Source organism: Vigna unguiculata, chromosome 5, assembly GCF_037176805.1.
Source record: "Vigna unguiculata cultivar grain cowpea cultivar isolate G323 ecotype 2 chromosome 5, ASM3717680v1, whole genome shotgun sequence".
Taxonomy (NCBI): domain Eukaryota; kingdom Viridiplantae; phylum Streptophyta; class Magnoliopsida; order Fabales; family Fabaceae; genus Vigna; species Vigna unguiculata.
In genome coordinates this window covers 38538025-38681982 of record NC_140796.1, presented here as the reverse complement: position 1 = coordinate 38681982, position 143958 = coordinate 38538025, and the positions used below count along the sequence as shown (strand labels likewise).

Here is a 143958-nt window from a genome sequence, read left to right as displayed (position 1 = left end):
TCTATAATTATTTTGTCTTTTCAATTCCTTTCTCCACTTCAAACATGCGATGGAAAGCAAGGCATTAACAACTCAAGCTTCACAATGGAAGATGTCAAAATAAGCTAAACTTCCAAGATTGGTTATAGGTTTTTCTTGTTAGGTTTTGTCTAGCTAGCCTTAGGGAGGAAGCGATATGACCCTAGTTTGGCTTAGGGAGGTTCTTTGACGAACTAGGGTAGTTTTTGGATATATTATTGTGAAGATTCGTGTTGCAAGTGTCATCAATTTTCCTATAGAGGATAGTTGAACCAGGACATTATTGAATTATTTGAAATGAGCATGATGTGTGTGTTAAATGTTAGACAATCTTTAAATAGATTAGGTTGTTTTTATTTTACGTAATTTACAATAGATAGAGGTTTTTTTATCAGCAAATAAAATTATAAATATATATAATGGAGTATTTGGGGTACTCCAACCCTTATACATGATATTTACAAAAGGGAAACAGATAAAGAGCCGCAAGAATACATCTCTCTGTCAAATCTACGCATCAACTAAAAAATCTACCTAACCTCACATATTGCCAACATACACATCAACTAAGAAATAAATCAACCCAACCCTGCATATTGCAGAAAAATATTAAAAAAGACAATCTAAGTTCTATGTAGAAGAGTGCACTAAACAACAAAGAACCGCAACAAAAACATGTGACAACATTTATCCAACACATATTAGAGTATTGCTCTATTTCTCACATAAGATTTTTCACCACAATTCAACTCCCTTTCCCATTGTAGCTTTCAGAACTATTTTGTACACCTTCGTAGTGCGTATAGAACTTTGTTTTCCACAATGTTTGCTTCAAGCACCTACACAAAAAGTTAGATACAAACACACAAATATTTCTCATATATTATATATCATTCCCTCTCTTCCTATTACAGGTTAGTCTACCTCTCCCTTACTAAGATACCCCCATATGCTTATGGTATACCTATTTATGTTGCCTATGAGACAGATCTAATGCACTCAATTGGACATTGAAGCCATTCTACGTACGAGAACTTCACAATAGGAGATTTGTGTTTTATCCATGTCCACACTCTCAATTGTGCCATAGTGAAAATTTCTTCTACATCAACTTTTTCTTTCCTAAAAACAACTCTATTCCTATGACTCCAAGTGTTCCATATGATAGAAATCCATAATCCCTTCCATAGATTGTTCCCCTTGTTGTTAAAATGCAACATGGAAAAATTTTGGAAATGAACACACGAATGATTATGGTGTGTAGTGCTTACACCTACCCATCTATTGCACATATTCCATACCTTGTTGGCAATGTTACATGTAAAAAATAAGTGGCTTACAGTTTCCTCCTCTAACCCACTTAACGCAAAAAAGGTGTCTTGTAATGTTGTTCCTCTCCTCCTATGATTATCCTTTGTTGCCACCCTATTTAAGATTACCCTCCAAGCAAAATATTGTGCAGATCGGAGGGCTTTTATACTCCAAAATAACTTAAACATATTAGACTGTTCCTAAATACATGTGTTATGCAATTTTGCATAAGCAAATTTAACTATATACTTCTCCCCTTCCATATCTTTCCAAACCCATGTATCACCTTCTCTGTGTAATGAGGTGTGTTAATGTATTCATGAATTCTATTAGTTGGGGTTTTTCCCATTCAAACAATTCTCTCCTCCAACTCAATTTCCAGTCCCAATTATTACTAATCTAATTCCTTAACTCAACTAATGTTTGTTCTCTATTATTAGAGTTAGCATGTAGCCTAGGGAATCTAACATTTAATGGGATATCTCCTACCCACGTGTCCTCCCAAAACTTGATCTTAGTTCCTAATCTAACTTTTCACTCAATATTTTGATCAAACCATCTTCCTTCTTGACCTTCACCACTTACTTCACTTAAATCTTTCCACCACAAAGACGCATATTGTTTTTTGAAATATCCATTTAAATTTCTCCAAGATCTATACTTTGATTCTAATATATCTTTCCATAATCCTTGTTCATCCATACTTAATCTCCATTTCCACTTAGCTAATAAGGCTTTTTACAATAGATAGAGTAGTTTATAGTTTTAATTTGTTGTAGTATTTTATTTAACAAATTTAGTTAGTTTGGTTTTTTGCTGGGTTCCTAAAATAGTTGTAGTGATTTCTTTCCATTATTTTGGGCTATATTCATGGCTAATTATTAAAGGATTAGTTAATGTGTTGCATTGTATATGGCTATTTAAAAGGCCTGTTTCATATCAATAAAAGACCACACAGTGAATTGCACAATTGGTTTTCTAGTGTGCGTCTCGTCTCATTTGTCTTCTCATGTGCGTGAGTTTAATTTAACAAAGTGGTATTAAAGCTTTTATGCTTTGAGTACCGAGTGAGAGAAAAAGTGTGTGTGTGTGTGTATGAAACAGTGTGAGGAAAATAGTGTTCACTTGAGTGCTTTGGAGAAAAAAGAGATATGACAAAAGTTGTTAATGGTATGACCATACCACAATTGTCGAAGAAAATCAATTATGATAATTGGTATCTACAAATGAAGACCCTTTTGGCATCCTAAAACATACGGGATATAGTGGAGAATGGATACCATGAACCGGCAGACAAATTGGTATTTGGAAACTGAGTTCTTTTTAAAGAGGTTTTTGAAAGCTAAGTTAGAAATGAAGAGTTGAGCTGAAACTGCCCAGGATAATCGATTACCACTTAAGATAATCGATTATTCTAGTGGTTTTCGAAAATAAAGTTTTGCAGTGGTAATCGATTACCCAAAATGGCAATCGATTATCTCATGTACATTTTTGAACAAATAATTTTATAACTACAAGTGGGAATCGATTACCAAAAATGGTAATCGATTATATTGAGTCTTTTTTGAAGAGCCAAGTTATAACTGCCAGTGATAATCGGTTATCATTCGTGGTAATCGATTATCTTAAGTGGATTTTCAAAAAAATAAAAGTTTCAAGTTGGTAATCGATTATCATAAGTTGGTAATCGATTACCACACTGATTTTTGCAAATAAGTTTTTCTTAGAGGAGTTGGGAGCTGGCTGTTGTTCTAACAATCTTACACCTAACTAAAGAAAGTTAAGCCTATTACAATAAGAACTTTAAATATAAAATGTATTGTCTTCAATATCTTCAAGTATTTTCTTCAATCTTTATCATCATCAAAATCTTTTAAATCAATCTTCTTCTTTTGTCAACATCTCCCCTTTTTTAATGATGATCAAATATATGTTTAAAGTTTTTGTAATTCCTGCATTTAAACAACTTATAGGAAAAAATATTAATAGTTAAAAAACCCTTTAAACTTTTTCTCCCCTTATTTTGATAAAAAGATAAAAAGGGTTCATGAAAGATACTCCCCCTTAATCATATAAGAATTAGAGTTAAAGAGCACACAAGACAAATATGACATAGAGAATTGTTATTTAAAGAAAAGTTCATAACATAAGAAGCAATAACAATAAATTGAACAACTACCTCCCCCTAAAATTTTGCACTCATGTCATCATCATCATCATCATTAGTATGAGTGAATTCATCAAATCTTGTTTCTAAATTGGAGATCCTAGTATTGACTTCTCTAATCGATCTAAGTGATAATCGATTATCTGCTCATAATCTGGAAAATGAAATGTGCAGAGAAGTGGATAATCGATTATCGTAAGTGGTAATCGATTATTTGCTCATAGTTTGAGAACCCAGAAACATGAAGATGACCTGGTAATCGATTATTTATGTTGATTTTTAAAATTTTTATAAAATTCGAATTTGTGCATTTTTGTTCAGTTTGGTGCATTTTTTAAGACACTTCTAAAATTCCCAAATCTCTCTAAGTTCATAAAATCTATCTTTGGCTAAAGGTTTGGTAAAAATATCAACTAATTGATGCTCGTATATACATATTCTATCTCACAGTTGCACTTACTTATGTGATCCTTAAAAAAGGATGTCTAATTTTTATGTGTTTTTTAGTGCATTATAGGATTTTTTATTAAATTAATAGCATTGGTATTGTCACATTTCATAGGTATATGATTTAGAAAAATATTATAATCTTCTAATTGTTGTTTCATCTAGAGAATTTGAGCACAACAATTTCCAGCAGTTGTGTATTCAATCTTTTTAGTTGATAAAGCCACATAGGCTTGTTTCTTGGAGTACCAAGAAACTAATGAGCTTCCTAAGAGGTGACAAGTACCACTGGTACTTTTCTATCTATTTTACAACCACCATAATCAACATCAGAGTACCCTATTAGACTAAGCGATGCTCTAGAGGGATACCAAAGTCCAAAAGATATAGTTCCTTTAAGATATTTTAAATTTTTTTTACTGCTATAAGATGTAATTCTTTAGGACTGGCTTGAAATCTAGCACAAACACATACAAATTGCATAATATATGGTCTATTTGCAGTAAGATATAATAGAGACCCTATCACACCTCTAAACATAGTTTGATTTACTTCAATACCTGATTGTGGATATGCATAATTATAAGAGTAGGATTGATTTTATTTTGTTCTAGGTGCTTAAAAACTAGTATTGCGCAAGTACTAGTGTAGTGCCTGGCGGTGGTGTTTGACCGCCAGGCAATATCTAAAAAAACCAATAGAGTATTGAGACGGGTGGCGCTTGGCGGTAAGGGTTGTCCCACTAGGAGATACTTGTAGAATGAGTAGCATCAGAGGTGCTTGGCACCTGGCGGCACGTGTCCCCCATTAAGCGGTCTGGAAGCGAGTTTCGCATGGCGACTCCGGAGCAGCGCCATGCGATGATTCAAAGGCATAAGCTTTGTTTGCTTTGGATATGCGTGATCTACAAAGCTTTGGTGATACCTCGAATGTCGGCTTACTAGGTTCCTTGAGTTGGGGCGCGAAATGTATCCCTTGAGTTGTGGCTTGGGATAGGGGTTAAGCACGTGACATTCCTTGAGTTGTGGCTCAGAATACATCTCTTGAGTTGTGGCTCGGGATGACGGATGAACATGAGGAACTCTTGAGTTATGGCTCGGGTTGACGAGTGTTGCCGGTTTGAGTGTGCGTGTTATGACGCGTACGACGAGTTCAGATAGATTGCCCTCCTTGGTATGAGACGAACGAGTTTGGTAGTCTTGGGGCGTTATGAATGTTATTCATATTGGGAACTCCACCTGGCGTTATGGAGTGTGGTCTGTAGCATGGTGTCTCACACGTGCTCTACCAGTTGTTGCTGGTAGGTGTTGCAGCAAGACGTCTTGAGGTACTCATCAGAAGACGTAGAACACGGGTAACATGGTGGTGGCCATGTGATATGGAATCAAAAGGATGGAATTCCTTTGGTGTGTTTGTATGTATATATATGTTATATATATATATATATATATATATATATATATATATATATATATGATCGCTTAATTGCTAGCTCACCCTATCTGCTTGTGTTTGGCGATGATCGTGTATGCGGTACACAGGAGTAGATGATGTTGCATGTGGATCTGGTGAGGCATAGAATCGGAACGGGGCTAGTATGGGAGAAAAGAGTTTTCTAAGTTTTATGTTTTATGTTTCTAAATAAATTGTAATATTTTATATTACTAGACTTTGATGATTGTAATGAAGTTTATAATTATGGTTTTAAAGTTTATTTTATGATGAATGAAAGTTTTAAATTTTTCGTATTTTGGGAAATTACAGTTATATTAAATTAGGTTTTAATATTATTTTATTCTATTTTTTTAAAGTCCGTAATATTCAGGTAGGATGTTATACAATGTCTTCTTTCACTTTGTTACGTAAGATAAAAGATGAACAACTTTTTTTAAATTTGTTGTGCAAGGGATGTCTAATATTCTGCATAAACCTATGTTAACATTGTCAAATTTTGCCTCTCTGCATAGAAATATGGTTTTGACAAAATCAATGTATGGAAATTTCTTATACTTAAAAACGTACACATATCAAAGCAGCTCATAAGATAATGTTTTGGTGAGCAGTGATCCATTAATGGTCAACTATTCTTCCAAAATGTATTCAAATGTGTTAAAATGAAAATATCAAGGTTTTAAAATACGGGGCAACTTATGAGCCCTCATGCCATCATGTATGTGTGGCGAACTACAACAATCAGCATGCTTTTCAACAATAGCGTTGCAGGATAGCTTAGCTTACATTTTGCAAGAAAGATGGTCTAAACAGGTCAGCTCGACCCACATTATTATCCCATGACGAGCTCATGACCTTAAATCTAACATTTAACTTCTTTTTTCATTTCCCAAAAACTATGTTTTGTTTGTAGTTTATAACTTTTTCACTATTTTATTAATATAGTTTTGGCCTAACAATAAAATATTATTTTCAAATCCATATCTATCTATTTATAATCTATAAATAAAACAAAAGAGGGAGAAAAAAGCAACTATCGACACATTTCGATAACATTAGTCTAAAGAAAAATATTAAAGAAAACTTAGCCCAATATATGGTAACAAATAAATCTATAAATGGAACAAAAGAGGGAGAAAAAAAAAATTATTGACACATGTCATTAGTAGTGTTTTTAACAAAAAAAAAGATATTAAATAAAATAAAAATAACTAAAATATATGGTAACAAAATTTGAATTTTTTTAAATTGTAAAAAGCTTTAAAAGTATGATAACACGGTTTGAATTTGAAAATAAAAATCTAAACAAATTGTAAAAAAATAAAGCTTTTTTTAATAAACCATTTTAATTTTCATGAATAACTTTCACATATTTTTAACCTGTCAAAAGAGTTCACATTTAAGGTGAGAACAAAATCTGAAAACTAAAGAATTCAAAAAATTTGACAGTTCTTAACAATATAATAATATATCATAATAGGTAATAATATTTTTAAATAACATAATAACATACTAAATATTGTAACATCCCAGATGGATATTACTAGATAAAATTTATTTTCACAAAATATACCATAGAAATTCAAACATTATAATAAGTTTCCAAGCGTAGAAAATTCAAAACTTGTCTCGTTATAATCCATTCATACTATCTCATCTTTATTACAAGTTCATAATGGATAAAACATCAAAATGTCTATTACAAAATGTAGAAAACATGGCATAATGAAAATCCCCCATCAGTAGCCCCGCTCTGTCGCTAAGCATCAGCATGATCACCTGAATTCACGTATGCTCCCACGTAACAAGTCACGTGATCATCGCCAAACACAAACACAAACAAGAAAGGGTGAGCTGAAAAGAACACAATAAAATCATAAGATAAAATAAAGCGTCCCTTACCCAATCTAACTTAATTCATTTAGTTGGTACACTTGTTACCACCATATATTTCCAATCTCATAACCTATATGAGAGAAAATCCAACCACAACCTTGGTCCTTAGGGATTATCATGCTCCCACGAACCTACCCGCTCGTGGTCCAACTCTACGGACCTCCCCGCCCGTAGTCCAACTCTACGAACCTGCCCGCTCGTAGTCCAACATGCGTTAATACCTACTATGAACCTCCCTGCCCATAGTAGCCTCAGGTGTGAGCTCGGAACATACGAACCTACCCGCTCGTTTCCCCACACAAGAGTACACCGATACGGACCTCCCCGCCCGCATCAATCACGCATCTCACAACTCCGTTACGAACCTCCTCGCTCGTAACCAAATCCAGCATATCCCTGACCAAGCTACCAAGGAAAAGGAAAGAAAACGTCCATGCAAATCCATCTGCAAAGGACCCCTGCCACTGCACTTCCGCCTGGCGCCTCTCCATGAGCCGCTAGGCGAATACGCTCCAGGCCGCCTGGCGGTGTTTTTCTACCGCCGGGCGCCTGTCCTCACACTCCTCTCTATTACGTGGCTTACCGCCTGGCGAGGCTTCTCCCATCGCCGGGCGCCACACCAGTAAAGGCACTCCCCTACTGGTTTATACACTTACACGATTTTTCATGCACATTCAACCATTAAATCTCACATCCCGATTCATACAATCATACATTCATATTCCTCAAATACAAGTATATATGTAACACCTCAAGTCATCGAATCATCAACAAACAATCAAGGCAAGCACTCATGTGTTTAAGAGTTGGAGTTTAAGCACACATTCTTCCTAAATACTAATATGTCACCTTGACAGTTTAAATAACAACCACTTCAGCTAAACACCTTTTCATGCCAGTAATCAAGACACCCGTGTAGCCACACCAAATGTATCATACAAAAATACTCATCCCAAGTTTCTCTCATGCCTCCTTAACTAGAGTTCATACATAATCCCAAACCCATTTTGATAATTCTAACATCACACAAGTACCCTCCTTTTATACTAACAATTATCCTAACACCCATCACTTAAATCTTTGATTCCCCTTTGTGCACACCACCCACTGGACATGCCAAAACGCTACTGGCAGCCCGGGATCGCCTGGCGGTATATCAGGTACCGCCGGGCGGCGTTTCAGTAATTCCAGAACCAGTTAGGTTCCTTCATGTCTGCAGAAAGTTATTATTCCCAATTTTCCCAATTCATCTTCTCCTCGTGGATTCAGTCACAGGTATTCATACATTTAATACACACAGATCAATTCCATACCAATTGGTTGATGCTTATTATTAACATATTGCCCATTCCATACATCACCTATAGCAATCGCATATAACCCATAAAGATTTACGAGTATGTACTCAACCCTATAATTATCAGATTTCTACACACCTGCTACTCATCATCCAATCACGTTAATGAAAGTATCACCAACATTATATAAGTGTATCAGTTTACCCATATCACAAAAACATCCAAAAACACGTCAATTTACGCAGTCCCAGTGTGCACCGCCTGGCGGGTCCTCCAAGGCCGCCAGGCGGTTCATCACAAAACCCAGAAAACGCTAAAAGATGTTGTGTCGCCTGGCAGAGCACTCTTAGCCGCCAGGCGGTTCTGGAAATTTTTGCCTAGAACTTACGAGTTTGAACGCGAAATGGGTAAAACACAATTATCAAACCACAGAGGCATTCTAGAACAGAGAAAAAATACAATAACACATATGAACAGCTCCCCTTACCCGGTTTCCTTGCTCCTAGTGCCTTCCCAATGATCTTTTCTCGTCCCCGAAGCTTCAATGCTTGCTCCCACTCGAAAACTCCTTTTCCAGTACCCCCCTTTCTCTCCTTAAATTGAAATTTTTGTTTCTCTCTGCCTTCCCTTACTGCCACACACTAAGACTATTTGCTTTCTCACTCACTCTTTTCTCCCTCTCAATTTTCTCAATTTCTAGCCCCAAAAGTAAATAAATAAAATACCAAAACGAAATTTAATTAATAGCAAAGGTCTGTGGCTATTAACTAGTGTTTTTACTTCCCCAACAGCTGCCTCTACGTTTTCTTAGAGGATCTCTAGAGTTTCTAGCTTTTCCGTCTTTAGCAAAACATTAAGCATAAAAAAATATAACTTATACCAACCAAGGTTCAAACTTGCACCCTTCAACCCACCAAGCTTAAACCATGCCCCCGCATTCACAATATAATAGCAAAATACAACAAATTTAAATACATTTACTAATGACATGCTCAAGACTTGAACCCAAGTCCCTTCAACCTAATTAAGAGCTCTAAACCACTTAGGTTTACATTGTTTCTTGTTTAGGATTTATTAAAGAACTCTCCTAAGGTAGTATCAACCCTTCCTCTCTTATATTCTTTTAATTATTAATTTTTATGAATTTCCTGGATCTCACAAATATCATATAAAATAATAAATAAATAATTAAATAATGACATTATTAATAAACTAAATAAAAGAATATTAAAGTAATAATTAATTTATAATTACAATATACTTATGTTAAATTTAAATAATAATTTAAAAAATAATTTTAATAATATATATATATATATATATATATATATATATATATAAAAGTGTATTATTAAAAAGTAAAAATTACTAATTCTTTAAAATTTCACATATAAAAGTTAACTAATTGATTCAATTTCAATCATTTTTTTAAACTTAATATTTATATCATCAACGATACCGAAAATTTGAAATCTAAAATGTGTGATAACATAATTTGAATTTGAAATTCCAAATCACAAAATCCTCTAAAAATGTGATAACAAAGTTTGTATTTGAAATTCAAAATAAAAAAATAAAAAAAACTTTAAAATGAAGCATTTTTAATGGATTTTTTATGTCTCAAAACTACTTTGACATAGTTTCAACCTTTCAATAGAGTTCGCATTTAGGATGAAAATGGAAACAAAATAATTCAAAATATTTGACCTTAGTAATATACTACTAGATTATAATAAGTAATGATATTTAATAATATAGTAACAAAATATTACTATTATAATAACAATAAAAGGTAGAATATGATATAAAACAATAAATAAATAATTGAAAATAACATCATTAATAGAGTATAAATAACTAAATAATAAAATATTGGAAATAATATTTCATTTAAAATTGTAATACAATTAAGTTAAATTTAAATAATAAATAATTTCAATAACATAAAATATCAATTAAAATAAAAATTATAAACTTTTTAAACTTTTAAAGATATAAAAATAAGTAAAGATTCTAATTTCAATTTTATTTTAAAATAATTATATTTTCAACAAGATGAAAAGTTTGAAATTCAAAATATATATGGAACAAATTTGAATTCAAAATTTTTAAATCGTAAAATTTTGTTAAGAAAGTTTGCATTTGAAATTCAAATTAAAAAACTGTAAGATGAAACATTTTTAATGGGTTCTTTCCATATCTCTATACAACTTTCCATATTTTCAACCCTTAAGAAATTCTCATTTAAAATTAGATTAAATTCTAGAAACATAAGAATTCAAAGGATTTTACCGTTCTTGATAATATAATAATATATTATAATACATAATAATTTTAGTAATATAATAACAATATTATTAATATATTAATAATGAAATTTAGAATATGACATAAAATAATAATTTAATAATAAAATTATTAATAAACTAAATAATAAAATAACCAAAGTAATGCTATGAAAATTTTGAACTTTAAAATATATTATATCAAGTTTGAATTTGAAATTTAAAATCATAAAATACTGTAAAATGTAAAAGTGTGGTAACCAAGTTTAAATTTGAAATTAAAACAAAAAGAAAGAAAACTATAGAAAAACTTAGGATTTTAAATGAACTTTTTAATGATTCTGAACAAACTTTTACATATTTTTAAGGTCTGAAAAAAATTCGCTTTTAAAATTGGAATAAAATCTAAAAATAAAAATGTTCAAAAGATTTGGTGGTTCTTAATAAAATAATAATATTTCATAATACATAACAATATTTAATAATATAATAACATAATAATACTAATATTATAATAATAATAATAATTAAAATATAATATAACACAAAAATAATCTTTCATTCAAAATTGAAAAACATTTATGTCAAATTTAAAATATTGATAAATTCAATAACATAAGTATATCGTCAAAAAGTAAAAATTATAAATTCTTTAAACTTTTAAAAATATAAAAGTAAGTATTCAATTTTAATATTTTTCTAAATAAACATTCATATTGCTAAATTTGAAATTCAATAAAATTTGAATTTGAAATTTGAAGTCAAAAGAACCGTAAAAATATGATAATAACGTTTGAATTAGAAATTTAAAATTCAAAAAACTTGTGAAAAAATAACATTAACACAAAAAGTTCTTATAACGTCATCTAGTTAATGTTTGTCGAAGAGAAAACAAACGTAAAAAATAACTGATGGTATTTTTGTAAATAAAGTGTCAATTTTAACGTTTGTACACCACTACTCCGACTTCCTTTAACGTTGGTTTCTCACGGACCCAACGTCACTCCAGCGTACGTCGGTCTCCCACGCGCCCAACGTCACTCGACGTCTGTTATTTGACTTATCTGACGTCACTTAACGTCGGGTAGTCTCAGAATCAACGTCCCGCTTGATATATTGCAGACCAGCAACGTGAGACGTCATTGTTTCTTTTCTCCAAGAGCTCTCCTTCGCGTACCGCCGGCCAGCGCGACCTCCGCATGTGAGTTTTCCACCATGAAACTTGTTGGGTTTTGATTTGTGCAATGATTTAAGATTTTTGAACCGATTGGATTTCGTTTTGGTCTCAATTTCACATAAATGCAGAGTTTTCTTCCTTTTTGCACCGTGAAGCTTTGTTTGCTGGCAGCCCACCCTCCTCCATTTGTATCCTTGTTTTTGCTACAAGAGGTTAGTTTTTCATTTTCCTCTAGTTCATGTATGCATTTATTTTGTATTTTTTCTGGCTTATTGTTTTTATTAGGAAAATTATGATTTTTGATAAATTTGGAATAAAATTTAGAATTATTATAAGATGATTGCGTGTTAAAATAATTTTAATGTATTTTGTTGATTTTTTTTGGCTTAATTTTTTTATTTGAAATTTTATGATAGTTGATAAATTTAGTTGATAAATTTGGAATAAAATTTATATTTATTATTAGATTTGTTGCATGTTAAAATAATTTTAATTTTTAATTATTTTTTAATATTATTATTGCATTGTTATTTTATATGTGAAGATTTATTATAATTTTAGTTCACAATTTTAAGCGAACCTTAGTTCCCATTTGAGATCTAGTACAAATGATTAAATTTTTAATTGTTTGTATTAAATCTTGAATTGTCCGATCAGACAGTTTAAAAAAAAATATTTTTCATAATTGGTTATAACGTGTATATTGAGGTTTATGCATAAATTTGATAAAATTTCGATTGAGGCAATTTGTGTTGTTCTTTGGAAGCATACTTGATTGTGATCATGATTGATCTGTTTCATTTCGTGTACTTCAGATACCAATGCGAAATGCTGTCAAAATTTTGTCAAATTTATAATGTTTGACTTCTTCGTATACGTGCTAGGAAATTATGAAAAATAATTTTTTCAAATGGGTAAGGCCTTACCCTGTGAGAATTAAAAGTTTGAGATTAATGGAGTTTTTTACGAAAATAGTATGGATCAAAGCTGGATGAAGGAGCGGCACATCAGAGAAGAGTATGAAAATGGGGTTTCTAACATTTTGCATTATGCTCAAGAACACGCAATCTTTGTTAATGGGACATATTTTTGTCCTTGTGTTCGTTGTCTTAATCAAGTACGTCATGACTTGGGCACAATACGTGATCATCTTTATATCTTCGGTATAATGAGAAGTTATACACTTTGTGTAAGACCCGTGAAATTAGTTAATTAAATAATTAATTAATTAATAAATGCGAGTTGAAAGAGCCTTTATGGCATTAATTGTTGTTTGGTGTGACGTGGAAAAGTGCTAGCTCATGTGGTTGAGAGTACTTTGATTGTGTAAGAGGACTTGTGTTCGAGTCCTATGTATGCCAATTATGTGTTGTATGGTTTATTAATTATTTTGTTTTGGTAATGGAATTGTGAATGGTGAGTGATAGTATAATCATAAGATTTTAATGGTTATCACCAAATGTGAATTGACATAGTGGTTGTGCTTTGACCCTATGAGTGGAAGGTCACGGGTTTAAACCTTGATGGGCATAGAGTAAGCTTTATTTTTGCTAACTATCAACTGTGGTATGAATGTGGAAACCCATTAGAGGGTTGGGAAAACCATAATAAAGCCCAATTTCGTTTTATTTTTAAAACCCATTTTTAAGACACCTATAAAAGGCAAAGTTTAGGTAAAAAGAAGGTTTTCTGAAATTGTTCTGTGGCAGCTTGAGAGGAGAACGCAATTGGAGAGTGAGAGGTTGAGTTGGGTGTGCTAGGGCTGAAGCAAGAGGGAAATTGTGAATCAAGGGGTCCTGTCTTCACAATTTTTGATCACACATTCCAAGTTAGGGGAGCTGAACCCGAAATTGTATGCTTTAGGTCATACTTGTTGAGTGTGCTGATTTTTGTGTGATGGAATTCGTGTTGAATATGAGATGAATTTTGGGGGTATTGGGTGTGGTGCTGTTGTATTGGAATTTTGACCCAAATGTATGAATATACTGGGATTATGCATTGGATATGATGTAACTGTGTGTACTTGGCATTTTGGGAATCAAATGTAGTTTAAATTGTGCATATGTGTTGTTAGAATATGGGTAAAGTAAACTGGTATGAATTGGAATGCAAATGGGTGTTTGGTGCGCTAGCAGTGGCGAAACTCTGCAGGTTTCGCCCAAGCGACTCCTTCTCGCCTAGGCGAGAGTTGCAGGGTCTTGTATTGGGTGTTGGTTCGCCTAACTCGCCTAGGCAACCCAGTATTAGAGTTGAGCGACTTGCTTCTCGCTCAGGCGAGAGACACTCACCTAAGCGAGGTTGTGATGAAGTTGCGCGTGTTGAGCGCGACTTCTCGTCCAGGCGAGGAGTTTATGGTTTTTGAGCGAACCAGGGTCTCGCCCAGGCGAGATGGCCTCGCCTAAGCGAGATGTCGTGGTCATGTGTGGTGCTTTGCTTGTATTTTAGCCCAGGCGAGATTGAAATGGGTGTTTGGGCGAGAGACGATCTCGCTTAGGCAAGGGGATCTCGCCTAAGCGAGATATCGTGCTGTTGTTGTTGATTTAAACTCGCTCAGGCGAGGTGGATTAGCCTAAGCGAGACTGAGGGTCTAGCTTGGGTGAGAGGTCCCTAGCTTAAGCGAGTTTATGCAAATTACTATGTTTCTATGTGCTTGTGAGTGTGTTTTGGCTGTTCATACCAAGGTTAGGTTGTATATGCATGTGGTGTGATGTTTGGGCTTGAAGGACTAAGTCCAATAGGGGTCTGGGATGTGCTTGGTGGTTGGACACATGATGGGCATGGAATAGGTTGAGTTCCCGTCGGCTACTAATGGGCGAGGAGTCCTTAGTATGGTGATTGCATGTCTCGGGCGCACGATGGGCAAGGAACTGATATGTTCTCGTCGGCTACTATTGGGCGAGGAGTCCATAGTATGGTGATTGCGTGCGTGCCAGGGTTCAAGTGTGAGACTTGGATGATTTACTACAGACGAGGAGTCTGTAGGGCAGGACTATGAGCGGGATAGGCTCATAGGGTTGGACCACGAATGAGTTAGTTTCGTGGAAGCACAGTGGAGTCCTAAGATCTAGTTCATGCATATGACTCATGAAGGACTATGAGGTCATGGTGGGATGATTGATAAAGTATGAGAATTTAGTTATGATTATTTTGGGTTGGGGAACATATTTATATTCATGTTTGTTTATATATATATATATATATATATATATATATATATATATATATATATATATATATATATATATATATATATATATATATATATATATATATATATATATATATATATATTGTGCATAGCTCACCCTTTTTGTGTGTGTGTGGCGATGATCGGATAAATTGTTATCCGGAAGCAGATGATGTGACAGGTGGGCCAGGAGATGCTTAGACTCGGAGCGAGGGCTAGTAGGGGATGTTTTGTATATACATATATTTTAGGTGTTATCATTTTAACTTTGAGAATATCATGTAAACTTAGCGGGAGCCATTGGTTTTAATTCAGTTTTTATGAAATTATGGACTCCTGATTTTTATGACTTTATATATATTAAAGTTTTAAATTTCCCGTGTTTTGGGAAATAGTTTATATTAAATGCGGACTTTATTGTATTTCAGATTTTATTTATTTATCAGTAATATTTCTTAGGGATGTTACACTTTGGACTTGGCATGGAGAAGTATTAGACAAGCCTATGATGTCACGAGGAACAAATTATGTAGAGCAATGGAGACATGGTACGTGATGTTGGGGAATATAATTTTGAAAAAGCTCATTTATTTGATACCCCTAAGTCTGATTCAGAGGAAGAGTTGTACCCAGGATGCACTAACTTTACACAACTGTGAGCAACTTTGAAATTTTTCAGTTTAAAAGCAAAGAATGGATGGACTGATAAAAGTTTTACAGAATTGGTGGAGTTGCTAAAGGAGATGCTTCCATGAAATAACATGTTACTTATCCGTAACTACGAGGCAAAGTAAATTTTATGTCCAATGGGTTTGGAATATCAAAAGATACATGCATGCCCCAATGATTATGTTCTATACAGAGACAAGTTTACTTCACTAGAGGTGTGTCCAACATGTGGTTTATCACGATTTAAAAAGAAAATTGATGAAAGTGGTGATGAAGATAAAGATGTCCACCTGCTAAAGTGATGTAGTATCTGCCTATAATACCTAGATTCAAACGATTATTTTCCATTATAGAAGACGCAAAGAACCTGAAATGGCATGTTGATGGAAGAAAGTGTGATAATTGTGCATGAAGAGAAAATATATGATGTTGTTCATGATGATATCGGGTCCTAAACAACCTGGAAATGACATTGATGTATACCTAAAGTCGTTAATCGATGATTTGAATTTTTTATAGGAAGAAAGCATTGATGTGTATGATTCATATTGTCAAGAAACTTTCTGTTTGCGTGCAATGTTGTTTTGCACCATAAATGATTTCCCAGCACATGAAAACTTGAGTGCTTACAGTGTTAAAGTTCATTTCGCATGTCCCATTTGTGAAGAAAACACGAGTTATATTCAATTGAAACATTGTCGGAAAATCGTGTATACAAAACATCGAAAATTCGTTCCACGAAATCATCCTTACCGTAGAACGAGAAAAACATTTAATGGAAGACCTAAGGATGAAGTTGTGACGAGACCCCGCAATGGTGAAGAAGTATACAACCAGGTGGAAAACATTGATATTTTGTTCAGCAAACATCAAAAGAAGAAGACCATAAAGAAAAACATTTGGAAGAAACGATCAGTCTTCTTTAATCTTCCATATTGGTGTAAACTTGAGGTATGACATTGTATAGACGTGATGCACGTTGAGAAAAATGTATGTTTTAACATCTTGGTCGGATATTACTATTTTAAATAAAATAAAATGAAGCTAAAACAAAATGCATTTAATAACCAAAGCTCTTTCCAAAATGCAGGAAAATTTCAAACTTTAATAAAAGCACTAAAAGACAAAATACATAAATGCGTTCAACGCCTACAAATATAAAACAATTTATAGTAAATGATTACAAAAGTAATCCATAAAATCCATAAAATAATTCCATGTAAAAATTCCCATGCCGACCCCACTCCAGCTCTAAGTATCCACGTGCTCACCTGCATCAACATCTGCTCCCATGTAACAAGTTACATGATCATCGCCGAACACACACAGGTAGAGTGAGCTCAAAATAAAAACGCATTACAAGGTACATTATAATAACAATTAAAAACCCCTAACACTTCTACTACACTTAAATTGTGGACCCAAACTTTCATATCTTCCTCTAGACGCCTCTTGATTCTGCACCCTTTGATGAGTACACTAATCGATCTTTGTTGCACGAGTGTCTACTCGCCCTTCCCACTATAGGCCACCACCTAATAGTCTACACGCGGGAATAAATTGCCACGACCACAATCCGCGACACCAAGTGGAGTTTCCCAAAACGAATCGCGGTCTGTAGTTGTCCCCAAACTATCAAACTCATTCAGTTGCACTGAAGAGGACAATCTTTCGGAACCTCGCCGTACGAGCCACGATCTCGCACACTCCACTGGACTTCCTAAACCACCAGGCTACAACCTCGAGTGGCCACGTGTTACCCCAATACAAGTTACACTCGTAACCCGTCCCCCAGCCAAACCATCGCATCAAGACCTCTATCCAAAGTTGTGTAGAATCCCTCGCGTAATTCATCACTGCATCCAAAACTACCTAGCACAACATCCACGTCGCTAGGTTAACTCGCGTTCTAGACCACCTGGCAGAACACTTGGCGCCGTCTGGCGCCAATCCACCAGATTTTAGTCCAAGCCCAGTTCTACAAATCATCGCCTGGCGAGACCACTTCCGTCGCCAAGTGCCAACTCTCGGGTTTTACTCTAGAGGTCACTTTGTGGCCTATCTCCTTGCAGTTTACACTGTTCCGCCAGACACCACACCAGTAACTGGTAATTTACTGGTATTTGGCACTCTAGAATAGGTTCCAAGGAACCTATTTACATAAGAGACTCAGTGCACGAAAAACATGCATCCATGACAAGTAAATACACTTTCATATCATTAAGTTGAACTCAACTATACAATATCACATGGTCATACATCAAACACAACCATATTCTTCCTTTTATACATCTCGGAGAATCACAATAAATACACATAAAATTATCAAAACAAAGTGTTATACCCAACACACAATCCTGCACAACCAAGCAATATACAAACTAAGAAGAACACATAACCATTGCCCTAAAATATTGCACAGACAATAAAATAGTAATAATAATAAAAAAAAACAACAACAATAACAACAACAACAACAATAACAACAACAACAACAACAATAATAATAATAAAACAAAATAATACAAATAAAAAAATAATGAAAAAAATAATAAAATAAAATGAAACAATAATAGTAAAACAATAATACTAATAAGATAAAATAATAATAATAATAATAATAATAATAAAATAATAATAATAAATAATAATGATAATAAAATCATAAATAAAATAAAACAATGATAATAATACAAATATGGGTTAATTATGTTTTTCGTCCCTCAAGTATTGTGTGATTTTGTTTTTAGCCCCCCAACTAAAGTTTTCTCCAATTTGGTCCTTCATGTTTTGAAACGATCGGAAATGGTCCTCATTTTTGGACGCCGTTAGTTGTGTTTGACACCTGGCAAATGGACTGCCATGTCTAGATCCCGTTTTAAGCTGTGTAATAAATTTTATGTTTTGTCCACGTGTTAATTAAAGATGAATAGAATGAAATAAAAGAGGGGTTGGGAGAAGTTTGAAACCCTAAAATTTAAAATTCAGAATTGGGGCTTCGTGGTGGTAAGTTGAAACACAATCTTCTTCTTATCAATTAACTCGAAGCGACAAACATCTCCAGGCTTCAATTCGCCTCCTTTGATAAAAACACACTAACCACATGAGAATCTACAGTGAGAATCTATCTTCACCTTCCATGTTCTCTCCCCAACTTGCAGGGTCACTTAATTTGAATGAAGAATATCATGGTGTTTGAAGAAAATCCTTGGAAGATTCTGCATAATGCACAAAAAAAGTTTGCATTTATAAAATTCGATTCTATTTAGTCTTACCACAGTATGTAAATCCGTAGGTTTGATGCAGACACTGAAGTAATTCTCTAACTCCCTCTCATTGCATTCAAGAATATAATGATCTAAAATAGCAACAAAAAACAGATCAAAAGGGGAAGTAATATGAAGAAACATAGCATTTTATATTTGTAACTAGTAAGCACTATTTTAGAAATGTTAATAACCTGAAAACTCAGGAGAACTTGATTCTTTTGTGTCTCTAAAAATTATAAGTTTGAATGAAAGTCCCGGTTTCTTGATTTTCTCAAAAACACATACATCCCGTAGTTCCAAGTTATTATCTTCTACAAAACTCTTCCACCCAGTAGTAAGATTTATTTGGTTACTACTATTATTCCGAGAAAAATGAACACACCAAGGTCTGCTTTCAGAAGTTCGAAGAGTAACACAATATGCTTTCAAATTGGGACATTTCCTCACCACCACGAAGCCCCAATTCTGAATTTTAAATTTTAGGGTTTCAAACTTCTTCCAACCCCTCTTTTATTTCATTCTCTTCATCTTTAATTAACACATGCACAAAACATAAAATTTATTACACAGCTTAAAACGGGATCCAGACGTGGCAGTCCGTTTGCCAGGTGTCAAACACAACTAACGGCATCCAAAAATAAGGACCATTTTTGATCATTTCAAAATATAAGGACCAAATTAGAGCAAACGTTAATTGGGGGACAAAAAATAAAATCGCACAATACTTGAGGGACGAATAACATAATTAATCCTAAAAATAATAATAAAATAATACTAATAATAAAGATAAAGATAATTATAAAATAAAATAAAATAAAAATAATAATAATAATTATTATTATTATTATAAAAATAATAATAATAAAAATAATAATAAAATAATAATAATATAAGTAATAATAATTATAATAATAATAGTAGTAATAATAAAACGAAATTTTAAAAATAACAATATAATAAGAAAAATAATAGTAAAATAAAATGAAATAATAATAATAAATCAGTAATATTAATAAAATAATAATAATAATAAAATAATAATAATGATAAAATAAAGTAATAATAATAGAACAATAATAACAACAATAATAAAATAATAGTAAAATAAAATAAAATAAATAATAATAATAATAATAATAAAGATAATTATAAAATAAAATAAAATGAGAATAATAGTAATAATAATAATACAAATAATAATAATAATAATAAAAATAAAAAAAATAATAAAAATAATAAAAATAAATAATAATAATAATAATAAAAAGAAATTTTAAAAATAAAAATAATAATGAAAATAATAATAACAATAATAAAATAAAATGAAGCAATAATAATAAAACCGTAATATTAAATAAAATAACATAATAATAATAATAATGATAAAATAAAACAATAATAATGATAATAAAAACATCAATCAAACAAAACAATGATAATAAAAGCAATATAATAAAATAATAGTAAAATAAAATAAAATAATAATACTAATAAATATAATTATAAAATAAAATAAAATAAAATAAATAATAATAATAATAAAAATCAAAATAATAAAAATCAAAATAAATAAAAATGATAGTAATTGTAATAATAATAATAATAAAATAATAATAATAATAATAATAATAATAATAATAGTAATAATAACAATAATTGTAAGGCCCAATTTTCCTGCCCTAGCATTTTAAGGGCTGCCTTGCGTCTGTTGGGCCTGAGGGTTGGCCCAAAGGTTAAAAATCATTCCTAGTTGCCCTAATATGCACTTTCACTCTTGCAGAAGTATCAACCGTCACCTTGTGCCTCCCGTACAGAACGCTCTGCTAGGGTTCACTCTGAACCTTCTTCGAGCCAACTCAAACCCAGCTCCTGCTCTACGTAAGTATTTCTCAGCTCACAATTCCCTTGTTATGGGCCTAGAACCACTGTTTGCCATTAGGGTTTGATAATAATTTGTCCCTATTTCTACTTTTACCGTTCATTTCAACTCCTTGGCCATCCTTAGGACCACCGTGTGCACTGTGTTCGTGTCGGAGTGTCCCGCTAGCTTGTTTTCCAGGTAAGGGAAGCTAAGACCCTCGATTGTTGGTGTTTTTCTGATGTTTTGTCGATTACTTCATGATTGTATTGGCTGGTGGTCGTTGTGCCCGATTGGGATTGATTGACGCATGTTTTGGTTTGTGATTTTGGCTGTTGTATGCGAAAACAGTGGAAAGTGCTGGTTTGCTCGCCCAAGCGAGCTAGTCTCGCCTAAGCGAGACTATCAAAGGCTCGCCCAGGACTTTTCCTCTCGAATTGTCGCCTAGGCGACTTGTGTTCTTTTTGAGCGAGGGGTGCTCTCGCCTAGGCGAGAAGGGACTCGCCTGAGCGAGACCTCGCAGAGCTCTCTGACCCCTTGTCGCGCCCTCGCCTAGGCGAGATGGGGTTCGCCTGAGCGAGAGGGTTCCCTTCACCTGAGCGAGCCATGTTAGCTTGAGCGAGACAGAGGGCAGTTTTTTATGTTATTATTGAGTGGTTCACGGATGCGTGACTTGTTTATTTGCCCCAATTACTTTACTAGAATGATTGCATGATGATAGCATGATTAATATGTTACTCGTGAAATGGAAATGACATGATATTTGATTGAGTGTGAATTGGAAAGCATGACTGGTATGAATTGTGGGTTACACGTGATATTTATGTTATGGGAAATTATTGATTTGTGGGAGGAACATGAACAAAGTATGGGTAGGGCGTAATTCCATGACTCTCGTAGTTAGAGAATCTTGGTGGCGCTTCATCGGTTGGACGTAATTCCATGGGCCCTCCTAAGGGGAGTTCCTGGTGGTGCCTCGAAAAAAGGACGTAATTCCACGGGGGGTCGTGGTGGTACCTCAGGGCCAGGGCGTAATTCCACGAAGGCCACGTGGTGGTGCCTCCTGTAAGGGTATATTTTCGCGAAGGCCTCGCGGTGACGCCTCATTTCTAGGACATAATTCCACTGCCACGTGGTGGTGCCTCATTATGAATATCCGGATAGTCAAGTCTTGGGGGATCTGAGATGGTTTCGGTAACTTATATGTGAATATCGGTTATTCATGTTTGACTCTGAGATTGTATGTTGACTTGCGTGATATAGGATTTCTTTGCACTAGCTTACCCTATTTGTTTGTTTGGTTGTCTTGTATGTGGCTCGTCTCTTAATTGCGATGATCATCAATTCTGTTGATGTGAGCAGATAGTAGAGCACCTGGCAGTGGTAATGATGCTAGGAGTGATACAACTTGATGGACCGGACGGGCATCGGGCCCATTTTGGGGCTCATCGCTGAAGACTTTATTTGCTATATTTTCTTATCTGTACTAGACTCGTATTGTTAGCTCACTAGTGTACTTTATTCTAGGCCGTGTGCGGCCTCTTTTATGTTTCATGGTTATGTTGGGGTATAGTGTGCTTCATATTCCAAATCTTCGTACCCTCAGGATATTATGTATGTGACGTTTTATTTAATGAGCTTTATCTTTTTATTTGGGACGTTACAATAATAATAATAGAAATAATAATTATTATTATAATTATAATTATAATAAAATAATCAAAATAAAATAATAATAATAATAATAACAACAACAATAATAATAATAAATAATAAATGGGATAATAATAATAATAATAATTATGTTACAATAAAATAAAATTAATAATAAGAATAATATTAAGTGTGCGTATTTAGAAGAAAAACTTTAAACATCTCGTCAAGCTAAAAAGAAGAATCATATAATTCATAGCAATGATTAGGTCACAAAGAGATCTCAATATAACCGAAACCACAAGCACACATATACTCTCTCTAAAACCACATACGACAAACATCAAGAAGTTAAACGATACAATAATTTGATTCAGGAGAAAGCTTTCATGCATCAATATATAACGCAATTGCATATAATATCATTAAAATAGGAAATGGCAGCCCCCCTAACCTGGAATTCTTGCTCCAAAAGTACTCTTAGAATCCTTCCTTACACCATAATTGATCTCCCATTTGATCTCCACCCTTGGGCACTCCTTCCAACCTTCTAACACTCTCCTAAGTTCCGTTTTTAGGGTTCTAAAACTCCTTTTGGTAGCCACACGAAAATGCATTTATATTAACATGTGAGTTCATTGTAGTGTAACAAATTATTCCATGCCTCTTTGGTTTCTCTAAGGGCTACTAGGGTTTATAGATTTTCCCTAACATTGCAGAACCAAAAAAATAATAAAATGCAAATAAGTCAAGGCTAAATTGTGCTAGCCAAGGTTCAAACCTACCCTAACTCAATTACCAAACAATTGCACAACCATTCAACCAATTTATGTTTCATGATAAATCCTATACCTCTAGGATTATATTATCACACACCATGATCAAGCATATTATTAAAATAATAAAATAATTAAATTAATATGCTAATGACATACACAAGGCTTGAACTTAAGTTCTCTCATAATAGTCAAGTACTTTTAACCACTTGAGCTACCATTGCTCCTTGTCTTCTCTATCCATATTAATAAATCCTACACCTCTAGGATTATATTATCACACACCATGATCAAGCATATTATTAAAATAATAAAACAATTAAATTAATATGCTAATGACATACACAAGGCTTGAACTTAAGTTCTCTCATAATAGTCAAGTACTTTTAACCACTTGAGTTACCATTGCTCCTTGTCTTCTCTATCCATATTAATAAATCCTACACCTCTAGGATTATATTATCACACACCATGATCAAGCATATTATTAAAATAATAAAACAATTAAATTAATATGCTAATGACATACACAAGGCTTGAACTTAAGTTCTCTCATAATAGTCAAGTACTTTTAACCACTTGAGCTACCATTGCTCCTTGTCTTCTCTATCCATATTAATAAATCCTACACCTCTAGGATTATATTATCACACACCATGATCAAGCATATTATTAAAATAATAAAACAATTAAATTAATATGCTAATGACATACACAAGGCTTGAACTTAAGTCCTCTCATAATAGTCAAATACTCTTAACCACTTAAGCTACCATTGCTACTTATCTTCTCTATCCATATTAATGAACTTGGGGATTCCCGCCCTCGCATTTATTAAATAAGTATTTATTTATTTATTTAATTTTCTCGGGTCTTACATATGTGATAGCGTCATCGACACTTTATTAAACGTAAAAGGAAAGACCAAGAATGGAGTAAAAGCACAACAAGATTTGGTGGACATGGGCATCCATTCTGAGTTACTTCTACAATCAATTGGAAGATGTACCTACCTGCCCCTAGCCTGTCACACTCTTTCTAGAAAAGAGAAGCAAAATTTTTATCAGTGTTTAAGAAGTGTGAAGGTTCCCCAAGGTTGCTCTTCAAGTTTTAGTAGCCTTGTTTCTATGCAAGATTTGATGTTAGTTGGTTTAAAATCCCATGATTGTCATGTGTTGATGCAACAATTGTTACTAGTAGTTATTCAAGTCATCTTACCTCCTTCTATTAGAGGTATTCTAACATGTTTGTGTATGTTCTTTAATGCAATATGCAAGAAAGTTATTGACCCTCGAGTGTTAGATGATTTGGTAAATGAGGTCATTAGACTATTATGTCAAATGGAAATCTATGTAAACATGTGAACAACTTTAACATATTTCTAATCTTTCCAAAGAGTTTGCATTTATGATAAGAACAAATATTGAAGAGTTCAAAAGATTTATTAATTTATAATATGAGAGGCAATGTGGGTTGGGCCCGACGGGCCAACCTACCAATTCGCCAAAACGGGGAGGGTCAGGTTGAGATTTTCAACCCACCATCCCGTTTTGGCCTGGTCTGCCTAGCTCACCAAACTAGTGGGTCAAAATTCCAATTACTAGTTATAATAGAGTAATTTAACATATAGACAATGTTGATGGTAGCTTTATGATTACAATTAGGGATGTTAACGGGGCGGGTAGGGTACGGGTAGTAGCTCCCACGTACCCTACCCGCTGAATAAATATCTGCCTCGTACCCATATCCATATCCGTTGGGTATCCGTAATGCGAGTACCCACATAATTTTTTAATATCCACGGGTACTCGTAGGTATTTACAAAAAATTAAAAAAAATTAACAACATATTTGAATCGTGAATTCAAATAAAATACAATACATAACATTCATAAATTTTAAATAAAGTCTAAATAACCCATTTAAATAGTGTTGAATGACAGTTTACAAAGAAATGATTTTTTTTAAACTAATTGATAAAAAAATAACTCATTCAAAATCAATATGTTAATATTTTAATCGTGTTTTTTTTATTTAAATTAGAGTATAGCAGGTACAGGTATCCACGGGTACAGATACTATGATACCCGTACTTGCCCCGTTAACATGCGGGTATTAAAAATACTCGTGCCCGTTACTCATGGGTATCCATTTACAATATCTATTTCCTACCTTTTGCGGGTTTTCCGCGGATACCCGAATGTACGGATTTTTTCGACATCTCTAATCACAATAGACGTCTGCAAAACGAGAAGCAATATTAAAATTAGAAAGCAAATTTATAATCCAAGTAAGTTCAGGTAGTAACATCTGTAAGAAATTTGTACTTAGCTTTAGAAAAAGATTTGCTGACAGATGGCTACTTTTTTATTTCCGAGAGATTAAAAAGTTGCCGAAAAAATACAAAAACTAGAAGTGGATTTCCCAGTATCAAGACATGAACCCCAATCAACATCAACATATGCGTGTAATTTGTAATCAAAATTAGTTTTGAATAAAATGCCTTGGCTAGCAATACATAACAAAAAATAAGCAGCATTCATTTTTTTTCTGAATGAGGATAAGCCATGAATTGACTAATCTTGTGAACAATGTAATAAATGTCAGGTCGGGATATAGTTAAATAAATCTACCGGTTAGGCATCTATAAATACTCGAGTCAAGAAAAGTATTGATTGACCTAGAAAGAAGTGTAGCATTTGGCATCATGGGATAGAAGAGGGTTTGCAACCCAACATACCATAGTAAGTAAGAATGGATAAAACATAATGACGTTGACACATAAAAATGCCACATTTTGACTTAGAAAGCTCCAAAACAAGAAAAACCTTAGGATTACCAAGATCTTTTAATCTGAAATGAGTGTGCAACATATTAGTTATAGACCAAATGATAGTTTGATTAGTACTAGTAAAAAAAGTATAAATGTGCTATCTATTACTATAGTAAAAAGAGAATAAGCATAGAAGCAACAATGTAGAAAAGTGATAAATTGTTGAGCAAGATGTTAGTTTTTAGAAGCAACAATAGAAAGAAGCCTAAGAGTAGTAACTTTGGCCATAAAATTTTATTGAAAATCAATACCAAGATGTTAAGAAAACCACGATACTTGATTGAAAAAGATCTTTCTAATTATTGAAGAATGAGGCAAAAAGGATTGATCGCGAAAGATTTCTTGTTCTTATTAGATGATCTTGATTGGATCCACATAAAGAGAAAGAACATATCTTCTTCTTTAAGAATAATAAAAAGGAAAGTGTTCAATTGGAACATGAAAACATGACTGAATTGATCCTAGTTACTCTTCGGAATAGAATAGAAGAAGTGGATAGATTCTCGAACCAAACTATGAGACAGATCCAATGACTTAAAAAAAATTGAACGAAAAGCCATACGAAGTGAAAATCTCATATACAATTATGTAGGGCAGTAGTAAGGGTGACTTATCTGTCAACTTTTCCACTATTACAATAGCAACCAATCTAGCCTTATGTTTAGCAATTTACACCTATTATGCTTTTTACCTCAAGGGAAAGGTGTAATAGTTAAAGTCTAATATAAATCCATAACATGAAGCTCAACATCAATAGTAGCCTTCAAATGAGGAAATATAATGGCTTGGGCACAAGACTGGTTAAAAGTTAGCATAAATTTGACAAATATAATAAATATGAAAAGGTGATATTTTAGACTATTGTATGTAATCTTGTAAAGGATATAAACTTTGTAAATTAGATATTATCATGAGAATGTTCATCAAACATCAATCATTGATACTCTAAATCTAAAAGTATTAAGAAAATGAGACCTAAATGTAGTCATTCTAATTTATTTGGTCACACCAAAGACAAGTGTTACAAGTAGGAATGGCAATTTAGGGCAGGTCAGGCGAGCTGGGATGTTGAACCCGCTAGCCCGCAATGGCCCGTCCCATGTACGCCCACAGCCCGTGCGGGCTAAAGGTGGGGCGAGGCAGGGTGGCCCGCTTACAAAATTATATGTTCTCATTTCTTTTAGTTCTCACATCATTCATCACATTATTTCTTTAAGTTCCTTTTATTATTATTATTAAGTTTATGTATAATCATTGTATATAAGATAGTGATTTTAATTCTTGAATATGGAATATCTTTTTATGCATTTTTAGGTACATGTATTATAAGGTGACATGTTACTATTGTACTTTAGTTATAATCTTCGTTGTTATTTTTCTTGTCTTTGATTAGGTAAACTAATTGGAATTATTTTAATAGAAAATGAATATCAATTATTATGAAAAAATATAAAAAAAATATTTTGCTCAACAAAAAAACAAATATTTTGCTCATCAAAAATCAAGGCCAACTCGCAAGCCCGTGACGCAGGCCAAAAAAGTGAACCCGAAATTAAACGGTGGGGCGGGCCAAAACAGGGTAGGTTGACCCGTTTTGTCATCCCTAGTTACAAGAGTGTGGGTTATCTTCTAAACTATTTCAAGAATTGTAAAACTAATCATGCTATAAGTTAACACTTCTATTTTAAACCCCACTCAATGTCAACAAACGATAAATTTTCTTTTGATTAGATCAAAGATTTTGTTAAGTTTATATGATGTTTCATGATAGTATTTGAATTGTTTGAATTATTTTCACTTCAATACTAACTCAAATATTATCATAAAACGCATTTGAAACTTCAAATAAAGTTAACAAATTTAATTAAAATGATTAAATTCACACATTTCTAAAGATGAAGTACTAAATTGGTCAAAAATTTCGATGAATGACTAATCACTGAAACTTAAAGGACCAAAAACATATTTAACCCATTTTCATTCTACAAACATGCCACAGATGAAACTCTTCCTAATTAACATTAGTACTTATGTGATAGGTAAAAATATAAAAGAATTACTATAGATACGTAAAAATATAAAGATTTATTTTGTTAATAATGCTTTCATATGGATCTTAAACTCATAGACCTAAAATTCTAGGACAACTTCTTATATATGTTGCTTTAAACATCTTTTATAATATCTATGCTCCTATTCATAGCTCTCATGTTTTATTTCCTAATTCCATGAATTAATCTCAATGAGTATATTTTTTTTTCATATTGTGCTTGTATACCTAAAACATGATAATTCCACTGGGCATCTTTTGGAAGCATGGTTTGTCATTTGTATTTTCACATAGTACACTTTATATGTATGGATGATCTATCATTTTAAAATTTATAATGATATACTCTTCACAATTTTTTTATCATTTAACATTAGGATTCCTTAAAAACTCTTATTTAATTATTTACATTTTTCTACATCATCTAACATATACTCCATTTAAAATTGAATATATTATTTAAAATAATAATATACTACATTTTATTTAAAAAATATATAAATAACTAAATATAACTATTTTATTGTAACAAAATTATTATAAATATTTATAATAACTATTATTTCAATACTATGTATATGACGTTAATTATTATCATCATAATATTATTAAAAAAGTTAAATATTTCTTTTCTTTCCAACTAACAAAATGAAATAATTAATAACAAAGACACATAAATAACTTCATTTTATCATCTTTAAATAAATATTTTAATTATTTAAATATCGTTACTTTAACGAATAATAATTATAAAATAGAAAACTAATATAGTTTAACACTTAACTTCATATATAAAAATAGTATTAAAATATGTCAAAAAATCATATTCAATCAAAATAAGAAATAATTACGGTATGAATGAAAAAAGGAAAGAATTTTTTCAAAAAAATAAATTAAAATAACTATTATTATTAAAAAATAAATTAACAACAATTATTAATTGAAACATGAGATGTGAGAATCATCTTTATAAAAAGATAAAAAGAAATAGATATCTATTATTTTTAACTTTCAACTTCAAATACAATTTATTCATTTCTATTTCTTTTAAATTTTCTGTATAATTATTGCAAAAAACTTAATTTTGAAATAGGTTTTCATATTAATTTTGCACATAACAGTTGTGGTACTAAGAAACAAGTCCACTCGGAGAAAAGTGCGTCTATAACTACTTCAACTGCATACTCAGACAATGTGTTTGTTGTATTGTAATACTGTCAAGGAACATTCAGTATGTTTAAGAAATGCACTTAATAAAAATCTATGTACTTGATACAGAAAAATAGTTTCTACTATTTCAATTTGAACAAGAAGGGCAAATGCCAATAAAAAACGAGTAATTATAATATATCAGTGCAACAGCTGCATGAAGATATCATTTCAAAATCCACAAAGAAAATCACTTAAATAGAAAAAGAACATTCAACCCCCAGAGTCTATTGTGTAGGGAAGAGAAAAAGAGAAAAGCATAGTGAGAGATAAAATTTAGGGCAGTTTCCCTGAATTCAAACATGAGGGTAAACACGTAAAATCCTTGAGGCTGCCCCCCAAAAAGGGATCAGATTTTGGCCGGGTGAAATTGAGATCTCAAACAACATTTGCTGAGAACCCATTGGAACGGCCTTAAAAAATTATTCAATAACCCTTTACAAATAATAAAAACAACTAATGAGAAAACGATAATGAAGCAAAGGCTATGTGCAAATCCTTCCCACGTACTTTCTGCAATACCAGGAAATAAATCGCAGAGAGAGAAATGAGAAAAATTAGGGTTTTATATGCGCCCGCAACGGAACTCGGACGCCATTGCATTGCTGCTGCGCTCGGTTCTCTCAAAGGCACTTGAAGACCTAATTGCGAGTTAGTCACTATTTATATACAAAAAATGAGTCGTGCGGAAATGTCACCTTTACCCTCTAATGTAGGGTTTCTTGTTTCATTTATTCGCAGGATGGCAAAGATACTAACTTAACCGGCGCAAAATACTACTTTTAAATATGTGTTTTGTTTTTTTAAATTTGATTTTCTTTAGATGACATAAAATAGTGGCATTGTGGACTAAAATTATATAACTTCTTGATGTTTAATGTTGAAAATTAAAATGATATTTTAAAGATTAAAAGAATGCTTAAATAAAATTAAAAAAAATAATCATCGTAAAGTTGAAAAAATAATTAAATTACCTTAATGAATGTTTCTAGTACACATTCATTGGCGATATTTTATGGAATTAAATATTCCCACATTTTTAAAATCAGTACTCATTTGTATATTGTACAAATATTTGTATATTGTATAAATAATTCTTAATTCAATTAAAATTGAAAGAAATAAATTCAAATTAAAATGCATAATTATTTATTTATTTATTTTCTTTAAAATTCCATAACATTTATTTTGAACAATTTTCTCATTATGTATTCTACAAGCATTTTCTTATTCAGTGTTATCTGACTTCATGATTTTACATTTTGACAATAATTTCTTATCTACTCACTTCATATGACATTTAAATTTGAAGTTGTTGTGGTAAAAAAAAACTTAAATACTACTTTGTGATTGTTTTTCAATTGTTTTTAATGTGATCCATTTGTGTTTTGCATTTTCAATATAATCTTAACTTTTGTTATTTATGTTCAATTTCATTTTTTTTTTCTAATGCCATTAAATCATTACTAGAATAGTGGACAAAATGACACCGATTGACTTACGTGTATAGTTTTTAATGACGTGGTCTCGTTTCTTTTGTATCTGTTACGTATTTATGAAGTATGAATTGCATAATTATTTTGAAATGCTTTAGAGGGGCGGAAAAGGAAACTAGGGTTTGATGTTCATGAAAGGAGTTGGAATGATCGTTGTTATGGACCGAGAAAAGAGATTGTCTTGTGAAAGGAGCGAAGTCCTTGGCCCGAAATCTTATGCATTCAATCTTCAAGAATGTCTCGTGGACACTCTTCATCTTCTTGCTAGGTGCAACCAAGTTGTAATTCCTCTCATGGTCGTGATTCAAGGGTTTTGGGCTCAACCCCATTTGCAATTGTGGAGAGCTTGTTGTGATGAGAATGACAACAACTTCAAATAATGTTGGTAAAAAATTTTGGGGTTGTCTTTACTACAAGGTATGAAAATAAATTTTTTTTTTTGTTATTTGATAGAAGTATTTATTTGTAATTAATATTGATTTCTTATTCTTGTGTTGAACATTAGAGTGGTTTGTCTCATGTGGTGTGCTGTAACTTTTTCAGATGGTGCTCTGAAGAAAATGTTAATCAAACGGATGCTATCATTGGTAAGCAAAGAAGGAAGATATAAAATTTGGAGAATTCATTGAGGGTTTTAAGAAAATGGATACAATTATTAGTAGGAGTGATTTCTATCATGGGTGTAATAAACATACTCATGGTGTCACTAATGTTGAAAAGTTTATATGTTTAGGTTGCCATGTTTTGTGTTGGTTTATGTTGTTGTTTGGTTTATGGTGTTGATAGGACTGGGGAAATTGTTGGTTATGTTATGTTACCAAATGCGAGTTAATGAATGAAGTTATGAACATTATTGCTTTGTTCAAATAAGCCCCACTATGTAGTCCTACTCAAATAGAAGTTGTCATTTTTGGTAATAATATTCATATGGAAACATGTAGTGTGACCTGTGTCTTACTGAAGAGGTGTCACAACTCTTGATTGAAGTTATCTCACCTATGCAACTTGCGGATATTACTAATTTAAATAATAAAATTAAGAAATATGATGAAAACCTCATTTATTATACTTCAATCCCCAAAAACGCGTGAAATTTTAAAACATTTATGACATCGGAAGTCATCCAGAAATCCATAATTTATGAAACTCCAATACATTATCCAAATTCACAAATAAGTAAAACATTGTTTACAAAGTTCATAAAAACAATAATGATAAAACTCTAGTAAAAGCTTTTCCCAGTTAACCCTCTCTCCGATGTCAAGCCTCACCAGCACCACCTGCAACATCATCTGCTCCCGTATAATGCATTACATGATCATCGCCAAACACAAGCAGATAGGGTGAGTTCAAAACAGTTAACATATAAGTTAATAAAATCAAGATACACCTAACTATTTTGTTCTAGTTAATTCTTAGCCAAGACCTTAATTTCCTAAGGTTTTTCAACCTTCAATTCACACAAATAATTGACCATGGACTTAGGATATATGATACTCCCACGAACCTGCCCGCTCGTGGTCCTGTCTCTACGAACCTCCCCGCTCGCACTCTTGCCTCTACGAACCTCCCTGCTCGTAGTCCAACTCTACGAACCTCCCCGTCCGTAGTCCAACACACGTAATCCACCAGCTACGAACCTCCCCACTCGCAGCATCTCTCAAGTGTGAGCACGGAACATACGAACCTCCCCTATTGTATCCCCACACGAGAGTATCAGGATATGAACCTCCCCGCTCATATCATCACGTGTTCACCACCATCCATGAACCTACCCGTTCATGGCACATCATCTCCTGATCCAAGTCTCACATCATAGCATGATAATGAAAATAAGAAAAGCACACTACGCTACACAAGGTACATACTCAACCTGGTCTTAGGGATTTCAATACTTCCACGAACCTGCCCACTCGTGGTCCAACTCTACGGACCTCCCCGCCCGTAGTCCAACTCTACGATTCTGCCCGTTCATAGTCCAACACAAGAGTAACTGGATAAACCTCCCCGCACATAGCAGCCTCAAGTGTGAGCATGAAACATACGAACCTCCCCGCTCGTATCCCCACACAAGAGTACAATAGATACAGACCTCCCCGTTCGTATCCATCACGCATCTCACATCTCCGTTACGAACCTCCCCGCTTGTAACTAATCCAGCATATCTCTGACCAAGCCTTTAAGATCATCCATGCAAATTCATTTGCAACGGACCTCTACCCATGCACTATCGCCTGGCGCTGCCTAAGTGTCGCTAGGCAAAAATGTGCTCCAGACCACCTGGCGGTAATTCGCTGCCGCCTAGCCACTCGTCTAGTGACCCCACTATTTGTGGCTTATCGCTTGTTGGAAGCATATTCGCCGCAAGGCACCATACCAATAATTCATATTCTACTGGTTTAGGCACGACAACATGAGTTCTGGCACATCCAAGCATTGAATCCATACATCTAGCACACCAATTTCATTTGATTACAATTCTCATACCAAAAAATTCCTCATAACATTTTCCTAAGTACCAATCAACATAAACACTTAAGCATTTCATCATGAAAGTAAGCGTCACTTTAAGGTTACTAAAAAGGTACATCATAACATGAATCTTTATATCAACAGTCCAATATACTTGCGTCACCATAAATATCACAACACATATACTAGCACTTCCAATTTGAGGTATCACATCCTATTTCTAGATTTACTAAAATCCCATAATTCCCATCCCAAGCACAAGTTCCTTTTATTAGTTGATTAGCATTATTACCGTGTCCTTCCTACCTGTTAACTACCTCCACGCACATTCTCTAACATCTCTCAAGCATACAAGTGATAAGGTGATATTAACAGAACCTTTTTTTTTCTTTCCTTTCACAACTTAATTTAAGTCAAGTTTCGTTTAATTCCCAACTCCTACCCATACAACGACACAAACCAAATTGAACACTTAGGCATCATGCAATCATACCAATTTTCGTACTAAAAACCATTCCCCCAATGACCCCAAATGTCAGTTTGCCCCAGAACAAGCCCAAACAGCTACTGGTAAACTTCCATCAGCTGGCAGCAACACTTGTACCGCTAGACGATGCCTCAATTTTCTGGGAATTCCAGAATTCCTGGTGGAACCCTTTGGATGAAGGTGAAGAAGAGAGCTCCATGGAAGAGTGTGGGTTGGCGGAAGAAAGGTGAAGGATGAAGGTTATTCTCGGAATGTGGAGTGAAAGGTGAGTAAGTCTATCTCAGAGAAGATAGAGGAAGGTGGCTGGAGGAGATGATTAATCCTCTAGCTCAAGTGACTCTCAAAAGGCAATAGAAGTGGAGTACTCTCAACACTAGGCATCTATTGCTTAAAATTTAAGAGTGATTACAATAGCCTAAAATTTAGGCTTTTATATGAAAGTAAATACACATAAGCACTCTTAGCCTTTGGATGAGAAAGACCTTCAATCTTGGCCGTGGAAGATGGCTTGAAGAAGGAGGAAGACTCACGACCATTGGATGATGCCTTGGAAAAGGAGGAAGCATTCCTAGCCCCTGGATCCGTGAGTTGTAGGAAGGAAATTTGACTTCTACTTAGTTAACCTTGGACCTTTGGTAACTCATGGCCAAATCTCCTATTGGGCTTAGTTAAACCCAATTTTAGCAATTCAACTACGCATTGTTTGACTTATTATTCTAGAAAACAAGGCCTAAACAATGGGCCAATCTTATTGCTATTCTACTGCTCTTTGATATACCTCTTCAAATCTTCACATCTTCTTTGGCCTATGTGAAGAGTGTGAGAAGCCCATGTGGATTTGGGCCATCTTGGATGAAGTCCAATTGGATCTTTTTGAGCACGCCCCTTGTTATTGGGCCTTTTGATGGGCTTGGACTTGAAGGTGTACCTTGGCTTGATGTTGGTCTTGTTGGGGTCACATTAATTCCCTTGCACCTGATTATGATCCTAAGCTTCCAATACATGATTAAATCATCCAATTGCACCTACTTTACATACAATCATGTTCCCAGCATACACATGTGCTCAATTCACCCATACATTTATTAAATAGCTAAAGTAATAAACAACACAACACCCAAATTCTCATAAAACCCTCATGTTCATGAAAACCCCCACATTAAATTATCACGAATAGGGAAACATCCTCAGTCAATTAGATAAATAAACAACCAAATAATGAGTGATGTATATCTCTATCTATAGACATCCAATGCAAATCTCCACCATCCATGTGAATAACAACATGTTATCAATCGTCTGTCAAAATTTCACCTAAATCAAACGGTTAACGAATCGGGAAACACAATTTTACAAAAACTACGTAGACTAGAAAAATTTGTGGCCCTAACATCCAAAAATCAAAAGCCTGGCGCCTGGCAGTATAAAACCAGCGCCCGGCAGTTCCTGCTGCGCGAAAAGTACAAAAAATAGCATTTTTGCACAGTGTTCGCGTCGCCTGGTAGAGTCACCCTTGCAGCCAGGCAGTTCATCACAAAAAACCTAGAAAACAACACATAATTCATGCATCACCTGGTGGACCTTCAACGCCGCCAAGCGGTTTCTGGAAAAATTCCAGAAATGTGAAAACAACAAGGGTTTTGATCATACCAAGGCACCACATGCACACATTATACTACACAAACATTGTAAAATAGTTATACACATAAAAGAGCTCCCCTAACCTGGTAATCCTTGCCAAAATTTGAAATTGCTTGAGTTCTCCTTGCTCACGATCGTTCCAGCCCTTGTCTCCTCTCCAAGTTCTCTCTAAGCTCTTGATACTCTCTCTACTTAGCCTAAAACGCACTCTCCACGTTGCCAAAAATAGTTCCTCCTTTGCTCTCTCACTTCTTCTCCAATTTCCACCTTAACCTCACTTAACTATGTTTAATTGTTCATAAAAACGAAAATGGCATTAAAAGACTCGTTAATCATACACCACCAGGGATATGAAAATCACTAAAAACATTGTTTAAATTAAAATTCTTACACCACATAGAATTTTAATTACAAAATTTAATGTGATGTAGTCTTTAGCATTTTCACACACGTCATAGGAATCGACAAAATTGATTTAAAATCAATTTTAGTTCTATCATAACTAACAAGTGACTCATTTTTACCCACATGAACCTTATTCATGGGATCTCCAATCACAAAGGTTGGGTTAGCATCACTTCTTTATTTATAAGTGGCTTAAGTCTCATTCCCCTCGGTGTTTCTAAAACCATGTTTCATTCATAATGTATTAACAAAGATGAGGTTGGTTTCATTCCTAGTGGAATGTTTGCTAAGAAGTTTTTCAACCACTTAACTTCACTACCAAATATTTCAAGATCAACAAACTTAGATTCCATTGTTGATCATGCAATAATTGTTTTCCTAACTGATCTCCATGCAATCACACCACCCCCAAGTATAACAACTAGTGGATTTTGTCTCATCTGAATCAGAGATCTAATTAGCATCATTATACCTTTCTAGTACAACGAGAAATCCACTATATTCGATGGCATAATCCATTGAACCTATTAAGTATCTCAAAATTCTTGCAAGCATCTCAATGTTCCTAATTAGGACATTAAGTGTACTTACTCAGTCTACCTATTACTTAAAAAATATTTGGTCTAGAAAAGCTCATTAAGTGCAGTAAGCTCCCAATTATTCGGGCATACTAAGATTGAGAAATAGATTCTCCTATGTTTTTTCTTTGAGATGGCCTCATTAGAGGTACTTATTGATTTCAAGTCAGAATATCTAAACTTCCTAAGAAGTTTCTCAATGTGTTGTTCTTGGGATAATAATATATTATCTCCCTTCCTTATGATTCTAACACCTAAAATAACATTGGCTTCACCCAAACCTTTCATTTCGAATTTAGATCTTAGAAACAATTTAGCTCTAGAGACAATCTCAATGGATGTATGTCGCAACCGGGATCACGACGAGGGAGCGATAAAAAAAGAGAGAAAGAAACGGGTTTGAAAAGAGATTTGGAGTCGCCACCATAATTATTTATGAAACACTATGGAAAACCATAAAGATAAAGCAAGTTTGCTTAAAACCATATTTTTGGGTTCGGGAGTCGGTTACGCGTAGGGAAGGTGTTAACACTCTACTACGCCCGCCCAAGGGCGGTACCTTTAATTAAACATGCAAAGTTGAGGTGGTTTTCAAAATGTTAATATTCCCCAAAAATAATAAGACAAGAATATATAAAAGAAACAAAAATATATTTTTGTTTTTTGGGTCGGACAAGGATTGACCTTAGTCCTACGTATTCTCATTCCAAATGAGAAATCAGGGTTACGTAGTTCGTTTCAAAGATATTTGGAAAGCAATTGAGAAAATGATTTGATTTTTTGGAGGTGAACATGACAAGGATTGACCTTGCTTCTACGTATCTCACAATGGAGAATCAAGGATCATATAGTTCTTAAGAAACGATTTGGAAGATTTGGAAAATGATTTAATTTTTTGGAGGTGAACCTGACAAGGACTGACATTGCTCCTATGTATCTCACAATGGAGAATCAAGGATCACGTAGTTCTTAATAAAGATTGTTGTTTGAAAATGTTGATATTTTTATATTTTTTGGTATTTTTGAATTACTTGAAAATATGCGTCACACGACGCGAGCGATCGGACAAACATTAAAAGAAAAATAAAATTATTTCTGGTATTTTTTAAAATGAGTGTCACACGGTGCGAGCGACCGGACAAACACTAAAGGGGAAAGAAAACTATTTTTGGTATTTTTGAAAATGAGTGTCACACGGTGCGGCGACTGGACAGACACAATAAAACAAAAGAGAACATTTTTCATTTTTTAGATTTTTCTATTTTTTTTGTAATTTTATATAATTTAAAATATTTTTGTTTTTTAGAAAATTATAAAGGTAGAATTTAATAAAAAAGGATAAAAGTGAAAAAACAAAAATAGGAGGGTGCATGAGTAATGTGTGAGGTGCATGAAGAAATGTGGTGTGGTTATTAAAGGTGAGAGTGTAGTGAGTAAAAGCTGAAAGTAGAGTGAATCTAGAAGGAGGGGTGTGAATTGTGAAAAGTGGGGTGCAGTCAACAAATGGGGACCAATGACATAAGGAGTGCAAAGCGTAAACAACAAGGTTGCAATGAGTAAACGTAAACAGATACAACATAACACAAAAGGTGCAAAACTAGTAAACATCCAGGTACACATAGCATAATAATAAAACAGGCCCAAACAAACAACACACAGGGGTGCAAGTTATCAGAATATGGAGGTGTACGAGGTGAAAACATGGGTGTAGAGATTAAGATGGGTGCACGAAGAAAACATATCCAATTTTTTTTCTCACCCTAATCATGATTAAAGCTCATTCCTGGCAGTCTCTCTTCCTCATCATCACCGCAAACCACCACGGCTCCAACAGCAAGAAACATGTGTTCATCTTTTTTTGGCCACCACGGACTGTTGGCGACACCGCCGGCGATGACTCCGGGAACCTCGCCGGCGACGATGTTTTTCACCCTTTCTCTTTGCGCGAAGCATAATGTCCCATGCATCTTCTCCTCTATGCGAAATCTGGACCGGGACCTGGCAACCTCCCCTTCCACCATCTCACGCAGACAACTTCCATGGAGTTCCAGCAGCTCTCACTCTAGTTCCCATTTCCGGCGTCGCTGCAAATGCGATCGGAGATGTCGATTCTTCCTCTCCTTTCTCACGCAAACCACCGTCGCTGCGTTTCCTGTGATTCTACTTCCACCACCCAACGAAGCCACCGCATGTGATATCGAACAGAGCCGCCAACGCCACGCAACCTCTATTCGAGATCCAAACCCGCCAGCAGAAATGCCGTCGGTGACTATTCTTTCTCCTTTCTCTGTTTTGCTATTTTGATGTTGGGTTGCGATGATGAATTTGTTTTTGGATGGGGAAGAGGTGGTGGATGAACTGGTTTGACTATTTTTGTTTGTATAGGTGAAGGAGAATAGAGTTTGGTTGTTGTTTTTATTAGTACAAGTGAAAGAGGATGGTGTGAATCTATCGTGGTGGTTTTATGTAGGAGAATGCAAAAGGCTTTGGGTGTTTTAGTTGGAATCGTGAGGACGAAGGTTTTGTTTTTTGTTTTGCAGAGAATGAGGGAAAGCAAGCTTGAGTGAAGAAGGTGAAAGATGTTGGATGAAGGGAATTTGTTTGTTCCCTTCCCACCTCGAGACGAGGGATAAGGTTGAAAGCAGATGTTGTCATCATGACCATGACCAGCTAGCTACCATACCTAATTATGAGAGACCTTAGTATGCTAATATAAGAGTTTACGTTAACCTCTCGATCTTCTATTTCTTTTTTTTCATTTTTTATATACATATTTTTGAAATAGGAATAAAATGAAATAAAATAAAAAGTAAACAAAATATAATTAAAATAAAAATAAAAAATAAAAAATAAAAAGAAACATAAAAATAAAATAAAATAGAAAAGATAAAATAAAATAAAATAAATAAGATAAATAAACCAATATTAAATAAAATAAAACAAGATAAAATTAAATTAAATTTAAAATGAGATGAAAATAAAAGTAGGACTATATCCATACTCAAATCAATGTTCACTACTCTTTTGTTTTTTTATTCCCTCCTCTTCCTAATTATTTTTGGAAAACAAAATTATTTCTTACCTGGATAAAATTGGGTGTTGACAATGTACATAACATGTCATCCACATACAAACATATAATGACACATTCACCATTTTCAAATTTAGAGTTCACACATTTATCACACATTATCAAGTTTCATGCCATTGATTTGGTGCTTGTTTCAACCCATACAAGGATTTTAAAAGTTAGCAGACTTTTTTCTCTTGACCAAGTACAACATTCATTTGGTGTGTCACTAGCTTATTGATAGTTGTTAGAGCTAAAAATACTCAAATAGAGAAAATCCTAGTCATAGGGACAAAAGTTTCAAAGTAATCTAGTTCGGTTTTTGAGTAAAACTGATGAGTCCCCAATTGATGAAATTTTCCAAAGTTAAAAACACTTCTTTAGGGCGTAGTTTGTGAGTCTTAGCTTTTTAGGATATTTTTAGTGTAGATTAGAGAGTTAGATCTTACTTTAATTAACCTTACCTACTCTTCCACTCTTATTTTCTTTTTTTACCCTAATTTACTGCAGCAGTAAAATTCTCTTAACTTAAAACACATTCTTTTACCCAAAGTAAATCTCCTTTTAATCTTTTCCTTCTGAACATTACTTTCCAATATCAAGTATCAACTCTTGTAACTGCCAACCATCATTGCTAGCCGTTGCCGCCACCTAGTGGTAGATTTTTGTGGTGGCAGGGAGGGGCCATGACCCCTCCAAAAATTTTGATTTTTTTTTTTTATATTTTAGGTATTTTAAATTTTTTTATGTTATAGATATTAGATAATATATTATAGATATTAGATAATATATTATAAATTAATGATGATTAAATTAAATATTTTATTTTTTTTATAAATATAATAATTCATGTTAATAAATAATAAAATATAAAATCAAACATAATAAAGAATAAAGAATAAAAAGATTTTTCAAGATGTTTTTATTATTATTTTTCATTATGGTTTGAGCTTCTTATAAATCGTTTTCATTTCTTATTCTCACATGTTTCCTTTTGTTTTTGAAGAGAAAAATATCTATTTTTTTGCTCTTATTTCTCTTCGTTCTCTTTCATTCTCGAGGAGGAAAAGAATGAAGTAATTCTTTCATCTTACTTGATAGTGAAATATTAGTTTAATAATTTATTTAATAAGTCTCTTTTATATTAATTTTTATTTTATGAACATAGAAGTAAAATTATCTTACTGTGTATTTTTTTATAACCGGATTTTAACTGTGGTTCCATTATATGACTTGAACTTCTCACGAATTGTTCTCATCTCCCATTCTCACCCATTTTCTTTTGTTTTTGAAGAGAAAAAAATCTACCATTTTTGCTCTCATATATCAGTTGTTGTCTTCCATACTCGAAAAAATAAAGGAGAAGGTCTCTCTTGTATCACATGATAGTGAAATATTAGTTTAATAATTTATTTAATGAATTTGTATATTAATGTTTTCTTTTATGAACATAGAAGAAAAAACATTGTATTGTGGGTTTTTTATAACTGGATTTTAAGTGTGGTTTGATTATCATCGAATTTTCTTTTGGTATTTACGTCTCTCAGTTTTTTATTAGATTATGAAAAATTATTTTTTAGTCTTTTTTTTTAAATAGGTATACAAATTCAACTCTTCCATATATTCATTTGTAGTCTTATTTCTTTTTTAGTTATTGTTATACTAAATTATGTATTCATTTATATTATATTAGTGATAATAATTAAATGTATAAATTTTGGACATATTATTTTGGCTCCCCCAACAATGTTGGTCAAGATCCGCCACTGCTGCCACCAGACACTACCAGCAGCTGCCGCCACCAGCCACCGCCAATTCTTTCTCTTTTTTCAATACTTTTTTCTACTTCTCTATTTTCACTATAATTATTTTGCAAAAAAAAAAAAAAAACATACCAATTTTCCAACAAAAATAATGACCAATGATCAGAATACTTCAATATCATTATTTTTGTATTAAAATTATATGTAGGGGTATTATATTTTCTTTATCGCATTATTTCCGTCATAACCCGTTATGATTTTCGTTATAACTTTATAAAGGTTTTTGGGGTCACCGATATATTCCGTTATCCGATATCAATAACACTGATTAATTGGTTGTTTTTAGACTAGTTTGGCGAGAACTAAGATTAGTGTTAACATTGCCTTTAATTTTCTTAGTTCTATTGACTTTATTTGACAAATTAGGATGTTTCACTAATTGTTTCTTGTCACATATAGATTTTATATCAGTTTTACTTTCTTTACATTGTTGATGTAGTTTTAATGTTGATAATAGCATAGCCTATAATATTCTACTTAGCTTGTTAGTTGTAGCTTCTTATTGTTACTAATTGCTAAAGTGAAGATTTAAAAATTTCATATTTTTAGTTGTTGTTTTAAGATTAAATAATCATTTCCTTTGTTGTTTTTGGAGTGGAATTTAATCTAGCTTTACTTAATTGAATGTTAAGTTTAGCTTAGGAGGTAGTTTGCTATTAAATAAGTTTTTAATATCTTTAATTCTTTTACATGTTAGTCTTTTGTTCTCTTAGTATCATGCAGAAGATTTTCTTAGTTTAGGTAGTTAATAGTTCCTTCATTCATTAGTAAATATTTGCAGCAGTAAATAAATTCTCTTGTCACGTTAATTTTCTCTAAATTTATGATAAGTTGTCAGGTTTAATAGAGCTTAGAAGAAGTAACCTATCTTTGGGTGAACATGGAAATTAAAGAGAGGAAAACCGGGACTTAACCTGCAATAGCTTGGGATGTATCTACTGTAAAGCTTGCTGCCAAATTACCTGGGAAAGGTTGGACCTAAGAGTTGTAACCTGCTACAAGCTGTGAAGAACTCCATTGCACTTTGAATAGTTGTAGCAACTTGCTATAGCTAATGGAGAAGAATGCAGTTGTACCTAAACAACCTGCTACTTGTTGAACTAGGAGAGGAAATTGAATTGGAAAGAAGAACTCACTTGAAGTAAATATTATAGATAAAGAGCATATCATGCACTACATTGTTATTTTAGTTCAGTATTAAAACTCCTCTACATTGCATATAGATAGTATCTAATTCACTTAGATTAGAGTTAGTAAATTTCCCTAACTAAATCACTTTACATACAATTAGATTACTTAATAGTTTGCTATATCCTAGGATTGATATTTGGTCGACCATACACTACACTTTGAGGAAAACTATTATTTGCATAGGCTTGATGAGACTAAAAAGCTCCATCAAATTGGCACCATTGTCGGGGATATGGCACATTTGAGTAGTTGTGTGTGTGATATGATTTGTGTTACAGTTTAAATATAGTATAGAACTGGTTATTCTAATGTCTGTTGTATAGCTGTGGTTTCGGCTTGTTGAAAAGAGTTACAGGAAATATAGTTGAGTGAACCAATCGTTCCAACATGGTTAAAGAAAGAGGGGAGAAAATATCGAGGGAGTTGGCTTCAAGCAGTATGAATTCTTATCCGTTTTGTACAAACATACATCATAGGGAAGGAGCACCAAAGTTTGAATTAAAGACAAGGTTGATTCAACAATTGCCTAAATTCTTTGGAGTAGAAAACGAAAATCCCTATCATCATTTGAGGGAGTTAAACTTAGTTTGTGCAATGATGAAACCAGGAGGAGTGTGTGCTGATGATGTAAAAGCAAAGGCCTTTCTGTTTTCATTGACAGGATTTGCCAAACACTGGTTCCTCTATCAAATAGCCCCAATGAATAGTTGGAATGATATGGAGACTATATTCACAAGGAAATTTATTCCAATAATGATGAGGCAAACTGCCTTAAATCAGCAGGTTGATGCTATAATCAAGCATTGTGGATTATGTGCTGCAAGTGATCATTAACAGACCAATGTCCATAACTTCAAGATGTAGCCAATTTGGATTCACAAATGATGGTTGGAGTTTTCCAAAATCAGCAGGGAAATCAGCACAACAATCAGAAATGGATCCCTAACCCAAAGTACATTCCAGCTGATCCCTCACAACCACATACGCAATACTTTTAGAACACTATATTTGTGCCTTATCTCACATCTAATACTCAACTATTAAGAGTCATCCTAGGGCTTGTTGGTCAACAATAATTCTACAAACCTCAAGGGTTTGGTGCACAACATCAACACAACAAAGTAATCCATCACTTGAAGCAATGATTCAAGATCTGAAAACTCATGTTGGGCAACTTGCCTTCAGTGTCAATGAGTTGGTTCAACAATATTCTGGTACTCTTCCTGAATAACCAGTGGTAAATCCAAAGTCTAATTGAAAAGCTCAAGAAGAAGAAGATTCAAGTCGTTGTCTATACCATAGTTTCATAATTTAGTTTTTGTAATAAATCTTGTGGATGTAAAGTTCCAACTTAACATTCAGCTTGAATTTTGGAAGTGATGTACAATGAGAAATATTTTGGTGTTTTTGCTAATAAATAAGTTAAATTCATCTGTAGGAATGTTAAATATCAAGCTAAGGTGTCTTGTAGGAAAGGCTCCTTCCATTGAAGAGTAGCTGCACAAATCCCTGGTTTTATTTCTTACACTTACCATTTTAGTTTTTGTCATAGTTCTAGTTATAGTTAGTTAGCTTTATTTCTATTCTAGTCCAATGTGGTAGTTCAATAGTAGTTTAATTCGTTTCAATTACTTGTCATAGGATTAGATTGTTTGTATGCTTTTAATTCTTTTTATTGTCAAATTGTGAAATTTTGGGTCTGCATATGTAGTTTTTGTTTTCCATGATATTCCTGATCCTTAGTTTAGTTTTCATTTTTCATTTACTAATTAGAATGTGTGTAGCTAATTGCTTAGCATTTCTTTTACTGCTTTGATATTTTTTTTAGGTTTTCACTAGGTAGATTTTCATTCTCTAGTAATTTTTGATTTGTGACTTGTTTGTTATCTTTCTTTTGCTAATTGAAAGTTGTTCAAATATTTATATAATAGTTTCTTACGGTAGTTTAAGTCAGTTTTAAGAATTACCAATTTTAGTCTATCCGAGTATTAGCTTTAGGTTCTAGGTAGCTATATTTTGAGTAATAACTAGTTTTGGTAATGTAAGTTGTCTTTTACTTAAATTTTGTCATTATAAACTTGTTAGGATAGTTATTTTACATTCTTATAGGATAGTTTAGTACATACATATGCATTTGCGTTAGTGAGCTTTTTAATCATTTTGCAAAACTCCAAACCATTGATTCAAGTGGTTTTACATGAAAAATCTGTGGCATGATCTGTTTTAGCATAATTGACCATGGAGAGCATTGAGCCTGAAATTCAATCTTGTGTGTGCATTCATGAAAGTTGCATCCTAGGGTTTGCATTGTTTCTCTTGATCATGGAATGTGAATTGTTGAGATTATATAGGCCCTTTTTGAATCAAGACAATGGAGAAATAAAGCTTACCTAAAAAATACCCTTGCACCCAATATTTCAGCTTAACATGACCATTTCATTGTGAAATTTTCCCCTGACAGCAGCCTTACAACCATAAAACCATGAATGCGACTTATCCATGAATTATAAGATGAATGTAGGTTATGTTATGGGACAGTTTTTAGTTCAAGTGTGGGGATGTAGTGTTTCAAAAGCATGAATGAAGTGAATTTATGGCTAGACATCTTGTGAATCAATGAAATATGCGAAAAAGCTGAAATGAAATGAGAAAGCAAGGTGAAAAAAAAAAGCAGAAAAAAAAGTAGAAAGAAAAGCAAAGAAAGGTTGAGATGAAGGCGCTGAACTTGAACTAAAAGGTGTCCACCTACATTCATCTTAACTTTCTAGGATTTGAGCCTTGCTTCCCTTTCATATACCACACCTTTAGCCTAACCTTATTACAAGCCAAGATGTCAGAACTATTGATCTTCAATTCATATTCATTTTGATTAGAAATTCTGCAAAGTCATATGATTGTTTGTTGGATTGAGTTATGAGAGTAAACAAGAACTTATACACTTGAGTGCAGAGTGGGAAACACCATCCGTGAGGGTTAGAGCTGCTCATTGTCACTAATCTTGATTATTCACCACCTAACATCTAAGCTTGGAGTTGTTTTTTATGATTCGAAGTTCTGCAACTTGAATTAGTTTGTTTTGTTATCATGTGCAGGTTAAAGTGAGCCTGTTAAGTGAGTTAAAATGTGCAAATTTATTTAGCATTAGTTTTATGTTTTTAGAAAGTTAGTGAGTGTTTTCTTCTATCTTGCCCAGGAGTGCAATAGTTCAAGTGGGGGGATGTGATAAGTCCCTTATCTTTACAATTTTTCTTGGATTTTTGTACTATCTTGAGTAGACTTAAGCTGTTAAATGAGAGTTTTTAGCTTAGATTTAGTTTAATTAGCTTTTTAGACTAGTTTTGTGAATTCAACTTAATTAGGCCTTTTTAGTGCACTTTTAGTGAAAGTTTTAGAATTGCTCTTAGAGTAGACGAGTGATGTAAAAGGTTAGTTTAGATTACAAAATCTTATATAGGTTTGTAGCATTTTAGTTTGAGTAAATAGATTTAGTAGTAGTCATTATGGTAGAATATGTAGTATAGAGTAGAATTAATGTTCTTAGTTAGCTTTATTAGTTTAGTTGGTTTAGGTTTGTGTTTGTGTGCATTCTAATAATTTTGTTAAGTTTGGGGTCAGATTTGAAGCTAGTTGGTATTAGATCTAGTGTAGTTTTAGTGCTTAATTGAAATATGGCATAGTAGGTTGTCTAGTATAGTGTCATTAGGTAGAGTCCTTAGCTTGACTAACCTTAGTTTGAATTTTGTAAGTCTAATACAGCCAAAAGATGCAGAGTTAGCACTAAAATGATCATTGAAAGCAACCAAAGCATCCAAATCAGCCAAGCCTCATTGAGGCATAGTTGACTTTTTTAGCAAAGTTGACTAGAGTGTTGACTAATAGTTGACTTTTTGCATTTGGGCTCTAAATGATATGAAAACTGTGAGAGAAGCTAGAGAACACTTAAACACACTTGTGCAAACATTGAAAGGGCAAAGAAAGTATCGAGAGTTGCGTCAAACTCTAATTCCAATTTGCACTTGCTTAGTTGACTAGTGTAGTATTTTGTGGTTAAGTTTTAGCTTAATAATTCTAATCTGATTTCTTTGGTTCTGAATGCAGGAGGGAGTGTGTGCTGAGGTGCTTGAGTTGTTCCTAACCTAAAAGAGGTTGCTGAGTTGGATGAACCATGATGAAGAGGTCAAAAGGATACCACACAAGCCTAGCATGCGAAAAGCAATTTGAGAAGTGGACTTGAAGCTGTTATGAGCCAGCAGGCCTTGTTTAACCCCTATAATAGGTTAAGAGCTTGAAGAGTCAAAAGGAGTAGAAGGACTGACTTACACTAGCCTATGGCAGCTGGAATAAGGGTTACCTACGTTAAGGGTCAAATTTAGAGTAGGTAGTATAGGTAGTTAGTTAGGAGTTAGGGATGACCTGTAATAGGCTGTTTTGTTCTAGTAAAACAATTATAGGTAAAAACCAGCCAAAGAATCATTGATCCATGCACCATTTCAGATCCATACAATCATCACACACAGAGACACCATTTTCTTCTCTCATTCTGCTGCACTTTTCTACACTTTTTGGAGCTTAAGACCGCATAATAGGCTTAGCACCAAGGATTTTCCTTATCTGGGAGTTTCCATTCCATTTCCACCGAACAATTGGTTGTAAGCATGATTCTATTCAATAAGTTTGTGTATTCATTTCGTTTTAACCAATTAATGTTTTTGTTTTCCTATTGCCTTTGCTAATTTGAGTTCATGAAACAAGTTTAATTGATTGAGTTGTGTTGATTCACTAAAACACTGAATTTGATCTGTAAACATGTCGAATTTCAGAGAATGCACAATCATTCAACCTATATCAAATGTATTTTGATTAAGAATGAATACACAACAATTTGTGTATTCATTTCGTTTTAACCAATTAATGTTTTTGTTTTCCTATTGCCTTTGCTAATTTGAGTTCATGAAACAAATTTAATTGATTGAGTTGTGTTAATTCACTAAAACACTGAATTTGATCTGTAAACATGTCGAATTTCAGAGAATGCACAATCATTCAACCTATATCAAATGTATTTTGATTAAGAATGAACTAAATGCAAGCAATTTAAACTTAATTCATGACGTTCACTTCTGCAGAAACTCGTGTGCACTGTTCCATATGTTCTTCAATTCGATTTTCAATTTTTGTTGTTTGTCAGCTTCGTTTATTGGTTGTAATAGCTTTGTGATGCAATTCGTGACTTGTTTGATGCATTTTTGTGGTAAATTCATGTTCAATTTAGTTTAAATCTCAATTCGTGCTTTGCGACAGTTAAATAGTTAATTAGGGTTCTTAAATTGGGATTTCGAGTTTTAAGTAATTGTTTTGAGTGATTTCAAATTCTATAGTTAATTAAGATCAATTGGGAGTACATCGTACAATAAATTCATTGATTCATTCATTCCATCTCCATTACGAACTTGTCATAGACATGCCATTCGTGAACACAACCATGCAAGTTTTCCAATTTTTTATTTTCTGATTAGAACTTTTCCATTTTATTTGCAGTAGTTCCAGTTAGTTTTATTTGTGCATTGGGATCATTTTAAATATTTACATTGTGAGTGTAACAATTGCATTGCAAAATTTATATGTTCAAAGTCACTTAGGCATTTTCACAAACACTTTGTTTTTCATATAATTTCTTTAAGGCATTTTTACGAATAGATTGCATCATGACGAATTCTGCATTGCTTAGAGTACTTTGTCTCTCATATTAGATAGCATATCATTAGTTGATAGGGTTCATTCATTAATAATCTATTTCAAGACATTATATATGGTCTTAGGATAGGATTCATGCATCCTTTTCAATTTATAGCTATGATATATTAGTTAGCTTAGAATAATTAGATTTCCTCTCTTTATACACACACTCATAAATCCTTTAAAATCCATTTTACCTTTTCTAAGATTGATCTTTAGTTTCACACTATACTACACTAGTGGAGAAATCAATTTTGTATAAATTTGAAGTGACTTAGAGTTTATCAATAACATATCTTATTTGTTCATTTGCTTACATTGGTTATAATTATGATGATGGATTTGATTACAAAAATAATAATAATCATTGTTCATAAATGTATCAATTACAAAAATTATGATGTTGTTTTATTTAAGTTAATTTTATAATTTAGAATGAAATGGAAATTTTAACTTATTTTTCTTATTCTTTTAATCTTCACATTTCGAAAAGGAAAAAAATCATAAATTATTAATATATGTAGGTTATATCTAATGTCTTCATCATCCTCAAAACAAAAGCATCAAAGCAGTCTCCCACAACAAAAAGAACCAATTTATATTAATAACTCAATTGCTCCTCCCCCCTTTATCACACTTGTTGGATCACAATCAATATTTCACAAAATTAAAAGAAAAAAAAAGTATTATAATGATAATGACTACAGAGCCATTGTCAGTTGAAAATAATGAATTTCACCTTCATTGTTATGACTGAATTTACATTTTCTTAGTAATTGACCTCTCAATTTGATAACCTCCTCCTCAAGTTAGGTTGGGCTAAAGCAAGAAGATGGATGGTGGGCAGAACTAGGAGGGTGGTGGTAAAAGCTCTCTGTTTGGAGGTTTTGGTGGTTGGATGAAGGTGGTTGATGGTGCTCTTAAAGAGGTTAGGCACTCTCTCTAGAGAAGGGTGGTTCGAGGGCCTCTAGCAATGACTAAGAAACAAGTTTATGGCTCAAATTAAATTTTTGCAGCATAACATTGTACATCTCAAAGTGAAAATACACAACAAAGACACCTCTATTTATAGAGTAAGGTATCTCCAAAGTGGACCAAAATTCTAAAATGCTATCTTGCCCCAAACCTATATAATACTTTCACTATTAGGAAAACTCTTCACTCCTATAATGTCATGTGGAAAACCACTTTAGTAAAAATTTCTCTACTAGGAAAATGACAGATGGCCACTACCTTTGTAAGAAAACTCTCCACTAAGGGCTTATCATGTGGCATCATGTGTGTGGGATGTCCTCCACCGATCTAGGTTACAAAACTAATTACCCTAGATTAACTTAAGCTAGGCGCAAACATTGCTCTACCACTTAAGATTGTTCAAAAACCCTACTTTGTTTGGCCCTTAATACAAGGCCTCAAAAGAAATCCTACACCCTTAATACAAGGTCTAGAAAAGTGAAGAGGATTTTAGCTTCAACTTCCATAAATGATGTTAACTCTTTTTAAATTTGTTTGACCCTGATAATTTATAATATATAAGTAAGTGTAAACCTTACTTTACAAGTTGGTTTTGTAAAGTTAAGTTACGCTTAAAGTTCATTTCTTAACACATACATTGATTATATGAGTCTAAGAATACACTAATTAGATGAGTATAACAAAATATTAAACAAGTTTGTTGATGCACTAATTAGACAAGTTTAACCATACACATTATATGAGTCTGTCCATACAATTACTAGACAAGTATAGAAAAAAAACTAGATGAATTATTTCACAATTTTAAGTATACTAGTTTAGCGATACCCATTAGACAAGTTTGTCCATACTCTAATTAAATAAGTCTAGCAACAAACACTAGATAAGTTTGTCTATACGCTGATAAGACAAGCTTAACAATATACATTGTACAAGTATATTCATACACAAATTATACGAGTCTATTAGTACATATTATATGAGTTTGTTCATTCATTGATTAAATAAGTCTTGTAATACATATTAAATGATTCTACAAATACTTTGATTAGACTATTATGTTCATACACTAATTAAACGAGTCTAACAACAAACATTAAACGAGGATGTAGACAAGTCTAGTAGTGTACATTGGACATGTTTGTCCATACATAGATTAGACGAGTCTATTAATACACATTAGACAAATTTGTCTATTCACTAAATAGATGAGTTTTTAAATACACATTACACAAGTCTGAGTGTGCATTGATTAGACGAGTCTGAATATGATTAGACGAGTGTGTCCATATACGTATTGGACAAGTCTAACAATACATATTAGACGAGTTTGTCAATGTATTGATTATACGAGTTTAGCAATACACATCAGACAGATCTTTCCAAACAGAAATTGGAAGAATATAGCAAAATAAAAAATTACATCAACCTAACCATATACATTAGACGAAACTATTCATACAATAATTAGACGAGTATAACAAAAAATATTAGAGAAGTCATTTCATATGTTAATTAAACGAGTATAACAAAATTATTAGACAAATCAAGGAATATATTGATTAGATGAGTAAAGAAAAAACATTAGAAGAGTTTGTCAATGCATTAATTACACAAATCTAACAATACACATTAAATGAGTTATTCATATATTGATTAGATAACTCTAGCAAAGTACATTAAACAAATCTTTCCACACAAAAATTAGACAAGTCTATTAATACACATTCGACAAGTTTGTTCATTCACTAATTAGATGAATCTTGTAATACACATTAGACGAACTTATTCATATTTGATTAGATGGTATCGCGAAAAAAATTAGACAAATTTAGCAATACACGTTAGATGAGTTTGTTCATATATTGATTAGATAAGTATAGCAAAAAATATTAGATGAGTAAATACATACATTAATTAGATGAGTCTAAGAATACACATTACATGAGTATCTCCATGCACTCATCAAATGAATCTTACAATACACATTAGACAAATTCGTCCATATACAAATTAATTAGATGAATCCAACAATATACATTAAATAACTTTGTTCATACACATATTAAATTAGTCTATTAATATACATTAGACAACTCTATTCATTCTTTGATTAAATGAGTCTTCAAATATACAATAAACAAGTTTATCCATTAATTAATTAAACGAGTGTAACAATTAGATAAATATATCCATACATTGATTGGACAAATCTATCAACACATTAGAAAAGTTTATGAATACACTGATTAAACAAATCTAACAATATACAATAAATCATACATTGATTTATATTTTTAGTAAGTTTGCTCTATATATTTCTACACATCCTTTATATTTGTACAAAATCTAGTATTTATATTTTTAAAAACATTTAATTTCTAAACCTATAAATAATTTGTTAGGTTGATTATATTCATAATTTAATTATAAACTTAAAAATGTTAATTTATTATTTCTTCAATTTCTAAATCGATTTTAAGAAACACAAAAAATACTTTGTGCGTAGACATGAATTTAAAACTAATTAAAAAAACATATTACAATGATTATGACACAGAAGCCATTGTCGTCTAGTCGAAGATAATGAATTTCATTTTTTTTATGACTAGATTTACATTCTTTTGGATTACATTTCTTAGTAATTGACCTCTCAATCCTTCAAAAGATTACTGTCATGAAAACGCGATTATTATGAGGATATTGTAAAACCGTTGTAAACAAATATCAAACTCCTCGACGTAGATAATCTAATCATTAAGGTGTTGAAGAAGATTAGATCACACCAAATGATTGGATAAATGCTGCAAACTTGAAATATGGTGGAGAAAAAATTGATCTAACCAACACCTCTAAATACCTCAACTACAATAGGAATGCTACTTTGGTTGAAATGTTAATGTCGGAGCTTCGCGAATGTCTATGCGATGTTGACTATGCACAACTCCTACAAGAAAATATCTTCATGACGTGAGAAATGAAACATAATAATGCCATTAATTGGTCACATCATATCATTGATTATATGCGAAAATGAAAAACTAATAACATATTATTGCTTTATGCTCTTCTTATAACTCGTATTCTCTTTGACCTAAAAATTGCAAGACTAAATTAGGGTGGTCAAATTTCCTAAACGTGAAATCTCAGAAAGAATTAAATGTAGTCAACATAAACAGTGCATGGCAACGTTGCATAGGTTACCATGAGTAACATGACCCTGACAAAGAAGACCACGAAAATCCAGATAAAGATTTCGAGGTTTAAGGACATCAACCCTATCTTTCCTATGTTAAACCAAATACAGGATGGTATTAAAGGACTGCAACAAGGTGTGGATGAACTACAACTAGCTTTCAATACCATATCCCGGAGCCTTTGTAATGGTCTCCAACATGTCCATTAAGGATTGATGGAATTGAAATTTGGATTCAATAACTTACCAACAATATGGGAAACTCACGTATTATTTGTGTTATTATTTTTTATAATTTTATGTATTTTTTTAATCCATGATTGTAATTAGTTATTTTCACGGTTAGTTAAATATGATTGTTGGAATATTAAATTAATTGGCATGCTATTATTTCATTAAACATATATTTAAATTTCATTTCTAAATTGAAATTTAAAATATTAAATTTTTTTAATAAACTTTTATGTTTCTATATTCAAATAGGGAAAATATTTCATCATATATATATATATATATATATATATATATATATATATATATATATATATATAAATAAATGTTTCTAAATATTTTTTCCATTACATATAGGGATTCCTTCATAATTATCCATTATTCAAATATAACTTACACTCATGCTTAATAAATACACCCAAGGGTATATTAGCAATTATTTATATAACAATTAATTTTTTATGTTTTATTTTTAGGTACATTAACTACAAACTTCCTCATTCATTTTCACTCACTTTCCTCGTATTTAAACAATCCTATATTCCACTATCTTCGCCCTTCTTTCTTTTCCTTTCCATACCTACCCGAATCCACAGAAAGTGTTAATTTGAACTTGTTTTTCTAGTATTTTAATATGGCACCCGAAAAAGGAGAGGGTGTCTGCTTGAGCAATAAACATGATTTCTCTATAAGAGAGCAAGGAAGATGACAACACAATTAATTTTGAATGTTCTTGAAGTTCAGTCTGATGAACATATTCCTATTGTTTATACTTCTAACGTTTTAGAGCAGATTCATAATGGGTCAGACCCGCTTCATAATAATACTTTTCATAGTTTGAGTACCAGGGAACCTGAAGCCGAGGCTATTGCTTCTCCCGATACTAAGGCTACAAATAGTTCTTCTGATATGGCTGCTGCTGCATTTAGTTCTGCAGCCAAAGAAATTGATTCTAATTCCAGGCTTGTTGTGGATGCTAATATGGTTTCTAAATTCTGATCTAATAGGGTGCAAGAGGAGGAAGAACAATTGAGTAAACAAGATGATTTTGAAGATGAGGCTATCTCCTTATAAGTAATCCCATATAGCAGAAAATTGGGCAGGCCACCTAAGAAATCTACAAAAGCTCAGAAGACCACAAAAGCTGGTAAAAAGAAAAAGTATCACGACCTTTTTAGAGGGTTGTTTCATGATGGAGGAAGGCTCCATGTTGACGAAGGATTCACCCCAACCAAGGATGGAGGCACATGCTTAAGAAGACTAAGCATGTTTAGAAAGGAAGTTCACTAATCCTTCATCCCTTTCATTTGCATTTGTTATTTTTGATTCCCTAAGTTGACTTAGTTGAATCAACTTTAGTTGACTTGTTGACCTTTGACTAGGTTTGACTTGTTGATTATAGTTGACTTGACTTAAGCCAACATGCTAATCTATGTTTATTTGCTTTGTAGGTTAATTAGGAGTAAGAATGCAATGCTAGGTGGCGCATGGTGATTGGGGAGCATAAATGATGTGGAGAAGAGAGTAAAGCAAAGGCATAAAGCATAAAGAAAAAGGCATAAAACAAGTGTACCTATGTACCTTTGGTCTCCTTTGTTTTTAGCACACTATGGCCACTTTTTAGAGACATGAGACACATTCTTGGTCTCCTTTTGTGCTAGAACGAAATTAGCGTTGCACACACCATAATTAGCTTTTTTGTCTCTCATTTTTGTAACCTTATTTGACCTAGTTTCTAGAAGGTAGGGTTAGGTTTTTGTAGAGACATCCTTAGGTATCTTTTATTTGCATAGAGGCCCTTAAACTCTTCTATTTATGGGGGTGCTCTACCACTTGTACAAGGGTTGAACATTTTGAATCAAAACACTCTTGTTTCAACCACATATCCGTGAGCTAGCCCTCCTTCCAAGGAGTGGAAGAACTCTTGCCTTATCTTGCTTATGCAAGTGGTGGCACCATACACTCATCTCTAGAGCTTGGTTTGGCTTTGCCCCCTCTATGAGTGGTGTGCTCCACTTCCATAACCATTACTCTCTTCTCTTCCATTTTACTTTGTTCTTCTTTTTTCATTGCAAATTCGTTGTGTTTTTATTGCTATTTTCGTTGTTAAGAACTCCAATCCATCTCTTCCTTCTATTGTACTCTTGGAAAGGAACCTTCACATCTAAATAGCTTGCTATCTTAATGTCTAGTGGGGATTTCCTTGAGTTTTCTTAAACAACTCTTCATCATATTCCATAATCTTAAAAGGAAACAAGATAATCCTTCATCAAGTCTCCCTTTCTCCTTCCTTATATCTAATTTGTTCTCTTTTTTTCCAGCATGTCCTTTCAATCTTATATCTTTAAGTCAATTAACCAAGTATTAAAATTGTTCACTAACCTTTGATGACAATTCCTTTGATATACAGGAACCTAATACAAGGTGACTAATTGAAATAGAACTTGAATCTTATACTATTTTGAAACTACTCCACATGTGCCTTGTCTTACATCTCCATCTCCTAAACTTTACATGATTGTTTGTTACATCCTCACTTGTCAAATTAAAAAAAAATGGTTCCTAAACTTAGTACTCCTTATATGTTAGAATGTGGGTCATGTCAACTAAGAAATCATGTTAAATATTCTTCTCCTGAAAAGTTTGAATTGAGACATAATTATTATTTTTCTATCATCCACTTCGATATTCGCGAACTATGTCATGTCTCATCTTTTGGTTTTAGGTATTTTATTACCTCCAAATATAATTAGGCTTATCTTATGAAAGATTGTTCCAAATTGTCAACTATCTTTACATCCTTTTAGAATGAAATAAAAATCAGTCTGGCCAAATAATTAAAATTGTACAGAGTGATAATGCCAAAGCGTAACTATCTAATTTCTTTATAGTTTTAAGTTCACATGGCATTTCACATCAATCTACTTGTCCACACACCTGAAAAAGATGGTATTGTAGACAGAAAAAGTAGACACTTGGTTGAGACAACTTATACCTTATTACATGGTGCCAATATATTGGTCCATCATTGAGTTGATGCTATCCTAACTACTTGTTTTCTTATTAACAAAAATGTCATCTTCTCTAAGCAATAGTGTTCCTTATTCCAAGGTTTTTAAATATTCTCTCTTTCATGTTTCCTCCGCTTGTTTGATTGTGTATGTTTTGTTCATTATTTGTCACCAAGGTTGAATAAACTCTCTACCACCTATATTAAATGTGTCTTCTTGGACTATTTACAACTTCAAAAACGGTATCGTTGTTATTCTCCTAAAATCAAGAAGTACTACATGTTTGCTAACGTTAAGGTTTAGGGTTTAAGGTTTAGGAAGGGAAATAATGAAAGGGGTTGGAGAATGTATAATAGGAAGTGCAACTTCAAAAACGGTATCGTTGTTACTCTCCTGAAATCAAGAAGTACTACATGTTTGCTAATGTTAAGGTTTAGGGTTTAGGAAGGGAAGTAATGAGAGGGGTTAGAGAATGTATAATAGGAAGTGCAACTTCAGAAACGGTATCAAGGTTACTCTCCTGAAATCAAGAAGTACTACATGTTTGCTAATGTTAATGTTTAGGGTTTAGGAAAGGAAGTAATGAGAGGGGTTGGAGAATGTATAATAGGAAGTGCAGCTTCAAAAACGGTGTCGTTGTTACTCTCTGAAATCAAGAAGTACTACATGTTTGCTAATGTTAAGGTTTAGGGTTTAGGAAAGAAAGTAATGAGGGGTTGGAGAATGTATAATAGGAAGTGCAACTTCAAAAATAGTATCGTTGTTACTCTCCTAAAATCAAGAAGTACTACATGTTTGCTAATGTTAAGGTTTAGGGTTTAGGAAGGGAAGTAATGAGAAGGGTCGGAGAATGTATAATAGGATGTTTAAAAAAACAAGTACTTAGTAGTTTGGGGGGTGAGACTTTTTGAGAAAGTTTATATATTCTTATCTCGAGGGGTGCTGAGATAAGAAGGATTTTAGTTGTTGAGATAGGGAATGTCCCATGTGAAAGGACATTTCCTTTGTAAGCGGATGCTTGTGTTTTGAATAGATAATCAATGAATAATACAGAAAAGGGGTCTTTTTTTTACGTTTTATCTATCTTGTTTTGTCAATTATTTAGAAGGCACTCTCTATCTTGTTTTGCCAATTCTTTAAAAGGTACGTAATAGATTCATATGAAAGATTTCACTTTCTCTGTAGTCAGGGACATAGTGTTCAATAAATACTTTAAACAAAAGATGCAAGCATACATCTCAAACACAACTAAAAGTACAGTACCTTATTTATAATATCTTCAATCGAGTAATCCAATGCTACCAGGTGGCCATACCTAGTAACATACAGCATTCGGAAAACTTTTAATGGACGATTTAAAATCAGTAAATAGAACAAATTCGTACTTGCCAACAACTGTTAACATGCACTTTTTTCCAATCATGTAAAATATTTGTAGTATAACATAAAATGGTTCAACTAATTAATCAGAATGACCTAGCTTCCGCACAGCAAATGATGTTTTCACTTTTCACTGCAATAATAGGTCAAATTATTCGAGGTTATGATATCTAAATAAAGCAACAAATAACAGCAGTTGCCTTATACATTACTGTTTCAACTATGGTTCTGATACAAGGATAGATCAAAATATTCAAGGTTATGATATCTACAATCAGCAACAAATATCAGCAGTTGTCTTATGCCTTACAGTTTCAACTATGGTTCTGACTACAATGATAGATCAAATTATTCAAGGTTATGATATCTAAGATCATCAACAAATAGCAGTTGCTGCCTTACCTTTACAGTTCCAACCATGGTTTTGAAAACCGGATTGGATTGGCCCCTAAACAGTCTAATCACTGTATAAAACCCAAAAATTTTAGAACCAGTAAGAACCGGCCAAAACACAGTGAAAACCAGTTCATTGAACCAGTGATTCAAAAAAGAAAAAATTAAAACTTAATATAAAAACCAAAAATAAACAAAAAGTCATAATTAGTAATGTTCACAAATTTCTACGAATTATAATACCAACTATTATTGTTATACATGTATATCAATTGATATTATTTACAAATTTTGTATAATTTCCTATTATACCAATTTGTCACTTTATTTTTATTTTGTAAGTAATTATTATTTTTAGTAGACGCTATTGTAATTTATTAATTTAACATTATTATTATGATATATTTTATTCAGACTTTTATATGTATTTTGACTGTTAAAAAAATACAATGATATTTTTTTTTAGTATTATAAAATTATAATACTATACTCCCTCCCGTTCTTAATATAAGACATTTCTAAGGTAAACACATAAACCAATAAAAGTAATTAATTCAGATGACTTTGTTGAATTTAGAAAATAATGTCAGCAATGTACAAAGTTTACCCTCCTTAATGACTTTTAAAACTATTTTCTCGTTGTTTATTAATAAAAAAACACACATATCCATAATATTAATAATGAGAAATAAGGAAAAGAAATTTAATATTTCATAGAATATATAAAATACCTTACCAACAATTTCTTTTAAACTATGTCTTATATTAAGGGCCGGAGGGAATATTTAATTATTACTCCCACAAATACTCATAATGTTTAATAGGAATAAACAAGTAAAATAAATCTAAAGTTGTATAAAAATTATAAAATGTCTTATTAAAAGAACCAACAATTTCTTTTAATATGCGTCTCATGGTAAGGACTAGAGAGAGTATTTATCAAAATCAGTTCAACCAAAGTTCAGTCAAGGTTAGACTGTTGAAACTTGAACTTGAGTCTTGACCGGTTCAATGACCAGTGTGCTTTTATAAACATTGGTTCAACTACAAAATGACTGATTTATCCGAGTACACTAGTGAGGAAAAGAAAAACAAGCTTAGCACTGTATTAACATAACAGTACTAATACAACTCTACCTCACTCAGCAATTTTATGGGAAATAAAAAATGTTAGACCACATGAAGATAAGAGAAAAGTGCATCATGAAATTCAAACAATTTTAAGATAAAAGAGAGAAACTTAAAGAACCAATTCGTAAATCATACAAGAACGTAGAATGTATGAGGTACAACACTTACCCGGAAAAACACTTTTCCTTCTATGAGACCATATGGGACAGGACCGAAATGGCGTGAGTCACGGGAGGCATAAATGTTATCCCCTTGAATCCAAACATGCCCCTTTGGCACCTGTGGAGAAAAGATTGATAAAACAGATTATAACAGCAATTAAAGCATAATATCAAACAATGGACGATTAATAATAACTACTTATTGCCTCTTAAGTTCAGCAAACAAAAGTATTTGGATTGGCATGATAGCCTAACCAAAATGGCATGGGCATAAAAGTTAGGGTGTAGGGTTTAAAATAAATGAGTGTATTGCATTATAAAAAAAACACTATAATATTTTACTTAAAAATATACTTGTTTTCAGCCTAAGGAAAATGAAATTTTGACTGACATTACTATTCATCACAAGCAAATAACTCATCTCTTCAAGTGACCAAGTGAGTAAAACAGAAACGTATTCGATCTGTTTAAGACTCTTCTGCCAAGTTATTATACATGGGACAGAGCTGCTGTGTGGCACCAGCCAGATTACTGAAACTGTACTTTTCCATTCTATATATAGAGAAGAAGTAGAAAATTACTCTAACCATTCTCTTAGTTCCACATATTCTTAAATGAAAATGGCACCTAAACATCAGAGTCAGTTGAATGAGCAGTCAAAAAGACCCGCCTAACTGGGACACAACATAAAAACAACTTATGATAAATCACAAATTGAAAGCATCAACCGATGGCTTTCAATCTTATGAGTCATGACTAAAGCAACTCACACCTGCCTTTACTCACTACGATCTTGCATGATTATACAGTTAAGCTACTACTTTATTAGAATTACATGTATATATACTCTATACTGCAAATATTCATCTAAATTCATAACAGAAAAAGAAAGGGGGCATTTAGGTTGATGTTTTCTGAAGTTTATCCAGGAAAAAGTGAAAACGGAAAAAGAAAACATTTTGAAACAGAAAACAAAGTGAAAACAAAAAAAGTGTTTTCACAAATGAATCGATCCCTAACTTCACAATAGGTTGAATCTCATATTTGATATCTAACATAATAAAACCATCAATGAGGTACATTTCAAAGACTTCTGTTCTCTACCAATATAAAGTCAGTTTATACCGTCAACAAATCACAATCCATAAGAACAATCCCTGACATAGTGGTAAAGTTCAATTTTGGTGACCCATTAGACTTGGATTTCAATCTAAAACAGTCTCTTTGCATATACAAGTGAATGTGCAAGAACAAGACATACAATGACCCTCATCGCACTTTCATATTGCGAGGAACATTCTTTGTTGACTTTGACAATTGTTGAGAAATTTCTAAAGGATAGACCAGAGAGACTGATCACCTCAGATATGTAAGTTGCCTATATGAAAGACTTGACATCACTTTCAATATAAAACCTTATGACTTAATGTTCATGACCTTTCTATTCTTATATGTGACTCAACTTTTTCATTTCTGCTTGATATGAGATTTTCAACTTATATTTGAATTCTAAGAGTCTTCCCCTCAAGTGTGAGCCTAAATGCGGTTCGGTCTTACTCCAACAGACATACTTGTCTACGTTAGAGTTGGACACCAAGATAAACCTCAATGAGATTAAACACAAATTAAGTATGAGTTGTCCATATAAAAGACTTTAAATTACCTACAACATAAGACTTTAAGACTTGATGTTAACGAGTCTTTCTTTCCTGACACCGAATTTTCTCATTTCCTGTCATCTTTCATCTTTTACTTGAATTCCTAACAATAATTAGATTCCTAACAATAATTGGATGACAATGTAAAAACAATTATATTCATTTACTACAAAAGAAAAAGAAAAAAATAAAAACACAGATTAATTCTAGAGCAAATGAAGAACAAACCACTAAGCACACACACCACTGCAACTTGAGAAGCTTCAGAGTGCAACGGGTCGAAGTAAGTGACGGTGTCCCCTTCCACGGCCACGACGCGCTTCGTCAACCTGATCTTAGGGTTTAGAGGGGACCGAACGAGAACCAAGTCGCCGTGGCCGACGTTCCCGAGTAGCGGAGAGAGATGGTCGGCGAGGAGGATGTCGCCGGTGACGTTGAGAGTGGGGAGCATGCTAACCCCATACGCCTGCAAGCAGGGAATGACGCAATTGAATCAAAAGAGTATCCGAAAAGCACCAAGAAGGGGAGAAAAGCTTGAATCTTTGAAATGAATACGTGAAACGGGGAACAGAGGTAGTTGCTGGTGAAGTGAAGCCAACACAGGAAATTCACAGTGATGCTTGTGCGGTCCAACGCTTCCTTCGCTGCGCTTCTCCATTGAGCTGCGTGACCCAAAAACCTCATCTTTCTCTTTCTTTCGGTCTCTTCTTTTCGAAGCTTGTTAGTACACCATTCTCTGAGAGCAATAAGCGAAAGAATACTCACTGAGGTTGCAACCTACAAGCAATTTATGGGAATATAAAGGAATATTTGAGAGAAAGGGTTGTAATCTACTTCTTTTAGGAATTAGGAAGTTTCAAAAAAAAGTATTTATGCCCGTTCGACGTTTTCTTTTATTAGAGTTAATTAATTGTATATTATTAAAATTAATTTATTATTACATTATTACATGCCCAAAAGTGATAGAATTATCGTAATTTATTGAAATTAGAATAATAAGAAGAAGAACTAAAAAAATGAATAATAAGATATTATCATAAATTTGGTTGTAATAATATAAATTACCTTCAAAAAAATTTTATTACAATAATTTGATATAAACGAATTTGTTGAATTTGAATCAGAATGAACAAATAAATTACTTATATGACTCCACGTAACGAAACAAAAAATATTGATTATTTACACTATATACTATTTGTCGACTTTTAGGTTATGATAATAAATAAAAATTATTTCTTTTAATTATTATTGAAATAAAAAATGTTATTAAATTTATAAAAGTATATTTTTAAAAAATAATTATAAAAAATAGTTATAGAATCTAAAGAAGTAAGGCCTTTTATATTACAAGAGCAAAATGGGCAGGGAAATACACTAAAAAAAGTTGGAGTTTGAATCAAATTAGTGTTAAATATGTTTTTAGTCCCTTAATTTTTAGTGAAAATTGGAATTAGTCTCTCTTTGGAATTTTATATCAATTAAATCCCTCATCTTTAATAAATGGGTGACTAAATTAGTCTAAAGTTTCAAAGAGAGACTATTTTCAATTTCTACCGAAAGTTAAGGAACTAAAAACATATTTAACACATCAAATTATTAGCAAATTTACACAACAATGACATATTCACTAGGCTGGTCAAATACACTTAAAAAGAGTTGGAGTCATCTGGTGAAAGTTGTGGCAACTTACGAACCCTTTATTATTATTATTATTATATGATTTACTTATAAAATTTTAGTATCAAAATTTACAATAATATCTAACTTAGAATATTCACATATATGCTTATATATTTTACAGTACGATATGCATCCTACAGTCCCCCCCTGCTCATATACTAGTCTTCAAACATGAGGAGGAAAAAGGTTATGGATAGGGTTCACTTGGACCATTGGAGGTAAGTAAAAGGTAACTCCAATTTGTCATTCAATGATAATAAGTGCATTTGGACTCGAAAGGAAAGTGATAGTAGAGTTTCCATTCCTCTGAAATGTCACACAGAATTATTTACTACATTTGTTTGACATGCATTTCCTAGGAAGACAACCACGATGTCAGCGAAGAAGGGATCAGGCATGTTGGGAGCAACCATCTATGATGAGGTTATAAAATTTTGTTTTTCATACACAATCATAAAACAGGAAAGTGAGACAAATATCACATAAAAATATACAAGATATCATAATAATATAAAATAGGATGGAAAATCTTCCAAATCCATAAAATTGAATTTCATCATACTTTATAAAGATATTGATTAATTTTGTAGCGACTGATCAAGATAAATGAGCTCATGGACAACAAAGTAACTCAAGAACATTTCATCTTGAGTAATACTAACTCGTTTAAATCCCCAAGGTCATACATTCAACTACAATAATCAAATCTTAATTTATCATAAACCATATAATTATATAAAGAAATAAATAAATAGGGTCAAATGCATAATTAAAATAAATATAAATAAATAAATAAAAGTACCAGTACGTGACTAGCGATAAATATAAATAAGTAAGTGAAAGTAAATATAAATTGAATAAATAAGATCAGTGCACAACTAAAGATGAATATAAATAAATAAATAGGAATGGAAACTAAATATAAATTAGAATGAGGTTAGGGACACCTCAATTAAAGTAAATATAGAAATAAAAATAATTATGAAGAGATAAAAAAGATAAAAGTAAAAGAGATAAAATAATAGACGTCTCCTCTCCTTACCTTATTTATTATGGAAAACACACCAAGGTTGTATCGAGACTTTGGTGATAAATTTTTTTTGTCTTCGTTGTTGTAACTTCTCTCTCTTTGAATGGATCCACACAGAAGCTTCCCTCTGTTTTTTTTTTCTAGCTTATCTATTTCGCTCTTTATTTCTCTTACCCCACCCTTATTAATATTATATTAGGTAATCATTACTTCTAGTTTGATTCTTAATTAACTTAGTTCCTATACTATTCTGATTCCATTAGTTCTCAACATCCAATCCTAGATTTTTTTCTTTATAATGAAAGGATAAAAGATAGAAACGAATATGCTAACATTAAATGTTTCTAATCTCTTCAATTTATATATACATACATACATATATAAATATATATATATATATATATATATATATTCTCTTTTTCTTTTCTTATAATTTTTATTAGATACGATAATAACTTTCTCATTCACTTGTTATTCAATCCACTATCACTTTGTTTTCAAAGATTTCGCATTTGATTGTTACCCATTTTTCATTTATTCATTTTGCATTTATTCAAACTTTTGTATATAAAATCAAATATCGATTATTATTAAACGTATATTCATAATTTGTATATTCATAATTTATTGTATTATTAGTTTCAATAATATATATATATATATATATATGTATATATATTTATTTATAGAATATTCAACCATCATATATATTATAAGTACTGTCAACATGTTTTCTCAATGAAGATCTTAAATGTGGTTTCTTTAAAATATATTGACTTGATCACAAAAAAAAATATTTGTTAATAGTGTATATAATATTATTATTGGGATTTTATTTTGTAATGTTAGAAATAATAAAGATAAATAGTATAACTCCAATGCATTGTATATGAAAAATAATCAATCATTAACTTTTAGATGTTAACATACTAAAAATATTGTGGTATAAACTTTTTGGATGTTACATTTTCTTCCCTAGATACAAAAATTTCGCCCTTGAATTTTTTTTATTTACTAAAATAATTAGGGTAAATATCTTTTATTTTTTCTTCTAACTCCCATGTAATATCCCCATTAACTTCATTCCACATGACCTTTACAAGAGGAATTTGTTTGCCTCTCAGTTCCTTGACCTTCTTGTCCATAATTTGTACAGGCACTGCGTCAAATGTAAGGTTATGCTTTAATTGTACTATATCAGGTCTTATTACATGTGATGGATCAAAAATATATTTTCTTAATTGAGACACGTGAAAGACATTATGAAAGTTGGAAAGAAAAATGGGTAAACAAATTTGATAATCAACAAGACCTTTTTTTCTAAGAATTTGGTAAGGACCAATGAATCGGGGAGTGAGTTTCTTCAATTTTATCACCCTACCAATTCTAGTTGTTGGTGTAACTTTCAAGAATGCATGATCACCTTCTTGAAATTCATGAGGTCGTCTTTTCTTGTCAGTATAACTTTTTTGTCTACTCTGAGTTGTTCTCAATTTTTCTCTAATCATTTTGATTTTCTCGGTTGTATATTGAATCATGTCAGGACCTAATACTGAATTCTCACCGGTCTCAAACCAACACAAAGGTGTTCTACATTTCCTCCCATATAATGCCTCATAGGGTGCCATACCTATGCTGGAATGGAAACTATTGTTATAGGTGAACTCAATCAAAGGTAGACATCAGTCCCAACTATTAGAATTTTCTAACACATAAGCTCTTAGTAAATCTTCCAAAGATTTAATGGTTCTTTTAGATTTTCCATCAGTTTAGGGATGATAAGCTGAGCTAAGGTGAAGCTTGGTACCTAAGGCTTGATGTAAACTTCCCCAAAATTTTAAAGTAAATCTAGGGTCCCTATCAGATATAATACTTATTGGAACTCCATGTAACTTGAAAATTTCTCTTATGTACAATTTAGTCAATTTTTCCAATGAATACCTAATGATAATGGGTAAGAAATGAGCATACTTTGTTAACTTATCCATGATAACCCATATGGAATCAAATTTTTGAATGGTTCGTGGAAGGCCAACTACAAAATCCATTGCTATACTATCCCATTTCCATTCAGGTATATATAAGGATTGTAGCATTCTTGTTGCCTTTTGGTGTTCTATTTTAGCTTTTTAACAAACTAGACATTTTGCTACATATTGTGCCACTTCCTTTTTCATTTTGGGCCACCAAAACATTTTCTTGAGATCTTGATACATTTTTGTTGTGCCCGAATGTATGCTTAATTTGCTTTTATGTGCTTCTTCTAGAATCATTTCCTTAATTTCCTCATTATTGGGTACACACATCCTATCCTTAAATCTCAAAGTTCTGGTTTTATCTATGCCAAAATTCTCCCCACCCCTTTGACCTATCAATTTCTTTTTCTTATTAATGAACTCATCACTTTCTTGTGCCTCATGGATTTGCTTTTGTAAATTGTTAGTGATCTGAATGGAGTTTAATTCTATTTTATCATGGTTTAGGGTGACCGACAAATTCATGTCTCTAAATTTTTCTAACAAATTCATTTCATGAATCATTAGTGAAGAGACATGTAAAGATTTTCTGCTTAAAGCATCTACCACTACATTTGCCTTTCCTGGATGGTAACACTAGTGTAAAATAGGCTTTTTATACCGGTTAAAAAAAGGCTTTTTATACCGGTTCTAGCATCGGTATAGATGCAGGCGGTATAGAAGGTTTGATCTTTCTACATCGGTTCCATGGCAGGTATAAAAAAATTATTTTTTATACCATTTCTAAAACCGGTATAGAAAGTCCTCTTGAAAATGAAAAGTTATGTAAGAAAAAATGACTTACTATACCGATTATAGTTCCAACCGGTATAAAAAATTACACATTTTACACCAAGTATGACCTCAACTGGTATAAAAAGTGATTTATTATTTTTTTTATGAAAAATTCGTTTATGCTTCTTACCACATACCAAACCTGTATATAATTACCCAAAACATCAAAAAAACAAATCTGATTCAATCTAATATTTACATGAAATTGAATGTAATGTTTATATGAAATATAATACTACTCCAAAACGAATTACTACATAAGTCATAAAACACCTAACATCATCTTATATATTGTATATAATTACCCAAAACTTCTAGAAAACAAATCTCATTCAATCTAATATTTACATGAAATAGAATCTAATGTTTATATGAAATATAATACTACTCCAAAACGAATTACTATAAGTCATAAAACACCTAACATAATCTTATATACTGTATATAATTACCCAAAACATCCAGAAAACAAGTCTCATTCAATCTAATATTTACATGAAATAGAATCTAATGTTTATATGAAATATAATACTACTCCAAAACGAATTACTATATAAGTCATAAAACACCTAACATCATCTTATATACTGTATATAATTATCCAAAACATCCAGAAAACAAGTCTCATTCAATCTAATATTTACATGAAATAGAATCTAATGTTTATATGAAATATAATACTACTCCAAAACGAATTACTATATAAGTCATAAAACACCTAACATCATCTTATTTAAACACCTAACAACAGCTTTTATTGAACAGAAGAAAAGAAAGTGGCGAAAGAGAAGTGACATATGAGATAAAGAAGGACAAAATTCACAAGTTAAATTATTAAACAATGAGAAAAGCCAAATTCTTCTACTCGTCAATTTCTTAAAATAAATAGGAATCCTTATGAATCAACTGAAAGAAAATAATAAACGAACCATGGAGATTCAAAATAGATGGGTGAGAGAAAATTATTACCTTAAAAGTGAGTTTTGTGAAATGAAATTAAACAATAAACCAAAGTCTAAAACATGAATGATGTGTAGAAAATAAAAAACATGTATGATTTAGTTTGAGTACATCAGTATATGAATAAACCACTGCTAAAGAAGAAAGAAATAATCAGATCCATACCAGAAAACTAAATCAGAAGTCAATTCATTACAAGTATAGTAACCACCGAACTGACCTTGGAAGGATGCACAGAAGATCGATATTACCTATCCAAAAGTCTTCCCAAGAATGAAAACCTCTGCAAAACAAAAACTAAAACCTCTTCAAAACAAAAATGCTTCTACTTTTACATCCAAATACGAATTACATTCCCGATTAAATCAAATAATTTTTTCAAATACTTTTAGAATGAGATTCGTTGGATGCAATGTCATTCGCTGGAAATGAGGTTTAGCACGATTTTTCTTTCTTTCTTAAATTAGACTTTGATAACTTTAAAAGTTACCTTATACTGATAAAAGAAATTTCCCAAAAATATGTACATAATAATTGAATAACACGACACGAATGAATAAAGTTACTCTCAAATCAAATCTCAATAAATAATAAAAACCTTACAAATCCATCACGTGATGTGTCTAAGCTCCTCCAACATGCTTTTTTTTTTCTCGGAATCTTGACTTGGTAGTGAGTAATACTAGAGTCTTGAATTTAACTAAAGTTTAAACATGCCTTAAAAGTAAGCTGGTTTAATTTTGAAAGAACATATATAAAATATTTCAAAAAAAAAGAAAAATCTTCGTGCCTTCGAAAACTAAGAATAATTATAAATATGTAAAACGTATAAACATTATAATTTCTTAGAACTAAACAAATTATCGTAACTTAAAAACGAAATGATCGTAATTTTCAAAAGAAAATAGACATAAATGAACATAACTTCAAAAGAGGAGAGTGAAGCATTATACAATAGTCAATGTTGCTTCTTACCAAAAGGATCTTCCCTTCTTGTGCTGTCTCTGCAGAAAAAGAAAACAGAAAAAAAGAGAGAGAAAATAAACAAGTGAAGAACAAAGACAAACAGAAATAAAGTTGAAGTTCCTTAAAGAGATCATGAAAGTTTGCACACTGACATAAAAGGTGACGTGTGTCATCAAAGATATTAACCTCATTTATTAGACATTCGATTTTATTTTATTTTAGTCAGCAAACCAAAACAAAACATTGCCTCACTTTCTCACTGCTCTGTGTTTTACCTTCTACTTACGTCTATCAGAAAATATAACAACTCGATTTCCCCATCCCCAATCTTCCAATCTGAGAAACTAAATAAGTCGACATAAAGTAATTCAATAGAGGTGACACTTCAACACACATCATGTAGAGAAACTTTTAAGCTTAAGCAATTGGGAGAAAACAGAGATACGTTTGTCTGACACATAGGAAAGAAAAGAAAAATAACATAAAAACAAGTAGGTAGAGTACAAAAGCAAAAGCAAATAACTAAATTTGACAGATAAAATAATTAGAGTAATTATATACAAACTTATCGTTTCACTAATACTTACAATTGTTTGTATTGTCTCTCTTTTCTTATAGCAACGTATGTGAAGATTGGTATGAAGGTTTTAATTAAAAGATGGTTGAAATTCAAAAAGAGGCTGTCCAATTTAATGGTGGGAACAAGAAAGGAGACTCAGAACTCTGTCCAATTTAATGTTCAGCTGTTGAGAGAGCCAACACATCGTTTCGCTTATAGATTTGTTTCTTCTGTCTCTCTCCTTCAGCGCTTTCTAATTTATGTTCTTCACTCTTTCATGCCCTCACATCATAGTACTACTTCTACTCTTGCATTTATGCATGCATTATCAATTATTAACATTCATCATCAACTCCACTTTCCTCTCATCATCAACGTTATTTCAACAATTATGAGTCATTGATCGGAAGAAAAGACTTAGATAGGAAAACCTGCCACTACTTTAACACCAAAAAAGAAACCTAGTGCAATGGCCACACTTTTTGTTTAGGGCAATGCATTTCAATTATCAGTTCTAAAGATTTTATCACACTGGCCTGGCAAGAAGCAAATTAAAAAGAAAAAGGTTTATGGTGTGCGGTGAAAGGAAAGTAAAGGGAATCTTTCTAAGATATAAAAATAGCTTATATCTTACGTGAAAATAGTTCAAACTGATTTATTCAATTATAAAAAAAAATTAAAATCCATGTGCTTATTATAACCAACTCATATTTGGGTGGTACGTTCATGAAGGGAACACACTCTACACACCAACTCATACATTTTGACATATACAATAAAGTAGTATCACAATTTTCTTGTTAGTGTGTCTCCTTTTGGTGAATTTTCGTAATTAATTAATTTCAAAGCTACTACTCCTAAAATGTTTCTGCCACTGCACCTATTAATCTAGGAGGGAATTCTGTGACTCTGAATGACTAATTTATTCCATGCCTCGTTTAAGAAATTTCATTTCAAGTTTGAAAGAGACTACAGAAATCACGTGAATTTGAAAGTGATCTCCATGATGTACATTGAGTCCATTATCTTCTTTGGGCCTTTGGTCCTTAACTCATTTAAGTTTGATACTGATATTCTAACAGTTCTTGTTTTGTTCACAAGAAAAAAAAAAGCAGTACTGGTAAGCCAATTGAAGAAATGGTGCTTTAATAATGCGCAACTAAATAATGTTGCTTCCTAAGTTCGATTAAAATTAGAAGTTTCTATGGAATTATTTTTTGTATTGACATTCTATTTGAAATTTGAAAACAGTCACTACATATAATTGTCTGATAATCTCGAGAATCACACCTTTAGAGATGAACACAAAAGGCTAAAACATATCTTATGGAGAGCAACTCAGAAGTTAGTCATAAAAATCTATTGGTCTATTTGGAAAAGAAAAAAAGAAACAGGAAAAACAACACAAATAATGATTCCTCTTTATTTGATGAAAAATAAAAATTGACTTTATAAACAAAATATTCTTCTCTTTTCCATTTTGTTTCCTATTTGACAACCAAAGGAAATGTTATGACTCCCACCCAGTACATGAGATCAGTGTGTTTTCTCTTCATTTCTGCTAATAAAAAGGAAATGAGAGCACACAGAGGAAGAATATTCACTAAATACAATCCAAAAGAAGAAATAATTAAGTAAAATATATTTAAATATACAAAATAAAGCAGATGAAAAAAATCTAGAGAAGCTCTACTCCTGAGAGAGAAGACTTTTGATAGTCTTTATCCAAGTAAGCCTTTAGTAACAGACATAACTAATGGATTTCATATAGTACAACCTATGATCAGAAAACAATAATCAAGGAAAAAAAGAAAAATGATTGATCACAACTATTAAATTTCTATTAGAGATAGTACATATTTGCAATTAAGAGTGTTCTTTACAACTATATTCCCTTCATGCTTAAATATAGCAACAAACATCATGCCACCTAACCCATTGCACGCATAATTTGGCCACAAAGTTTACGATTATTATGTAATCCTTGCATGTCTCTGCTTTCATTTTATGCTGCAAGAGTCACACTCTGCTACTCTCAAAACTTCAGTGTGTAGTTCTTATAATTTACAAGGAGCACTTTCATTTAGCATGCCACTCTTTTCTTTCACATAGTAGGACTAAAAGGAGTGAACTGCACCAGCAAAGAGATTTTGTTTAAATATGTTTTAGCAACTGAGTTCAATCCATTTAGTCCACCCTCTCCTCTGATATTTTGGTTTTTAAATTAATGGCTGCAACCATGGTTATCAAACTCGCGGGTTGACTCGTACACCCGTACGAGTCTGCGAGTCATGACAGTGTTCACGGGTTAACTCGCATATAAACTCGTTTTTTTTCAAACTCGTAATGAACTCGGAGTAAACTCGTCGACTCGTACCAAACTCGCGAGTTCGAGAGCGAGTCACCGAGTTCGAAGAACGAGACGAATTGACACAAAAACATGTTGTTGGCTTTCGGATTTTAAGCCCAAACCAAAACCCCAATGCCCCAAATCGAAAATCCAAGCAAAAATAGAGATCGAAACCCAACTCGAAAACCCTAATCGAAGAAGAAGAGAAGATCGAACTTGAAAACGTTCACCTATTTCGAAATCTCAGCCCCGGTCATTCACGTCGCAGCTCCGATCATCTCGCACGGCAGCTCTGATCGCCTCGCGTGGCAGCTCCGTCGGGTCGCTGGTTCAGTGGCGTCGTTGTTCCCTTCTTCTCTTTTCCCTCTTTCGAATTAATGACATACGTATATAATATATCTTTCTTTGTTTTTTTATTTCATTTTTTTTACTTTTACTGATCATTACATATATAATATATTATATATCTTTCTTTGTTTTTTTATTTCATTTTTTTTCTCTGGCTTTTGTTGTTGTTCTGTTACGTGTATATATATATATATATATAATATATCTAGTTTTGCTTTTTATTTATTTTATTTCTGGTTTTCTAAAAATTAAATTATTTGATTTTTAATTGATTGAGACTGGTTTATAATGTCTGGAAGTGAGACTGGCAAGATAATGTTGTAGATGATAAAAGTAGAGGATTGGGGTCAAAAAGTTTAGTGTCTGCAACCTCTGGGCATGACATTACTACCTGCCCAGAGGTTGCAAACACTAAACTTAGTCTAAATCAAATATTAAAACCAGAGTTTAATAGTATGTCCATGTGTTGGTATCTGTACAACAAAAGCCAAAATATAGGTATTTGGATTGGGCATTAACGACCACACCGAAACCTTTTTATCTCGATTATAGGGTTCGCAACTTGAATATACCAGAGAACTATCCACTAAAAGACCAACGATTAACTTGCACAAAGGAGGCAAGTTCTAGTTGTCTTAGTCTATTTCAACAAGAGTCATCACTTGTCAGGGATCACGATTTCATGATTAGAATTTGGTAGCTGGCTTCATGCAAATTCTGTCAAATCACTAATAATTTTGCAGAATTTTGGAAAATTCTGAACTATTCTCTTGAAGAATTTAGCAGAATCCAAATAATTATTGTTCAATTCAATTATAATATTTCCGCTTCTGTTCAATTCAATTCTAGTGTTTCGGATAAGGAATTGTTTACCAAGTGTAGTCACCTGCTTACGAAGGGTGACCACATTCATTTGAACCAATACCCGAAGAACAGTCTTCAATATGCATACAACCTCATGCTTCTGTTAAAAGTCTAGAGCATGCATAGCTAAGGGCAAAACCTCACATTACATTTTCTGCTGGGATGTTAAGCGGATATTGTTGTAATTCAAGTAATGATCATTGAAGAGATATGCAAAGAAAGTGACGAGATACTTTGCGGGATGCATCCCCCACAAACTTTATATCTAGACGGCCTAAAATTGGAGATCATTGGGTACCCTAGGTCACAAGGATCATTGGAAAAAGTACACTTTGATCATAACTTTCACCAAGAAGCTTAATTCGTTTCCTTTTGAGACCACTTATCGTGGTGTATGGATATTTTCGTCCTTGGCCTCAAAGTTGTGGATCTCAACAATATCAAAGATATAGTGCGAATTCTTTTTCTAGGTCATTGTACATATATTGGGGACTTTAGAATGTGACAGTGTTCTACATTGTATTTGCAGTTATGTGGTGGTAGTTAATACAGTAGAAAATTATGCATAGATGTAACTTTTAAAGCCATAATTGCAGTCATCATGCAATTCCTGGGAGTAAAAAGTTTAATGCTGCAGAGGCAGTTGGGATTTTAAATTTTAGTTTAAACAATGGATGGAATGTTGTACTTCGCTTGCAAACAAGTAACCACGTCCTTACAAAGTAATTTCAGAAATGTACTAATTTTTTTTTGGAGCCTATAGATATAAACTTTCGGTACAGAGAAGTAAATCCGCTTACCGTTTCTAGTAATTCTACGAGCAATTTTACTTGATAACACTGAAAATGAACCACGAGTGCTGAGTTTTGTGACGGCAAAAGTAGCTCCATCAGGATTAACGTTATAACATCCAATGTGCATCACTGCAAGATAGGTAAAAAAGACAAACTAAAACATGACAAGAAACATTTACACTTTTTCACCCTTATTAAAGTAGAACCAAGCGAGTACCTTTAGCTATTCCCAGCACCGTACTTGAAAATCCTTGGTACACAAATTTCAAAATTTTACCTCAACTTCAACTCCCATAATGTCGTAAGCAAAAGTCAAAACACTAAAGATGAAGGGCAATACCAACTTCACTAGCAAGATGAAATTGGCTTTTGACTCCATAAAAGTTTATTTTCAGAACGGTACATGAGAAATTCTGACAAAAGTTGTTTCCAATCCACAACTCAACACTAGTCTTGATTGCCTTCATTTGGTTTAGGAATTTTCTTGTATTCATAGTTGTTAATGTCCACCTTTTGTTGCAAAGCCTATCCAACAACAAATAAAAATTAAATCATGGGCAATCTAGACGACGCTGTATTGTTAATGAAGAGGAAAACGAACCTTTAGCTCATCGTCCAAGGAAATCTGTTTTGGATTGTACGCATGCACTGGTCCTGTCCTAGACAATGCTTTTCTTGTTTCAATGATTTCCCACTCTTGATCATCTTTCACCCTTGCAATATCCTTGCTGGGCAGACAAAGTTGCATTATATTTTAGAATGAGGGCGAAGTAAAACAGAATGAGCAATGAAAAAAGAAGGGTTGAGTAACACAAAAAGTCAAATTTTTATACACTGTCTCTACAAGATATTTACATAGTCAAATAATAAGAAATTATGGTAAACGTAAATTTAAAGATAGTTGTTGTAAAGTAAACAAAAATATGTGTGTGTGTGTGTGATTGAATGACAGTGAAAAATACAACAAACACAGTAACAATTCTAAACACGTCAACTATTTTCTCTCAAACATAAAGCTTATTGGGCAGTAACTAACCTGCCTTGCAGGAGTTGGGCAAGGCCTAGAGAGCCGAGGACAGTGAGAGAGATCATAGGAAGGCCATATCTCAAAAATGGGCTTCTCCTGCCCCATCTTTTGAATGCTTTCTCAGTTATGGCAGTTCCTTTTGTTGCCCCCTCGCTCTGGACTGTAGTCATTATTATTGGTCACAGAATTCAAATGTTGGCCTGAAATCTCAGCCGAGTGACATGATGAGTGAAAAGAAAACCCAACCGATTACCAATTCATTCATGCCACTGGATTTGGCATTCTATCAAACATGTAATGTTCAAGCTACACACAGAGTCGCAATAAGAAAACATACACGCAAACTCCAGCCACACACAAGCCTCGATGCGATTACAAACTGAAGAAGGCATCTTTCACGCCAACAATATAGGGTTGTTAACAAACCTTAGGGCTCAGAAGATTGGGCCATTCAGTTTTGGGAATGAAAAATTGTAATTTTTTACTAATTGTTAGAAACGATTTGATCTGTACAGAAAGGGAATGAATGGAAATGATTGGTGTAGGGAGTGATTTACTTGTGTGAAGAAAAAGGGTACGCTAAGAAGGGGAGCATCAGAACAATAAAACTTCACAACTCAAGTCCTTCACATACACCAATGATTTTCGCTTTTTTTTTTGTTTTTTTCGATGTAGTTTTGATCCGAAGAAAAAACTTTTAAATGATATTGTTCTGTTTGCTAAATAATCCGCTCCTATATGCCAATATCTAATGAAAACTTAGTACAAATCATACCGATATATATCACGTTCAATTTTATAAGCTTAAATACATATTTAATACTTGTTTTTATTGATTTTATTTAATTTGGTTTTTATTTTTGTTTTGTTGTTTAGTTAGATCTTCATTTTTGTCAAATTTTGGTTAATTTGGTTATTTTTAGTAACCGTGTTTAAATAATTAACGTTTTTGAACCGTACACGTGTAGGGATGTAAGAAAAATCCGTACCCGCAGATAAAACCCACAAAAGGTAGGAAATAAATATTAAAAATGGATACCCGCTACCCGCAGGTACGAATATTTTTGATACTCACATGGTAACGGCGCGGGTACGGGTATCATAGTATCCGTACCCGTGGATACCCGTACCCGTTAAACTTTAATTCACAAAAATACCCTCACACACACACACACACACACATATATATATATATATATATATATATATATATATATATATATATATATATATATATATATTAGTAAAAAATATTCTAACCTATTTTTTTCTAAGTTGCACATCTTGTCTTCTTTTCTGTCTTCATTATTCTAACTTCAAGTATTGGTAGGTTGTCTTTTTTCAAGTACACCCCTTAAAATTCTTCTCTTTCTTTTTTTTGAAATTTGGCATATACATCAAACTCCTATATAGACAACGTTTATGGTATGCTTGTTGTGAAACCCCTTATATGCGTTATTTTTGTTCTATTTAGTCTCAATTTTGGTTAAAATGAATCAATTTTGTCTCTTTCAAATTGACACTAAATTTAATATCTTTTATAAAAATTATACCAATATTTTTCTAAAATTGACATTTTTATTAATTATTTTTGAAATTCAATTATAAATTGAATAAAATTTTTATATTTAATAAGAAAAGTAAACTAATATTTATAAAAATTAGAAATATTCTATTTAACAATTGAATCTAAAAATTATATTTAATTTATAATTAAATATAATAATTTATAATTGAATTTCAAAAATAATTAATAAAAATTTCAATTTTAAAAATATAGTATAATTTTTATAAAAGAAATTAAATTTGGTGTCAATTTTAAAGGAAAAAAATTATTCATTTAACAAAAATTAGGACTAAATTAAACAAAAATAATGAATATAGGAACTAAATTGAACACAAGAAATAACACAACCACAAACTAACATGTGACACTAACATTGATACGTGACACAATTATAACTTGACATGTGACACAATGACTTGACACGTTGCCAATTTTTATAAAATTAAAATTAAAAAAAAAAAAAACAGAAGCTAACACATGACATGTACTGTTGACAAGCGTTAACTATTTAAACACTTATAGTAAAAATGACTAAATTTGACGAAAATGATGATTTAATTGAATACAAAACGAAAATAACGATCAAATTGAATAAAAACAGCCAAAATTGAGAATAAATGTATAATTAAGCTAATTTTATATCTCAAAAAATTTATTGAAACTTATTATGCCTAATAGTTTCTGAAACAGATTTAGATTTAAAAGTTTTTTTTTTTAACTCATTTTTTGGATTAGATTTCAACTCATCTTGATTTGCTTTTAATTTTAATCCTTTTCAAAAGTGTATATTTTTTCCAAATATATATACACTAATAATATAATTCTATTTCATAAATAATATTTTATATAACATAAATTTCTTTGAATACATTCAATAGTTTTATAATGGTTGATAATTTAAATATATATATATATATATATATTTTTTTTTTTTTTTTCTTTCAATTCTTTTGAACTGTCTATAACATCATTAAGATAAGTAAACATATTATCTGTATTAAGATTGTATTATAATAAAATATTTAATTATATAAATAAAACAAAAGTATTACGTTGTAATTAATGAACAAAATATACAATATATTTGTAAAACAAATCATTATTTTGATTATCATGATTTTGCAAACTTATAGTTCTTTTGCAGAAACCCTCACAGTTGTTTAAATGTGTCTCTTTTTAAAATTCTACAGTACAACTCCCACTTGATAACATTCATGGATAACCATGTCTAGACATTTTTTCAAACGTTTTGTTTCAAACAACATATAGCCAACATTCTTTCTCAATAATGAAAAAACATACTGTTCAAATTTTTCTACTTCCAACTTTAGATAAAAGCAAATTTACTAATAGCAAATTGGCCACATTTTTATAAGATTAGTTAGATAAAAGGCTGAAAAACGTTTAAGAACAACTAACATGAGGGTTTTGCAAGTTGTAAAGTACTAAACATGAGAGAATTTCAACTAAACTATTTTACTGATGTATTTCTCCTCTTCATTGTGCAATGAACTACTCTTAAAACTTGAATGTTCAAATATTCTTCTTTGAATTTGGAGAAAGTGAACATGAATGGAAGAACACAGACAATAGAAAAGCTTCTTCAGTTTTCCAACTAAACATAAACGAGGGTATGGCAATAGCCATTTATGCTGACTAGAATGGCCTTGCCAGAAGAGAAACTGTTTCCAAGTTCTAATGTCTAAGTAGAATAAAGCAAGCAACTAGATGATCTTAAAACTTCAAAAAGAAAAAGGAAAGAATTGCAAATTGTTTTTCAACTTGAAGTCTTTCATTTCACTTGCATGGCCTTTTCTTCCATCTGGGCAGTAGTTGCCGGTGATATTTTGGACTTCCGGCATGGCTTGGAGACATTGGCATTAGAGGGTTTAGGCACAAGCTTCCAACCCAATTTCCTAAGGAACATGTTCCAACCTCCCTTTGACTTCATCATTTTTTCCAAATCATGCTTCATGCTCAAGTACTCCTTCTCAAGTTCAGCCACTCTCTCTTTCATGTTATCAAAAGCCACAACCGGGTTGTGTGGAATGCTGCCATCATTTCTCATCAGAGACAGATTTGCATTCATGTTTTGTGAGTTCTCAACGTTGTCAGAAGCAAAAAACCAGCCAGCAACAGATGTGCGCAGCTTCAGTTGTTCAAAGAACAAGACTTGGACCACTACACGAAGTGGTAATCTCTCATTTTGAGCTGCATGTGTGCTAGCTTCCAATGACAGCTTCTGGCAATTCATGAGCCTGCAGATTTGTTCCTTCTCAGAGTCTGTCAGCCAATGATGATTCTGAAATTTTGAGTCCGTTAGTATCATTATTATGCTACATTTACAAGATAAGGAAAGAAAATTGTAGATTTTATTTTGTACCTTGAGATATATATCAATGGCGCGGTATAAACCATCATCCAGGGTCCTGACATGATCAGGAATTACAGCAGCAAGTGATTGAAATTTTGGTAGCTTCACATTTACATCAGGTGCAACTTCAGCTAAATAAGAATCTATCAGGTTAGCCACTTTTGCCATTGGGCTCAGAGGTTGAGAACTTCCAACTATGCGCCTTTCTTCCTCTTCTATATCATTAGACGTAGTATCAATTAGATCATGCTCTACAATCATGAAATGGTCAAGCATTCTTTGGACACAGTCGATGTCATGAATAGTTTCCATTGAGAATCCAATATTTGGAATCAAAAGATCTTCTAAATATGCTTCATCTAATTGAGAACCAATCCTTTTCTCCAAGCTTGAGCAGCAAGATGAACTAGCATATAAGGCCATTGCTGTCCGCAGACACCCCAACAAAAACTTGGTTGGTGCTATGTCCTTTTCATTTGGCAGCAACTCCACTATTTCCTGAATAAGATTCCTCTGATCTGCTTCAGAAGGGGTAGAAAGAGATGACTTAAGAGAAGACGAGTTTCCACTCTGTGAATTTGTTTGACTTCCCAACAAGGGAATGTGCTTTTTTGCATAGTAAACAAGTGATCCAGCGATTCTCTTAGGTTTAATGTTTCGTGCACTAGCACCTCGTATGAACCTTTTGTACAATGGCAAACTAAGAGAAGATACATCATCAAACCACCAATCTTCACCTGATGCCTTTGGTGTCAGGCTTATTCCATTCCACACTTCTGCATCTTCTGGACTCTGAGCAACACTTGGACCTGATGAGACAGGCAAATTAACCAAACTTTGATCTGCCACTTTCTGCACCAAAGAGTTTATGCTACGTGAAGCGATGTGAAGCTCTTCAGCCATAGGTAAAACCTCTTCACATGTTTTAAGAGCAATGAGAGTGTCTGTCCAATAACCAAACACATGATTAAGGAATTTTTCTGTTTGCATGATGAGATTCCCCTCTCCATAGTTCTCACTCATTTGCAGATACTCTGCTGCACACCTGAGACCAACCACATTCGATGCATTCAACTCCATTTTGACACCATAACAAAACTTAACAACATGCAAAAACGCCTTGGCTCCTCCAGGTAGACCAGGCAGTTCCAAAACAGACTTATCAGGTTCGCATGGTACTTCCCTCATCAAACTTTCTAGCTCTCTGCTTCTTGATATCAGTGGAAACTGGTAACGCGGCAACAAACGAATTAATCATGCAATGTGACTGGTAATGACAACAAACAAATATATAGGTTGAAGCATAACTGATACTCCTATTGTTTTGTGATGCATTCAGTGATATATCTTCAAAACGCATTGTGTAGAAAGTATGAAAACACACCTTGTGGAGATGGAAAGATGTATCACCAATTTCAATGATGATATCACTTGGAAGTCCAGTTGAGCAAAGCCTAGAATAATCATTTGGAAGCCAACAAGGTTACTGATAACTGATAAACTATAACAAGATTTCACTGATAAATAAAATGATGAATTATGTACAGAATATATAGCCACTGTTGATGTAACCCTAAGAACAAGTATAATTTAATTGAAGTTATAATGTTCTCAATTGTGAATTCGATTTTGAACATTTGTTGGGAAAAACACACGACGAATGGAATCATCCACGCATACAAAAGATCTTTAGATGAAACACACACAAAGGTTTATCATGTTGGTTATACAACCGATCTACTTTGTTTGTAACAGTGAAAACATATTTCACTGCCATGCATGTATTCATCAGCCACCAATAGACAAGACAGAAACTTCCTCCGATTAACCAAAACTAGTGTTTTAAGCTTGTCAAAGGATGAAGGAAACATGCTATAACAGTGACACAAAAAAGGGACAAAGATCACTTATGAGATTATAGAGATGTAATTAAACAATAAGAAAGAAGTGGAAAAGAACTGACCAACTTTGGCCATAGAGGTAAAACATTTCAGATTTGGATCCCAGCTTCATGCACGCCATTTGTGGCACTTAATTAACGTCAAAATGTTCCTTCAAAGTGGCAAACAAAATTAAAAGCTACATGATAGCTATTATCCTTTTTCTCTTTGTTTCTGTTTTGGGTACTGAGATTTTTTCCACGTTTTTCTCTCACAGAAATAATTTGTTATGCCAATGTGTTGTAGTGTGTATACTGATTCCGGTTCTAAAGGTGGAAAATTTACGAAGAAAAATAAGCTACAGCTGTTATGCTAATGTGTAATGAGAAGAGTGATTCTCTATTGAGGCTGTTAGAATTAAATTTCGTTATCGTAATAATAAAAATAAAACACTATATCATGGTTGAGTTTAACAAAAGTTCTCTGTGCTTAAAGCATGTTGATGAATGCTCCATTTATTATTAGATTCTATTGTCAGTAAAATTTATCAATATATATATATATATATATATATATATATATATATATATATAGTATTAAAGAATATATTCATTAAATTGTAATAAATAATTGATTTAAGCAAATCTATTGAATTTTATATTTATAAACAATAATAGATCACGTTAATAAAATGTATTACAAGTTTCTATCAAGAAATTATTATAAATTAAGTATATATTAAAAGAATTACATCTAAAGTAAAAAAATTATTATTTTGAAAAAAAAAATAATATCATATGCATATTCTGTTATCTATTCGAGCTGATATTTGATTTTATAAAAGAAAATAAATTTTTGGTAAAAACATTTCTCACAGTGTATTTTTGTAAACATACATTATATTATTATTATTATTATCCTATATATATATATATATATATATATATATATATATATATATATATATATTAGTATAAACATAAAAAAATGGATAATTAATAATTAAAAATAAATACACTTCGCACTTGAAAATTATATTTTACTAATTTGGTATGCAAATCTAATACGGAGTTTCATAGAATATGTACAAAACTTTAGTAGAAAATAATTTTCAATTAGATCATGCCTAAATTTAGGTTAAATTAATTTATAATAAAAAAGGAAGTGAAAGGGAAAAAACTATTGAATACTTTTTTTCTATTCTTATACATTTAATAAATGAATCAGTCATAGTGGTATTTTCACCCATGAAATCCAGGTAAGGAAACCTATGATATATGAGAGTCAATTTATCATACTTTTATATTCTTATATATTTCTAATCACATATGTTTTTCCATAGATTTAAAATAGCTCCAAATTTTTTTTTCATTGACTACTTTGTATACACAATGTTTAAATGTTCATGCCAATAATCTTTAGGATGCTTAAAGTATAAAGTATAATAAATAGTATTATAATTTTTTTTTCTTAGATATAAAGGTGTATATATATATATATATATATATATATATATATATATATATATATATATATATATATATATATATATATTCAATATGTTCTTTCTAGCAATACTTATATTTATTTTAAAGTTTGAAAATTTAATTTACCATTACAATAATATATTAATTCATTTTCTTTTTAATAATATTTGTATGTATTGTTTTGTTATTGGTCAATTAGACACAATATCATTCCTGAAACTATATCATCTTTTTAGGTTTAAGAAATATATTATTTATGATGGCATTGAATCAGGTATTTTTTAATTATTTGACAAAATTTTAATACAATTTTTAAAATATACAAATATTTATTGGATCCAGTAGTAAAAATTAATCAAATTCAATATAAACATTGTTTTGTTGCCTAATAAATTAGTTCAGTCATGATTAAGTTACATGTTATTTTTATTGTAGAATAATATTTTTAACAAATGTTCATCGAATTTAAATTGTCAAAAGGAATGGTTTTATGTGAATCAAAATTGACATACTTTTAAATAGAAGTGACCAATGATGATAAGTAAATACTTTTGCATTATAAAAGGAAACATGTGTTACCTCTCAATTTTCATTTTCAAAAAAAGACATTAGAATCAACTTTTTTTTTATCATGTAAAAATATTAAGTTTAAAATAATTATTTTAACCTAAGTTCATGCCTAAAAGAAGTTCATGTAAGATAGATCCAACACTTTTATTTTTCACATGTATAAAAAATTAGATCAGTTTAAAGTGAGAAAGTGATGATCTATTATTAAAAATATCTTATAAGCTTAAACTATCTATAATCCCTCATTTCCTCACTTCTTGAAGTTAAATCTAGTGAGTATTGGTAACAAGAAGAGAAATGGATTGGTTGGGCTGATTGGGCCGGGTCGACTTGAATTAACATTTATGTGATGAAATTAAATGACAGGAAATGACGCACCTATTTTTTGTTCCTGCACCCATAGATGTGAGGAAATGACAGTTTTATCCCCTATTTTTTCCTTTATGCCTAGTCTTGTACCATTTGTCATCGATAAAAAAATAAGGAGAAGAAGAAACATGAAGGAGGAAGGAGTGAGAAGAATAAGCATGGTGGAGGAAGGAAAGAAGAAACATGGGGACATCTAATATGAAAGAAGGGAACACGCGATTTGAAAATATTTCTGAAACACTGAATCCAAAAGGTTTATTTAAATGTATTTCAAAACGTACTTACAAATTTAAAAACACTTTTCAAAATGTTCATGTAATTTTATTAAATATATTTTGGGTTATGTAATCCAAAGGTATTTTGAATATAAAAATATGTTTTGAAATGTATATTTCGAAATGTATGGTTTTTAATATATTTCAGATTTTACGTTATGATACATAGTTTTGCATTTGAAAATATTAATAGCACAATTTTAAATTATTTTAAAAAATAAGCATATTTATTCAATTTGTCAATCATTGATGCACAAATAAATAAACGTTTCAAAGGAAAGGGAATAAAGGACTTTGAAGGAGGACTGAAAAACAAAGAACATAACGAAGAATGTAAAGATGTAAAATGAAAGAGGAAGAGATGTATGAATAAATAAGAATGACAAATAAACTTGACACCGTAGATATTGTTTAACCTTGTCTCCATTTTGACAAAGAATACTCATAGTGTAAGGATAATATCAAAATTTTCATTTAGGTATAGAGATTTGGTAGGAATGTACATACCCTCTCATTCCTATTCACATACCTATCCTAATAGTTATTTCGCTTAATTTAAATTGCCAAATTACTGTATTTAGTAGGTAACCTAATTGATATTGAAATAAAAACATTAAGTAAGCTAACACCAACTCAGATATTAATGTTTGTGTACAGGTATAAAAATGAGGATAAATTATTTTTTTTTGAGAGGAGTATAAGGTAATTAGGGATGACAACGTGTTAGGTCGGGCACGGATAGTGCCTACCCGACCCGCAAAAAAAATAAATTGTTCGCTACCCGGCTAATAAACCGACGGATATCTGTGGATACCCGATATCCGCAAATATTTAAAAAAAATTATTTTATAAATTTTTTAATATTAAATTATACAAATAAAATATAAATTAAATTAAATTTTAATTATAATTAAATTTGACATAATAAAATATACTGCTAATTTTAATTTTAGTTAAATTTAACTTAATAAAATATAAATTAAATTTTAATTTTAATTTTTTGCGAGTAATGGATACCTACGGGTACGGATAGTATGATACTCATACCCGATCCGTTTATAAGCGGGTATTAAAATACCCACTACCCGTTATCCGCGGGTAGTAACTATCCGTCGCGGATTTTATCCGCGGATATCCACGGACGCGGGTATTTTTGCCATCCCTAAAGGTAATAAAGTTCGTTCTGCTCCCACCTTATTGTTTATATTTAGGGATAACATTTATCATTTTATTATCTATAACAATATATAAAGAAAATTCCATATTTTGTGTTCACATTTCAAATTTCTAATTTTACCTTTTAAAATATAATTATTTATTAAATTTTTGAAAATTGACCGTTATTTTTACAAGTTTTTTATAAAATCGTCTATCTATGCTTTTTCTCTTTTTTCCTATTTATCAACCGTTCTCTCATCTTTTCTGATATATTCCATTTTATTTTTTATAAATATAATTTTATTTTATATATTAACTTAATAAAATTACAATATCATCACCTACTAATATAATATCATGTATATGTAAAAAATGCGTATACACATATATGATAGCGCTTGTGTTTACGCTAGTAATTTTAATGAAGATAATTTGGGGTTTATAAGTTTTGTGGGGTGCGGGAAGAAAAAAGGGGTGCAAGAAGAAGAAGCAGCAAATCTAGAAAACCCAATTGTTTTGATTTGACCCAAAATGAGACTTGAGCATCATCTACGGTGAATCGGGAGTTATTACACTCCAATCTAATAAACCCAAAATTGCAGTGTAGACTTCAGAGTCTTCCTCTCCTTCTCAACACATTCAGATCGTCGATGCCGAACGCAGGGTAAGTTTTGTCTTTTCTCGATAACATGCACGTCGACTTTCGCTCAAGATCCGTGTCAAAATGGGAAATTTGTTCTCCTGCGCTGATTAGTGCCTAGAAAATATGAACTTGCAACATGGGTATAACAATGAGTATCGTAGATTCATGTGAATGGGTAATTCTTGTGTGAACAATGCATGCCATCTGTGTTTTGTTGCTTACTCTTGTGTTTTTTTAGAGTTCTGGGAAATTGAGATTACATTATTCTAGCTGGTTTGTTAAAAAGATTTGTGGTGTATGATTTGGAGCGGATTTAAGTGGACTAGTTTGTCCTGTTTATGCAATACAATTTTTGATAAATTAGATAGATGATTTTTTTTCTTCAAAACAATTGTTATATTTTTGTGTTCTTTTTTTGAGGAAATGTTGGGTGTGTTCCACTATATTTGGCGCCGTCCAAAATGCTCTTTTCTATATATTGCATGACTAATATGCCAACGATCCTTGCAGATTGACTTGACCTCTCACATTATTAAGGTGTACTTGACATTGAAGGTAACCTCTCCATACTATTACTTTTTTGATAGTAGGATTCTGTTTGGATAATTTTTCCCTCGAGCATGTGTAGGAGAAGAAAATTAGAAGAAAAGATGAAATAGGTTTTCTCAATGGCTAAAGTTAGTTTATGTACAAGTGAAAAGTCAGATTTTTGAGAAGCGAGATCTTTTTATAAATTAGTTTGTACACAAGTTAGTATTAACTTAAGGATTTCTTTTCTTAGTTTCTTCTTTTGGAAATGTTTATCCAAACAGGTAAATCTGGTGTTTGTATTGGTTTAAGTTATGCATATCTGTAAACTATGTTCCATGTTCAGCTGGGAATAGGGACTTGGCTTTAAGTATAATATCTGATTAACTTACTGGCATGTAAAAGTCATGTTTAAGTTGGCTAGATGAATTTTATTTATTATAATTTTGTGAAAAGTGGTTTGAACCAAACTTATGTCTATACAAACCAACGTAATAACACATTAGCACATCTCATGCATAGAGTTTTCTGAGTTTCACTTTTGAATTTGATTAGAGTTACCTTTTGCAAACACTTAGGGCATGTTTGGTAAAGGGGAACCTGATGTGGAGATTTATTCTTTTAATGGTAGCCATCAATACATGAAAAAATATTTGGGGGGGGGGTGGGTGTCGGGTCTATGAATGTTTGAGTCTATTGAAGTCTATAACATGTTTTGGATTCTTAGACCAACAAATCAGTATTTGTTTGGACCAAATTTTAACTTGAAATTATTATTTTTTATTTCTTTTCGAAGGATTGTGCAATCAAATAATCATTTACAAAATTTGTTGATTTTATATTTCTGAGAGTTTTTCTTTCAGGTTGAAAATTTGGGGACATCTGCTGCTTCTGAAGTACTTTTGGCCTTTTCGCCCACTGAAGTTGAACATCTTGCATTACTCAAAGCCGCTACAACTTCTGGTAAGAGGAAGAAGAAAACTTATGTTCCTCTTGATGTCAAGTCTGCTAAGCAGCCTGATGGACCAAATGGAACTAAGTTTTTCTCTATAACTTTGTTAACTCCACTAAGTAAAGATGAAACCACGACATTAGAGGTTCTTTACATGTTGACACGGTCTTTGGAACCTTTCCCAGTTGAAATAAGTCAATCAGAGTCACAATTGGTTTATTTCCGTGATAGTGCAATATTATTATCTCCCTATCATGTCAAACAACAGACAACTTTTCTCAAGACACCAAGCACTAGGGTAGAATCATTCACGGTGGTGGACCCCACTAAACGTGCTGGTACAGAGTTGAAATATGGGCCATATGAAAATCATCCCCCGTATTCATATTCTCCTGGGAGCTTCTCCCTGCACCTCCAATAATTTCTCCTGTACCCTCAAAACTTAATTTATTTCCATGTTTGTCCATGGTAAAAAAACAGTTACTCCATCTTTCACTGCTCTGCACCCCCAAAACCATACACCCCCAAAACGCACCCCCAACCCCATTAAAGCAGATTCCCTGCTGACACCCTGCACCCCCAAGAATCTTTATCTTTTTATCTTTGAATGTTTGACCTAACTCTTTTATTTGACGCCTCCACACCTCCACACCTCCACACCTCCACAAACCTTTCATCCTTCTTCTCCCTCTTCTCCCACACAGGTTCCACACAGTTATTGTCCCCGGCGCATCCTTTTCTCCTCCACACACCGACGTTCTTCTCCCTAGCAGCAGACTCCTTTTCTCCTCCGGCTTCTCCATCCATTTTTAACAGTTAAGTAATGTTTTTCTAATATTAATGTGCATGTGTATTTATATTTTAATTGATTTAATTATTTTTACCAGTAGATTAGAAGATACATAATTCACAGGTTTTCCACATGCGTGAAACGGAAGGTTTAACTTTTTTTAAGGAAACGGAATGTGGAATCCGTTTCCCACAATTTTTTTTTTAAGAAAACGGATTGTGTAATCCGTTTCCATGATATTTTTTTTAAGGAAACGGATTGTGGAATCCGTTTCCCAAAATTTTTATTTTTAAGGAAACGGATTATGTAATTCGTTTCCCATTGGGCAGGTGTGGATGGAACTTGAAGCCAGCAATCAGCCCAAGCAAGAGCGATGAAGGACAACATGGACAACATCCCTTGACAAGATATTTGCAGACTTGGTTGTCAGCATGTTATAAAAAAGATTATTCTTTAATTGCGTGAGCAACAAATTTAATCTGTTTGGTGGATAAAAAATAAATTCAATATTAATTTAAATGATTAAAAATGAGAAACAAATTACTCACTCATGTGATGTAATTTAAATTCCACTGCTTTGAAAACTTGGAAGTAACATTAGTAATTGCACCGTTATCAATGGTCATCATTTTATTTTGGGAAAGACATTTTTGGTTTTATTTTGGGAAAGACATTTTTGGTTTTGATTTTCTCGGTTGTATATTGAATCATGTCAGGACCTAATACTGAATTCTCACCGGTCTCAAACCAACACAAAGGTGTTCTACATTTCCTCCCATATAATGCCTCATAGGGTGCCATACCTATGCTGGAATGGAAACTATTAGAATTTTCTAACACATAAGCTCTTAGTAAATCTTCCAAAGATTTAATGGTTCTTTTAGATTTTCCATCAGTTTAGGGATGATAAGCTGAGCTAAGGTGAAGCTTGGTACCTAAGGCTTGATGTAAACTTCCCCAAAATTTTAAAGTAAATCTAGGGTCCCTATCAGATATAATACTTATTGGAACTCCATGTAACTTGAAAATTTCTCTTATGTACAATTTAGTCAATTTTTCCAATGAATACCTAATGATAATGGGTAAGAAATGAGCATACTTTGTTAACTTATCCATGATAACCCATATGGAATCAAATTTTTGAATGGTTCGTGGAAGGCCAACTACAAAATCCATTGCTATACTATCCCATTTCCATTCAGGTATATATAAGGATTGTAGCATTCTTGTTGCCTTTTGGTGTTCTATTTTAGCTTTTTAACAAACTAGACATTTTGCTACATATTGTGCCACTTCCTTTTTCATTTTGGGCCACCAAAACATTTTCTTGAGATCTTGATACATTTTTGTTGTGCCCGGATGTATGCTTAATTTGCTTTTATGTGCTTCTTCTAGAATCATTTCCTTAATTTCCTCATTATTGGGTACACACATCCTATCCTTAAATCTCAAAGTTCTGGTTTTATCTCTTCACCCCTTTGACCTATCAATTTCTTTTTCTTATTAATGAACTCATCACTTTCTTGTGCCTCATGGATTTGCTTTTGTAAATTGTTAGTGATCTGAATGGAGTTTAATTCTATTTTATCATGGTTTAGGGTGACCGACAAATTCATGTCTCTAAATTTTTCTAACAAATTCATTTCATGAATCATTAGTGAAGAGACATGTAAAGATTTTCTGCTTAAAGCATCTACCACTACATTTGCCTTTCCTGGATGGTAATGTAATTCAAAATCATAGTCTTTCAGAAATTTCATCCATCTCCTTTGTCTCATATTTAATTCTTTTTGGTCAAACAAGTATTTGAGACTCTTATGGTCACTAAAAACTTCGAACTTACCACCATAGACATAATGTCTTCATATCTTAAGTGCAAAAACAATGACAACTAGTTCTAGATCATGGGTTGGGTAATTTTTCTCATGTGTTCTTAGTTGCCTAGAACTATATGCCACTACTTTTCTATCTTACATAAGAAAACATCCTAATCCCATTTTGGAAGCATCACGAAATATAACAAAGTGACCAGTAGGATCAGGTAATGCTAAAACAAAAGAAATGGTTAATCTTTTCTTGAGTTCTTAGAAACTATTCTCACGTTTTTCTGTCCACATAAAAGCTTGGCCCTTTTTGGTGAGTTTGGTTAAAGGCATAACTATTTTGGAAAATTCCTCAATGAATCTTCTATAATAGCCTGCCAAACCAAGAAAACTATGAATCTCAGTCACTATTTTTGGTGGGTCCCATTGTAAAACTGCTTCTACTTTGATTGAGTCCACTAATACTCCTTCTTTGGAAATCACATGTCCTAAGAACTTCACTTCCTCTAAACAGAATTCACACTTAGTCAATTTGGCATACAATTGTTTGTCTTTCAAAATCTGTAAAACAGTCTAAAGAAGTTCCTCATGTTCTTCAAGAGTCTTAGAATAAATAAGAATATCATCTATAAAGACAACTACAAAACAATCTAAAAAGGGACAAAAAATTCTATTCATATAATCCATAAATATTACAAGAGCATTGTTACACCAAAAGGCATCACTTGGTATTCATAATGACCATATCTAGTTCTAAAAGCAGTTTTCTGTATGTCTTCTATTTTTACTCTAATCTGATGATATCCAAACCTCAAATCTACTTTAGAAAATACAGAGGCTCCTCTCAATTGGTCCATCAAGTCATCTATCCTAGGAAGAGGGTATTTATTCTTTATGGTGAATTTCGTTAATTGACGGTAATCTACGTACAACCTAAAACTTCCATCTTTCTTTTTAACTAACAAAATTGGGGCTCCTCAAGGTGACACACTAGGACGAATGAACTGTTTTTCAAGTAACTCTTCCAATTGTTTCTTAAAGTTCTGCTAATTCAGAGGGTGACATCCTATATGGTGCCATAGAGATTGGTCCAACTCCAGGCATCAGATCTATGGAAAATTCAATTTCTCTGTTGGGTGGTAAACCAAGAATATCATTGGGAAAAACTTCAGGAAAATTTTGAACAACTGCAATATTTTTCAAATCAACTTTCTCTTTTATTTCCATAGAGGATAATAACAAGTACCATTGAACTTTATTCATTAAAGGCTCACTTTTTGAGTTGGTAGGTGATTTCAAAAGATTCTTAGAGTTTGGAAACATTACTGATTTCTCAACACAATTCAAAAGGACTTGATTGGAAGATAACTAGTCCATACCTAAGATTACAGCTAGTTGAGACAAAGGTAGACATACTAAATTTACAAGGACTTTTCTATTCTCAATGAATAGTGGACAATTTAAACAAACTCTTTTGGTAATTACTGTGTCATTTGTGGGAGTTGAAACAACCAAACTGGTTTTCAAAAAAGAGATCGACAAATTAAGGTGTTGAACACAATAATTGGAAATGAATGAATGAGTTGCACCTGAGTCGTACAGTACATTTAAAGTTTTACGTTCAATAAAACACATACCCTAAATCAGATCATGGTTTTCAGCGGCGTTAGCTCTAGTCATGGTGTATACTCTTCCTGTTGTAGTAGGTTTTGTCTTGGTTGCAACTGAATTGAAATGTGTCTTCTGTTGTCCACATTCAGAGAATAGGTGACCAGGTTTTCCACACTTGTAACAGACTGGTCCCTTAAGATGACAATCTTTAGCATGATGACCTTATCCGCATTTAAAGCATCTGATATGATTATAGGTAGGTATACTAGAATTTCTTGATGAGGATTGGTTGGATTGGGACCTCCATTGTAGGCGATTGTAAGGTTTTCCCTCATTGCGTCTATTTTTATTTGTCTGGGGTCTAAAATATTTTGGTTTGTTTTTTTGATTGTTCTCAAAGTCTTCCAAAAATCTACACTTGTAGATAAGCATAGGAAAATCAACAATTTATAGTATTCCTACTGCTTTTCTCAATTCATCCTTAGGTCCATTTTCAAATTTTATACACTTCATCCTTTCCTCTAGGTGATAAAAGAAAGTAGAGTATTTTCCTAATTCCTCAAACTTGGAAGTATATTCCCCTACTGTCATACTTCCTTGTTTCAACTGCATGAACTTTATTTCTTTTTCTCTCCTCACATCATTTGGGAAATATTTTTCTAAAAACCTTGTTCTAAATACTTCCCAGGTAATAATTATTCCCCTCCTTCAAGTAATTTCCTATAACCATCCCACCAATATTCAGCTTCTCATATCAACATAAATACAACATAATTCACCTTTTGGTTGTCAACACAGTTCATAACTCGAAATATTTTCTCCATTTCCTTAATCCATAATTTAGCTTTTTTTTGGATCATATCCTCTAGAAAATTGTGGGGGTTTGTTCTCCTAAATTTAGCTAAACCTTGTGATTCAAGGGTTCCTTCATGTCTTTGATTCCTTACAAGAGCAACAATCATGTCTTTGATAGCTTGCATTGCTTCAGTTCATTCATTGTTCCTCCTATTGTTTGCCATATGGAATTATAAGTTAGTAAAAAATATATGATGAGTATATTTCACAATTCTCGCATGAAACGTTGCTCTGATACCATCTAATGTGGCAACTTACGAACTCCTTTTTTTTTTATTATTATTATATGATTTACTTAAAAAAATTTAATATCAAATTTTACAATAATATCTTATAAACTTCAAATATTCACATATATGCTTATATATTTTATAGTACGATATGCATCCTATATTTACATCATTTAGCACACATAATATTTTCTACACTAGAAGAGGAAGGAATGTTATTTATTTACAGTCCTCCCTTCATATATTGGTCTTCAAACATGGGGAGCAAAAAGGTTATCGATAGGGTTCACTTGGACCATTGGGGGTAAGAAAGAGGTAATTCCAATTTGTCCTTCAATGATAATAGGTGCATTTGGAGTCGAAAGGAAAGTGATAGTAGAGTTTCTATTCCCCTGAAATGTCACATAATTATTTACTCCATTTGTTTGCCATGCATTTCCCGGGAAGACAACCACAATGTCAACGAAGAAAGGATCATGCATGTTGGGAGCAACCATCTATGATGGGGTTATAAAATTTTGTTTTTCATACACAATCATAAAACAGGGAAGTGAGACAAATATCATATAAAAATATACATGATATCATAATAAGATAAAATAGGATGGACAATCTTCCAAATCCATAAAATTGAATTTCATCATACTTTATAAAGATATTAATTAATTTTGTAGTGACTAGTCAGGATAAATGAGCTCATGGCCAACAAAGTAACTCAAGAACATTTCATCTTGAATAATACTAACTCGTTTAAATCCCCAAGGTCATATATCCAATTACAATAATCAAATATTTATTTATCATAAATTTTATTTCAATATTAAACCATATAATTATATAAATAAATAAATAAATAAATAGGGTCAAATGCATAATAAAAATAAATATAAATAAATAAAAGGACTACATGACTAGCGATAAATATAAATAAGTAAGTGAGAGTAAATATAAATTCAATAAATAGGACCAGTGCACAACTGGAGATGAATATAAATAAATAAATAGAAACGGGAACAAAATATAAATTAGAATGACGTTAGGGACACCTCACTTAAAGTAAATATAGAAATAAAAATAATTATGAAGAGATAAACAGATAAAAGTAAAAGAGATAAAATGATAGATGTGATAGAGGTCGTACCCCACCAAATTAATATAGATAAATGCAATATGTGGTAACCAACCAGAGTCGTCTCCCAACGACTAATGTTCTTGTTCAAAGCTCCATTTTCCAAACCAACACAACACCTATAACACAAGGGAGGTTTGGCAGATTCAATTTCAACACAAAATTACTAAGATCTAATAGCGAAACTTAATTGAACAAAATTCAAAATGTATTGATTCCTTGATTATACTGAAAATCCACCAATCACAAATTACCAAATTACTTGTTCTATTCGATTTTGCTCTCATGAACCCTAAGTTAATCAACTAAGCGAAAATTATCATGGATTCATTATGTCATTAAGCACAACAAATTTCAAGCAGCTAACACCCATAGATTTAAACAAGCTGTGATAGAACCCATGAACAGTAAGCATGAATACTAGCCATTAATGTGCATAAAACACGAATTTGAGATTAAACATGCATCAAAAACGTATTTCATCATGAAAACGCAACCTGAACCAGAGTCAAATTCGAACACAACCAAGAAACGACCAACAATCTCATGGTTTCATTTCAATTTCTTCAAGGAATCAACACTAAAAGCTTAGCTAGACATGGAAATTGAGCATACAAGCCCTTCAAAATGGGATTCACAAAAATAGAACATCAAACCCTAACTTAGGTATTATTCAAACGCGATTTCAAGACCAAAAGAGAATTTTAAAGCTTTAATGAAACAAAATAGACTGTTGTCATATAAAAACCGAAAACCTCATACATGGGTGTTGTTCCAAGTCAATACAATCCACAAAACGAAATGCCCCAGCTAGCAAATGAGTTCAAAACGTATAACCCAAATTTGGTGCTGTCAAATGTGCATAAAAACGCTAAAAATAAGTGCTAAAACGTAAAAACTGCAAGAGGCACCTCCATGGTCACAACCCAAGCTTTGAAAACACAAAAATGGAGGTTAGAGAAGAAGGAGTGCGACTACCATGCTAGGAAACCCTAAAAAAATGTGGTCAAATCAAATCTGCCACTCCTATTTACAAAAATTCCACTCTGCCACTAAGAATTACAAAAATGTCACTCTGCCACCCAAAATTACAAAAATGCCACAAAGGACTGAAAATGCTGGCCCAATGACGTGGACAGACTGACTGACATGACCAAACGTGGCAAGGATGTGGAAATCACGTGGCAACTCTCTTTTGACCTTAAGATAAATGTCCAAGCTCTAAAATTTGCTCAACATAATACCTAAAAATAATTAAAAACAAAAATTAGGCCAAATAATGTGAAATTAACCCAAATTCGGAAAAAGTGACCCAATAAAGCCCAACATAGTAAAACACACTAAAGATAAACAATTACGCATTGAATAACTATCTAATGGGTACACAAAGACTAGTGAAATGGAGAAAAATAATGACTCATCAAAATCGACCACACTTACCCTTTTTCACTCTTGGACAAAATTAAAAAGTAAAGCAAAGCAAAGACGTCACAGACATAACAAGAGAGACGAAAAGAGACATAAGACAAACAAACTCGAAACAGACAAATGGAAACACATCTAACACAAAAGTATTCAAAGCTGCAAGGTATCCATGAACATCATCCAAGCAATTCTAAACATGTCAAGTACTCAATTCAACTCAAAGAGAGAATTGAAAGCTACATAACCTCACAAAAAATGCACTATATCACTCAAATCTCTAGGTTATTATTTACTCTCAAAGCACCCCTGAAAAATGAACATCAAACAGACTTGGAAAGCCTCTAGAACCAACAACCAAACCAAAACACATGCAAATCAAGGGCAGAAGGACTTTTCAAGATTGTAATGGGGTTGGGGACAAGGTGTGGAACATATGAATAAGTGGCTAAAAAGAACCAAAGGAAATAAAGGAGCAATGGGGAAATACGTCAAAATCAAGCATGAAAGCAATTCCAAACTCCAACACTTCTAGATTCAATTCTCAAACAATGCTCAAACCCAAACCTCTTTTCTTTCTTTTCTTTCTTTTTTTTTCAATCATTTTTTCTTTTCTCATTTCTTTTCATTTTTTAGTAGAGAAACAACAATTTTCAAGTCCGACATAAAATGTACAAATAAGCAATCCATGAACAAAACAGGTGTGCGCACAACCACACCTATTGTGCGCAACCACACTTAAAAGATAACACATATTCCCAAAAGAATTCCAAAGCTCCAAAATTTCCTAAGGTAGGATGAATCATGGTTTTTCAGGCTAAGGGCTTGTAATGAGTAGTAGAACAATGAAAGGGTATGCAGGCTCAAAAAGGGCTATCAACGGAAACAATCCAAGGTAGGCTCATTTGGTTGTAGGCTCATCAGAACAAAATTGGCTAAATCATATCCAAACATGCATGTGAATCAGAAATGCATCAGAAAGAGTCAAGCCAAGGCCATTGTGCAAGCATTCAAGAGGCATATATCACACAACAAAGAACAGAGAGTGGCTCAAATCCTCACACACGGTAAAACAATTCAAAAGCAACTTGACATGCAAAGGGAAAGCAAGTATATCAGTCCACAGAACAACTAGCAACTCATCCTCCAAAGGTGAAGTGAGTGTCCCAAACCGAAAACAGAAACTTAACACAAATTAACAAAAAAAAAATGAAACAAACAACTAACTCCCCCATACTTAAAGAACACATTGTCTCAATTTGACTCAAGTACAATATCAAGCAATCAAACATCAGCAGATGGACCTGGACAAGTGCAATAAAAGTAAGGAAGGAGAAAAAAACTCCTTGAATCATGGTGAAACAGAAGTGGGGTCAAGTAGGGAAGTCTCTTCTACAACAGTATCCACCGAGGCAGGGTTGCTGAGGAATGGCTTTAGACGATGCCCATTCACTTTAAAGCTTTTGTCGGTGGATTGGGTCTTGATCTCAATTGCACCATATGGATAAACATTAGTAACCACAAAAGGACCAATCCACTTTGACCGCAACTTACCATCCATGAGACCAAGTCTAGAGTTATACAATAATAGTTGCTAACTGATAGCAAACTCCTTTCTAGCTATGGAGCTATCATGGAACCTCTTGGTCTTTTCTTTGTAGAACATAGAGTTCTGATATGCTTCCAAATGAATCTCATCTAACTCGTTCAATTGTAGCTTCCTTTCCTCCCCAACTTGATCAAGTGAGAAGTTGCATGATTTGACAACGTAGTAAGCTCGATGCTCTATCTCCACTAAAAGGTGGAATGGCTTACCAAAGACAACCCGATAAGGAGACATCCCTATTGGAGCCTTGTAAGCAGTCCTGTGATCCCAAAGAGCGTCTTCTAGTCTGTTGCTCCAATCCTTTCGGTTGGGTTGTACAATCTTCTCCAAGATCCTCTTGATTTCTCTATTTGAGATCTCGACTTGCCCATTAGGTTGAGGGTGATATGGTGTAGAAAGCTTATGCACAACCCCAAACTTTTGAAGCAAAACCTCATGGATCTATTGCAAAAATGGGTGTCCTGGTCACTAACGATGGCTCTAGGAACTCCAAACCTGCAAAATATGTGAGACCTAACAAAGTCTACAACAACCCGATCATCATTAATTCTGGTGGACTTGGCTTCCACCCATTTTGAAACATAATCAACAGCAAGCAGAATATAAGTGAAACCAAAGGAGACAGGGAAAAAGCCCATGAAATCTATACCCCAGACATTGAAGACTTCACAAAATAACATGGGTTGTTGAGACATCTATTGTTGTAAGATCTGCTAAATTTAACTAATTAAATAAATAAATAATTAATAAATGTGGGTAGTGGGAGCCTTTATGGCATTAATTATTGATTGATATGATATGGAAAAGTACTAGCTCAAGTGGTTGAGAGTACTTGATTGTGTGAGAGGACTTGGGTATGATGGGCGATAATTTAATCCTATATTTATAGGAATTATAGTGAAACATGAATTAGTTAAATGGTTGTGCATTGAATTGTCATTGGTATGGTTATGGGTTCGAACCTTAATAGAATCAAATTAAACTTTCTTTTTGCTAAAATTAGTTTTGGCATGAATGTGAAAAGACAGAGAAACCCTAGTTGACAATGGACAGCCAAGAGGGGCTGGAAAAACAACCACTGATGGACCTTGAATGGAAATTAAGTTAGCTTAATGTCATTTTCGTTTTCCTTACATCATTGCTAATTAAGACACCATTAAAAGACCAATTTTGGGTGAGAATAAATGTTTATGAGTGTGTCATTATTGAGCAAGGTGAGGAGAAGAAAACCGAGAGTTATCATTGCATTTAGAGAAGAGAGTGAGTGTGGTTCATGAAAGGAGAAAAGGCGGCCATTGTTGATAAAGGAAGACCTCTAGGCATATTAATTTTAAAGCAAGGAATCCAGGTTAGGGGAGCTGAACTCGAAATTTATGTTGTTGTGTTAATTGCATGATGTATGATGTGAAATTATATGCTTCCTTTTTGAATCAATTCGTAAATTCTGGGTTTCTGGAAATTTTCCAAAAAAGGCATGGCGGACGATGAACTGCCGCCAGACGACTCATCCTATTATGCTTATTTCTGGGTTCTAGAGATGGAACCGCCTGACGGTAGAGCTTATCTTTTAGGCGACGTTTGCTGTTCACCCAGTTTTATGAGTTTTGGTTGAATGGCCTAGCGGGGATGAACACCCGCCAAGCGACACGAGTCGAATTGACTCGACTTTTTTATGTTTTGAGTATTTTGGGATGATTCTGATTAGGGAGAAAGTAAGTTCTAATTGTTTGTGAATGATTAGATGTCATACTTCATTGAATTTTGTGTAATTGATGGCTAAATTGGATAGAATGATATGAATATGCTTTTAGGGTTTGGAAAGTTTGGGGGTTTGATGTTACGAGACTAATTAGAGGTAGAATTGTAATAGGAATTGGTAAAGAATGCATGTGGGCTATACACTAGTCTGATTGTAGGTGAATCCGCATGAGAACTGATAGAAATGGGCAAAGAAAAGACCAACTTGGGAGGTTTGGAAGCCTTCGCAGAGTGGAGCCATTCTGGTTTGCCCAGAAATGTATGCACCGCTTGGCGACACGGGGCCTACCACCAGGCACCATCACTGAAACAATTATCTTGGCGTGGCTGCGGGAAATTCGGATGGTTCTGGGATTCTGGGAAATTGGGTTCTTGCTACATGTGGAGTTGGGAGTATTTTTTGGATAAAAGCCTTTGGTGATGATCGTGTAAGTTAGAAGTATGAATTCTGCGATCTTAAGGGGAAAACAAGGCCATTATACGACAATAGGTGCAGTAAGAATTAAGATGACATAAGGTGAAGTGGGATTTTAATTATGGATTATTAGTTAGATAATACAGGGAAATTATTGTAATGTGCTAGTGATATAAGAAGTAAAAGTTCACATAAATATATACAAGAGATTGGATGGATTAACTTGAACTTGTTAAGCCATGAGAGAGGCCAATATCTTGAGATAGGTCTAACACATGATGACTGGAATGATACCAGTAATGTTTCTAATTAATGGCGAGGTTGTGTTCATATCAGTTGTGAAAGGCATATAATCAATTTAAGATTAAGTGATGCTAAGGATTGCTAGTAACATGATGTAATTGAGAATTTCTTGACTTGTTAATTATGATGTTGGTAGGGTATTGTAGACACTCTTATGGTATAAGGGGATGACAAATTGGCTGGTTGAGTGATTAAGTGAATGAAGGTGTGAGCAACGGTGCCTGAACCTAAACCAGAATTTGTACCGCGCGAATACTGATATAGCGCCTGACATTAATAAGTGAATCGTCAAGCGATAGCTTTGATTCCAGAAGGTAATAAGAACGTGTGGCTGTTGGCAAAAAGAAGGAAACCTAGTGATTTTGAATGATCATCAAGCAAGAATGAAGACAAAATGTTTAAATGTGTAAATATTATCTTGTAAAATAAAATAAGTGTGTTGTAGAATAATTTAATTAAACTTAGAATCAACAACATTACATTTGTCTCTCTAAAGGTTTCTTATTTTTAGAAAAACTATAGTGATAATCGATTATCACTAATGATAATCGATTATCTGTGCAAAAACTTTTATTTTTTGAAATCCTACTGGAATAATCGATTATCTCCTGAAATAATCAATTATCCTGTTCAAAATTTGTTTCTCAGAAAACCTATTGGAATAATCGATTATCCTTAGTGATAATCGATTATCCTTAGTGATAATCGATTATCCTTGGCAGTTGGAACATGACGTTTCAGTTTTTAACCTAATTTTCGAAAACCCTATTTAAGGAACTACAGTTTAACTTCGAAAATACCTTTTTGAGAAGCTAGAGTGCTAAGTGTTGTGACTGCAAAGAGAGTTCCCTGAGTGTTCTCAAAAGAGCTTTGAAAAACCTAGTGTGGGTAGAGCGATAAATTTTCCTGAGAGGGTTTCTAGGAGATTGAGTGCTGCTGCTGTTGCTAGGAAAGCTAAGGTCAAGATTCTCTGTGTGATTCAGAGAAAGGTGTTCATCTCTTATGGCTTCAAAAGAGGTGTTTTCTTTCCTTATTCATTTGTTATCTGATTGTAATATGATATTTGTTAGTGATTGAGTTAATCTCTTTATTTGAAGAGATTAATAACTGGATGTAGGATCTTTTGATTTGAACCAGTATAAATACTTGTGTTCAATCTTCTTCTCTATCTCTTTATTTTATCTACTATTGCTTTTAAAGGAATTGTTTTTTTAATTTAATCGGAAAAATTTTGGAAAAATTTTAAAGTATTAATTTTATTATCTAAAACCAATTCACCCTCCTTCTTGGTTTTTGCCCAAACGCCAAACATTCCGCTGCGTGATACCAACAATTGGTATCAGAGCTAAATCAATTTTTCCTCTTTCAAATCATTTTTTAACAAAAATGTGCTTAATCACTCATACCAAGATCTAGGTGCTTGTTTTAATCCATACAATGGTTTCTTTAATTTATAAATGTGATTTGGAAATTTATAATCTTCAAAACTAGGGGGTTGTTCAACATACACATCTTCTTTAATAATCTATTTAGAAAGACGCATAAGAAAGAAGTAAACATATAGCTTCTAACCTTGCAACTGGAGCATATGTCTTATCATAGTCTATACCTTCTTCTTGTCTGTATCCCTTTGCTACAAGTTTGGCTTTATTTTTAGTGATGTTTCCATCTTCATCCAGCTTCTTTCTGAACACCCATTTTGTTCCTATGACTTGATGTGAATCATCCCTAGGAATGAGTTCCCAAACTTCATTCCTTATTGATTTAGCTCTTCTTGCATTGCAATGCACCATTGATCATCTTGAAGAGCTTCGTCTACATTTTTGGGTTCTATCTTTGAAACAAAAGCAATAGTTATACATAAATTTGACATATTTCTAGTAACTACTCCCTTTGATATATCTCCAATTATATTGTCTAGAGACAATCCTCTAGGTGATTTCCAGCTTTTTGCAAAATCTTCAGGTTCAACTAGTGGATTCTCATTTAGGTACATCTCATCAAGAGCTTCTTTAAGATATTCTTCATCACCTGCATTTGTTTTATTTGACTCAAGAGGATTGTTCTCAAGGTCCACAATTTCATCAAAAACAACATGCATGGATTCTTCTACTTTCAAGGTTCTTCTATTAAAACCTCTATAGGCTTTACTAGTTAATGAATATTCTAAGAATATAGCTTCATCTGCTTTAGAATCAAATTTACCCAAATTTTCTTTTCCATTGTTAACATTTGCATCCAAATATTTTTAAATGTGTTACATTAGGCTTTCTTCCTTTAAACAATTCATAGGGGGTAATTTTCAAGATTGGTTTAATAAGCATTCTATTTAGTACATAACAAGCCGTGCTCACAGCATCAGCCCAAAAATATTTAGGCACATCATATTTGTTCAACATTGTGCGAGCTAGTTCCTCTAAAGATCTATTTTTACTTTCTACAACTCCATTTTGTTGAGAAGTTCTAGGTGCAGAAAAATTATGCATAATCCCGTTTTCTTCACAAACTTTTTCAAACAATTCATTTTGAAATTCCCTACCATGATCACTTCTCAAAACTTTAATTTTCAAATCTTTTTCATTTTCAATCACTTTTGCAAATTTCTTAAAAGCTTTAAAGGCTTCACTTTTTAGTGTGAGAAAGAAAGTCCAAGTATATCTTGAGTAATCATCAACAATAACAAGAGCATATTAATTTCCCCCAAAGCTTTTTGTCCTTGAAGGACCAAACAAATCCATTTGCAAAACTTCTAAAGGTTTTGATGTAGAAATCACATTTTTTGATTGAAATGATGATTTTACTTGTTTTCCCTTTTGACATGCAGCACATAGTTTATCTTTTTCAAACTTTATTTTAGGCAATCCAATAACTAATTCTTTAGAAATTAGTTTGTTTAACTGTCGCATATGAATATGAGCAGCTCGTTTATGCCACAACCATGGATTTTCGTCTTTAACAACCAAACAAGTTATATCACTAGATGATGTATTATCAAGATCAATTAGATAGATGTTATTGTGTCTCATACCTTTGAAGGCGACTTCCTTAGAGTCCTTTTGATGAATAGTGCAGTAGTCACTCTCAAATATGACTTTGAGTTCTTTATCACATAATTGGCTTATGCTGAGAAGATTATGCTTTAGTCCTTCCACAAATACTACACCCTGAGAGGGTTTCTAGGAGATTAAGTGTTGCTGTTGTTCTTAGGAAAGCTAAGGTCAAGGTTCTTTACGTGATTCAGAGAAAGGTGTTCATCTCTTGTGGCTTCAAGAGATGTGTTTTCTTTCCTTATTCATTTGTTATCTGATTTAATATGATATTTGTTAGTGATTGAGTTAATCTCTTTATTTGAAGAGATTAACAACTTGACGTAGGATCTTTTGATTTGAACCAGTATAAATACTTGTGTTCAATCTTCTTCTCTATCTCTTTATTTTATCTACTATTGCTTTTAAAGGAATTGTTTTTTAATTTAATCAGTAAAATTTTAGAAAAATTTTAAAGTATTAATTTTATTACCTAAAACCAATTCACCCCCTCTTGGTTTCTGTCCAAATGCCAAACATTCCACTACGCGATACCAACAGTTGCTCCTAGCTGTGAAGCTAGTCCCGTCAAGCGATACCTACAGAGGCAGGGTGTGCAGAGGGGTTTGGCGCCTGATGTAACATCCCGTCAGGATATTACGGGTTTATAATTAAAATAAAGAAAAAATAAAATACTCAGCGCATTTAATAATACCTCATTTTCCCAAAGCGCGGGAAAATTTAAATTTTATTAAACGATCAAATAAAGTTTATAAATATCAACTACAATACCAAAATCACCATGTTATAAAATTACCCATCAGGGTTTACAACTATTTTCAAAAGCAATAAATAACATAAGAGTTTTCCCAAGTCGAACCCCTCTTCGCGATTAAGCTGCACCAGAGCCACCTGCATCATCAACATCTGCTCCCGTGTACCGCGTACACGATCATCGCCAAACACACGCAGATAGAGTGAGCTTAGCAGATAAATCATATATATATATATATATTACAGATATGTACATGTTCATATACACACATATTACCATACATAACTTGAATTTTCCACATTATTCTATCCTTTAATTCCTAGCATCTGACCCCCAATTAGATTGTTCGTGTTCTACATCTTTTAAGGATTACTTCAAGGTGACTTGTTGCCATACCTATCGGCCACAACGGATAGAGCACGTGCGGGAAAACATGCTACGGATCATACACCGCAACGCCAGGTAGAGTTCCCATATACGAACATAGTTCGTATCGTCCCAAGACTACCAAACTCGTCAGCCAACAACTAAGGAGGGCAATCTATCTGGACCCATCCGTACTGGCCACAACCAGCACACTCACACCAGCAACACTCGCCAACCCGAGCCACAACTCAAGGGTACCACGTGCTTAACCCCTATCCTAAGCCACAACTCAAGGGATACGTTCTGAGCCACAACTCAAGGAACACCAACAATCCCACCTTTAAAGCATCACTAGACAGCATCACTAGACGCATTGTAGATCACAGATACACAATCAAAACTCAAAGCTGCAGCAGTATAAATCACTTGGCGGGGGACACGTGCCGCCAGGCGTTGCCAGCTCCCAGACCGCCTGGCGGGTGTCGCGTACCGCCAGGCGCACAACGCCTTTAAATTTCTCTCGCATCAACGACCGCCTGGTGAAACTTCCTCTACCGCTAGGCGCACCAAGCCTCAAGATCCCTCTGTGATTTTGCTACCGCCTGGGGGTTCAGCCCCCCACTGCCAGGCACTACCTCTTCAGACCCTACCGCTGTTTTCACTACCGCCTGGCAGAATACCTCTCACCGTCAGGCGCCTCCCGCTATACAGATCCCCTATACTATTGCTACCGCCTGGCGGGTTGGACCCCACCGCCAAGCGCCATATCAGAACCTCGTCATGTACTGATTTATCTACACTCCACTCTGTTGTTAGTCTCCATTCTTGCATTTGTACTATCCAAAACACTCATTTTAATTGAATATGACAACACTAAGATTGGTTTATATCAGTATGAGCCCTCTCATCCTATCTTGCCTGTGTATTACAAAACTAAGATTATTTAGAAATCCGCCAACAACCAAATATCACACATATACATTTATTTCCGTAGTCTGACCACAACATAGTTAATTCTCCCATTAAGCTCACAGAACGCCTCCCTTATTTTTGGTACCCAATCTGACCAAAAAGCACTCAACTCACTACAAGTATATTTCAGCCCTAAAACTCATCTGTCAAAGTTCTCTTCTCACAGTCCACCCTATAATTACCCCATTTCATTAACCATACTTGAGTCTCCACTCTCCTAATTATGCAATCCATCTCGTAACCAAATTTCTTCACGCCCAAGCCTATTACACCCACTGCACGAATTTCCCCACATCCAGTCCGAACCAGTCCCACCAAGAACTCCAGCCTGCACTTGCTGTAACGCCGCTGCCTGGCGGTAACTGGTCCCCCCCGCCAGGCGGTGTATCAGACCTGAGAACCATTATGCTCTCTTTCGCCCCTGCTAACCTTCCCAACCACTACCTATCATCTATCTCAATACAATCTCTCCCATTTCGGCATAACAAATCCAATAATTTCATCCCTCTAATTCACTACCACTGTACCCCGCAAGGATCACAACTATTACACCCCAAGAGTAACCCGCTTTCATCCCCTTGATGTTAAATCACTGTTTCATTCACTTGTACCTACTAATGTGCAAAATGCACACCATACAATATCGAATTCATCTATTATTAACCATAAACAGCTTTCCCACCGATCAGATGTAGCCCAGAATTCTAGAAAACCCAAAAACAGGACAAAAATGGCCCCGCGCCGCCTGGCGGTTCACCCAGCCCCGCTAGGCGCTTCATCCGCAAACCCAAAAATTAGTGTAAATCCCAAGCATCGCCTGGCGGCCGAAAGTGTGCCGCCAAGCGGTTCCTTTCCCAGAACCCCAAAACAGCACATAACAGATGAGTCGCCTGGCGGTGGTTCATCACCCACCAGGCGGTTTCTGGAAATTTCCCAGAAACGCAGTATTTCAAGATTACAATAGTATATAGGCACTACAGATTATCATACATCACATCATAATATTGTTTGAAGCAAAAATAGCGGAGTCCAGCTCCCCTAACCTGGAATTCCTTCGCTTAAATTGACTTGTTTGAGATACTCCAACGATCACCACGTCTCCCCCTTCTTGGTGTGCTCACTCAACTTCAGCAGAACCTCACTCAATCCTCACTAATCTCTCTGATTCTCGTGCCCTAACTCAGGTTACTATTCCAGCTTGCCAAAACCTTCACTATGACCATTTTTTACCCTTTTAAACTTGGCTTTTAGTAGAGTTTAATTACCCAAAACGAAAATTTACCTATTGGTACTGTTAATTACCTTTTAATTGACCTTTATGATCTATTTTTCAGCAACCCAAGGCTGCCTCTCAACTATCTAGGGTTTTTCCCAACCTTTCATATTCAATTCAAAGCCAAAAATGCTAAAAATAAAGTTTTTAGTTTGATTCTCCAAGGTTTGAACCCATAACCATGCAATTACCAAATCAATATCACACCATCATGCCAATTCATGTTTCATGCTTAACAAATCCAATTCAGACATCATATCATACCAGAACATGATTTCATAGATTAAATAATAAAACAATAGCACAAAAGTTAGCATACATAGGACTCGAATCCAAGTTCTCTCACACAATCAAAGTACTCTCAACCAGACAAGCTAGTACTTTTCCACGTCATACCAACCATAATTTAATGTCATAATTATTTTCCCTCCCGTATTTATTAATTAATTATTTATTTAATTAATCAAATCCTACGGGTCTTACACCTGACAGTACGTGTCCTCCGCCAGGCGGTCTGGAAGCGTGGTGCGCTTTGCGACTCGTTGGCATCGCTAGGCGATACTGTTGAGGCAAAGGTGCTTCGTTCACTTTGATGTGCGTGATCTACAATGCTTTAGTGATACCTTAAAGGTCGGATTGTTGGTGTTTCTTGAGTTGTGGCTTAGAATGTATCCCTTGAGTTGTGGCTCGGATAGAGGTTAAACACGTGACATTCCTTGAGTTATGGCTTGGAATGGCATCTCTTGAGTTGTGACTCAGGATGACAGATGAACACAAGGAACTCTTGAGTAATGGCTCGGTTTGGCGAGTGTTGTCGGTGTGAGTGTGCGCATTGTGGCGTGTACGGATGAGTCCAGATAGATTGCCTCCTTAGTATTAAACTGACGAGTTTGGTAGTCTTGGGACATTACAAAGGTTATTCAGATTGGGAACTTCACCTGGCATTACGGAGTGTGGTCCGTAGCATGGTTTCCCGCATGTGCTCTACCAGTTGTGGATGGTAGGTGTGGTAGCAAGACATCTTGAGGTACTCATCAGAAGACGTAGAACACGGGAAACATGGTGTCAATCATGTGATATGAAATTAAAGAATGAAATTCCTTTAATGTATTGGTATTGATATAAATATATGCATGTTTTATATGTATATTTGTTAACTGTTAGCTCACCCTATCTACTTGTGTTTGACGATGATCATGTACGCGGTACATGGGAGCAAATGATTTATAGGTGGATCTGGTGAGGCATAGAGCCTGAGCGGGAATAGTTGGGAGAGGATTTTCTCAGAGTTTCATTATTTTATGTATTTTAAGGATTATGTAAACATTTGGATTATTGAACATGGTTTCTATATTTGAATTTTATCAATTATGAATTTGAGATATTTCACGATGAAATAAAGTTTTAAATTTCCTGTGATTTGGGAAATGTTGTTATAATAATTGACGGATAATTATTATTTTCTTTATTTTATTATGAAAATTCGTAATATCTTGACGAGATGCTACATTTGTCTCCGAGAAATGGCTCATTCTGCTCGTTGGCACTGTCACACGTGTTACAAATCCTCCACGCATCCTTGAAATGCATCTCTTGGTAACCTGATCACTGCACATCTTCCACAAATAGGGGTTATCCCAAATATAAACCTAGCATCACTCTTGAGTTTATCACATTGAACTTTGGATGCTAGGGGAGGAAAAACAGAAACAGCAAGATAATTCACAATGTTAGCAAACCATAGGGAGGGAAAAGAGGCAGAGAGTGTCAACAAACTTTCATCGGGAAAGTCATCCCGGATAGGTAAAACATCATCAACAAACCTCTCTATCTTGCTTAGGTAGTCTACAACCAAATTCTGTGCTCCGCTCCTATCACGGATCTCCAAATTAAACTCTTGGAGCCAGAGCATCCATCTTATTAGTCACGGTTTCGACTCCATCTTCTTCAACGGGAACTTCAGAGCTGCCTGGTCAGTAAACACAACAACAGGAAAACCAAGCAAGTATGATCTAAATTTCTCAAGTGCGAAAATAATTGCAAGAAGTTCTTTTTTTGTTGTGGTATAGTTCACTTGAGCAACATCTAACGTCCTAGAGGCATAATGGATCACTCGAGGCTTCTTGTCAATCTTTTGTGCAAAGACAACTCCCACAGCATAATTTGATGCATCGCACATGAGCTTGAATGGGGTTGTCCAATCCGGCGCCTGAATGATAAAAGTAGTGGTCAGGGCCTTCTTGAGGCAATCAAAAGCCTATTTGCATCCTTCATTAAAGATGAAGTCAACATCCTTTTGCAACAACTTGAATAGTGGAAGGGCCTTCTTGTTGAAATCCTGAATAAAGCGCCTGTAAAACCCTGCATGGCCAAGAAAAGAATGAACTTCTTGCATAGAAGAGAGGTAAGGCAACTGTGAAATAACTGAAATCTTGGCAGGGTCAACTTTTATGCCTTTACTCGAAATTATGTGCCCCAAAACTATGCGTTGTTCTACCATGAAATGGCATTTCTCAAAATTGAGAACAAGGTTAGATTTGATGCACCTATTCAAAACTTTGTCCAGACTGTCTAAACATGTATCAAAGGAGAATCGATAAACAGTAAAATCATCAAATTAACACCTCTATGCAGTTTTCAAGAAAATCACTAAAAATGCTAAGCATGAAACGCTGGAATGTGCTAGGGGCATTGCATAGGCCAAAAGGCATCCTCCTATAGGCAAAAGTGCCAAAGGGGCAGGTGAATGTGGTTTTCTCTTAGTCCTCAGGTGCAATATGAATTTGAAAGTAACCAGAAAAACCATCAAGAAAGTAGTAGTGGGATTTACCTGCCAAGCGCTCAAGCATCTGATCAATAAAAGGCAGGGGGAAGCGGTCTTTCCTGGTTTCTTGATTTAGCCTTCTGTAGTCGATGCAAATTCTCCAACTATGTTGCACCCTGGTTGGAATCAACTCCTTTTTTTCATTCTTAACTACAATGAGGCCTGTTTTTTTAGGAGCAACATGGATGGGGCTAACCCACTTACTGTTTGAAATAGGATAGATGATCTCAGCTTGTAGAAGCTTGGTCACCTCCTTCTTGGCAACATCTGAGATCATAGGGTTGAGTCGCCTTTATGGTTGTCTCATTGGCTTTTCTCCATCTTCCAATAATATCTTGTGCATGCATGTTGATGGGATAATAACATGAATGTCAGCCAATGTCCATCCAATCACCTTTTTGTGCTTTTTAATAACATGCAACAACCTCTACTCTTGTTCAGGAGTAAAGGAGGTAGAGATGATCACAAGCAGTCTTTGCTTATGCTCCAAATAGACATACTTTAGGTTGTCTGGTAGGGGTTTCAACTCTGGAGTGCCGGATGGTGGCTGAATATCAAGAACCAGAGGGGAAGGAGAAATGGGTTCCACAGCCTGTACCTTAGCATAACAATCAGATGCATATGTATTTCCTGCAACATGGTTAGTGCATTCTGACCATGTAACATCAAAATCATATGGTATAACACCCAAAGATTCAAACTCAGAATCAACATCAAAATCAAAATCATAATGTGAATCAAAGTCAATACCAGTGCATGAAAATTTAGACAATTCAGACATAGATGCATATTTCATGCAATGCAAACAGTGGAAGTCAAAAATATGTCCATCAATAGCATCATCAATGATATCAACGTGAAAAATAGAGTGATCCTCATAAGGATGTTTCATGGCATCCAGAATATTAAAACGCACAACAATATCATTAAACTCCATGGACAATGTACCTGCATGGACATCAATCTTGGTTCTTGCTGTTTTCAAAAATGGTCTTCCTAAAATGATTAGTGCAGAACCATGTGAAAATCCCTCTTCCATATCAAGAATGTAAAAATCAGCAAGGAAAATCAATTCACCAACATGAACTAAAACATCATCAACTAAACCTGCGGGGTGGGCAACACTTCTATTTGCCAAATGAATCACCACACCCGTAGGTTGCAAGGGTCCAAGAGAAAGAGATTTAAAAATAGACAAAGGCATTACATTTATTGAAGCACCAAAATCAAGCATTGCATTTTCAAATTTATTGTTACCTATGATGCAAGGTACACAAAATGTACTTGAGTCCTTGCACTTCTCAAGAATCTAAGGAACAAATTTACCTATCAATGCGGACACATTTCTCCTTATGTTGATCTTCTCATTTCCCTTTAGCCTCCTCTTGTGCGTGCACAACTCCTTCAAGAACTTTGCATATCTAGGGATCTGTTTAATGGCATCCAATAGAGGTATGTTCACCTCCACCTTCTTGAATGTTTCTAAGATCTCCCTGTCAACCTCTTCCATCTTTTTGCTTGGAATGGCTCTTGGAGGGAAAGGAAGAGGGATGGAAGGTGCAATAATAGAGGTGGAAGGCATAAGAGTCACACTAGATGTGGAAGGACCGGCTGCATGAGCATCACACTTTCTCTGAAGTGTGACAAGGTTGACTTCCTTTTCAGGTGTGGGCTGAGCAGTGGGAACTTCAATCTTCTTCCTAGATCTCAATATGATAGCACTAATATTTCTCGGATTTTCAACTATTTGTGATGGTAGCTTGTCAGAATTCTAAGCCTGTGCTTGGTTTAACTGAGTGGCCATTTGCCCCATTTGATTTGTCAGACTCTAAATTGAAGCTCTAGTCTCCTGTTGGAATTGCATATTTTGAAGGGTCATCATCCTAACTAACTCCTCGAATGAAGTAGAAGATGAAGGTGTAGCAGGAGATGAGGTAGGAGCAAGGACAAATGGAACTTAGGCAACTTGTGGTGCAGGTGCAATTCTTTGTTGTTGCTGAGGAGGTGGCTGCACATTTTGAACTTGTTGGTTTTGCTGCTATTGTTGGTTGCCCCATCTCAAATTAGGATGATTTCTCCAACCTGGATTGTATCTGTTGGTGGATAAATCATGGTTTTGCTGGTGTTGCTAGGGCGGCCTATTGTTGAAAATGTTAGCAGCATAGACTTGAGGCGTATCAGAAGGTGCAGAAGTTGTGGCCTGTTGTAAGGCGGGGCAAGAATCTGTGAAATGATCAACTGATGTACAAATGCTACAAACTCTTGTAGTAGAAGGTGCAACTCTTTGATTCGCAGCAAGTTGGTTGACTAAGGTGGTAAGAGCATCAATCTTGATCTCCAACTTCTTAGTGTATTTGGCAGCTGCTATATCATGAACTCCCTTAACAACAATTACATCATTTCTTGCGCCAAATTGCTGAGAGTTAGAGGTCATGTTCTCAATCAATTGCCTCGCTGCTGCTGGGGTTGAATTACCAAGAGCACCACCACTCGCAGCATCAATCATGCTTCTATCCCTATGGTGCAAGCCTTCATAAAAATACTGAAGAAGTAGATGCTCAGATATCTGGTAGTGTGGGCAACTAGAACACAAATTCTTGAATCTCTCCCAATATTCGTAGAGACTGTTCCCAGACTGTTGTTTGATGCCAGAGATCTCCTTTCTTATTACTGTTGTTCTAGACGCAGGGAAGAATTTGGCCAAGAACAATCTCTTCAAGTCATCCCAGCTCGTGATGGACCTGGGTGCAAAGTAATACAACCAATGCTTTGCATTGCTCTCCCAGGAATGAGGAAAAGCTTTCAAGTACACATGATCTTCTTGGACATCTGCAGGCTTCATGGTGTAGCACACAATATGGAACTGCATCAGATGCTTACACGAGTCCTCACCTACAAGTCCATGAAACTTTGGCAACAAATGGATTAATCCAGTTTTTAAAACATAAGAAATTTCCTCCTCAAGATACTGAATGCATAATGAGTCATAAGTGAACTCAGGTGCAGTCATCTAACTCATTGTCCTCTCATGAGGTGGAGGTTGAGCCATGCTACCAGTTTCAAAATGAATGTCAAAATGATCAGAATACATAGTATGCTCAAAATGATCAAAATGCACAAAAATAGGAGTATCAGGTGAATCAAGAAAGGTCACAGAATATGCAGGATGCATAGATGGATTCCTATTATGCCTAACTCCTTTGTGGAAGGTCCTATCAATCTCAGGATCAATGGGTTGTAAGTCGCTTGGATTTCCCTTAGTCATGCACCAAAATACATTAATTCTAGTGGTATCGGCATAACAAAGGGTAAAACTACAAGTATACTCAAACGAATTCCAAATGACTTGAAAATTGGTAGGATTGTCCCTTGAGTGATCACACAGTACCATAAAAAAAATCAGCTCAAAACTCAGTGTAAGTATTTTTAAAAGTTTTTCAAAAGTGAAAACAATGAAGAAAAATTACGAAAAATATTGATGAAACATAGAAAACGGCATTTTCTAGAGAATCTAAGTTTCATAACCAGCAGTGTGGGTTACCACAAGGTAGGAAATTAAATTCCACCCCAAATGCATAAAAAATAATAGTGATTCTGATAACCAGAACAAAAGTTATGGTCTTTTGAAGTTTGATTGAAAATTAGTCCAATTTTTTTTTAAATCTCTCAAATCATACCATACCAGATGCTCCAACCATTTTTCCCATCAAGTTCAAGGTTTTAGAAGTGGGGAGAAGAAATTGTCAAGTGAAAACAAGCACCAAGCTACCAGAACAAAATTCCACAAGTTAAATGCCAGAATTCGACACTATTCATGCACTATTCACTACTCTAGAAATGACATTATTCATGTGTTGCGACACTATTCACTCTACCACACAAACAACACGCACACTACACAAAAACACTATCATAATGAACATATACCAAATCAACCACACTTGAACGGCACAAACACCAACGCACTAAACACAAACACACTGAAAATTTTACTTCGAACAAAGCTATTGGTCCCCGGCAACGGTGCCAAATTTGATAGAGGTCGTACCCCACCAAATTAAAACAGATAAATGCACTATGTGGTAACCAATTAGAGTCGTCTCCCAATGACCAATGTTCTTGTTCAAAGCTTCATTTTGCAGACAAACACAACACCTATAACACAGGGGGGATTTGGCAGATTCACTTTCAACACAAAATTACTAAAATTTAATAGAGAAACTTAATTGAACAGAATTCAAAATATATTGATTCCTTGATTCCACTAAAAATCCACCAATCACATATTACCAAATTACTTGTTCTATTCGATTTTGCTCTCATGAACCCTAAGTTAATCAACTACACAAAAATTACCATGGATTCATTATGTCATTAAGCACAACAAATTTCAGGCAACTAACACCCACAGGTTTAAGCAAGCTGTGATAGAACCATAAACAATAAGCATGAATACGAGCCATTAATGTGCACAAAACACGAATTTGAGATTAAACATGCATCAAAAACATATTTCATCATGAAAACGCAACCTAAACCAGAGTCAAATCCGAACACAACCCAGAAACGACCAACAATCTCATGGTTTCATTTCAATTTATTCAAGGAATCAATACAAAAAGCTTAGCTAGACATGGAAATGGAGCATACAAGCCCTTCAAAATATGATTTACAAAAACAGAACATCAAACCCTAACTTGGGTATTATTCAAACACGATTTCAAGACCATAAGAGAAATTTTAAAGCTTCCATGAAACAAAACTGGTTGTTGTCATATAAAAACGAAAAACCCCATACATAGGTGTTTCAAGTCGATACAATCCACAAAATGTCCAAGCTAGCAAATGAATTCAAAACGTATAACCCACATTGGGTGTTGTCAAATGTGCATAAAAACACTAAAAATAAGTGCTAAAATGTTAAAACTGTAAGAGGCACCTCCATGGTCACCACCCAAGCTTTCAAAATGCAAAAATGGAGGTTGGAGAAGAAAGAGTGCAGTTGCCATGCTAGAAAACCCTAAAAAAACATGGTCACGTCAAATATGCCACTCCTATTTACAAAAGTGTCACTCTGCCACTCAGAATTACAAAAAGGCCACAAAGAGCTGAAAATGCTGGCCCAATGACATGGACGGGCTGAGTGACATGGCGTAGACATGGCAATGATGTGGAAATCACGTGGCAACTCTCTTTTGACCTTAAGATAAATGTCCAAGCTCCAAAATTTGCTCCATATAATACCTAAAAATAATTAAAAACGAAAATTAGGTCAAGTAATGTGAAATTAACCCAAATTCGGAACAATGGCCCAATAAAGCCCAACATATGAAAACACTCTAAAGATAAACAATTAAGCACTGAACAAATATCAAATGGGTACACAAAGGCTAGTGGAATGGAGGAAAATAATGACTTACCAAGATGTCTCCTCCCCTTACCTTAGTTATTATGGAAAATACACCAAGGTTCTATCGAGACTTTGGTGATAATTTTTTTTTCTTCGTTGTTGTAACTTCTCTCTCTTTCAATGGATCCACACAAAAGCTTCTCTCTGTTTTTTTTTCTAGCTTATCTCTTTCGCTCTTTATTTCTCTTACCCCAGCCTTATTTATACTATATTAGGTAATCATTACTTCTAGTTTGATTCTTAATTAACTTAGTTCCTATACTATTTTGATTCCATTAGTTCTCAACATCAGTCCTAGAGTGAAAGGATAAAAGATAGAATCGAATATGCTAACATTAAATGTTTCTGATCTCTTCAATTTATATATACATATATATATATATATATATATTCTTTTTTTCTTTTCTTTTAATTTTTATTAGATATGATAATAAATTTGTCATTCACTTGTTATTCAATCCATTGTCACTTTGTTTTCAAAGCACATTTGATTTTTACCCATTTTCCATTTATTCATTTTGCATTTATTCAAACTTTTGTATATAAATTCATATATCGATTATTATTAAACATTTATTGTATTATTAGTTTCAATAATATATATATATATATATATATATATATATAGAATATTCAACCATCATATATATTATAAGTACTATCAACATGTTTTATCAATGAAGATCTTAAATATGGTTTCTTTAAAATATATCGACTTGATCACAAAAAAAAAAATTGTTAACGATGTATATAGTATGATTATTGGGATTTTATTTTGTAATGTTAGAAATAATGAAGATAAATAATATAACTCCAATACATTGTACGTGAAAAGTAATCTATCATTAACTTTTAGGTGTTAACATACTAAACATATTGTGGTATAAATTTTTTGGATGTTAGAAAACTGGCCTAAGCTCTTATTATTATGGACAATGAGTTTTTAGTAGAGTATAGTTAGTTTGAATGCTGTATTATGGACCTAATAGTATTATGGAGTTAGTAGTATAGGATTTTCCTTTTAAGTCTTATATAATGAGCAAAGTAATATAGGATGTACTAAAAACACTTTTATAAAAAGAAAGTGTTTTTGTAAAGAGATTATTAGGTTTTAGAGTAGTTGATAGATAAAAAGAAAGAAATGGAATAATGAAATGAGATCATAGTGCAATTTTTCTTTTCTAGTGGTGTCATAATGTTCATTTGTCAACACCAACTGATAAAAACTTTCAGTATCACTCCTTTTTACATTTTTCTACTCCTTATCACTCCATTCCAAACCATAATAAACTGGTTTCATATGCACATTTTGAAATTTATTTTTTATGTTTTTCAGTTTGGGTTTTTATAAATATAATTTAATTGTCATTTATATTTTATAATTCATGATAGAATTACTTTTTATATTTTATAAGTGATGTTTATAAACGGACATAAAGCATTCAAAGTAACCATTTAAAAGATTGATTGATGATTACAAAACATTAAATTAAAACATAAGAATGATGAATAAAAAGATAAAAAAGCTTAACATGCAAAATTATAATAGATTCAGTTACACCAAACACAAACCAAAATCCAATAAAAAATGTGCAGGAGCATTTTTTAGTGTGACAAAAGGTTCTATTCAAGGTCAGTTCAAGAGTAAAGTGATTCGTTTTAGGCCTCTAGCAAAAGAAGACCTAAAAAAAATCTTTTATTACTAATGTTTCTCTAATTAAATTAATTATAAAATTATGTTTAAGAAAAAATACCTAAAAAAATTTTATTTGTAATACTTATATACCTCTATTAAATTAATTATAAAATTATTTTAAGAAAAAAAGGCCCCAAAAAAATATTTTATTACTAATATATCTCTATTAAATTAATTATAAGTTTATGTTTGAAATAAAATTTAATTAAATTATTATTGTCTGATAATTTTTATTGGTATTAAAAATGAAAATTAATGAGTTAAAACTTTTTTTAGTAAATTATAGTTTTGTTTACGAAAAAGAGAATGATTAGATATCTTTATTCTCTTAGAACTGATATGTATTCTATTTTCTTCTTTTATCTTTTTGTGACTTCTCTTGCCTCTCCTTACTTTCTTCTCTTCTAAGAATCATTTTTGTAGGGGTTTTACAATATTACATTCGTTGAATCTCAGGTTGTTCGTGTGTATCAATTTTTTCACCCTCATTTCTGATTAGTATGTTTTTTCTTTTTATTTGTGTTCCTATTATTTTTATGTTGTTTTGGATTTGTATTAGAATTATAGATGCGTTTCTTTTGCTCAGTTTTGTTTTTTGATACTTTTCGATTTACGGGTTTTGAGAGTTTTTTTTCATATATATTACCCACTTACTATCGAGTTGAGAAGAACAATAATTTTTTTAATTATTTTTATTAATGATTAATCTTAAAACAAACTCTGTAGGTTTGTGAAAAAGATAAGACTTGAGAAGGAGAAAGAGACTTGAGATTTCAAGATACTACAATTCTACTATTAGGTCTATTTTATTGACATCCAAAACCATTATTTTAATTCATTCATTTTATATACTTGTCTTTAGTAGTGTTTTATATATTATAATTTTTTATTTCATATAAAAATATATGAATGTGTCAACTAAAAAATTTGAATTAGACTATTCAAAAATCCAAAAGAAGAGAAGAATTGAGGCATTAATTGCATCACAAAAAGGAGCTATGAATAAATTTATAAAAATAGATAAGAAAAATGAACTAGAAAATATAGGTGGGTGTTCTTTGAATGAACAAGATAATAACAATATAGATATAGGTGAAAGCAACAATAGAGAAAGAAAAGTAGTTAGTGATGAGGATGATTTTAATTCTCAAACTCATGACAACGAGGATGAGATTGAGAGACTGGATAATGATTTTACTCTTCACAAAAATATATACGATCCAAGTCAATGGAAGAATATTGATACAAATTTGAAAGATTTATTGGTAGAAAAAGATCCTATTAAAATCATTAATATAGATTTTCCTAAGGATATACATTCAAACATTGCCTAATGGAGAGAAATACGAAAGAAGATGGCTGATTTATTTTAGAGATTTAGATAAAGTCTTTTGTTTTTGCTGTAAATTGTTTAGTGTTGTTTCTCGTACAAGTAAATTAGCTAACGGAGGGAGTAATGATTGAAGAAATTTTAGTAATAAGTTGAAGAGACATGAAATATCAAATGAACATATTACTAAAATGAATGAAGGGATTGATTCAAAAATGAGATTGAAAAAAAAAATAAAACAATAGACAAATATGTTCAAGAACAAATAAATAAAGATAGAGAACATTGGAGAAATGTGTTGTTAAGAATTATTGAAGTTGTTAAAACTGTTGGTAAAAATAACTTTGCCTTCCGTGGAAACAATGAAAAGATTTATCAAGAACAAATAAAACAATAGACAAATATGTTCAAAAACAAATAAATAAAGATTGAGAACATTGAAGAAATGTGTTGTTAAGAATTATTGAAGTTGTTAAAACTGTTGGTAAAAATAACTTTGCCTTCCGTGGAAACAATGAAAATATTTATCAAGAAGCTAATGGAAATTTTTTAAGTCTAATTGAAATGATTGCAGAATTTGACCCAATTATGCAAGAACATATTCATCGAATTAGAGATGATGAAATTCATAACCATTACCTTGGGCATAATATAGAAAATGAATTCATAAATTTCTTAGCAAGTGAAATCAAAACAAAAATTTTAAAAAAAAATTAGGGATGCAAAATATTATTCAATCATACTTGATTGCACCCCAGATATAAGTCATCAAGAGCAAATGTCTTGTGTATTACGGTGTGTAGATATTTCATCAACTCCTATACAAGTTAATGAGTATTTTTTTTAGAACTTTTAAAAGTAGATGATACAAGTAGAAAAGGTCATTTTGATGTTATTGTTGATGAATTAAAAAATCTTCAACTTGATATTAATGATCTTAGAGGACAAGGATATGATAATGGATCTAATATGAAAGGAAAACATTAGGGTGCGTAGAAAAAATTTCTTGATATTAATCCTAGATCATTTTATACTTTGTGTGGTTGTCACAGTTTAAACTTAATACTTTGTGATACGACTAACTCTTGTCCAAAAGCTACATCTTTTTTTGGTGTGTTACAACGTATATATACTTTATTTTCTTCTTCTACAAAAAAGGTGGAAAATTTTACAAGACCATATACATAACTTAAGTCTTAAATCATTGTCACAAACACGTTGGGAAAGTTGTATTGAAAGTGTGAAAGTTGTAAGATTTCAATTAGTTGAAGTTAGTGATGATCCTAAAATAAAAAGTGAAATTGATTGTTTAACAACTTATGAACTAGAAAACTTTGTTTTTGTTAGGCATGAATATTTGGTATGACATTTTATTTGCAATTAACTCTGTTAGTAAGAACTTACAATCAAAAGATATGTGCATTGATGAAGTTATTGAGCAATTAAAAGGTCTTCTTTCATTTTTTGAAAAGTATAGAGAAAATGGATTTGAAAATGCATTGATTCCTTCCAAGGGGACCAAGTTCATTCCTTCCAAGGGGACCAAGTTCAATCGTAAAATTCTATTTCAACAATTTTCCACACTGAGCTTGTTTCAAAATCTTCCTCTAATCTTGAGTCAGTAATTTTCTTTATATCCCCATTAGAAAGTATGGAGGTTACTCACTGACTTATGTGATTATAATTAACAGAAAATAGCATAGCGGTAAAATATAATATTACAATTGTGGTCAATATTACCATATCACTATAATCATTCCTTTTCTTTATGAAAATATCATAACAAGTAATATACATTTTGCTCTTTCAAAAATCCTATGGTTTGTATGAAATTGTCATAATATTGGACAAAGGTTTAGATAAGAATGCCACAAATATCATCATACACAACAATTAGCACAATGAAAAAGTAAAATAGCAATTGAATGATACACCTTTTTACCACATGTTAAGATACATTCGGTGCTAACTATATACATGTCCTTTCAAACATATATCTGAAACCAACTTAGTAAAGAATATAATCACATCAAACCTATTCTTGTAGTCAAGACAACATGTAAAAGACATAAATCAACATATTAGGTAGAGATTGGTCAAGTATAACAAAGTAAAAAAAAATTACTTCTTAAGAAACATAGTAGAAGTTTCAGAACCTACGTGACAACCCAATTCAAACTATGTTTGAGAACTTACATATCTTAGAATCCTAGAATCCTAAATTGAAATTAAAATTAAAATTAAAATTAAAATTAACAATTACTGTTAAAACCTTATTTCGTCCAGACAAATAAATTTATTTTCAAAAATAAAATTAATAATAAAAATTAGTAGAAAAAATTGAAATAGAGTTTGTAAAAGAAAATTGAAAATTTGGAATAAAAATTAATTGTTTTAATTAATTAGAAATTAAAAAAAAATCCTATTTGTAACCACATCCCTATTTTCTTCTTATCTTCGCTCTAAAATTTCCTCCTATACAAAACTGACAGGTGTTGGTTCTTTTGCACCTCACAATCACTCACATGCACTCATTTCTTTCCTCTCATTCACTCCCTTTACGCACACTGCACTCTCATTCCTAGAGCTGTCAATTTAGCCCAACCCACAGGGTTTGGCCCTAGCCCACGTGGGTTGGGGCCAAAAAAGCCCACACAACCAAAAAAGGCCCCACTAAAAAGCCCACAGGGCCAAATAGCCCACAAAAGCCCTGTGAGCCAAGGCTAGCCCATGGGCTTTTCTCTAAACATGAAAAAAAAAGTTTATATGACAAAAATTCACAGCTTCCGGACCCCAATTAATTGTACCAGCCATTGTAAGAGAAATAAAAACATCATTCACTGAAATTTGTACATAAATCAAATAAAACTCATTCCAAAAAGAGATGTGACTTCATACAGCACCTTCACAACCCTATAATTCATTCATTCCAAATCAAGAATCACCTTATATCAATAAATGAAGGCACCACTGCCAGAAAATAAAATAAAATACACTTACTCACCCTGCACCCAAAGTCCAAGAGCAATACCACATTTCATAAATTAAGTATTGAATTAACTTCTTTGGTGTACACAAGTTCTTGAGAAGTAATCAAGTCCCAAAATGCATTCCAACTATGACTAACCTAAAATTGCATTAAAAGTTTAAAGTTTAGAGTTTAAACCTATAAAATTAGGTACTAGAACACATGTTTCCCATTCTAAATTTTGTCCTGAAACAACAAAAGAAGATAAACTTCAGTTTGAGTATATAAGCAAGCTCGGCCAAAGTAAATTATTTGAAAGGATCCAACAAAATTTCATTGTTTGACAGCACGTGGCTCAAAGACTTTACTTTTTTCATCCAAAACTTTCATTTTTTTAAGATTTTACGTACAACTTTTTAGTGATTCCCTCATGGCTCAAATAGAAGCTAAAAGCGTGTTCATGTGAAGTAATAATTGAACCTGTCAATCTTCAACATCTTCAAGAACTTTAGACTCATCAGTGATTCCTTCATGTCCAAAAATATCATGCACAACTTCATCTATCTCAGAAACAATTGACAAATAATCAAACTAATATTCTAGAGTTAATTATTTAATGTAAAGTAATTTTAAAAACAATAATATATAAACTTACCACTAGGATTTTCAGAAAATCCGTATAACCAACTTTGAGTACAAATTAACATTTGTACATGATCAGGAAGAATAAAGCTTCTATATTTGGAAAGTACATGCCCACCTTTGCTAAAAGTTGACTCTGAAGCAATAGTAGTAATGGGAATACTAAGCACATCTTAAGCCATTATAGACAACATAGGGAATTTTTTCTCATTAGTCTTCCAATATTTGAGCACATCGAAATCTTCACTTTCTTCATCATCTATTGTTGGTTCATCTAGGTAAACATCTTCCTCGCTCTTGCCAATTATAGATTTTGATACATTTTGATACATTTTAAAATCCTACAATTAATGTATGACTAATTATAAAAACAAAATAAGAATAAATGAAAATAATGAACACTAAGTAAAAAACACTTACTGAAATAATCCTTGACCTTTTGGTCTTACTCTCTTCGATATTGGATTGAGACATGGAGATGAATTCCTTAGGAGATTGGGAAAGAGAACCACAAGAGATAGACAAGTTCTTTGCATATTCTCTAAACAACATCTTGAACTTTTCTAACACTTTCTTAGTTTTCTCTTCATAAGTTATAAGATCCAATTTTTTATAACAATACATTATAAAATCAACCTTTAGTCGTGGGTCAAGGATAGCTCCAAAAGCTAACACAATACTATACTCCTTCCAATACTTTTGAAATTTCTCCTTCATATTCAAAGCCATTGTCTTTAAAATGACATCTTCATTCAACAAATTTTCTTCAATGATTAATTGAATCTTCCAAATTTCCATAAAATACAAATTTGAAGTGGGATAGGATGAACCAGACATCATGTTTGTGATGTCATAAAATGGTTCTAAGAATTGACACATTTTCTCTCCCCTACTCCATTCCTCAGAAGATGGACAATTTTTATAACTTCTATCCACCACTTTGAGAATTTCAAAAGCTTTTTTGTATCTTATTGCACTTTCAAGCATCAAATAAGTCGAATTCCATCTTGTAGTCACATCTAATCTCAACCCAATGCTCATATTTATGCAACATCACTAACACATTCTTTGAATTTGAGAGTTCTTCCATCCGATGATTTAACATACTTAACACTCTCTCTAATGTTATGAAGTGCTTTGTCAACCACCTTTAAACCATCTTGAACTATCAAATTAAGAGTATGAGCACAACATCGAACGTGAAAAAACTCACCATCACACAATAAATTTCTCTGAACACAAAGATGACTTTTTAAAATATCTTGTAAGGTATTATTTGCAGAAGCATTATCCAAGGTAATGGAGAAAATTTTCTTATCAATACCCCATTGCTTTAGGCAATCAAATACAACACTTTCTAGTTCAGCACCCGTGTGTGGTGGTTTCATTCGACAAAAGTTAAGAATCTTACTTGTCAATTTCCAATTTTCATCGACAAAATGTGTAGTTAGGCAAATATAACCCTTAGAAGTAATTGCAGTCCAAACATCAGAAGTTAAACAAATTCTATGAGGAATCCTAGACATGATCTGCTTAACTTTATCACTCTCTTCAATGTATTCCTTCTCCATATCTAAAACAGTGGTGTTCCTACATTTCATGTCAACCTCAGGATTAATGTATTTTATCCACTCCCTAATTCCTTCATACTCAACAAAATTATAAGGAAGACCATGTTTAATTATGGCTCTTGCAAGTAACTTACGATGAACCTTTTGATTGATTTTCTGTGTCCCAAACTTTCCTTCTTGATCAAGACTGAGATCCTCATCTATGTTTGCAATACTTTTACATGAATAGATATGTCGACTTAAATGTGAAGTCCCATAATTGTTTTTGGTTTTAGGATTTTTGCCAACTTTGTAGTGATGGCCACAATACTTACACGAAGCCTTTTCAATTCCATCCTTGTCTTTACCTACTCTTGTGAAAAAATTCCAAACATTTAATGCTTCTTTTTTATTTGTGGCAGCACTTTCAGATGGACCAAGAGTTTCAGATACAAGATCATCATCCAAATTCAAAGGGTTACTCTTAGAGGGATCCATATCTTAAAGTTATTCTACACAACTGCATAGAATATTTTAGCACAAATGATTCAGTCTTCATTATAATGATTAAAATTGCTAAAGAATATAGATGTGACAACTTATACACAAAATATCCCAGTTAATAGCACATATATACACAAAGAATATATCTACATTTGTACATTACTAATTTAACATTTGTGCACCATATATCTAATATATCTAACGTAAAACAACATACTGACAATTTTTTAATTAAAAGCCATATATGCATCAAATGTACTAAAATTTGATGTAAAGGTCATTATTTTATTATTAATAGAATATAATATAACTATAATACAAACAATTATGTCAAAATGCAGATGTTGGAAAGTAATAATAAAATAAATTCTTTAATTTGCTTTATATCCTATGCTACTTCGGAAAATATTTATAAGATGTAGTAATTACAAAATCAATAACAATAACATCAACAGCTTTATCTCACTAGGTGAGTTGGGATGCATGAATAACAAAACCTACTAGTCTAAGTTAAAAAACTAAATTTCTTGGGATATTATTGACCGTGTTTAATAATTTCCTCCAATAATTTTTGCTCCAGTGTTCTTCTTGTCCACCCTCTACCCAAGGCTAAAATATAAAAGAACAACATACAACCCAATGCCCTCATGATGACTCTACTGACCAATGCAGATGTCCTAATCACTATCTTGTGTAAAATAAGAAAAAAGAAAACATATTAAGACCTAGAAAAATTTCAAAGGTACAATGAATTTATTGCTGCTGCAGGACATAGTACTATCACATCCCTGAGAAATTATCCTTTAGGCAGTAGAGATCAGACAACTGAATTGACCCAACCAGTCTTGTAATTAGTGCATGGATCCTCTAGAGGTGCCTAAAACTCATACAATTCCACAAAAGGTACAATCTTAATCTTTGTAACTGGTGAAAAAATCTCTACTTATCATTAAGTTGTTGAAAGGTTAAGATTAAATTCTACAACTTTAGAGCTTCCCAAGCTTAACACAAAGGTACAATGAGAGTGTTGTTTGCTAACTAGCTCAAAACTGCTCTACATTATTTGTTTAACTTAATCCTAAATGATATGAGGCCAGAAATAAATCCAAACAACTTCTTTTAACAGTGTCGTTATGTAAGGGTTGGAAGAAAAGGAAAGGAAGAGGAAAATGCCACAGCTATGAAGATCAAACTCATTTTAAGGCAGTAAGACATTTCCGTCCCTTTGTGATCCATCTTAATTAACTCTCAAAGGATATCCAGATACAACAAAAACAAAAACCAAAAGTGGTTCAAATCGAAACAATATACAGATACAACAACAACAGAAACCAAAAGTGGTTCAAATTGAAACAGGTTAAGGATATTAAAACTCCATCTTCCACTCTTTCTGCTTCACAGATTAAATTAAATAAATAACCTCTCTCTTTCTCTTTCTGATTTAGCAAAGTACCCACAAATTCACAGAGACAAATTCCAGAAAAATAACTCCAACTAATTTAGATCCCAGAGATAAAGAGAGAGACTATTGTGGGAATCAAACGTCTAAAGAAAGAAGGATATGATCAGTGATGTTTGCATGCATTTATCCTTGTAAAAAAAACACTTTTGAACAAGGTCAGAATATTACTGTGCTTTCACATGTTCCTAAATAAATAGATGAAATGAATGAAGTTGAACCAACACTCTTGTTAGGAGTGCAGAGTGAAGAAAACAACAAGCAGTATTGTATGTAGAATAGAAGGGATGAAATGAAAGAAGAAATGATAGTATTGATAGAAATGAAAGTGGTTCAAAATAAGAGAGGAGTGTTAGGTGAATCTGTGAAGTGGGTTGTTTCTGAACATAACTTAAGATACAAACTACATCATTACACTTCTTAACATAGAGTACTGTCTGCACATACTAAAATAGAACAAAAACAAATACATAAACGTAATATCCATACCAAAAAATATAATATCCATAAAATCTATCAAAGATGAAAAACATGTTTACCTCAAAGAATTCAAAGGGATTGTAGTGCTCTGAATGTAATAAGTAAACTACAGTGCTTCCCAGAGTCACAAATACGCTGTTGTACATCAATTTCAATAAAGTTTTAGATTGATGAAGTTCAGGTATCCCTTCTAACATTTGCCTCTTAGTAAGGAATAAAATAATGTACGTAAGTTCTAGCACATTAAAATTAAACACGACACATAATTTTCAATCTGCATATCTTAACTTATTTATATAGTGAATCAACGTACCATAATAATGAAGTGCTCTGGTTGCCTGTGCCTTTGGAAATCCCATTACTTCAAGGTCTTCAAGCAACTTTTCGTTAACTTTTGGAACAGACATTTTTATAAAATAAGATGATAGACTGCAAAGAAAAAAAAAATCATTCCTTGTAAAATCTAATGGTGCTTACTTAGTTTGTTTGCTATAGTTGCTAAGACTCCAAGATTATGAGTAACAATGTGCTGAATAAATAAGAACAAAACAGCATCACTTCTCAGAGATAAAGACAATGAAAACCACACTCAACCAACACACAAATCCCTGGATGCTTGGATTTAAGTTGTGATTCCTGTCGTGGCTGCCATGTGATTATAAAATTCCACATCATAGTATGTGATATTCAACTGCAATTATAATTTCTTTGAATTGCAATGACATTCAAAACCATGAATCTGTTTGGATAAACTCCTATGAACATTTCTTGAATAGAAAAACAAATAAATCAGATTTTGAGAAGTATGTAAGAAAACTTCTACAGACTAACTTGTGCACAATGTAGATTTCATTGTCTTTATACAAATACAAAGCAATAATTTGGTACATGAACTGACCCTGTTTCCTTTATAGCTATTCCTATTTGCCAAGAAATCCAACTATTGGTATATGAACATCCAATTATTTAAATCCATTCCGCAAAAACCTCAAAAATCCCAAAGGGTTTATATCGCTTATAAGAAACCAGAAAACAAAGAATCAGTGATGTTTATTGATAAATAGAAGGCAAAAATCATAATCAAACACTAACCTCGTCGACAATTCTACCACTCGATCATCTTGTTATCGTTGTTGCCTTGTACCACCATGTGCGGGTCTTGGACTCCACTGGAGACGATGGCAGTTAGGGAAAATGGGGTTTAGTTTGAATTTGGGTGAAGAAAATTTAGTAAGAAGAAGAACTTTTGAATTTAGGTCAAGAAAATTCAGTGAGAAGAAGAACCTTTGAACGAAGAAGAAGACACGCGCAAAAGCTTTAGATTCTGATGGAAGGAGAAGGGGGCTAACCTGGCCCTAACCCTATCCTACCATTTTACTTCGGGGCTTTTGGGGTTGGGGGCTTTGAAAAAGCCCCCTAATGTATGGGCCAACAAAATGGGGCTTAGCTTTGTGTGGGGCTGGGGCCGGCCCTATGGCTGCTAATAAAGTTGACAGCTCTACTCATTCCGCATGCACACACAATCACACATGCATTCTTTTCTCACAACCTCACCGCATCACAATCACTCACCCACGCACTAATGCACCCTAACACACTCACCTGCAAATCGCTAACACCACCCCAGTCACTCACTCATTCTAACACCTATCCGCTTCACCTCACCCAACCCGCACACACTAACATTCTGACACGTGCACCATGCATTTTATTTTAGGAAAATAATTTTTTGATTACTAAATTTTGACAACTTTTTCTTACAATCTTAGATGGCATCTTCTAAATGGTTTTCCATTTCTCCATTTTTTGATTTTCAATATTCCAAAATCACTTAAAAAATGACACATCATGTTATAAGAGAAAGTTGTCAAAATTTAGTAGTCAAAATATCATTGTCTTTTATTTTATTTTATTTTTTTCTTCACAATTCAATCACACACACCTCACGGGACCCACACACATCACTCTCTTTCCTCACCAATTCACGTAGCTCTCACACTTCTCACTAACACTCTCACTAATGGAGCACATGCACCTCTAATCGCATCACTCATCCTTTCACACACTAACATGTATGCACTTTTTTTTCCCTCACAGCTCACTCATTCTCACAAGCACACCACGCACAACAACACACTATCACTAAAACACTAACCCCCACGACACTATTCACTATTTCACCACTGACCACACTCACACCTTCACCCAACTCACTAACGCACACACGGCACCTTCACTCAAACCACACCACAATGACACCCTAACACACTATCTGTCTCTCCCGCGCGCGTTCACACAATGAACCTGCACCTGCACCTGCACACACTCACTTTTTTTCTTTCCCAGACACCTATACATACACACTCTCAAGCACACTAACACTCTCTTCTCACGTGCGTTTCACCTGCCTCGCTCACTTGCATTCGCGCACTACACTAACGCATGCACTCACGTGTGCCCGGCCCCTAGATCCTTCTCAAACGTTCGACACCAACCGACAAGTTCATGCATCTGATAAATGCAATAACTAACCTAATAGAAAGGGTTTTTCTTTTTGGTCTTTTGGGAAGCTGGGAGGGTCACAGGAGAGCTTTATAAAAGAGAGAATCCCAACCTCTTCGGGCTCTCCAATCTCACTCAGGGAAACCCACTAATATCCTTCTCTAGCGAGGATCCGAACCTCATCCGCCATTACCTTCAAGAATGTTCATTCTCGATCTAGTTGATTATCTATCTTCGCGGCCAAACCACTCGTCATAGCTTCGCGGCGGAGTCTGACAGCCACCGTCAAACGTTCGTGAATCATAGGTAGCGGCGACGTGAGAACAGAACGCGATCGATTGTAGCTTCATTGACCATCGCATGGAACCCTACTGGTGCTGCTGAGGTTCGTTCCGATTCTTCCCTTTTCCTCTGTTCTGCTTGTTGAATGGAATTTGATGGGAAAATAATGATGTATTGATTATTTTTTTGGTCTTGAGGATGTTGAACGGGAAATGTTTCGGAGTCGAGGGTTTATGTATTCGCATGAAAATATGGGTGATGAAAGTGTTTCTAATAGGGGAGATAATGTGGAAGTACTTGTTGATCGAAAAATAGTTCGAGAAACTTGATAGGGATAAAACAAATAGATTTAACATACTAGACATAGATATGAAACATTTAGTCATTCATAACATCACAATCTTGATCATTAATGTAAACTTATAGTAAAAATTATTAGACATAGAATTTTATTATTTAGGTTTGGACTTGTTAACAAGACATTACGACTTGTTACAAAAGGTGTGAATGTTAGAGAAGGAATTAGAAATATATTGTTTGGTGTTTTTGCTTTGAATTGAATTACGAAACATAATGCCAATGAAACTTTTATCATATATCGTTGCACATCATATGTATGATAAAAATACAATAAGAGTTTTATTTTTTTCTTTTGTGAAATTTATTGTCTAATTTATTGTGCAGAAGGTTCAGCAGCCGTCACTCTCCCTTTGTCCCTCACTGAATGCTTTGCTAGGGTTGTCCTAAGGTCCACTTCGAGCTAGCTCAAACTCAGTCTCCACTCACGTAAGTCACCTCTTTGGCTCATGCTTCTATTTTTCATGGTCTATGTTTGCTGTTATCGTTATGGTTTAGTAATAACCCGCCCCTTTTCTTCTGTTTTACCATTCGTTCCAGCTGTTGACCATCCTAAGGGCAGTTTTACTTCCTAAGTGCGTGTCGGAGCGTTCCGCTAGCTTGTTTTCCAGGTGCGAGAAGTTAGGGTTTCGAGTTTGAGTTGTCCTTAATCTGTTTTTGGGTTGCCTTTGATCTGTTTGAGCCTACTGAATGTTTGTATGGATAAATCGCGGTTTGTGGATCTTGTACGATGGAAGGATTTGGAAAAAATGTATCTGTTGCAGGCGAATCCAGGCGAGACCTGGTAATCTCGCTCGGGCGAGTCGGACTCACCTAAGCGAGTCTGGCGGAGGCTCACCCAAGCCTTTTTCGCCCAAGGTCGCCCAGGCGACCAGTTCTTTAATTTTGAGCGGATAGACAACTCGGCCAGGCGAGAGGGGTCTCGCCTAAGCGAGATCCCGCGATGTCCCTGTTCCTGTTTTGTGCCCTTGCCTAGGCGGAAGGGGGGACTCGCCTGAGCGAGACTATCTCGCCTGAGCGAGACCCCTCAGCCTGAGCGAGTTACTAGGCGAGACAGTGCTGTGATTGGATGTTTATTTGTTCCTGAGTGATCTGTTTTGGTTGGGTATGAATGTATGATGAGTGATATGTATTTGATGGAGTATGAGGTATACGTAGTATGATTTATGAATTTCAAATAATGGATTTGGTATGAAAGTTGGCATGATCTCTACACGACTTGTATGTGATGAGTTGGTTACATATGTATGTGTGTGGGGTCACAAACTTAGCATGAGCAACAATGAATCTTGGTGGTTGGTAAAGCTTTGGCATGGTTGGCACGAGGAGAAACACTTTACTCATGATCGGGAATAATGAGTTGGTAATGATTCAACATATGAGAAATGGAGATTTGTTATGGGTTTTGGGTTGAAATCTCATGTACAACGTATGTATAAATCCTTGGTTGTTTATGTATGTTGGTTCGTGTCAGTGCATAATTCCTTGGGGTCTCTAGGTGAGACTTTCAGGGTTGCGCTTCAGTGGTCGGGACGTAATTCCATGACCCCTGTTAGTGGGTGTCCATGGTGGTGCCCCATCGGTATAACTAGGTAAGGATTTAAGGTAAGGTTGCATCCTGACACTCTGAGGAGCCAATTAGTTTCACCTAGAGCGGACTGACTCCTGTGGTGAGAGTAGCAGGAGGCCTGAAATCCATTAAGGGCTAACCTTGTGGTGAGGGAAATTTGATTCATCGTAACACTTGTATTACATAGCTTAGGATCGAGCAGCTCGGGGGTGAGCAGAGGTATCCACCACAAGTGCAAGCATCCGCTGAATCCGACCAAGTTATACGTATCCGGATGAGTCGAGTCGAGTCGTAGTGTATTGAATGAAGAGTCATAACATGCTTGGTTGTTATATGGTTATGGGACGATGAAAATATATTTGACTGTATGATGAATAACTTGTTGGCTCTAGCTTACCCGTTTTGTTGTATGGTTGTATTGTATGTGGCTGTTCTTTCTTGTGATGATCATTAATTTGATTGATGAGAGCAGATGGGCAAAGTTCTCGTGGTCAACAAGGGAATGGTGATTCCGCTGCTTAGCCATCTGGGCTGGAGTTTTCTTCATGTTTTCTGTAGGGCTATGGCCCATGTATCTCTTTATGCATTTCTACTCTATACTCTCTGTTAGATTTGTATTCAGCTTTCCTTTGGCATCATGGTGTGCCCGGGTTTTTTGTAGGGGTTGTGTTAAGGACCCCAAGACTACGCTACAGTACTAATATTGTGTGGCGTTTCCTTTAGTTTCGCTTAATAATTAAATGGGACGTTACAGTCTGATATGTTTTTAGTCTAATAATAATTGAGTTGGTGGGTTGAGAAATTGAATCTGTCCCATCAACGAGCAAGATCGTGGGCTGGAGGGTTGAACCGTCTCCCCTATTATTTTTTTCATTTACTAAATTTCTGAAAAACGAGTGAAATGCAACTTTGATTCAATGAAAGAGCTTGATACTTCAACGTAGAGGAAGAATTAAAATTTTTTAAAGTAGTTCAACTACTCTTCTAAAATGTATAGAAAATTTTAAAATTATTGAAAGTACTACAACTACGGTTATTGAAAGAATACAACATGTTACTTTAAATATGGTTTCCCAAATTGGCATAAATTTAAATAGGCTTAAATAATGGTTTGATCCTAGTTTTCATTCGGTTTTTTTAATGTGGTCCTACTTTTGTTTTCTGTTTCAATTTGATCATAATATTCGTCAATTTTATTCAATTAGGTCATTTTCGCTAACATTGTTAAAATAGTTAACGGAATGTGAACAGTAACCGCCATGTGTCATTTTGTGATTTTTTTGACTTTTTTTAATTTTTTTTATTTAAAAAAATGTACACGTATCAAGCTCATATCATACCCTATGTCATTTTGTGATTTATTATTATTTTTTCAAATTTTTTTAAATTTATTCTTTTTAAATTAAAAAAAAATATCCATGTGTCAAGCCAATATCATGCCACGTGTCAGAGTCAATTTTTTATATTCAATTTGGTTCTAATATTCGTTATTTGTTTTCAATTTGGTCCTAATTTTTTTTAAATTTAGCATTTTTGTTCTTCTCCAAATTGAGACAAAATATAATTTGTATATAAATGTTATATGGATATTCTTATTAAAATGCATATTTTTATTAAATATTTTAATTTAGAATTAGAGTTGATCTAAAATTAAATATTTTAACCTCTTAAAATTTTAAATTAATGGTGTTATTGCTTTTTTTATTTTAATTTTAAACTAATTCTAATTCTAAATTAAAAATATTTAATAAAAATATGCATTTTAATAAGATTATTCATATAACATTTATATACAAATTAAATTTTATCTCCAACAAAAATGCTAAATTTAAAAAAAAAATAGGACCATATTGAAAACAAATAATGAATATTAGGACCAAATTGAATATTAAAAATGGACCTTGATACGTAACATGATATTGGCTTGACAAGTGGAATTTTTTTTAGTTAAAAAAATTAAATTAAAACAAAAAAAATCATAAAATGATACTTGTACATTTTTTTAAATAAAATATTTTTAAAAATTAAAAAAAGTAAGAAAATATTAAAAAAATTTAAAAAAATAAAAAAATTATAAAATGACACGTGACAGTTACAATTTATATTCCGTTAACTAGTTTAATGGTGTTAATAAAAAAAATTCAATTGAATAAAATTGACAAATATTAGAACTAAATTGAAAAAAAAAATAAAAGTAAGATTCACGTTAAAAAAAAAACTAAACGAAAATTTAAGGTACGGATAAGGTTGGTTCTTTATCTTCCACACCTCCCTTGAAAAGTGCCCCTCTCCATTTTCGAAATTCAGCAGTGCAAAGAAAACAACAAACTAATTCCTCGAAACTGTTGAGGGAGGAAAGAAGAGTTCAGATTCTTTGCTGTAAAAGCAGTGCTAAGTCTCTACTGTGCTATTTAAAACGACGTCGTTTACACTTTTTGAATTTAATAAAATATTTATTTATTTCTAATATATTATTGAAACAGTTGCATTTAGTTTTAAAATTTAATAGCTTTAGGTTATTGAAACGATTGTGTTCAGTTTTAAAATTTAATAGCTTTAGGTTATGTCTGGGAAAACTATGAAGCGAGAAAAAACAGCAACGATGGCTTTCATAACCATTAAGATGGATAGCACTGAATTTTGGGGATGGATTTAGGGCCAACAATATTTTTCGGAACTAATTGCAGTAACAGCAGTGTGAGCGTTACATCTCGTCTCCACCACAAGGCTTTTTCGTTTTCACGGATTCAACCGTTGCATCTCGTCTCCACCACTAGCGCCTCTACAATGCAATTGGAAGCACAGTCAGATGGCTACGCCGACATCATTGTCGTTTTTACTGTTGCTCAAGGTTTATTCTGTACCCAATTGGTTTCCCTTTTCGATGAACATCCATCACTTTATCGTACTCGCAAACAGAGGTGTTTCTAATTGGAAACACTAAATCCTTTTCCCATTTTGTCAATTGTGTGTTGTCTTGGTTGTTTGTTGCAGGTGGCTGTTGGCATTCAAATAAATTCTGATCACATTGAAATGTATGCCGATTGGACATCTAAAGGTAATGTCCTTGATATTGAATTTGCTCAAAAAATGTTATTTGAATTCTGATATTGCCAATGGTACAAAAGATGTGTGGTTGGATGATGATGCCTTATTCAAATGGAAAAAGAATCCTGCAAATTAAGAGAATAAACTAAAGGAATTGCGTGTGCAAAAAATATTGCTTCAATTGACAAACATTGGTGACTCAGAAATTGAAATTTTCATTTCATTAGCTATGTCGTTATTGTTTGTTTTCAGAAATCATTTATGTTCCATTACTTGGTTCATTATATCTTGGAAATTTTGGTGCTTTTTGTGTAGGTAAGAATTTGTGTGTGATGTATGGGTAATGAAGAAGTGTGATTGTGTTTTGGTCTAAGGTTTGAGATAGTTTATTTTGACAACAGAACATGCTGGTCTAAAGACTATTTTCCAGATTCACTATTTTCCAGATTCCAAGTCATGCTCAGAAGTTTTTTCCCAGGATTTACTACTGTATTCTAATAATCATTATAAGTCATGTTTTTCAACCATCAAATGGAAAGGTTGCAGCAAGTAGTTGATATTATGTTGATCTGAGTGCAGCAAGAAGTTGATATTGACATTAGGATGAACACAAAACAAGTATGTGGGGGCTAAAATGTCTTCCACCTTCGAAAGACCTATGCTACCTAAAATGTACTGCTCCAAAGTTATGGCTACTTGATTGGAGTCTCCAGAGACGATTATGGTTTTCATGAAGAAGCAGATACATGTCTTCTGCATTTGGAATTCTTCCTCCACCCGAAGCTATACAAGAATTTCCTTGCAGCTTTAGAAGAATGAATTTTGAAACATAACTTCCTATTGTAATATGTAGTTTTTCTTTTGAAGCAAAGCTTCTTGTTGTAATATCTAGTTTATGTTTTGAAGCAAAACTTCTTGTTGTAATATGTAATTTCTTTGTATTGTAATAATGTACAGTTTAATTGGTGTAATAAAAAGTTGTTCTTGGAAATACTTCTTTTTCATTCTTGTTTATTCAAAAGATGGTGCAAAGTTGATTACAAGAGCATATCAAATTTCAGAACTTAAAAAGCATTAAGAAAGTCATATTTTACAAACAACTAATCATGACAATAAAGTGATCTAACTAAATTCTAATGATTGATTTGATGCAATATTGCAACCATTTTGGACATCCTGAAACAATAAAATAAGATGTATGTTAGTAACTTCAATAAGCATGCTAGTTATTGTTGTAAGTTATTATTAAATTCTAAATAAATACACATACAATAAGCATGCTAGTGAAGCTCATTTGAAAGGGTTGAGATAGAGAAGGTACTGAATATGACTCTAATGGAACTGAAGTTGATGACTCCAATAAATTTTGACTTGAATGAAGTTGTGAAGGATTCACTTTTCTTCTTTTTTGTTTTAATTCATCAACCCAACTCTTTAAACGTTTATACTTCTTTTGTTTTGGACCATCTTTCTTCTTAAAGCCAATACCTTTGGATGTTGATGATTCAACCACATGATTCAGCCATGAGTACCATGTGATTGATTGTTCAATCGAATCGCAATCACTTTCTTCTCAAGTTCTAACACCCCTTCCCAAACCATAGTGCATGCTTCTGAATCATCTGATACATCATGAGCTAATCTTAAAAGTCTTGAACATAGTTGCTTATATTGTTTTGAGCTTTCCAATCTAGGATCAACATTGATTGGCTTTCCACCATGATCACTCATTGCATCACTTCGTGCATGTCTTGTCCACCTCTTCAATATATATTTTTCTGGGAGAAGCTTGATATCCTTACAAAATAGTATTCTTAATGAATGATAACACAATATTCCCCCATTATTCAAATTTTCTACAACTACAAGTAATTGTCCACTCTCCATTCTCTAAGTATGACTTATATGAAACATTCCATTCTCCTTTTTCATCCACCATTGTTATGACATAGTTGCAACATACATTGGTTTCATTCCTTTCAATTATGTTTGTTGTAGATACAAGATCTCATTCTCGTTGGAACAAGTTGAACATAGGAGGAATATATATCTGTGAAAGTTGTCGAATTAATGGTGAACTTTATACTATCATTCTTGGTATCTTTTGGCGCATCTCATAATCATGTTGTAACTCATTGTATCTTTTTTCTTGAACAATCCATTCAAATTGCTTAAAAAATTGGTTGATATTCAAATTAGGTCTTGTTCAATTCTTTATATCTGAATTAATGCTTTCACTTAGTTGTGTGCTCCTCATGCCAAGCGTAAAAGCATTCTTCATATAACATGTTGCCCATTTCTCTTTTCTCTAATATATTGAATTCAACCATGTGTTTTCTTCAACATTGTATTTCACCAAAAAATCTCTCCATGAGTTTTCAAAATGTATTTCTTCTTCATAATCATACATACACTTCTTGAAATCTCGTAAGAAATGTGATCCATCCTTCATTAAATTTCCAGAATGCTTGACTCCATTCCTCATTATATGCCATGTGCACAAACCATGCTTTGTCAACGACATAATCTCCTTTAATGTTCTTTTCATGGCTTGGTCTTGATCAGTAAAAATAGTTTGCGGATTTTTTTGATTGTGTGCTTGCAAAAGTGTTGAAATTACCATTTGAAGGACTCAATGGTCTCATCATACAATAAGGCTGCCCCAAATATCACCCCTCCTCTATAATGATTAAATCCCGAGAAAATTGCAAGAGGCCTATGATCTTCATTTGTACAATATGTTGTATCCAACGAAATGACATCTCCAAAACAATGATAATCAAATAACATTCTTGCATCAGCCCAAAATATGTTTGTTATTTGTTCTTCCAAATCCATTTGGCAGGCATGGAAAAATGAAGGATTATCTATTAGTTGTTGTTGGAAATATTGTAACAAAATTCCAGCTTCACCATATGCCATATCTCTTCGCCTCTTTGAGTTCAGATAGTTCTTTTCATCTTCTCTTGTATAGCCCAAATTCTCTCTACCTCCTACATATTTACTCATCAAATCAAATGATGCCTTTTGTTGAATCCCTGCTTGTTCTACCATTTCAAGATCATATGCTTGACAATCTGTTATTTTTCGTTGACAAGGTAACAGATGAACTGTTTCTGGTAGATGAAGTGGGTGGTTATGATCATCAATAAAATCAACTACTCTATATCTTTCACCAACTCTTTTAACTTTCATTCTTGCAGCACATCTTGTTTTTGTCTCAGGTCGAGGATTATTGGTCTTAAAGTCTCTTTTATCTGATTTTCGCATACCTTCCTTGCAACAAACATAGATGTAAGAAGTAATATACCCATCTTTTTTATTCTTGCTAGGGTAGTGTTTTCTAACTCCAAAACCTTTACTACCACCATAATTAACCCAAAACTTCCATGCATCTTCTAAGTTATCAAATTCAAGACCAAGTTTAAGACTCAAACCTGTATCCATCAATTACTCCTATAAAAAACAAATATAAATAAAAACATTTATTAAATTGGTCATAAAAAAACATGAATGTTTTTAAGGAGAATCATGACAGAAACACAATAATATATGCTTACACATTTAAATGTTGAGAAGAAAAAAAAACTCAAAAGAACTATGTTGAATAACAAAAAAATAAAATAATGACCTGATAAACTTCTGAGGTCCTAGTCCTGAGCAGCTGCACTGTTTCATTCAGATAAGGATTGTTTTACAATAGTGAAAGAGGAACTATTAAAACGTTACGTTTCATTTTTCTACTAAAAGTTAATATATTTTATAAAATTAGAAAAGTGCAAATGGTGTGGTTTTAACTAGGCCAGCAGGGATTAAATTGAACGAAAATGATATTCGAACATAAAATTCGAACTCATTTTTTACATGTGTGACGTGGCACCCATTTTTTATTTTATTTTTTTTTTAAATGAAACTGAACCCATGGTCACGTGCGCGGAAGTTTTTGCTTTAAATTCTTTTTGGCAAAACGAAATCAGACGTGGAGAGAGAAAGTAAGATCTAATGGAAAACTTGGTAGTGTTGGTGAGACAGGGAGAGAGAAAGGCAATCGGAAGGCCTTGTAGAGTGGAGTTAGCGTGAGATAGAAAGTCGGAGTAGAGGCGGAGAAAGTGTTGTTTGTGCGACAGCGGCAGAGGAAGGCGTTGCAGACAAAGAGATAGGAACGTGTGGGTAAAGTCCAGTTGTTGGAGAAACAGGAAAAAGAGAGAGATCAAAAGCCATAGAAGAAGACTTTTGTGGTTGCCGGAGAACAGTTATCTGACCAGAACTCATCGACGGCGTAGTTTTCAGAGTTAGTGCTTTTTTATAAGACGACCACTAGGGCTTCCAAAAATCCAACACTTCCGGCACACAACAACGACCACGATGGGTAGAAACCTTTTTCTGGCCTTATTGTATTTGTTAATCGTTGATTTTTTTTAATAACCTTTGATATGGCAGAAACTGTTATGGATTGATTTTACAGGACAAAGTCTGTCCATGATTCCATGATTCTGTTATCTATTTTTGTTGTGAAAAAGTATGTTGCATGTTTTTAGATGTTTCGCTTTTATTTTGCTGTGAGATAAAAAATATGTAATACAAGTCCTCACTGAATCTACTGGGGAATTATATTTTGGAGGCCAGGAATTATCAACCATATGAAGTTGAATTTGAGCAGTTTGTGGTTGGCATGTATTTGTCATTGCTTACGCAAGATGGGGCTGTGAACCACAATGTTGAACATAAGTCCCCAGGAAATTGTTTTGTAGTCCCCAGTTTTGACCCATTTATAAAATTTTGTAATTTCAATTGCATGAAGTTGAGTTTGAGCAGTTTGTGGTTGGCACGTATTTGTCATTACTTAAGCAGGTTGGGGGTGTTTACCAAAATGTTGAAATTTAAGATGATTATAAAAACTGGTACTGTGAACCAGAATATATAACAGCACTCCCCAATTGGGGTAGTTGTACTCCCCACTTGATAACGTAATTGATACTTTATTGAACATTTTATTTCCTACAAAAAAAATTGTTATTAAAACTGTTTTTCGAAATTTGAATTGGTCATAATAAATAAATAAAATTTAATTGCTTAACAAAACTTTCAAATTTAAGATGGTTATAAAAACTGGTACTGTGAACCAGAATATATAACAGCACTCCCCAGTTGGGGTACTTTTACTCCCCACTTTGTAACGTAATTGATAGTTTAAAGAACATTTTATTTCCTTCCAAAAATTAAATGTTATTAAAACTGTTGTTCTAAATTTGAATTGGTCATAATAATAAAAAAATTAATATCTTAACAAAACTTTCAAATTAAAGATGGTTATAAAAACTGGTACTGTGAACCAGAATATATAACAGCACTCCCCAATTGGGGTCCTTCTACTCCCCACTTTGTAACGTAATTGATACTTTAAAGAACATTTTATTTCCTTCCAAAAATTATGTTATTAAAACTGTTATTCTAAATTTGAATTTGTCATAATAAAAAAAAATTAATTGCTTAACAAACCTTTCAAATTTAAGATGGTTATAAAAACTGATATTGTGAACCAGAATATATAACAGCACTCCCCAATTGGGATACTTTTACTCCCCACTTTGTAACGTAATTGATACTTTAAAGAACATTTTATTTCCTTCCAAAAATAAAATGTTATTAAAACTGTTATTCTAAATTTGAATTGGTCATAATAAAGAAAAAATTTAATTGCTGAACAAAATTTTCAAATTTAAGATGGTTATAAAAACTGGTACTGTGAACCAGAATATATAACAGTACTCCCTAGTGGAGGTACTTTTACTCCCCACTTTGTAACGTAATTGATAGTTTAAAGAACATTTTATTTCATTCCAAAAATTACATATTATTAAAACTGTTATTCCAAATTTGAATTGGTCATAATAAAAAAAAATTAATTGGTCATAATTGATAGTTTAAAGAACATTTTATTTCCTTCCAAAAATAAAATGTTATTAAAATTGTTATTATAAATTTGAATTGGTCATAATAAAAAAAAATAATTGCTGAAGTAAATTTTCAAATTTAAGATGGTTATAAAAACCGGTACTGTCAACCAGAATATATAACAGCACTCCCCAGTTGGAGTACTTTAACTCCTCACTTTGTAGCGTCATTGATAGTTTAAATGACATTTTATTTCCTTCCAAAAATTACAAAATTACATGTTATTAAAACTGTTATTCTAAATTTGAATTGGTCATAATAAATAAAAAAAGTTAATTGCTGAACAAAATTTTCAAATTTAAGATGGTTATAAAAACGGGTACTGTGAACCAGAATATATAACAGCACTCCCCAATTGGGGTACTTTTACTCCCCACTTATAACGTCATTGATAGTTTAAAGAATATTTTATTTCCTTCCAAAAATTAAATGTTATTAAAACTGTTATTCTAAATTTGAATTGGTCATAATAACAAAAAAAATTTTATTGCTTAACAAAACTTTCAAATTAAAGATGGTTATAAAAACTGGTACTGTGAACCAGAATATATAACAGCATTTCCCAATTGGGGTCCTTATACTCCCCACTTTGTAATGTCATTGATACTTTAAAGAACATTTTATTTCCTTCCAAAAATAAAATGTTATTAAAACTGTTATTCTAAATTTGAATTGGTCATAATAAAAAAAAATTAATTGCTTAACAAAATTTTCAAATTTAAGATGGTTATAAAAACTGGTACTGTGAACTAGAATATATAACAGCACTCCCCAATTGGGGTACTTTTACTCCCCACTTTGTAACATAATTGATAGTTTAAAGAACATTTTATTTTCTTCCAAAAATTACATGTTATTAAAATTGTTATTCGAAATTTCAATTGGTCATAATAAAAAAAATAAATTTAATTGCTTAACAAAATTTTCAAATTTAAGATGGTTATAAAAACTGGTACTGTGAACCAGAATATATAACAGCACTCCCCAGTTTGGGTACTTTTACTCCCCACTTTGTAACGTCATTGATAGTTTAAAGAATATTTTATTTCCTTCCAAACGACACCACAATGCAAACAACACCGCCTCTGTCAAACAATGTTGCACCAAACACGAAAATAAATAAAAAGTTTTTCCCCCAAAGCTTAAACCTTTTCGAATGGTGAACAAAAAAACACAAACCTTACACTAAAACGGTGTTGCAGAACGGCTTCCGGTGGAATGGTTGTCGTTGCCGTCGACTCGCTTCCACTGGATTCGACCCCCTCCACTATCGTCGTTGTCGCAGGTGTGTCCTCTCACGGTGATCGCCTCCCGCCTCGCTTCTGTAACACCACAACTTCTCTGTCTCGACTTCCTCCGACTATCTCAGTCTCTCTCGGTCGTTTCGCTAACTTTCTCACGCTGTCTTCACCTTTCCAAAGACTTGATCATGCTGTCTCCGCCTTTCCTTCGAGTTGCTCACGTTGTCGCCGCCTTTCCTCCGACTTTCTCACGCTGTTTCCGCCTCTCCTTCGACTTCCTCACGCTGTATCAACTTGCTCCGACTTTCTCTCTCCGTGTCTCACCAACACTCTACAAGTTTCAGTTTTGTCTTACTTTCTCTCTCCACGTCTGATTTAGTTTTGCCAAAAAGAATTTACAACAAAAACTTTCATGCACGTGACCATGGGTTCCGTTTCATTTAAAAAAATAAAAATAAAAGAAAAAAAGGGTGTCACGTCACCCATGTCAAAAATGAGTTCGAATTTTATGTTTAAATATCATTTTCGTAAATTGAAAAAGTGCAAACGATGCCATTTTAATTGGTCAGCAGAGACTTAGTACCTTCCTGTACAATAGAGAAACCAAACTCAGGAAAGAAGCGCATATGGGTTTGTATTAGAACGAATGAAGAAGAAACGTGAAAACCCTATGCAAGCGAAATGAATGAAGAAAGAAACGGGATTGAACGCGAAAAACTTAAATTAAAACGGGTGGGTTCAGGCAAGCGGGTGGGTTCATACATATAATTCGACTAGTTTTTTTTAGGGCACTGACGGGCGGACCGACTTACTTGTTGGGTCAGACCCGTTTTGACATCTTTTAAATTATCAAGTAACAACGGATCAAAGTATTCTCACACACAAGCATGTGAAAGGAAGCAATTAAACGTATGATAATATCCCAAAAGTGATTTTGGTATTACATTATAAGCTTTATATTTGTCAACATGTAAATGAAAGAAATAAGTAAACATACAACATTATCTGAAAAGTGATTTTGTTATTACATTATAGCTTTTAATGTGTTTTATTTTCACATTTTCACTTTATGGAGAATGATATGAGCACCATACTGTGGATGAAGAGTGATTAACATAGCTGGAGCATGAGCATATGCTGGAGAAAGTTCAAATGAGAAATGCTGTAAAATCATTGACAGAGCCATCTTTGCTTCCAATAAGGAGAAGTTTTGTCCAATGCATATTCTAGGACCCCATCCAAATGGGAAAAATGAAACTCTACCATTTGTTGCCTTTAGAACTCCTTCAGAAAATCTCTCAGGATTGAACTGCTTAGCATCTTCACCCCAGAATTCGCTTTCATGGTGGACCAAAGCTGTTGGGAGTAAAACCTGAACTCCAGCAGGCAATGTTATGTTTCCAAGTTTCATATCTTTTTTAACAAACCGAGTCAACCCAAGGACAGGCGGGTATAACCTAAGAACCTCATTCAAAATCATAGTGACCTGATACAAAAAAGTTTTGTAGTGAGTTCAGAGGACATACAATTTAGTATAAGATATAGAATACAGTACTTACAATCTTTAAACGATTTAAACCATCAAAATTTGGCTTTTCATTGCCAAAGACTTGCAAGACTTCTTCCCTTGCACGTTGTTGCCAATTAGGGTACCTACTCAATAACACCATTGTCCAAACCAGCAAAACTGAGGTGGTTTCCTGCCCTGCAAAGTAAAATAGCTTGCATTCCTGGATTACATCTTCAAGACTCATTCCAACATTCTTATTGTCTCCGTTTCCATGTTCCTGAATTTCCTTTTGATTCGACTCCAAAAGTATACCCAATAGGTCATTATTACTGGCTTCACCTGCCTTTAGTGCTCTCTCCCTCTTGTAAATCATATCCTTCAGCGAAGCTTTTATATCTCTGTCAATTTCCTTCATTCTCCTATGGCTTTTAGTCGGTAAAAACCTACAAAATATACATTTTTCCATCCTATTAATTGTTTACATGACGAGGATGCTTTTTCTTAACTCAAATGCATTTATCTGATTTCTATTATATTTATTATTTGCTAATAATTGTTTGCTATACTTGCCATATTTAGCAAGGGTAGTTTAGTGAAACAAAACACGTTTAATAAGCTTGAAATTTCTTTAGTCATCAAATCAAACCGGTAAGTTACCTCCATCCAGGGATTTGAATTTTTAATATAAGTTGCAATGCAAGTTTAGCTTGCTCTCTTTGAAGTTGAAATATTCTTCTTCCTTCTTCAAAGCTACATCCAAATGCCGAGCGAGCGATAACATCACTAGCCAGATTCTGAAGGAAAGGCCATGCATCTATTTCACATGATCCGTCTGAAGACAACATTCCCTCCCATTTGCTAACCATATCATTGCAACTTTCGAAGAATAATGGTAACATAGTCTGTGGTGCAATAGGGAAATCACTTGGAGTTAGAATCACTTCACTCAAACTAAACACAAAAACATGCAGACTTCAATGTGCAAGTTGCATATAAAACAAATTTATGTTTTTCAGAAAAGTATATGCTGCATAAAAATAGCAGACAGAATATACTTTATTGCAGGCTTTTCTGAATTACATGTTTTCTTACATAGAAATTTTGACAGGGAAGAAAGCGAAACATAATACAGTAGAATATTTTTAGCTAAAAGCAAGGAACTAACCTTTAATTTTTCCAAATTGAAAACAGGGTTGATTAACCTTCGGTGCTTGCTCCACTTTTCTCCTTCATGGTCGGCAAGACCGGTTGCAAGTAACTTGACAAGTGGATTTGAATTAGGCTTTGGGAAGTCAGACATCTTGTTAAGTACATCTTTGATTTGCTCAGGATCGAAGATCGTCACCCTTGGCGTTGGTCCTAACCAGATAAAAGAATTCTTACCTGCATACCATCGGCAATTTGTAAGGTTTAAACAGTTGCACTAAGGATAAAAAATAAAAGGAAATTTGAGATGAATTACAACCCATGGGAACCTTTTGGTACACTATGAATGCATTCTCCCTTGGATTAAGATGCAAAAATAAGCTTAATATCTTGTATTTAACCCTACATTTTGTTGAAGTTTATAGGAATATTATCTCAGCATATATAATATCCATCACCATATATATTAGTTAAGGTTTCATCATTTATCGTCCCATTTTCATCGTAAAATGGTATGTTGGACAATGCAGGGAGCGCCTATTAGAAAGGAAGGAAACAAAGTGATGAATTTAATTATTGGATTTGTAAAAGTCATGGCATTCCAAACTCATTTACTGTGAAACAATTTAACTAACAATAAAAATAAGGTTGATACTAATTAGAGGTAAGGCTATAATACTAACTTATTTATAATAAGATCTGTTATAATTGTTATTAGGGATAAGGCTAATACCTCTTTCAAATTGGGAAATGAATATCATTCATGCCTAGTTTGGAACAAATAAAATGAAAAGAACCGGGAGCTAAGGCTTTTATGTAGACATCAGCAAGTTATGTTAAATTAATATGTAGAAGCTTAATTAAGCCAGAACACAACTTATCATGAACCAAGTGGCAATCAATCTCAACATGTTCATTAAACTTTGATTATTCGATCGATTAGTTTTTACTTTTTGTATCAATTTTTCTTTCAACATAATTAACTAGTACTTTGTGAAAGAGATTGTGTTTCAACTCTAGAAGACATTATTCTAAAGCGGTGCATGAGGATGAATTGTCAAGATATAAAAGTGTTTGAAGAAGGTAAATAGATGAAAACTGAAGAAAAAAAGAAAAGAAAAAAAGAATAGAAACATACCATGTGTGTTGACAGTATGATGGGTGTAGGAAGACGCACGTGGAACTATGTCATCAGAGAGATTCATGGGTTTCGATAAGGCTTTCTTTCTCGTTTTGAGTAAGTCCTTGCTATCTCCAAACAAAATCCTGTATGGGTTGCCTTGAAAGCCTTGTTCTCTTAGCAGCTTTTCAAGTCTCTTTGGTTTCAACCATAATCAGTTTAGAATCTTCCATGCCCATATCAGAACAAGTATCAGAACAAGTATCACTATGAGACTCATAGTTATGGCCCATGCTGCTTCCATTTCTTCCTTGCTTTTTGGTAAAGACGATGAGAACAGAGAAAGATGATAACACTTGAGGCAGCAAAACCATAAGTCTTTACACAACTCAACAGGCAAAGACTATACTTTTGAGCTACATTACTCTCCATGTTATCAATTTCAACTTCTCTTTGTTTTTGTCTTTTTCTATTTATTCCAACAAGAAAGTAGGGGTGGTATGGATTCCATTTTTAATGTTCCGATCCACAAATTCAAATAACCGGATCAAACCACAAGTCTATTATCAATCCCAAAATAGATTGAGGAGAAGAAAAAACATGGTAGACTAAAAAGAATTCTAACCACAAATAGTTATAACTATTATCTCACAAAATCTTACTAGCCAAAATAGTTCCCATAAACTCGAAAAAAAAAAATGTCCAACACAACCTCTTGCAATTTCATTAATATTAATTTCAACACATTTCACCTCATACATCTTCTAAATAATTTGAAATGACCTAAATTCATTTTGAAATCTCCTTTGAACTAAAAAAATAAACACTTAAAGATAAAAAAAAGTTAACAATAATAATATTATTATTTCTATCATTTTAAAAAAAATTACATGATCATATGACTGAAATCGGTACATTTGAAAATGAAAAATTTTAGGCTTAAATATACATTTGGTCCCTATTTTTGTTATTTATATTGAATTTAGTCCCTATTTTCGTTTTGTGTTCAATTAGGTCCTCATTTTCGTCAAATTGTGGTCAATTTGGTTCTTTTCACTAACGTGTTTAAATAGTTAACGTTTTTGAACAGTACATGAAATGTGTCAGTTCCTAATTTTTTTGATTTTTTAAAAATTTTTTAAAATTTTTTTTCAGTTTTTTGTTTAAGTTTTTTTAATTTTTTTTAATTTCAAAAAAAAATTTCGCGTCAATTCACAATTGTGCCACATGTCAATGCTAGTGTCACATGTCAGTTTGTGGTTGTATTATTTCTTTTTGTTCAATTTAGTCCCTTATTTTTGTTTAATTCAATCCCTATATTGCTATTTTTGTTTAATTTAGTCCCAAATTTTATTAAAATAGAACCATTTAATTTTTAAAATTGACATTATTATTAGTTATTTTTTAAATTCAATTATAAATTATAATATTTAATTATAAATTGAATATAATTCTTAGATTCAAGTGTTGAATAGAATATAATTATTTAAATATTATTAAAACATAATTATTAAAATTTTAAAAATATATATTAACATTTGTAAAATTCACATTTAAATTTAAAATATTTAATATTTTATTGAATTTTAGATATTAAATCTAAAATATTTTATATTTAAATGTTAATTTTACAAATATTAGTTTACTTTTCTAAAATATTTTGAATATTTAAAATATTTTTATATATCAATTTTAAAAGTATTTTAGAATATAAATATTAGAAAAAAAATATAATAACTTTATTCTTATAATATTTTAAATAATTATATTATATTTAGCAATTAAATATAAAATTTTATTCAATTTATAATTAAATTTAATAATTTATAATTGAATTTAAAAAATAATAAATTCAAATGTCAATTTTAGAAAAAAAAATATTAATATAATTTGTATAAAAGATATTAAATTTAGTGTCAATTTGAAAGGGACAAAATTGATTTATTTTAACAAAAATTGGGATTAAATTGAACAAAAATAACGAATATAAGAACTAAATTGAACAAAAAAATAATAATACTACCACAAACTGACGTGTGGCACTAGCATTGACACGTGGCACAATTGTGACTTGACACGTGGACAATTTTTATTAAATTAAAAAAATTTAAAAAAATTTATAAAATTTATAAAAAAAATTAAAAAGAATTAAAAAAATCAAAAAAAATCAAAAAAAAAAAAAAAACAGGAGCTGACACGTGGCATTTATTATTCAAAAACGTTAACT

The 143958-nt window shown here is 33.1% G+C and overlaps 8 protein-coding genes, 3 long non-coding RNA genes and 1 pseudogene across 26 annotated transcripts; 4 read left to right on the top strand and 8 right to left on the bottom strand.

The window, feature by feature from the left end:
• Nucleotides 1–52002: 52002 nt before the first annotated feature.
• LOC114184926 (Peptidase S24/S26A/S26B/S26C family protein) lies at nt 52003–71372 on the bottom strand. 12 transcript variants are annotated; one of them, XM_085673774.1, is made up of 8 exons: nt 71178–71372; nt 68026–68076; nt 67293–67355; nt 61145–61325; nt 60834–61055; nt 58939–59049; nt 57130–57181; nt 52003–52375 (listed from the first exon to the last, which is right to left on the bottom strand). In XM_085673774.1, exons 4-7 carry the CDS (start codon nt 61271–61273, stop codon nt 57146–57148), a joined length of 498 nt encoding a protein of 165 aa, XP_085529900.1. In that variant the 5' UTR covers nt 61274–61325; nt 67293–67355; nt 68026–68076; nt 71178–71372; the 3' UTR covers nt 52003–52375; nt 57130–57145. The 12 variants fall into 12 exon arrangements, 10 of the variants coding, with proteins under 10 accessions (XP_085529900.1, XP_027928138.1, XP_085529899.1 ...); XM_028072337.2 differs by having other exon boundaries at nt 67293–67369; nt 68048–68076; XM_085673773.1 differs by having other exon boundaries at nt 61145–61366; nt 67324–67369; nt 68048–68076.
• Nucleotides 71373–73023: 1651 nt separating this feature from the next.
• Nucleotides 73024–74276, bottom strand: LOC114184927 (uncharacterized). Of its 2 annotated transcripts, XR_014995158.1 has the most exons (4): nt 73990–74276; nt 73555–73681; nt 73171–73478; nt 73024–73082 (listed from the first exon to the last, which is right to left on the bottom strand). XR_014995158.1 is itself a non-coding variant. In XM_028072338.2 (3 exons), exons 1-3 carry the CDS (start codon nt 74148–74150, stop codon nt 73401–73403), a joined length of 366 nt encoding a protein of 121 aa, XP_027928139.1. In that variant the 5' UTR covers nt 74151–74276; the 3' UTR covers nt 73024–73400. The 2 variants fall into 2 exon arrangements, 1 of the variants encoding a protein (XP_027928139.1); XM_028072338.2 differs by having other exon boundaries at nt 73024–73478.
• Nucleotides 74277–77130: 2854 nt separating this feature from the next.
• LOC114184610 (BTB/POZ domain-containing protein At5g03250-like) lies at nt 77131–80032 on the bottom strand. Its single transcript, XM_028071927.2, has 4 exons — nt 79885–80032; nt 79306–79375; nt 77931–79148; nt 77131–77849 (listed from the first exon to the last, which is right to left on the bottom strand). Exons 1-4 carry the CDS (start codon nt 79941–79943, stop codon nt 77340–77342), a joined length of 1857 nt encoding a protein of 618 aa, XP_027927728.2. The 5' UTR covers nt 79944–80032; the 3' UTR covers nt 77131–77339.
• A 4217-nt stretch (nt 80033–84249) lies between these two features.
• LOC114184928 (uncharacterized) lies at nt 84250–87218 on the top strand. 2 transcript variants are annotated; one of them, XR_014995137.1, is made up of 4 exons: nt 84250–84324; nt 84814–84858; nt 85695–85794; nt 86488–87218. It is a non-coding gene; the product is annotated as an uncharacterized LOC114184928 (long non-coding RNA). The 2 variants fall into 2 exon arrangements; XR_003604692.2 differs by having other exon boundaries at nt 85695–87218.
• A 7776-nt stretch (nt 87219–94994) lies between these two features.
• Nucleotides 94995–95887, bottom strand: LOC114184607 (uncharacterized). The gene is made up of 3 exons (XM_085673431.1): nt 95783–95887; nt 95284–95690; nt 94995–95214 (listed from the first exon to the last, which is right to left on the bottom strand). Exons 1-3 carry the CDS (start codon nt 95885–95887, stop codon nt 94995–94997), a joined length of 732 nt encoding a protein of 243 aa, XP_085529557.1.
• A 13202-nt stretch (nt 95888–109089) lies between these two features.
• On the bottom strand, nt 109090–109971 carry LOC146886411 (uncharacterized). The gene has a single exon (XM_085673430.1). It carries the CDS (start codon nt 109969–109971, stop codon nt 109090–109092), a length of 882 nt encoding a protein of 293 aa, XP_085529556.1.
• Nucleotides 109972–115065: 5094 nt separating this feature from the next.
• Nucleotides 115066–116763, top strand: LOC146886410 (uncharacterized; annotated as a pseudogene).
• Nucleotides 116764–125477: 8714 nt separating this feature from the next.
• Nucleotides 125478–128433, top strand: LOC114183026 (uncharacterized). Its single transcript, XR_003604282.2, has 4 exons — nt 125478–125887; nt 126469–126570; nt 126682–126752; nt 128184–128433. It is a non-coding gene; the product is annotated as an uncharacterized LOC114183026 (long non-coding RNA).
• A 1552-nt stretch (nt 128434–129985) lies between these two features.
• On the top strand, nt 129986–131744 carry LOC146886409 (uncharacterized). Of its 3 annotated transcripts, none has more exons than XR_014994715.1 (3): nt 129986–130562; nt 130706–130769; nt 131075–131744. It is a non-coding gene; the product is annotated as an uncharacterized LOC146886409 (long non-coding RNA). The 3 variants fall into 3 exon arrangements; XR_014994714.1 differs by having other exon boundaries at nt 129990–130562; nt 131161–131744; XR_014994716.1 differs by having other exon boundaries at nt 129992–130562; nt 131339–131744.
• Nucleotides 131745–132277: 533 nt separating this feature from the next.
• Nucleotides 132278–132646, bottom strand: LOC114184606 (protein FAR-RED ELONGATED HYPOCOTYL 3-like). Its single transcript, XM_028071924.2, has one exon. It carries the CDS (start codon nt 132644–132646, stop codon nt 132278–132280), a length of 369 nt encoding a protein of 122 aa, XP_027927725.2.
• A 319-nt stretch (nt 132647–132965) lies between these two features.
• Nucleotides 132966–134206, bottom strand: LOC114184605 (protein FAR1-RELATED SEQUENCE 5-like). The gene is made up of 3 exons (XM_028071923.2): nt 133380–134206; nt 133172–133205; nt 132966–133067 (listed from the first exon to the last, which is right to left on the bottom strand). The coding sequence occupies exons 1-3, from the start codon at nt 134204–134206 to the stop codon at nt 132966–132968; spliced, it is 963 nt and encodes a 320-aa protein (XP_027927724.2).
• A 4639-nt stretch (nt 134207–138845) lies between these two features.
• On the bottom strand, nt 138846–142190 carry LOC114183933 (cytochrome P450 72A68-like). Its single transcript, XM_028071130.2, has 5 exons — nt 141750–142190; nt 140631–140848; nt 140123–140367; nt 139515–139908; nt 138846–139441 (listed from the first exon to the last, which is right to left on the bottom strand). The coding sequence occupies exons 1-5, from the start codon at nt 141814–141816 to the stop codon at nt 139010–139012; spliced, it is 1356 nt and encodes a 451-aa protein (XP_027926931.2). The 5' UTR covers nt 141817–142190; the 3' UTR covers nt 138846–139009.
• Nucleotides 142191–143958: the final 1768 nt, after the last annotated feature.

What these genes read in the sequence shown, in the direction of transcription:
- LOC114184926 (XM_085673774.1), bottom strand. Translation starts at nt 61,273, where the DNA reads ATGAGGTTTTTGGGTCACGCAGCTCAATGGAGAAGCGCAGCGAAGGAA. An exon ending in ACCTCTGTTCCCCGTTTCAC is followed by an intron (nt 61,056 to 61,144) that starts GTATTCATTTCA and finishes CCCTGCTTGCAG; the next exon opens with GCGTATGGGGTTAGCATGCT. An exon ending in AAGCTTCTCAAGTTGCAGTG is followed by an intron (nt 59,050 to 60,833) that starts GTGTGTGTGCTT and finishes TTTTCTCCACAG; the next exon opens with GTGCCAAAGGGGCATGTTTG.
- LOC114184927 (XM_028072338.2), bottom strand. Translation starts at nt 74,150, where the DNA reads ATGACTACAGTCCAGAGCGAGGGGGCAACAAAAGGAACTGCCATAACT. An exon ending in GCCCAACTCCTGCAAGGCAG is followed by an intron (nt 73,682 to 73,989) that starts GTTAGTTACTGC and finishes TTGTCTGCCCAG; the next exon opens with CAAGGATATTGCAAGGGTGA. An exon ending in CCTTGGACGATGAGCTAAAG is followed by an intron (nt 73,479 to 73,554) that starts GTTCGTTTTCCT and finishes GTTGTTGGATAG; the next exon opens with GCTTTGCAACAAAAGGTGGA.
- LOC114184610 (XM_028071927.2), bottom strand. Translation starts at nt 79,943, where the DNA reads ATGGCGTGCATGAAGCTGGGATCCAAATCTGAAATGTTTTACCTCTAT. An exon ending in CATCTTTCCATCTCCACAAG is followed by an intron (nt 79,149 to 79,305) that starts GTGTGTTTTCAT and finishes CCGCGTTACCAG; the next exon opens with TTTCCACTGATATCAAGAAG. An exon ending in CCATTGATATATATCTCAAG is followed by an intron (nt 77,850 to 77,930) that starts GTACAAAATAAA and finishes TCAAAATTTCAG; the next exon opens with AATCATCATTGGCTGACAGA.
- LOC114184607 (XM_085673431.1), bottom strand. Translation starts at nt 95,887, where the DNA reads ATGGGCTTTTTCCCTGTCTCCTTTGGTTTCACTTATATTCTGCTTGCT. An exon ending in CCAGAATTAATGATGATCGG is followed by an intron (nt 95,691 to 95,782) that starts GTTGTTGTAGAC and finishes TTTTTGCAATAG; the next exon opens with ATCCATGAGGTTTTGCTTCA. An exon ending in TACAAAGAAAAGACCAAGAG is followed by an intron (nt 95,215 to 95,283) that starts GTTCCATGATAG and finishes GTATAACTCTAG; the next exon opens with ACTTGGTCTCATGGATGGTA.
- LOC146886411 (XM_085673430.1), bottom strand. Translation starts at nt 109,971, where the DNA reads ATGACTGCACCTGAGTTCACTTATGACTCATTATGCATTCAGTATCTT.
- LOC114184606 (XM_028071924.2), bottom strand. Translation starts at nt 132,646, where the DNA reads ATGGAGAGTGGACAATTACTTGTAGTTGTAGAAAATTTGAATAATGGG.
- LOC114184605 (XM_028071923.2), bottom strand. Translation starts at nt 134,206, where the DNA reads ATGGATACAGGTTTGAGTCTTAAACTTGGTCTTGAATTTGATAACTTA. An exon ending in ACCATTGAGTCCTTCAAATG is followed by an intron (nt 133,206 to 133,379) that starts GTAATTTCAACA and finishes AATTTAATGAAG; the next exon opens with GATGGATCACATTTCTTACG. An exon ending in CTTACGAGATTTCAAGAAGT is followed by an intron (nt 133,068 to 133,171) that starts GTATGTATGATT and finishes TCAATATATTAG; the next exon opens with AGAAAAGAGAAATGGGCAAC.
- LOC114183933 (XM_028071130.2), bottom strand. Translation starts at nt 141,816, where the DNA reads ATGAATCTCTCTGATGACATAGTTCCACGTGCGTCTTCCTACACCCAT. An exon ending in TCATACTGTCAACACACATG is followed by an intron (nt 140,849 to 141,749) that starts GTATGTTTCTAT and finishes GATGGTATGCAG; the next exon opens with GTAAGAATTCTTTTATCTGG. An exon ending in GTTTAAATCGTTTAAAGATT is followed by an intron (nt 139,442 to 139,514) that starts GTAAGTACTGTA and finishes TTTTTGTATCAG; the next exon opens with GTCACTATGATTTTGAATGA.